Genomic DNA, 143,433 nt, shown 5'->3' with positions numbered 1-143,433 from the left:
CTGGAAAGTGGTGATGGCCACCCGCTGGAAAACAGGAGCCAACTGGCCCCGGAAATCAGCCCCTACACGGCTGAAGGACAGCCCAAAGTACATGCACTGGCCTAGCAGAGAGTCCAGGCGGCCACCTATCCCACGGTAAAGGTCTGTCTCCAGCACCTGTAAGAACTGTGAGACTTTCTGTAGCACCCAGCCATGGAAGATGGCACCCTCATTCACGGTGTGCTCACCCATGGCAGGTGGCAGCAGGGGGTCCTCATCTGAGAAGATGGCTCGGTACTGGGTGATGATATCAAAGAGGTGGACTCGGCAGGCCTCGATAGTTTTTGTGATATGGAAATAAGGATCATCATTAGGGATGGCAGTCAGGATGGAGCGCAGCCAAGCATCTCGGGCCTGAAGAAACTTCACCCTCAGCTCAGCTTCGGTAAAGACATCCATTTGCCGCAGGTAGCCAATGACACGGAGGCAGGCAGGGAGCTGGATGTTGGTCCTCAATTGCTGGATCAGCTGGTTCAGCATCAGCTGCATGGACTGGCGCACTTCATTCACAATGCCCTGACAATGCAGGGAGTAAGTCACAATGTGTCAGGAAAGACAGTCTTTGGGACCCATTCCACTAATCCTGAATAATGTAGAACAACATTCCTATGCTCTCCTGACATCTAAAGCTGTCAGGAGTTGTGTAACTCTTGCTTAACACGTGTAAAATTGGCTGGGGATGGTGGCTCATGCCTGTAACTCCAGCTACTCAGGAGGTGTGTATCAGGAGGATCACAACTCGAGGCCAGCCCAGGCAAATAGTTCACAAGACCCCATCTCCAAGATAGCAGAACAAAACAGACTGGAGGTGTGGCTCAAGTGGTACAGCACTTGCTTTGCGAGTGTGAAGCAGAATTCAAATCTCAATTTCACACACATACACACACACAAATCGTTACTACTTACCATGGCCTCCAGGTCGGGCTTGGCTGTCTAGCTTAATCTGCTTCCTAGTGCTCTACCGTTGCTCAGTACAGTCTCATAATACTAGCTGTCTTTGGATCCCTTAAACAAGTCAACTTCTTCCACCTCAGCCTTATTTGGTCCTTCCATTTTCTGATTTGCTCTCTCCCCTTATCTTCAGTGACTGGCTCCTCTCATTATTTAAAATGTTATCACTCTAGAAAAGCTTTTCCTGACCACTGTGCCTAAAGTAACCCACTACCTCCTCTCCATCTCATTCCTGTTTTTTTTTTTTTTTTTTCTTTGTGGTACTGGGGATTGAACCCAGGGGCTCACAAATGATCTATCACTTGAACTATGCTGCAAGCCCACCCTGGTTTATTTTCTTCAGACATCACTAACTGAAATTATCATATTATTTACTTATATGTCAGTTATTGGACCTCTGCTAGATGTAAAGTTTATGAGACTCACAACCTTGACTGCTTTGTTCACACTATATCCCCAATACCTAGGTCAATTCTGGCACATGATTAACATGTGTCTTCAAATTGACGAATGAATGTTTTTTGTTGAAGGCTGCCTGGGTTTCACGCATGTGAAACATGCAAAGGTTTCTACCTAAAGGTTCAGTTCCAATCATAGAATTAATAGCTAGAACATTAGCTTGAGTGCTCTCTGGGCAAGCTGGCTACCTGGATGACAGGGATGGAGGAGTATTTCCTTTCCAGTCGGCGTACATAGGCTGCAAGCTCCAGGGCCTCTTCATAATAACTGTTGCGGACACAGGTGTCCATGAGCTGAGGAATCTCCAGTATTTCCAAGATTTCAGTGTGCCGGTTTAGAGTCAGGGTATTCATGCGGCGGTTGGAGCTGATTTCCTCAGCTTCCTTCACAAAGTTCCTAGAACCAAGCAAACAGGGAAATGTTGGTCCCTCACTGCTCTACACCCAAACCATAGCTAACTTCCAAGCTGAGTATAAAGTGGGTGGGTACTGGGCTGGATTTATCTGATTTACTCCTCACACCAGACCTATAAGGTAAGTACTATCATACTTGAGGAAACTTTTTTTTTTGGCAGTATCAAGGATTGAACTCACACTTGCTAGGCAAGCACTCTACCACTTGAGCAACTCCACTAGCCCTTTTTTGTGTTGGTTACTTTCGAGATAGGATCTCACTAACTGCATGGGCTGGCCTCAAACCTCAATCCTCCTGTTCTCTGCCTCCCGAGTAGCTAGGATTACAGACGTGAGCCATCAGCATCCGGGAAAGAAAACTCTTAATCACAGACAGGTTTAGAACTTGTTCAAGATCACGCCACTAGTAAGTGATTGATAGATAAAGGTTCAGATGCCAGCAAATGGGAGAACTTCCTTGTCAAGTTCTTATCAATGGATGTTTTGAAGCAGATGACGTCCGGTCTGAGCTGGTTTGTGTGTGTGTGTCTTTACACGAATGTGCACATATATTAAGCTGACATTTATAGAGGTACCTATGTCAGACCCAAGGATACATGCTTTGCATGGATTCTTTTAAAAATTCAATACAATGTCCCTAAGGGGTAGGGATGAGCTCCTAGGCTCCAGTTCTGACTTGGAAACTTATTGGCTGTGTTCTTGTACAAACCCCTATCCTCTGTGTCTCAACTTCCTCATTTGCAAAATGGGAATTACAGTCCCTACCTGGAAGTCTGTTGTGAGGTTTAAATGGATTATTAAAGCGCTCGGCAGAGAGACACACGTCTGCGCTACGTAAGTGTCAGCTGTATCTATCACCCGAAGTGTCAGATACCGCAGTTAAGACCCCTTTAGCGCCAGGCCCGCCGCACCTGCAGCTCTGCTGGAAGCTGGGCAAGCGGTCGAGCAGGCAGCCGAGGGACGCCTCCACGTCGCCGAAGAGGCGGTGGATGCGTTCGGTGCACTCGGCGCCGCGGATGAAGGTCTTGTAGTTAGCGAAGGCCAAGTCGCGCGTCTGCTGCAGCAGCTGCGCCCGCTCCTCGGCCAGGCGCTCGGGCTCGCGCCGCAGCCGCTCCAGCCCCGAGCCGCTCAGCTCCCGGAGATAGCGGCCCACATCGGGCCGCTCCCGCCACTGGGCCTCGGAGAAGCGGTCCCGGAACAGCGACGCCAGGAGCCCTTCATCCTCCACCTCCCCGAGAGCTGCTGCCGTGGCTGTCGCCCTGGCCGAGGCCGTAGTGGAAGCTGGGATAGTTGCCGCCGCCATCTTCCCAGTAGCAGCGTCACTTCTCCTCCAGACCAGCGAGGGCGTGGGCCACACCGAGAACCGGAAGCAACCAGGACACATTTCCTGTCTTTATGGTTTCTTCCCTTCCCCCCCCACCGCACCCCCCCGTTCTCCCCGCCCCCACGGTCCTCCAAACTAGGGGGCGCCAACGCGAGGAAAGCCTGATCGCGGCTAGAGAGTCAGGTTTTGGAGTTGCCAGGAACCCGGTAGGCGGCCGACTTCCGTTTCCGGCTACTGAGGCACGAGGATCCGGTGATCGGACGCAGCGGGAAAATGCGGCCTTTGACGGAAGAGGAGACTCGGGTCATGTTCGAGAAGATCGCGAAATAGTAGGAGCGCGCGAGGTGGACGGGGGCGTGTGCGTTTGGTGGGGCGTTGGGGGAGGAGGCCGCGGTTCCGGACGAGTCCGTTCGGGCGCAGCCCCCACCCTCTTTTGCCTTCAGCATAGGGGAGAACCTCCAGCTGCTGGTCGACAGGCCCGACGGCACCTACTGCTTCAGGCTGCACAATGACCGGGTGTACTACATGAGTGAGAAGATCCTGAAGCTGGCCGCCAACATCTCCGGGGACAAGCTGATGTCACTGGGAACCTGCTTCGGAAAATTCACTAAGACCCACAAGTTCCGGTTGCACATTACAGCTCTGGATTACCTTGCACCCTATGCCAAGGTTTGTGAACTGGTTCCATTTTGCCACGGCAGATGAAGTCACCGATGAGGGCTAGGGTGAGGCAGCCTCTTTGCCCTGAGAGGGCACGTGACTATGGTTAGGGGCTGTGGGGTTGGAGCACCGTACAGCTGCCTAATGCAGTTATCCCAGCAAAGTAAAAAGACCGGTGCATAGACCAGCTCCACGCCACAAAGCAGTGCTGTGATGAGGATCTCGGGGTCCAGAAAAAGAACCGTTGAAGTGTCCAGGGAGTACATTGCTTGTAGAGTTAAGAAAAGAACTTTGTGGCAGTTCTGTTCGGAAGATGAACGAGTACAAGGAAACGTGCTTTTCTTTCCACCCAGGCCCCACAATCACAGAACCAGTACCTAACTTAACTGCTGTTTCTTGGGATTTTAATTCTTTCTTACAGTATAAAGTGTGGATAAAACCTGGAGCAGAGCAGTCCTTCCTGTATGGAAACCATGTGATAAAATCTGGTCTGGGTCGAATCACTGAAAACACTTCTCAGTACCAGGGCGTGGTGGTGTACTCCATGGCAGACATCCCTTTGGTGAGTGGAGGTGGTAGTTACTCCAAAAACCAAGCACCTTTTCATTCACGATGATTGTATTTTCAATCTGTCCTGAAAGATTAACTTCTCGGCCCCCTTTGAATTCCGCAAAGATCAGAACTTTTTTCTAGAGAATACTGTATTAGTTTCTGTAATTATGTAGTTAATTATAGTGCATTGCCTCTGTATGAATGGGAAAACAAATTTGTTTCTAGACCAACATGGTGATTAATTTTAGTACGATGCAAACTCAATACATTACACTAGGGTAATTTTTTCCAAAATTGACAGGCATAAAGTTTCCAGAAGTTCAAATTATAAGTATATATGTATATATGCTTGCATATATATTTACATTTATATAAAAAAGCCAGTAATACCAGTGTGTTACACAACAGCTTTTCCAGGTTTATTTATTTTTGATATGACTGGGGTTTGAACTCAGGGCTTCATGTTTGCAAAGTAGGTACTCTCTACCATTTGAGCCACGCCTCCAGTCCATGTTGGTCTGGTTATTTTGGAGATGGCAGTCTCAAGAAATATTTGTGTAGGCTGGCCTCTAACCTTGATCCTCCGGATCTCACCCTCCAAAGTAGCTAGGATTGCAGGTGTAAGCCACTGGCACCTGGCTGACCATTCTTCCATTCTTTTCTTTTTTAATTTGGGGCCTCACACTTGCTAGGCAGACACTTACCACTTGAACCACTCCACCAGCTCTTTTTTTCCTTGGGTATTTTCAAGATAGGATCTCATGAATTATTTGCCTGGGCTGGCCTTAAACCTCAGTCCTCCTGATCTCTGTCTCCTGATTAACTAGCATTACAGGTGTGAGCCACCAGCACCAGGCTGTGACCCTTCTTTTTTATTAGCTTCTGAATCATCATCTGGAAAGAAAACATTCTAGAGTGACGTTAAAATCAGCTCCAATAAAGCATTACTTCATATCATAAGGCAGATACAAGGCATTTTACATTTACAGATTATAAGAAATTACTGTCTTACATCTGTGATACTAGAGAGTACAATTAAAAAGGCATTATTTGAGACTTGATTTGACTTTTGCAGCAGAGGGCCCAAAGGATGGTTTGACATATCTCTGTAAATATGATCCAGTATGGTGGAGCATGCCTTTGAGGCCAGCTCCAGGAAGATGCATATCAAAAAAAGGGGCTGGGAAGTAGCTTAGGTGATTGAGCACCTACCCAGCAAGAACAAGGCCAGTAGTTCAAACTCTGGTACCACAAAAAAAGAAAAAGAGAAGGGAAGGAGGAAGAGAGGAAGGTGTACTTTCTTAGATAGGATTCCCTTTCATTAGTAGGACAGTTTGAAGTACTGTCTTTGTGAAGATCAGCTAAAAAAATAATGTTATTCAGCCCTCAACATGGGCTTATTGATGACTTGAGTAAATTAGTGTTTCTTCTTTTGAATCCCAGGGTTTTGGGGTAGCAGCAAAGTCTACACAAGACTGCAGGAAAGTAGACCCCATGGCAATTGTGGTGTTCCATCAAGCGGACATTGGAGAGTATGTACGGCATGAAGAGACGTTGACTTAAAGTGAAGTCATCTCAAGGACTTACTGCTGTGCAGAAAGGGCCTAGCTTTGTTTCCAGTGTCTGTGTAGACACCTCCATCATGTTATTTTGTCAACACTGGATACAGGGACTCTTTAGATTAATATTGTCTATCACTAACAAGTACAGGTTGGGTTCTTACTATACAGAAAAATAGTGTTTCAGGTACTCCAGAGGTGGACACAGGAGGATCAAGAGTTTAAGGCCTGCCTGGGCTACATAGGGAAACCCTGTCTCAAAAATCCAAAAGAAAAAATGAGATTTCAGATGTTTTGTGTTTGGGACTAAGTAGAATATTTGCAGTACTGGGGTTTGAACTCAGGACCTTCACCTTGAGCTAGTCCACCAACCCTTTTTTGTGTTGAGTATTTTTGAGATAGAGTTTCTCAAACTATTTGCCCAGGCTGGCTTAGAACTGCAGCCCTCCTGATCTCTGCCTCCTGAGTAGCTATTTGAATCAGAAGGCTACTTATTTTAAGTAGCAAGTTCTAATTGTTGAACTGGAACAAGAATAGCTTGTTACCTGTGATAACACTTTGTTTTCCAGACTCGTGGTAAGAATACAATGGATTTTCTTTATTAATATCATTAAATACAAGTCAATGCCATGCAAGAATAGTAGGCCATGCTTGGGGTTTTATAAATGAAATTAGGTTAAAATAATAAATGCAACTTACTCAGCTACTTTTCTGTACGGTAAGTGCTATAGGTAAGGAAGAAAAACTTGAATGAAACTCCAATTATGTCACCTGCCAGATACATGGCCTTGGATGAGTTGTTCAACTTTAAGAAGTTTTGTTTTCTTCCTCTGTTTAAAAAAAAGACAAAACTGAAAAACAGTTTTAATCGTCAACCTAAGAATGTTTTTTAGGAATAGTAATCATAATTATAAAGCATCTAGCACAGTACCTGGCAAACAGTAGGTAAAAAGTAAATATTAAGAGTTATTTTATATGTTATTTCTGTACTAAGTATACGGTCTCAGGAGTGTAATTTGATTATATTGTCTTGTTTTTTACATTTTTCAGTCTTGGGATGATCCTAGGATGAAATTTTTTTTTTTTTATCACTTTGATTTCATAAAACATGACTCATTTTATGAGCCTTTACTTACCTGATGAAATTGGGCTAAAAGTATTAATCAAAGACTGTGAAATAATTATTTAGCTCCTTTGTCTTCCCCATAACCCTAGATTATTTTTTTAGAATTATTAAAATGTTTTTAAACGATAATGACATTTCACAGCCAAAAGTTTTTAAAACTGTATTGTAAAACAAAGCAATTTGTCGGGGCCGGGGCGGGGTGGCGGGGGGGAGGCAGTATTGGGTTTTGAATGCAGGGCTTCACACTTGTGAGGCATGTGCTCTACTGCTTGAGCTACGCCTCCAGCAAACAAAATCCAAAGGTGACATCTCTTAAAATATTTTCAACTATAAAAAGGTACGCTAGCAACTTTGTTATTTTATGTAAACAAACCTGATTTTGTCAAATCCTTTTTGACTTTCTCCCCCCCTTCAGCAGCTTTCTGTTAATATCTAAAAAGAGTCAGTGAATGCTAAGGGACTGCTGGATGAGGAACAGTATTTTGAGCTTAGCATTTATACATTTTAGAAATAGCCAGCCTCAGAACTTTTGCATTTCTAGTATTTTATTGCCATTTTGCCTTTATTGATGAGTGCAATAGACAAAAGCATTCAATTGATTTTTTTTCAGTAACTTTTCAAAATTGATTTGACTGAAGCTTTGACAAAACTGCTGCTCCAGAAGAAAAGCCAGAATGCTGTAGTCTGCTTAGCATCTTGGCTTCTTTGTGTCAGTAGTTGTTGGACCACTGAAGAGACGCTTCAAGAAATACAGCTGCAGGATCCCAGAAATAATAATAGCAAGGCTCTGGGCTGCTGACCACCAGTTCACATAGGCATGGTTTGATTGGAGAAGGAAAAGGTCAGCCGTTTGCCTCATCCTGGCAAAGTTGTAGAATCGCCACATGTGAAAGACATTGTTCTGCACCCTTTGTGAACTATCCTGTGGAAAAAGGAGATAAAAGAAAGGAATCCCCTCCCTCCCATTCTTATGTGGGTACTTGCCAGCACTAAGTTATCTAGAAGTCAAATAATTCACTCATGATTGTAACTGTACTACTTAGGGTTGGTGATACATCCTACTTTTTTTGGTTTAGACTATAGTTTTTTGGGGGGGAAGATAGAGATGCTCAGTGAGTGCTTGTCTACCATGTGCAAGGTGCTGGGTTCAGTTCTCTACTCTCCCTCCCCCCACCCCCTTGCAAGAAAAAAAGGCCCAAACTCAGGGCTTCACACACTAGGGAAACACTACCACTGAGCTACATCTCCAACCCCCAAAATTTTAACATTGAAAAAATTTATTGTATTCTAACTAGGAGCTCTTCCACAGATCTCTAGGCAGGTGCTGTGCAACTTGAGCCATCCCCCCAGCCCTCCACAGATCATCTCTAGATTTGAACATGTACTCAGCACATTGTTACCCTTCTAAGTGATGAGGTCTGCCTGCAGGTTCTGTGTTAAGGAGGTTTCGCTATTGTAGCACCAAAGCAGCCCTGAATAATGTGTAATTGTCAAATACACATGGCTGTGTTCCAGTAAAACTTACATTTACAAAACAGTGAGTGAGCTTTTTATACACTGTGGAGACTATACAAAGTGGAAGGACAGGTACTGGAGGCGTGGCTCAAGCAATAGGGCAACTGCCTCCTAAGCACAAAGCCCTGAGTTCAAGCCCCAGGACTAAAAAAATGGGAGAAAATATCTATAAATCATGTCTGACCAGGGACTTGAATTCAGAATATGTAAGTAAAACTAAAATAAAAAGTTTTTTTTTCTTGAACTCAGGTTCTTGTGGATGTTGGGCATGCACTGTACCACTGAGCTAACTCCCAGTTTTGAAATGGGCAAAGGATTAGAATAGACATTTCCCAGAGAAGATACACACATGGTCAGTAAAGCACATGAAAAGATATTTAATCATTAGGGAAATTAACACAAGATGCCACTTCACACCCAGTAGGATGGGTATAATAGACAACAGCAAGTGTTAGGGAAGTAGGAATGGGAACCCTCCTAACTGCTTGTGGCGGGATGAAATGGCTCGGCCACTATGAAATGCAATTTGGTGGTTCCTCACAATGTTAAACAGTTGCATGAACCACCATTTCCACTTTTAAGTATACAGAAATGAACGTTAACACAAAAGTTCCTATGCAAGTTTCACCGCAACATTGTGATAACCAAAAGATGGAAACAACCCAAATATCCACCACCTGATGAGTGCATAAGCAAAAGTGTATGTGTACAGTAGGACATCTGACCATAAAAAAGGAATGAATAAAGTGCCCATAATGCTAAGTGGGTGGGCCTACATGCCAAGTAAAAGAAGCCCATCACAAAAGACCACATATGATTCCATTTATGTGAAGTGTAAATAGGTTCAGTCTATAGAAACAGAATTTAGTGATTGTCAGGGCTGCAGGGTCTTGGGGTGCGGCGGAAGGAGAGTGGTGAATGGGTACAGGGCTTCATTTGGAGGTGATAAAATTGTTCTGGATTAGATGCTGGGGATGTGGTTGCACAACTTGTGTATATACTAAAAAGCATTTAATTGTTAGTGGATAATATGGTATATAAATTATACCTCAAATTAAAAAAAAAATAGCTGGGTATCCTAGCCATTTAGGTTGAGATTGGGCAGATCATGGTTCAAGGCTAGCCTACAAAATAGTTCATGAAACTCCCAAATAACCAGAGGAGCACTGGAGGTGTGGCTCAAGTGGTAGAGCACCTGCTTTGCAAGCGTAAAGTCCTAAGTTCAAACCTCAGTCCCACCAAAAAAATAAAGAAGTAAAAAACAACCAGAGCAGCCAGGTGCACTTGATGGCTCCTGCTTGTGATCCTACCTACTCATGAGGCAGAGATCAAGAGGATCGAGGTTCAAAGCCAGCCTGAGCAAATAGTTCTTGAGACCCTATCTTAAAAAATATCCAACACAAAACAGGGCTGGCAGAGTGGCTCAAGTGGTAAGAGTTCCTGCCTAACAAGTGCGAGGCCCTGAGTCCAAACTCCAGAACTACCCAAAAAATAACAACCAGAGCAAAATGCACTGGAGGTGTGGCTTGGTAGAGCACCTGCTCTGTGAGTTCAAAACCCTGTCTTACCCAAAAAAGAAAAGGTAGTGGCCAGATTTGGCCTGTGAGCCATGATTTGCCCATCCTTCATATTAAAATAGGAATTTCAAGAGCTCCAAGTCATAAACATTAAATGATTCAAATCTCTTGTCTGATTTCTACCTGTATGAGTCCTTAGTGAATATTACTCTCATACTTTTTATATCTCTCCTCCAAATTTAATACCAGTTCCCAGGGGTGTTTTCTCCCACAAAACACTATTACCTCAATTGCATCCAGAGTATCATTAAGTTGTTTTCTTTGACTCTGTTTGTGGTCCATCTCCAGTCCCTCATAGAAGATGCCAAAGTTGAGGTACACTTGCACAGAACCAAAGTGATTTTGGTCATTTTTAAGACAAAGCTGATAGAAACCTGTAGGAATTCCAGATCATTACCAAGTCTTTGTTCTCCCACCCTGTCATAAGTTTACAAATTTCCTCTCTATATACCTGTCCCTCAGATTTGTTTACTTTTTTTTTTTATGGTACTAGGGTTTGAACTCAGGGCCTACACCTTGAGCCATTCCACCAGCCCTTTTTTGTGATGGGTTTTTTTATTTTTGTTTTTATTTTTTATTATTCATATGTGCATACAAGGCTTGGGTCATTTCTCCCCCCTGCCCCCACCCCCTCCCTTACCACCCACTCCACCCCCTCGATACCTGGCAGAAACTATTTTGCCCTTATCTCTAATTTTGTTGAAGAGAGAGTATAAGCAATAATAGGAAGGAACAAGGGTTTTTGCTGGTTGAGATAAGGATAGCTATACAGGGAGTTGACTCACATTAATTTCCTCTGTGTGTGTGTTACCTTCTAGGTTAATTCTTTTTGATCTCACCTTTTCTGTAGTTCCTGCTCCCCTTCTCCTATTGGCCTCAGTTGCTTTTAAGGTATCTGCTTTAGTTTCTCTGCGTTAAGGGCAACAAATGCTAGCTAATTTTTTAGGTGTCTTACCTATCCTCATATCTCCCTTGTGTGCTCTAGCTTTTAGCTTGTGATCAAAGTTCAATCCCCTTGTGTTTGCCCTTGATCTAATGTCCACATATGAGGGAAAACATACGATTTTTGGTCTTTTGGGCCAGGCTAACCTCACTCAGAATGATGTTCTCCAATTCCATCCATTTACCAGCGAATGGTAACATTTCGTTCTTCATGGCTGCATAAAATTCCATTGTGTATAGATACCACATTTTCTTGATCCATTGGTCAGTACTGGGGCATCTTGGCTGTTTCCGTAACTTGGCTATTATGAATAGTGCCGCAATAAACATGGGTGTGCAGGTGCCTCTGGAGTAACCTGTGTCACAGTCTTTTGGGTATATCCCCAAGAGTGGTATTGCTGGATCAAATGGTAGATCAATGTCTAGCTTTTTAAGTAGCCTCCAAATTTTTTTCCAGAGTGGTTGTACTAGTTTACATTCCCACCAGCAGTGTAAGAGGGTTCCTTTTTCCCCCGCATCCTCGCCAACACCTGTTGTTGGTGGTGTTGCTAATGATGGCTATTCTAACGGGTGAGGTGGAATCTTAGTGTGGTTTTAATTTGCATTTCCTTTATTGCTAGAGATGGTGAGCATTCTTTCATGTGTTTTTTGGCCATTTGAATTTCTTCTTTTGAGAAAGTTCTGTTTAGTTCACTTGCCCATTTCTTTATTGGTTCATTAGTTTTGGGAGAATTTAGTTTTTAAGTTCCCTATATATTCTGGTTATCAGTCCTTTGTCTGATGTGTAGCTGGCAAATATTTTCTCCCACTCTGTGGGTGTTCTCTTCAGTTTAGAGACCATTTCTTTTGATGAACAGAAGCTTTTTAGTTTTATGAGGTCCCATTTATCTATGCTATCTCTTAGTTGCTGTGCTGCTGGGTTTCGTTGAGAAAGTTCTTACCTATACCTACTAACTCCAGAGTATTTCCTACTCTTTCCTGTATCAACTTTAGAGTTTGGGGTCTGATATTAAGATCCTTGATCCATTTTGAGTTAATATTGATATAGGGTGATATATGTGGAGCTAGTTTCAGTTTTTTGCAGACTGCTAACCAGTTTTCCCAGCAATTTTTGTTGAAGAGGCTGGTTTTTCTCCATGTGATGGGTTTTTTAAAGATAGGATCTCATAAACTGTTTGCCCGGGTGGGCTTTGAACTGTGATCCTACTGATCACTGTCTCCTGAGTAGCTAGGATAACAGGCATGAGCCACTGGTGCTCAGGTTGTTTTATTTTCATTTTTTTATTTAAGACCTCACAATGTAGCCCAGGCTGGCCTGGAACTGCTTGTCCTCCTACTTCAGCTTCCTGAGTGCTGACATTACAGGTATGTAACACCACACCCAGCTTCTCAGTTTTAAAATTGCCAGTATAATGCTTTTTTACTTAGGAAGTACAAAAACTTTCTGTTTTGGCAAAAAGGATGCTGGTCTTACATGCAACTTATTTTACTGAATATTAGCAATAATTACCTTTTAATAAAGGTAGTTTATTTAGTTCAGTACTGGGTAGAAAAGAGTTCTTGCTCTTCCAACCTGTAATTCCCACATCTTTTACTGAGGAACTCCTGCTCAACAGATTGAGTTGAAACTAAGAACATAATATTTGCCTTTTTCTTTGCTCCATTAGAACTGGGCAAACTATCTTGAAACCAGGGGAAAAGTTGATGCCTTATGAATAAAAGAAATGCCCTAAATGGAGTGATTGGCTCCAAGGTGTTCTGTTCAGTGACTGATGTTTGGGGTTTCTATTAGAGGCATTTTGAATTGAGAACACCAGTGTCACCTCTCTTTGTGTATGGTGGTGGTGGAGGAATTGGTGGTAGAATTAGAAATGTGTGGCAATTTTTGAAAGTCTCAATGATTGGAATGCCCTTCTGGCATGTTGGGGCCAAACACGCTAAATATCCTTTAATACTGAGTGAGTACCTTGTGGGACCAGTGTGAGTCCTCAGTGAAAGATCTGATGAAGGACTGTCTGATGCCTTTGTTGGGAAACATCTGGCTAATAAAGAGAGCAGTTAAGACTGGCTTGCTGCTCATGTAGGCAGGCTTGATCTGACTGTAGGAGTTTTCAGCTGGAGGAGAGCTTTGTGGTGGTGGGTGAGTATCTCACATGGACATGCATTTCCTTTTGTTCTAAATCTGCTTTTAGTAACTGGCTGAAGTATTCTGATGACTGGAAAGAAATGTTACCCTTTAATAAATTTATTAATTAGATTCTATATTACAAATGGTCTCTGTTTTAGTCACATTCCCAGAATCTGATCAATTGGAAGATGATGAGATTAAAAAAAATTGAGCTTCTGGACCTTGGAATTTTAAGGGTCACTTTGAGACTCTGCCCCCAAACTGCCACTGGACTGCTACTTGATATTCTAGATATCAGTGGTTTCCAGGAACATGGGGTTAGTGTTGAAGGCTGAATTTTTTCACTATTTTTCCAACTTCATAGAAACCCGTGATTATTATAATAGCTGTTGGGAAGGAAACAGACCTGTTTCTTGGGTAGCAAAGTTAATCTGGCCCCGAACATCCTGGGAGGTGTCTATGAGGAATCCCCGTGGGGTATGTGCGGTGGCAGAAACATGCCCATCATGTGACATCCCAAGTATCCGCTGAACCTGCCAAGACCATTAAAGAGGGAGAAAAGGCCCTGCTCCATCACTGAGAAGCCAGCAAGTTGGTAAGATTGACATCCCATCATCATTGGCCCAGTGGTTCCATCTGTGATACTACTGCCCACCCAACTTCTTCCTCAGAGTCTGGAATTGAGGGGACTTTTTAGTTGTCACAATCATGATGTATAGGAGGAAACACATCAACACTGAGCTTTCTGCAATGTCAGACACAGATCTGTAGGACAAAGAATCTCCCAGAATGCTGACAGCCCCCCCCCCGCTGAGGAAGAAAGTATGTCTCCTGCCATAAAGCTGTCATGATCAGTTGATAGGAGGAGTTCTTGGTGAGCTTGCTTGACTGTTGAGCTCCTGATGGTGACCCAGATTTGGGTGTTTGCTGCTTGACAACCAGTGCCCACAGCAGGCACTCCATGGACAATGTCCCCAAACTGGATAAGCCCTAGCTATAGTAAGCTGACTAGTAGCTACTGTTCTAATATGAAATCAGAGATAAGAAAAAGCTCTGGTAAGTTCATTTAAAATAAGTTACAGTGGAGTAGAGTAAGATTAACATAGTCTATTACTATGTAAACAAAAATTAGAAAGTTAAAAGGTTTCTTAGATAAAGAACGAAGGAAACAGCTGCTAACTTTAATATTGAGTTCACCTTTCTTTGCAGTATGGTATAAAACCACAGGATGGGTGAAAGTGCTTGACTGAGGGACAGATAATTTGAACACATTTACCTTCCTAAAAGAAACAGGCTTGAAGTTACATGCCAGTGGCTCACGCCTGTAAACCTAGCTACTCAGGAGGCAGAAATCAGGAAGAGTGCAGTTCAAAGCCAGCCTGAGCAAATACTTTGTGAGACCCTATCTCTAAAATACCCAACAACAAAAAGGCGCCTGATGGAGTGGTTCAAGAGGTAGAGCACCTACCTAGAAAGCCTGAGTCCCTGAGTTCAAACCTTAGTACCACAAAAAGATAGTAAATAAATTAAAAAAGCAAGATTGTCTGGCTGCATAGAGAAACCTTGGCCCAGTGATTCTCCAGTTTGGCGGCATTACTGCTAAAGACAAGAATGCATGTTGTCTCCCCACCCCAATTAACTAAAACCATTGTCTCTGAAATCTGGGTCAGTCTCCAAAAATCATGTGACTTTTTGATTTGATTTTGTGCTATCTCGTTTTTCTTTTTTTTTTTCTTTGTGGTACTTGGGTTTGAACTCAGGGCCGCACACTTGCTAGGCAGGCACTCTACCACTTGAGTCACTTCACCAGCCCTGTTTTGTGTGGGGCATTTTCAAGATAGGGTCTCAAGAACTATTTGTCCTGCTGGCTTTGAACCTTGATTCTCCCGATCTCTGCCTCCTGAGTAGTTAGGATTACAGGTGTAAGCCTCCGGCACCCAGCTCCATGTTGTTTCTATATTTTAAAAATACATTCTGTCTCCTCTCATCCCCAAATTGGAGTTAGGGGATGGTTAGCTCTTCAGAGGGAAGCACAGTTTTTCCATGGTTTTGTGTACACTCTGTAGATCCTGGTTTGAGAAGCCAAGCCATATGCTTTCGCTCCTGTTGGTTATTCATTCAGCTTTCACAGAGTTGCCCCTGATTGCAGTTCCATTTCATTAACAGATTAGTGTCACAATATGATAGACAACCAGACCTTGGTTTAGTCTAAAACCTGACTCACTTCTCAAAAGGCAAAAAAAAGTCTCCAGTATAGCCAGAGGAACTCACATACCTCATAACTGAAATAGAAATATCCAGTCTGGTGGGCAAATTGCCAGAAGCATTCCGAGCCTCCTGGAGGGATCATGATGGCAAAGTCATGGCGATCAGCTCCATGGAAGAGTGGTTGGTCCCCAGAGCTGCTTAGGGAGTCTGCCTTCTGACTTCCAGTGGAAGTCACTAGACTCAGAACCACCAGTCCAGCCTGGAGGAGCAAAGGGGACATGCTGCTTTCTGTAGTCACCTCTGCAGGTGAGCAGCTTGCAGCCCTGTGGAATAAGAAGTTGAGACAAATTCTGGGTTAATCATTAACTTCACAAGTCTTATTTAGGCCCACTTCAGGGCCATGTGTGGAGGTGCCATAACAGAACTGCCTCAGGACTCCCATGTTTGGCTCACAGGAACAGTTTTTGCTTTCACCCAAAAACTTAAGTGCCTTCCTGAATCTACTTCATGGTAGGAATCAGAATCTACCACATCAGAAGAGATTTCCATCCATTCTTTGGGCTGTTGTTTTTGGTTCTTGTTTCTTGGGGATAAATTGGGCAAATTCATGTAAAGCCACCTGAATGTACTGACAAAAGTTGGCTGGGGAAATATTCTTATGTCAAATTGCTACATGAGGCCTAGTGTGTGTGTGTATTTTAAATATATATATATTATTTATAAATATACATACATGTGTGTGTGTGTGTATATACGTATTTTCTTGGAGGGGGTTTGAACTCGGGACCTCAAGCTTGTAAGGCAGGCACTCTTACCATTTAAGCCACTCCACCAGACCTATTTTGTGATGGGATTCTTTGAGATAGGGTCTCAAGAACTATTTGCCAAGGCTGGCTTCAAACCACCATTCTTCTGATCTCTGCATCCTGAGTAGCTAGCATTACAGGTGTGAACCACTGGCATCCAGCTCTATTGTGCCTATAAAACAGGTGTTTTAACAATACCTGTTTCAACAGACTTCTTCCTGCGCAATGCTACAGCTTAAATCAAAGCACAGTATGTATGTATAAATGTATGCAAAGCTTTGTTTTGTTTCAGGGCTGTCTGCCTATTCTACCACTTGAACCATGCCCCCAGTCCTTTTGCTTCCAGCTTTTTTTTTCTGATAGGGTTTCATGCTGTTGCTTGGGCCAGACTCCACCTGTGATTCTCGTACCTCTGCTTCCCCAGTAGGTAACAGGCATGTACCACCAATCTCCACATGCAAAAGTTTTGCTTTTTTGTGGGCAGCATCAGGGTTTGAGCTCAGGGCCTTGTGCTTGCTAGGAAAGTGCTCTTCCATTTGAGCCACACAGCCAGTCCTCCAGCATACAAAGTTTTAATGAATGATGAAAACTATCAGTTTTCCACTGACAGTCCTTTTCACTCTGCCAATTTCCATCTGCTGATGCATTTATTTAAAGCTATCAAAAATCAGCCATGCATGCATGGTGACTCATGCCTAATTACTAAGGAGGCAGAGATTCGGATTATGGTTCGAGGCCAGTCTGGGCAAAAAGTTCATGAGACTCCCATCTCAAGCAGTGGCACGTGCCTGTCATCCCAGCTGTTGTGGGAAGCATAAATAGGAGGTTCATAGTCCAGGCTAGCCTGGGCATAAGTGGGAGACCCTACTTGGAAAACAACTAGAGCAAAAAGGGCTGGAGGCATGATTCAAGTGGTAGAGTGCCTTTCTATCAAGTGCAAGGTCCTTGAATTCCAACTCCAGTATAATCAAAAAACAAAACAAGATAAAGCTATCCAAAACCCACTTTTTTTTTCTTTTATTCATAACTTCTTCAGCACCCATAGTGGGTGGGGAAGCTATCCAAAACATGGAGCCTGTTATATTAACACCCACTGGCCTTATGGCAGGCACTGAGCTAAGAAACTTACCGACATCTTTTATTCTCACAATAGCACTAGAGGAAGACACTGTGACCTACTACAGGAGAGATGAGATTTGCATGGCTTACAGTCCCACAAGAACAGCTGGTCAGGCACTGGTGGCTCACGCCTGTAATCCTAGCTACTCAGGAGGCAGACATCAGGAAGATAGAGGTTCAAAGACAGCCCTGACAAATAGTTTGTGAGTATCTTGAAAAAAGCCTTCACAAAAAAGGGTTGGTGGAGTGGCTCAAGGTGTAGGCTGAGTTCAAACCCCAGTACCACCAAAAAAAAAAAAAGTTTTGTTTTTGAGACAGGGTCAGGCTGGCCTGAAATTCGTGATCCTCCTGGCTCAGTCTTCCAAGTGCTGACATTACAGGCATACACCACCACACCCAGATTCTAAGCATTTTTATTTCAGCAAGTCTTAAAAACAAAACTGCATTAGTACCTTCTCACCTGGAATTGGTTCAGAATTTACTGCACTGACTCCAAATGTCACAGCTAATAAGCAGAGAACAGACTTCCTAAATGGGGTCCAGTTCCAGTGACAGCCAGATGGCTTCTCAGCACTTGGGAGTCTTGGTTGTTCTGTGAAGTCTTGCTAAAGTGAAGGCAGGAGAGCGTGAGACCCTTGCATTCAGCAAGGACATAGTTGTCCCCAGCCAAGTCCCACTGGTGCCACCATCCTAACACCACTCATTTCATGAGCAGCAAGTGGCTTCAGCTAAATAACCATCAGTTCTGTAGTTCTATAGTTCTACAGAAGCCCAGAGTTCTGTTTGTACATACGTCGGTACACTATAGTAACAGCACTGAAGCTATGTGGAAAATGTAAATGGACCTATGTGTGTCATGTCTCGTTTACCAAGTACTGATTAGGTATTCTTAATCATTTAGGGTTCCCTAAATGCATGCGTTTCACTCTTCTGCCCTGAAAGAGCCTTCTTAACCATGTGAAAGTCGAGGGGAAGAAAAGTGGACTATAATCAGGTTTGGAGGGAGACCACAGCTAGCTACAGCCAAAGGTAACTATGCCATCAGGAGCACCACTTCCTTTTCCCTGTGACTCATTTGGGGTGGCTTGACAGAAAAACTGTATTAAGCCCCAAGACACATAGTTAATAGGTAATAAATCTGGGCAAAGTTTCCAACTTTTAACCAAAGATAAATCACGTGGTAGAGCCACCAGCCTAGAAAGTGCAGAAAGTCCTGAGTTCAAACCCCAGTACCACCAAAAAAAAAAGTTAAGAAGGGAGCCAGGTGCAAGTGACTTTCGCCTGTAATTCTAACTACTTGGGAGGCTAAAATCAGGAGGATCAAGGTTCGAGGCCAGCCCAAAAGACCTCATCTCAACCAGTAGCTAGGCATGGTAGCAAGAGCCTGTCATCCCATGTTATAGGGGAGGCTGCTTAGAGCCAGAGGATTGGGATTCCAGGCCAGACTAGGCAAAAACATTTGCGACACCCCAACATAAAAAAGCAGGGCATGGTGGCCTAAGCCTGACATCCCAGCAATGGTGAGAAACATAAAATGGGAAGACCCTATCTCCAAAATACCCAGAGCAAAAAGGGCTGGAGGCATGGCTCAAGCCTTGCAAGCTGGAAGCCTTAGGTTCAAACCCAGTATTGCCAAGAAAAGAAAACGTCAAGAAGAGGAAATTCTTTAGTCTCTAGGAAAAGGATGTCATGTGGGGAAATGGACAAATGAAAAGGAAACTTCCATGATTTGTCTGATATGGCTGCCAAGGATTAGACCATCCAGCAGTTTCTCATCAGCTTCTTTGATTAATGTAGTTCAGAAAAGTTTATCATGTGAACACATGCTGTGCTGCAATTAAACATCTACTTCAAACTGAGAGAAGCAGGACTTTAATGAAGAATGCTACAAGTATGGACAATAATTAGCTCTCATTTTTAAAAAAGATTACAGAAAACACTTTACTGAATTTTTTTGCTAAAAAGACAGTCTGTAAGGATGTGAGAAAGACAGCAAGCACAACACAGTACAAAAGGAGAAGGGAATGTTGAATTCCAGTACAAGACATAAACAGCACTATTAGGGAATCAGGTGGAAGCAACCATCTCACAAAAAACGGAATTAGGCATTTATATTCAATCAGGACTTTTTTTTAAGCTTTAAAAGCACAGCATAAAGAAGGAAACTAGAAGGAGTGGTGGGGAAGGGAGCTAAGCTTATCTACAATCACCATTTTACCAAAAAACCACACTGTTTCAACCACAAAAAGTGGAGGATAAGCCTGCCGACATAGCCCGGCACATATTAAGAGCAAATGCAAGGCAGCTGGATTTAGGGTTGACGTCACAAGTGGCTTAACAGTTTTTAAAAGGAATCTGATTCCGTAAGGACTGGTCTCTCATCAACCTGGGCTTGTAAGAGACGGAATTCCTTCACGTTTGCGTCAGAAGGCCAAAACTTTACCTGGAACAAGTTCACTTCAGATAATACTCATGTTGCTGGTTTTAACAGGTCATGGAGACATAAGTGGCTCCTAATAGACTCCATCATTTCCTAGGAGAAGGTTCTACAGATTACTGGGGATTTAAATTTAAGCAAACCACTAAAGAAAGGAAACACTAATGACATTCTGGCACTGTACAAGCTGTGTGCCCATCATCTCTGCCAAGGGCAGGGGCAGGCTTGGCTTTGCCTCTTAGTTCCATGATCTCCAACAGTAATGAAGTGGACGGGGAACCTGCCCACACTGAAGGAGGATGCCCAAAATTCTCATTCCAGGCCAGCTTCTGAAGGAAACAGCAGACTATCAGGGACTATCGTTAGAAACCATGCTCCTGTGATTCTGTGGAAACAAAAGCCTGTTCAGTTCATGCCAAGTTTTTTCATGGTCCGCCAGCGATCCTTAATCATCACAGCTGTTCGATTAACAAAGGGGTAATTTTTAGAGATGACAGCCCAGTTTCCTTCCCCGTATTTCTGCACGCCAGCTCTGATCCACTCGCTTTCTTCTGTAGTCCACTTCTGCAAAAGACAACAAAAAGAATTATCAAAACCTGTCTCCACCTACGTCTCCAATACAGTGATGAGGTAAACTCAAGAGACTAATCTGAACCCAAAAGCAGGCTTTATATTTTTAAAACATGGTATAGAGAGTAATGAATGCTGTAGATACGGACATTTAGTATAATTATCAATGTCCTGCCATTTCATTCTCAATTAATAGTTACTTCTGCAAACTTCAAAGGTATGTATGTTGCTCATGATCCACGAAATGGGTCAGGCTCTGACCTCTCAGATTTTTCATTTTCACAATAACTATTACTTGAACTTACAGAATTATCTCAAGAGATTTTTATCAGGCACATGGTAGTCTGCCTATGAGGAGATTTATCTATCCCTGTTCTCCCTACAAAACTTGCATCAGAAAGTTTTAAGTTACCTGCTTTCTTGTTATACTGGTTGCACTGTCTTCATCTGGTGCTGCTGGAAAACATTAAAAGTAGAGTCATTTTAGAGTTCACCTTTCTCTGCACAAGCCACAAGAAGAAAATAGACAATGTCCCCAAAGGGAAAACTTGATCCAATTTCACAAACATTGAGGGCTACTGTATCAGTGATAAGTACTTGCCTAGCATCAAACCCACAAACACTAAGAAGAGAAAGGACATGACTAAAGGACAATTTATTTTTGTCCTTTGTTTGCAAACCCCAGTCATTTTAGCCTATGAGAATCTGTATAAAGAAGTGCTTCCAATAAATGTTGGTTAATGTTGGATTGTAAGCTTTTAGTAAAGACATCATTTTCTACAATAACTGAGGAATTATCATATCTAAACCTGAGGGATGAAGATGTGGCTCAAGCAAGTACAGGCCCTAAGCTCAACCCAGGTACCTCTAACCCCTCTCCATTCCCCCCAAAAAATTCTTGGCTAGGCATGGTGATGGTGTCTAAAGCTTGTAATCATAGCTGTTCAGGAGGTGGATATTGGGAGGATTGCAGTTGGAGTCCAACATGGGCAAAATGCCTACGAAATCTCTTATCAACCAACTGTAGTATGCACCTCTCTTCCCAGCTACTCTGGAAAGTGTAAGTAGGATCACAATCCAGGCCACCCAGGTATAAAGCCAGACCCTATCAAAATATAGCCAATGCAGACTAAAGGTGTGGCTCAAGTGGTAGAGCTCCTGCTTTGCAAACATGAAGCCCTGTGTTCAAACCCTAGTTCCACCAAAATAAAATAAAAATAAAAATAAAAATAGTAGCACTTGTGTTTTTGTTTAATTTGTGGACAAAGACTTACAGACAGGTGCAAAAAATAAATCCTCTTTTGCAACCCAGAACTCATTGTACAGTATGAGTTTTGATACATATAAGAAGAAATATGGTAAAAAGAAAAAAAGAAAAAATAAATATCAAGTACAAAGTCCTGAGGTTCAAGCCCCATTACTGCCAAAATAATAATAATAATATTTAATAATAATCAATGCAAAAAGGGCTGGCAGAGTGGCTCAAGCCACTTAGCAATTGTGCCTATTTAGCAAGTGTGAGGCCCTGAGTTCAAACTCCAGTACTGCCAAAAATAAATAAAACAAAACCTTAATATAGGGATGAGGGGGTAGCTCAGGGGTAGGGCACTTGCCTAGCATGCATAAGGCCTTGGGGTCCAACTGCCTGCACCACAAAAATTCTTTTTTTAACCTTAATAAATCCAGGGAATGACTTAACTACCTTTTCTTTTCCTTTTTTTCCCCAGTACTGGAGCTTCAACTCAGGGCCTACACATGAGCCACTCCACCAGACCTTTTTTGTGATGGATTTTGAGATAGGGTCTCCCAGAACTATTTGCCTGAGCTAGCTTAGAACCACAATCCTTCTGATCTTTGCCTCCTGAGTATCTAGGATTACAGGTGTAAGCCACCAGCTGGTTTACTACCTTTTCTGATTAAAGGACTTTAGAAAGAACATGACCTATGATTAAATACTCTAGGGTTTATTAAAAAAAAAAAAAAACTGGAACTTTCTTTAAACATGAAGTGCTGCTTTGACATTCTCCATTGTTTTGTGAGGTCAGACACTTATTACCCTTTTCTAATTCACAGATACTAGTACAAGTATCTGCAAATATTTTAGCAAATACTTTAGAGAGCATCAAGAAGCCTAGGATAATCTGCTGCTTACCCTGAACTTGAAACAGTTCGTCTTCTTCCGTCCAACTCTCTTTTTCTTCAACCCCATTAGAGCTGTTCCACTTGCCTTTGGATACTCTGAGGGGAGATGAATGAGGATAGGTGTGAAACGTTCATCCCAGCCACCCCAAGTTCTGACTTTGGCTCACTCATAGCACTCTTTTGGGGTTTGCCACACACAGCTCACCAAATTCTACTGTCCTGTTCCTGGGCTGGCCAAGCATATTCACATGAACATCCCCCAGACTGCAGGACCATCCCTCAAACGTAGCACTAAATACATCACCATCTCCCTAAACTGTTCATTTTCCTGTTTGTGTTTGTTAGTTGGTTGGTTCTGATTTTTTTTTTTTTGAGACAGGAGCTCACACTGGCCTAGAATTCATGATCCTTCTGCCTCTGCCTCTTAAGTGCTGGCATTACAGATGTGTGCTATCGTACCTGAAGTTCTGGCTCTCAAAGATCTCAGCATTCTTTTAACTTAGAATGTGCCAACTCCTCCCTCTCTTTTATAACCATGCTTCTCTCTAGACTGACATCATTTCCCTCTTCATTCCTTTAAGTTCAAGCCTAAGGATTTATCCTAGTCTCTTTCCCTTCCACAGTCAACTTACTTAAAATATTACCACATCCCTCCTCTATACTGTGGGGGCTTCTTCTGCCTAACCAATGGAGCCTAAATGCCTACATGGTCTGTTGGTCCCTGGCAGTTTCCTACCAAGAGCCCTACCACATCCACACTACCCCCTACACAGGTACTTTCCTGCCTCTTCATATCCTGCTCCCTCTGTCTGGGAGTACTTTCCCTGCCCAGTGAACTCCTAGCTACCTTTCAAGAACATCATACCTAGTGATACCTCCTCTTACTACTAACCCCACTACAGAGAGAGCCCCCACTCCTCTATCCCATGGTACACTGCTTCCATTTTATAAATGGCTATTTCACAGTGACCACGAACTACTCAAAGGCAGGGGCCATGTCTTCATCTGTCTACCCCAAACTTCTTGTAGGTAACACACATCATAAGTGGGAGATATGCTAGCTAAACTAATATTGGGGCTATCAAAGTGTCACAAAGGAATTATATCCTTAAAGATTAGAGTAATAAGAAAATAATCCTTCCTATAAACAAGAATGCTAAGTACTTGGGTACTTAGCCACCCCACCCCCCAAATTCTCATTGTTGAACTATATCCCACACTCAAATTACTAAGTGAAAATGACATTCTTCCTCTTCTAATCAACTTTAACAGTAATTACCTGATTAGTAATTAACTGCCCTGGGGACAGAACACAGCACAAATCTGACCTCAGAATTACAACAAATATCTTTTGCAAAACATGGGAAGTGTCTGCTATAGAGAAGAATTTATAGAGATCAAAATGACCTGTAAAAGTTGACAGAAGCAGAAACCAATCTCTTCTCTGGTAGGAAAAAGAAACTTGTTTTTAATGCTGTCTGGGTAAAATGCAAATGAGTAAAAAGAATTTGGTTAGTAAGTATACAGGCTTGAAAAAATTCCTTGAGGTTCCTAAGTATTCTTTTTGGTTTTTTTTGGTCTTGGGGGTTGAATTCAGGGCCTATACCTTGAGCCATTCCACCAGCCCTTTTCTGTGATGGGTTTTTCCGATAGGGTCTCACAAACCATTTTGCCCAGGCTGGCCTCACACCTTGATCCTTCTGATCTCTGCCTTCTGAGTAAATAGGATTATAGGTGTGAGCCATCAGTGCCAGCTCCTAAGTTTTCTAAGAAATTATTTAAATAGTGATTTCTAAGAAATAACCTGGCAACGTACATTATTCTTAAAATGGATCATCTCTCGTAATGTTGAGAACCATTTGCTTGAGACAAAGTGAAAAACATTTACATGTGGTTTTCCCTTCTCAGGATATTACTATTATTTTCTTTTTCTTTTTTCTGATGCCTCATGCATGCTAGGTAAGTGCTCTTCTACTAAGCTATACAGCCCAGCCCCTGTGTTACTTTCAATAAACAAGTCAGATGGGTCATAGTTTAAGTTTTTATCTATTTATCCCAGTTTTTAGCATAAAGCCAGTTTGGACCTGGGTTCCCTGATGGCCCCGTGTGTCCTAAGTAGCTGTTCTCTCTTCCTTTTGTCTGTGCAGGTCACTTTAGTTAGTATTACCACCTGTACAAAGGTTTTAGTAGTTACTGCTGGGGTGTAGGAGCTTGTGAAGATGATGGTGTGCCATGGCCTATGCTACTCACTTCCCCTTTGGCAGAGGGAGCTGAGTGAAACTGGGGTCCTCCTGTTAGGTGGCTATGTGGCGCTGGGCAAGCTGGGCCACTCCCAAGTCCTTGTGCTCCTCATTGGTGAAGTTATTACTTGATGTACACCATTCGAGCAAGGGCTGGCAAGCTAGTCTGTGGCTGTGGGTTTTGTAGTTGAGTCCTTGGCTGAAAATGGGTTCTAGGTTCTCAAAGTGTTCAGGAAAACAAACCTTACACAATATGGGACAGAGAACTTATGTGACCCACAATACCTAAAATGTTACCATGCTATTGACCTTTTACAGAAGTTTTAAATGCAAGAACCAAGAATCCCCATTTTATTTGGTTAACACTTGGTAAAAACTTGCTACATGCAAGACACTTTGGGAGATGCTCTCCAGATGATCTCCCCTAACCCTGCCTTCCCCTCCCAGATCCCACTCCTGGGGCGCCTCATGCTTCCTCTAAGGCAGGGCTTCCACAGGCCCTCCCTGCTCACCTGCAACTATCTCCACTTCCCTTCCTTTCCTCAGTGGTGCCTCATGGGCCTTCCGATTGATTGTACTAGAATTATCTGGGGGATAGTGAGAAAAGCCGATTACAGAGCATTCCCTTGCCTCTTCTAATTCAGTGATCAGGAACCTAAGGAGCTAATTGTAACTCAAACACATTTTGAGGAACTCTGCCTGACAGACTATAATAAATTCAAGAACTGGCCAGTATGCCCATCTAACTTTTCCTTCCTTCTCTCCCATGCACTTTTTACCCACCATACACTTACTATGTGGAATATTTTGGAGCATGCTAGACTTTCCATGCCCATATGTAAGCAGTTTCCATTGCCTAGAAGCCCCCACCCTCCAATTGCTTGAGGATCTCCTACTTAGCCTTTCAAGGCCAGCTCAGCATTTGCTCCTCTGCAAGATTTGCTCCACTTAAAACTTGGCTGTGCAGGCTCAGCAACACCTCCCCTGAGCTCCGAGGGAGCTGCCCAAACTTCCTTTAGCGCAGAGATCACTGTAAAGGGCATGACAGTATCTTCAGCTTTGTAAGCTTTCGGTCTCTATTGCAATTACTCATCTCATGGTCAGAGCACTTGAAAGCAGCCATGGACAATCTGTTATTGATGGGTGTGGCTGTTTCATTAAAACTTTATTTACAAAAACAGGTAGTAGGTAGATCTGGCTCAAGGGCCATAGTTTGCCAACCCCTGCTTTAGTGTACCCTTTATATTTCATGGTGTTGACATGAGAGAGGTGGGTACGTCTGAAGCCTTCACCAATCCTCCCATTTACAAAACTACTATAATCCTGCATGTTCTCCTTTCCTCATCTGCTCATGGAGGCAATACCTGTACTTCACAGGACTTGTTAGTAAATGGATCATGTATCAAATGAGGACAAATGTGTAGAGCCTCCTTCAGCTATGCCCATTTAACAACCAAGGACTCACTTTCAGATGCAAGTAATGGTGCACATAGTGCAAAATTGAGGAGAAATCACTTATCAGACACCACACCCATTTGGAGCATCTAGCATAATACATAAAGTAGTGAGGGTCCAATAAGTACAACATAGAGGAGAGGTAGAGATGGCAATGGTCTTGGGAGATCAACGAGGTGTATCACTTACAACTAGAGTGACCAGAGAAGAGGTCATGAAGGAGGAAGAGTTTTAAGAGAAGCAACTTAGTAGATGTAGCATACAGGCCCTGGGCTTCTGTGAAAAGACCAACCTGGCTTAAACATCCTAAAATCCATCTTTGTCACTTTCAACTGTGTGACTTCAGGTGAGCTAATAACTTTTCTAAGCCTTCCTCATCTATACAGTGGGGCTAATGTATCTCCTCACAGAATGAGGACTGTGGATTTGGTAAAGTAATACATGAAGGTGCTTGGGCCCAGAAAGCACTTAACAGCTTCTCTTCCCTTGGAAGGATGAATGGGATTCTGACAAGCAATGATGGAGGGATGACAGTCCACTGTGGGGAATGAGAAGAAGCAAAAGTACAGCAGTAGAAACAAACACAGCATGTTCCAGAGAGCAAGCAGACCAGTTTGCCTGGAGGGTGGATCCACAAGAAGGCACGAAGAGCAGCAAAACTCAAAAGCTAGGTTGGGAGTCATGATGAGGAATGAAATTATAGTATTCTAACCACTGCTCCACAGTACCTAGCAGAATGTGGAAGATAAGTAAATAGTACTGAATTTTTCAAGTCTCAAATGCTCAGAAAAGGTGCAAAACTTTCATGGTTTTCATAGGTGCAAAAGTATTCATAGTCTCTTAGAAAGGATTGAAGTATAACGTGACCCAATTCAGATTTCTTTTAACAAACAAGACTAATATTTAGTTCAAGGCACTCAGATATTTGCTAAAAACAAAAGCAGTGATTGGGGAGGCTCAGAAACCTTCCATCCTCACTCATGCCCTAGGTGCAATGCTGGGCAGCCTAAGTGTGGGGCTTTGGAATTGTCAGGGATGGCTACATTGTCACTCCCCACTCCCAAGTCACATTCTAGCAGTTTGAGTAAGCCTTGGTAGTGAGTAACTTAGCTGAAAGTTACTTCATTCACAAAAGTAACACCAGGCCCAACCAGGACCGCCAACCAGCCCCAAAACAGCTACAAAGAAGGTCTTCGTACTTGGGATTCTTCTCCCTGGGGTAAGGTTGGTTGAGAGCTGTGGGCTTGGATGGTGATGCTGGAACAGCCTCCTGGGAAGAACTGAGGCCTGTGCTGGGGTCAGAACTCTGGCTGTCCTCCTCCAAAACCAATCTGCTTATTGTCATTCGCTTGTTCCTGGGCTGCAGTTCAGAGCTGCCCTCACCCTCAGCAGAAGCTGAGCTGTCATGTTCATCTTTTCTGGGTCTTTTGTTTTTGAGGGCTGGTGATGACAGGGATGCTTGATTAGGAAGTACCAAATCTTTCTGGTCCAGTTTTGAGAAAGCTGCCTCTGAATCCTGTGCAGTGGACAGAGCCTTGAAAGCTCCCTTCAGAGTCCGAATTCCAATGATGGTTGGAGTATTCTGTAGCTGCCTACAAATAAAGCAAATATATGAGGACCAGTTTGACTACTGCTGATGTTCATCCAAATAGGCACAACTTTTTCAGAGTGTAAGGAGGCTTCAAATGACTTGAGGACTCCTCAGTTGAGGACTTTCTATTAAAACACAGAAACAGCCGGGTGCTAGTGGCTCACGCCTATAATCCCAAACAAAACAAAAATAAGTGGAGGATTTTATAAATAAAGGTTGTGTGAAGACAGTTCCTTCCTCTCTCTCTCTCTCTCCTCCCTCCCTCCTTCCCTCTCTCTGGTTTTGTTTTTGTGGGTTTTTTTTTTCTTGGGGGGGGGGCAGTACTGGAGGGTTTTTTTTCCAGTACTGGGGTTTGAATTTGGGAACTTCACCTTGAGCCACTCCACCACCCCTTTTTTGTGAAGGGTTTTTTGTATTTGCCCAGGCTGGCTTCAAACTGTGACCCTTATTTCTGCCTCCTGAGTAGCTAGGATTACAGGTGTGAGCCACTGCACCCAGAAAAATCCTCCACTTATACTATCATATAAGAACTTGAATGGTGCCTACCTATTACAAGTACACCTGGGCCAGGTCTTGTTGGTTCACACCTATAATCCTAGCTACTCAGGAGGCAGAGATCAGGAGAAAAGCAGCTTGAGGCCAGCCTGAGCAAACCATTTGTGAGACCTTATCTGAAAAATACTCCACACAAAAGGGCTGTCAAGAGTTGCTCAAGTGGTAGAGAGGCTACCTAGTAGCAAACGTGAGGCCCTGGGTTTAAACCCCAGTACCAATCTCACTCCGCACCACCCGAAAGAAGTCCACCTGGGTATCCAACTGATAATCTAATAATCTCACTCCAAAGTTTTGTATGTTCTTCCAGCCATGTGAGAGAAGTAACTGACTGGCCTACGCTCACTGTGCACTTACAAACAGGATCTTGAGAATTCTTAGAGGAAGTAATGAGTACACAATCTTGGAACAGTGAGACTGCCTTTTACAAAAAAAATTCACCTATCACTTGGAACAGCTAGTGTGAGGGGCAAACTGTTGGCTTGCAGGCCAAACTCAGATAGCAAATATATCTTACTGTATAAAACATGAAAGGTTTTTTGGGTTTTTTTTTTTAAGTGGTTCTGGGTTTGAGCTCAAGAGCCTCCCATTTGCTTGGCAGGTACTTTACCACTTGAGATACTCCGCCAGCCCTGACATGCAGTTTTTATTGTTAGTAGCAGGGTTTGAACTCAGAGCCTCACACTTGCTAGGCAGGTGCTCTACCACTTGAGCCTTTCCACCAGCCCTGTTTTGTGTTGGGTATTTTTGAGATAGGATCTTACAAACTACTTGCTTAGGCTAGCTCTGAACAACAATCCTCCTGATTTCTGCCTCCTGAGTAAGCTAGGCATGAGCCATTGGTGTCTGGCTGGTTTTTTTTTGTTGTTGTTGTTGTTTTAATGGACTACCAACATTCAAAAATTGAGTGGCTTAAGTGGTAGAACTGCCTAGCAAGTGTGAGGCAATGATTTTAAACCTCAGTGCCATAAAACAAAATAAAAATAAAACAAAAATTGAGAAACTGGGCTGGCAGAGTGTCTCAAGTGGTAATTATGCCTGCCTAGGAAGTGTGGGGCCCTGAGTTCAAACCCCAGTGCAGCATTAAAAAAAAAAAAAAAAAAAAAACCTCACACACACACACAAAAAGTAGACATCTTCCACAAAAATCTGAACTAAAGTTTGGGCATGCTTGGATATTCCCACTGAGCAGCAGTCACTAAAAGCTGTAAAATCCATCCTTTCTCCTCAGTCCTGTGCTTCTCTCAACTCTCATTCTAGGACCCACTTTGTCCTTTACATTTCCTACCAGGCTGCTATGGTTTGGATATGGTTTTAGTATCCCCCAAGGATTATTTTCCAGTGTTGAAATTTAACTCCTGATTTCAGTGTTTATAGTGGCCTTGATCAGTAGATTATGGCCATCAGGGTAGAACCCCCAAGGTTAAATACTGGTGATGGCTTTGTAAAAAAGAGGGGAGAAACCAGAAGACTCAAGGCACAGACACACGTAAATTCACCCTGTCTCTTACCATGTAAATAGCCTGCCTCTGCCACCTCAGGATTCTGCCAAGAAGACCATCACCAGATGTGGGCCCTCAAACCTCTAGAACTATGACTAAAAATAAACCTCTTTTCTTCATAAAGTTATTTACCCAGCCTCAGGTATAGAGTAATTACAAAATGGACTAATAGACAGGCCCTCAGAGGAATCTAAACTTGTGACTCCTGCTCTAACTGGAGGACTTGGGATTCTGACTCATATAGCTAAACGTGGATTCCAGAGTGCTTGAAGAGATTAAATATGTCATGATATGAGTGAAGCAGACAAGAAAAGTGAAGACAGATCCTTGAGGAAGAGCCAATCAGGATCATCTGTCAGGGATCCCAAAAATGTCTTTGTTATTCGCATTTTTTAAGGGTGTGTTCTCTGTCTTCCAGTGCCATATACCAGTAATCCAGTAACAGGTCAAATCACTGAGAGACTGATCTGTGTTTTCACCAAGATCACAAAATGGCATTTCCCTTACCTTGGAGGCTCTCTGAGTGGTTTTTCCACAGGCTCTGGAAGTGGTTGTTTATCTTCCTTCACTGTACTTGAGGCAGCCGACTCAGATTTCAAAGCCTTCTTGGCCATCTAGGGAAGGAAGAATGTCATCAAGAAGAAAAGGCTTCATTTGTTCTCTGCTTTTATTCTCTGCAGAGTTTCATTTATTCTCTGCTTCTTTCATCACAAATATACACAATATGCAAACAAGTTCACTTACAAATCCAATCTAGGCAGTAAGTGGAGGACATAAAGGAGCACTATCTAATGTGAATCAACTTGTCTTCCTTACTGCTCAGAACACAGTAATGCCTCCAAGGATGGTTTACACTTGTCTCCACTAAAGAACTCAATCTGAATGATGCTAATTTTTTTTTTTTTTTTTTTTTGCAGTACTAAGGTTTGAACTCAGGGTCTCATGCTTGCTAGGCAGGTGCTCTACCACTTGAGCCACTCTGTCAGCCCTTTTTTGTATTAGGTGCTTTTGAGATAGGGTCTTGCAAACTATTTGCTCAGGTTGGCTTTGAATCTCAATCCTCCTGAGCATTTAGGATTACAGGCCTGAGCCACCGGCACCTGGCTTGATGCTAACTCTTGACATGGCAAGAATTTTTCAATTTTTCAGACACCAAATAACTTTATCTTCTCCCAGAATTCAGGACCTCATGCTACCACTTGAACCACATCTTTAGCCCTAATAACAAGATTTTACTCCACATCTCCTCTTCTATCCTTTCAACCTCAGCCCTAATCTAGTTTTTGGCTCTCAAGTACACGTCTGGGGGTCAAGTACAAAAGTCAAACTTTTTTCAAATCTAGGATAACTAATAATGTTTCTATTAGTGACTTTTAGTTTGTGTGTGGAATTTTCTATAACTGTATTTCCATAAGTATATTTTGTCTTATTGGCAATTACTTGAAAATCCTTATCAAACATGAAGCTCTCAGCAGGCCATTCCTACACTAACTCCAACTGCTAATCTGTCTCCCTCTGACTTTAGCTTTAAACATTTCCAGTCAGTCTAGAATCATTCAGTTTTATAGTATCTGTAATAGGCGGTGGCTTAAGAGCTGAATTCTACCCTCACACACAGATAGTGGCAGTGTATTTTCCAGTTATATGGAATGCAAAGGAATGGAAACATACCTAAGCCAGGCCCAGGACCCTAACACTTGCTCCCTGGATATCCCAAACTGCCTGCTTTACAAGTACCTTGAGACTTGTGAAATGGATCTATCACTGACACTACCCTAATACAGGCCTTGACAGATCTATTGTTATAAGATAGGCTATCGTCAACATTCTTAAACCCCTATTTTTTTTTTTTTGTGATACATTGCACATACTAGGCAGGCACTCAACCACTGAGCTAAATCCACAGCAACTGCCAGGCCTTGAACTTACATTCCTCCAGCCTCAGTCTCCTAAGTGCTAGGATTACAGATATGTACTATCATGCCATCTCTTTGATCCAATCAAAGATTGTCTTTGCTTGGTCACCTTTGACTGTATCACACTTCTAGTCCCACTCTTCTCCACATTCAGCTTTTTTGCTATTAACAACCCCATCACACCACATCTAACAAACCACAATGTTTCCAAACTCAGTTCAAATTTTATCTCCTATGGGAACCACTATGGATTACCAGTGAATGTACTGTTTTAACCACAACAGAGTAATCATATGTAGAGGAGGGAAAAATGAGAGGTAAGGGAAACCATTTGCCTCTGCCAGTATCTCTCCTTTGGTATTTCTAGTGCATTTAAGAAAAGACAGTGCACAAAATTCAGTCTTTTTCACACATTAATTCTTTCACTTCTAATTTTCTAATTCCCTGATCATCCTTAAAGACACATCACAGTTATGGGAAGAGAAGAGAGGTTAAGGCACACCGTGAGGAGGTAGGGCTCTGTGTCATCCAGGTGGCTCTCCAGGAAGCGTAGCATCTTCTGCTGGAAGGTCTCATAGGAAAAATTCTGGATAACAGGATGGGCCCAGTTCTTTTCTCGGATAATATTGAGGAGATCATTTCTCAGCTTCTACACAAAAGATCAATGTTTGTAACATGAGAAAGGAAAGGCAGAACAGTAAAATTTAATGATGAGTTGTGACAAAATACTATCAGAACCTTTACAATACTGTCAATAAATATCTCTGATGGGCTGGTAAAGTGGCTCAAGTAGTGGTGTGCCTACCTAGCAAGCATAAGCATGAAAAAAGAAAACAAAAATCACTGGTAAACATATAGGAAGAGAAGCCCAACACAAAGAACTGGTCAATAAATCATGGTTCAGCCACATGGGTCAGTATGAAGCTATAAAAAAAAGATAAAAAAGTGCCTATGTACTAATATAGAAGTCTAAGATTACTAAGTAAAAAAAGCAACTTTAAAAATGTTCAATGTGTACAAGATACTGTCACACGTGGAAGGGAAGAACAGGCAAAATGGGTATAATATATATATATATATATAGCTGTACACACACACAACTTATTCGCTTATTCATGCATGTTTCTGAAAGGATAAAAGAAACAACACTGGTGGCTTCTGAGAGGAGCAAGATGAGAAATGATCAGAGGAAGGGAATTTTCACTAAACTCTTTATATCACTTTTTCAAAAAATAAAATTTAAGTTTAAGCTGATAGATCCAAGTTTCTTTAAAAGAAAAAAAAAAAGACCAAGATTCTGGCACTAGGAAATGGAGATGTTAAGTCCTCACCAAAGCACAATCGCCCAATGTCTACAGAATTAGCATTTATGGAAACAATTTATAAAAATATTACACAACTTGTTAGCTCAATATCTGGAGTTGATGGCTTAAATAAATAATGTTCCGTCATAAACCACAGAAATAAGGCAAGTAAATGGTTTATGTAAATTTGTCTAATGAGAAATAAATTTTGAAAAGCCAATCTCAGATATTAAAGATAGAATCTGAGGTATCTTGGATATAAAAGACAACATGTTAAAAGATAGTGCTTTTCTTTCTTTTTTTATTATTTATTTATTTAGAGACAGTCTCAAACCCAGGCTGGCCTTGACTTCACTATGTAGCTCAAGGCTGGCTTCAAAGTTTAAATCCTCCTGCCTCAGCTTCCCAAGTGTTGGGACCACAAACATGACCACCCGGCTAAGATGCCGCATAGTTAAAGGTAAAACTTTACATACTATTCCTGACAAAGAACCCTTTCCCCATAGTTTCATGAGAAGCAATGAAATGGATTTCAGTCATGGGAGCAAAAATACGTCAAATTTACCTGAGTTGTGGGGTCCTTGGACATATGTTTTTTCAAAATTTTTGAAGCCTTTTCAAATTCTTTATTTTTGATACAAATAATGACAGCCTACAAAAGGAGGAAAAATCTTTTTTTTAACTTTTAATAACAGGTGTAATCAGAATATCAACTATCAAACAAAACCACTCTACTAAAAAGCAAAGCTGAATCTTACATACCCAAGAACTTTTTCGCATATCAAATCCCTGTACTTAAGAACCAAGTTATTGCTCTAGCATAGTGTACTGTAAATTGTGTCTTTCAGTTAGTAAGGTAGTAGCTCTTTGACATTACATTTTTTTTTTTAATGGCTAGCAAATCTGATTCCGTGGATTACAGACCATTTAATCAATCTGAATAGGACTTCCTTAAGAAAGACAGACAGGAGTCATTCTAGATCCCCAAAATTTCAGATCTACAAAACAATTTTTTTTTTTTTGACAGTATTGGGGATTGAACCCAGGGTTCGCACATCTGGGCAAGTGCTTAGCACTTGAACTGTGCTCCTCAGCTACCCCGCTAGTTCTGTTCTTTTTGGATGCAAGAGCTTTAAAGTAAGGGGAGAGAGAATGGGCTAGGGAGGATAAAAAACCAAACAAGTGATTTGCTGACCACAGAGTTCTTCCAGTTCTATTCAGGAAAGGCCACAGGCCAGTTCTGGCTAGAGAATGGAAAAAAAAAGTCTCTTACATAGAAACATCAGCTGGCAACTTTTAGTTAAAGCGTGCAGGAAATCACTGAGACCAAGTACCCCAACTGAACTCATCCACAAGCAGCAAATACAAAAGACAAAGTTCCAGGTAAAATGATTTCTCATCAGTCACAGAGAAAAAGAGCCTTCTGTAAATAAACCTTGAATATATATAGCTGTAAAATAACAGTGATGGGAAATTTTTAATATATATGAACATTTAAAATGCTAGAAAAGCCAACAGAAAGTGAAGGAAGGCATTTGGAGTTATATAACTGGATAAAGTAGCAACTTTAAATCTTGTCTCAAAAAAAAGCATAAAGAAACAGAATTTTGGGTTGGGGATCTAGCTCAGTGGTAGAATGCTTGCCTACTATGTGCAAGGCCTTGGATTCAATCCCCAGTGATGCGAAAAACAAATAAATAAAATAAAATAAAAACATAACTTTGACTCAGAAGGCTGAGGCAAGACCACTGAGAAATCAAGGCAAGTTTTGGTTACATTACGAGACGCTGTTGCAAACCAAACCAAACAGATCTCTGGAAAAGACATTAAAAAAAAAAAAAAAAAAGATAAATTTGTGCATAGGTATTTTCAATCTCACAGAGAAAACTGTATATAGATACAGACCAAGAGGAAGAAGTATGCCAAAGTATCATTAAAAGTATTAAGTACTGTTCTCTGGTGGTTCCATCTTCAACACACTAAGCACATCCATCCGGGTAGAAACTGGTGTCAAGCAAACATGAGCTGGAGATAAGGCTCAAATGGTACATCACCTGCCTACTAAACCCAGAGCCCCAAGCGCAAACCCCAGCAATGATCCTCCCCTCCAAAAAAGTAGAATTAGGGATAAAGGCATAACTCAAGTGCTAGAATGCTTGCCTAGTAAGTGTAAAGCTCTGAATACCCCAGTACTGCTTAAAACAAACAAACAAACAAAATCATGGACTAAGCAAGCCTAACCATAAATTCTTGCTGACTAGAAAAGGCACAAAATAAATCTCATTAACCAGATGACCATGTGCACTTAAGACATCATTTTCAGCAGAACTACACTGACTCCACTTGCTTTTGTGAAAAATACAAAGCTTTTAGTTTTTATAACCCTCCTAGTTTCTATTATATCTGATTATATTTAACTTGCATACAGCAAAATGAACCCGTTTTGGGCATACAGCTCTGAATGTTAACACATGTAAACTCCATGACCACCATGGGGATCCAAAAGCCTCCTCTTTCCTTACTCACTCTTTTTGCTGTTTTGCCTCTTCAAGAATGTTCTATGGAGCAGCGGTGTGGCTCACAAGCTTAGCTGCCTGCCTAGCAAGCATTAAGGTTGAGTTCAAACCCCAGTACCTCGGGGGGTGGGGGTGGGTGAGGTGGCAGGTGTCACAAAATCATGTAAGTAGAATCATACAGTATGTAGCACTTCTGTTTAGTCAGGGTCTCACTATATAACCCAGGCTGGCCTGGAACTCAAGAGTCTCTTAGCTCAGCTTCCTACGTGCTGGGATTACAGTTGTACACCACCATGCCTGGCTCCAGCACTTACTGGTTTAAAGGATGTAGCCTTGAGACTGGCGTGTTTCACTTGTAAACTAAGATGCTAAAACATTCTCATGCAGGTTTAATTATGAGGTAACTATCCAGGGGTAGGATTGTGCGGTCATATGGAAAGCGTACTTGGTAAGAAACACCCAAACTGTCACAGTACAGAATACCCATACCACTTTGCATTTCTACTAGCAACGGGTAAGTTTCAGTTCCTCTACACCCTCCCTAGCACTTTTAACTGACAAATAAAAATTGTGTATTTATTGTGTCTTGCTTTTTTTGGGGGGTGTTACTGGGGTTCAAACTCAGGGCCTCACACTTGCAAGGAAGGCACTCTACCACTTGAGCCACAATCCCAGCCTTTTTTTTACTTTAGTTATATTTCAGGTAAGATCTTGGGCTTTTTTTACCAGAGCAGGCCTCAGACTATGATCCTCCTACCTACATATTCTGTGTGGCTGGGACTATAGTAGGCACTAATCACACCCTGCTTGTTTATTCAAATGGAGTGTCACTTTTTGCCCAGGCTAGCCTCAAACTGTGACCCTCCTGACCTCCACATTCTGAGTAGATGAGCCATTCCACCAGCCCAATTTTTTGTGATAGTGTTTTTTGAGATAGAGTCTTGAGAACTATTTGCCCAGGCTGCCTCCTGAGTAGCTAGGATTACAGACGTGAGCTGCCAGTGCCTGGCTTTTATCATCATTTTTAAGTTTAATCATTCTAGTTGATATGTACATTCATTGTGATTTTAATTTGTATTTTCTGGGTTTTTTTGCAGTTCTGGAGTTTGAACTCGGTCTACATCTTGAGCCACTCCACCAGTCCTTTTCTGTAATGGTTTTTTTGTTTTTTTTTTTTTTTGAGGGAGGGTCTCAAGAACTATTTGCCCGGGCTGGCTTTGAGCCATGATCCTCCTGATCTCTACAGGATTACAGGCACGAGGCACCAGAGTCCAGCAATTTGTATTTTCTTAGTAACTAAATAAGGTTGGTCACCTTCTTTTTTTTTTTTTTTTGCCATCAATATTCTTTTTGGTGAGTCTTCTGCCCATTTAAAAAACAGGTTTAGGCCAGAGGTGTGGTTCAAGTGGTACCTGCCTAGCAAGTGACCCTGAGTTCAAACTCCATTACCACCCCAAAAAATTTAAAAAATAGGCTTGTTTTCTTTTTTTTGTGGTACTGGGGTTTGAACTCAGGGCTTTGCACTTGCTAGGAAGGTGCTCTACTGCTTGAGTCATACCTCTAGCCTTAGAATTATTTTCTCAAGTGTTTTTTATATATTGTGGCTACAAGTCCTTTCTCAGATATGATTTGCAGATATCTTCTCCCAACCTGTAGCTGTGTTATCCTTCTCTGCAGTTCCCCTCGGAGCAAAAACTTTACGTTTTGAAGAAGTCCAAGTTATCAATTTTTCCATAAGGATGTGTTTTTGGTGTCCTGAGATTTTCTTACATGTTTTCTTCTGAAAGTTTTATGGTCCTGTTTTTTGTTTCGGCAGTACTGGGGTTTGAAGTCAGGGCATCACACATGCTAGACATTCTACCACTTGCTTGAGCCACACTTCCAGCCCAATTTTATGGTTTTACATTTAGTTTATGATCTATTTTGTATTGTTCTGTATTATTTGCATTTAAGGTCACAATTATCTTTTGCATATGGACATTCCATTATTTCAACACCACTTGTTGAAAACACTATACTTTTCCTTTTCTCATTGAATTGCCCTCATATCCTTGTCAAAAATTGATTAGTCACATTTGTAGGGATCTGTTTTTGGTCTCTCTTCTGTTCCACATATCCATATCTCTGTAGTCATGGGTACTGGAGCTTTATAGCAATTCTTAAAACTGGGTAGCATGAATCCTCTGACTTTTTCTCTTACAAAGTTGCTTTGGTTATTTTTGTTCCTTTGCCTTTTGATATACATTTTTGAATCAGCTCATCTGTAACTGTGGAAAATCCTCCTAAGACTCATTTAACTCTAACAGATCAGTTGGAGAGAGATGAAATCTTAACTGTATTGTCTTCCAATCTTTGAACATGGTGTGTCATTCAATTAAGTCTTGATTTCTTTCATCAGCATTTTGCATTTTTCCACATACAGATCTGGCATGTTTTGCTAGACTTACAACAAAGTATTTTTCTTTCTTTTCTTTTTTGGGGCTACTATTATTTTGGTGAGACTAGGGTTTGAACTCAGGGCTTCCTGTTTGCAAAGCAGGCACTTCAGTGCTTAAGCCACACCTCCAGTCCAATTTGCTCTGGTTATTTTGGAAATAGTGTCTCTGAGAACTATTTGCACAGGCTGGCCTCGAACCATGATCCTCCTGATCTCAGCCTCCTAAGAAGCTAAGATTATAGGTGTAAACCACTGGTACCTAGCTTTGGAAATATTATTATTATTATTTAATGGTACTGGGGTTTAGACTCAGGGCCTTGAACTTGCTAGGCAGGCGCTCTACCACTTTAGCTACACCATAGTCCTCCTGCATTTCTTTTCTTTCTTTCATTTAAAAAATTTTTTTGACAGTACTGAGGATTGAACTCAGGGCCTCATACTTGCCAGGCAGGCGCTTAACCACTTTAGCCACTCTGCCAGCCCACTGCATATTTTTAAAAATCATGAATATTGAATTTTGCCAAATGTTTTTTCTGTATCAATTGATAGGATATGGTTTTTTTCTTTAGACAATATGGTAAACTACATTGATTGATTTTCATATGCTGAATTATATTCCTGGACTTTAGTTTACTACTTTGCTACGCACTAACTGCATCTGCATTCAGAGCTAAGAAAAAAGTGTCACTGCTAGGCCACTAGAGTAGTATTGCCTGAGAACCAGGGCAGGAAAGGAGAAAAAAAGAAGAAAAAATAGATTTCTGCTATCATCTTTGACTCCTAGAAAAACTCCTCAGACAAAAAAGAGAGAGCTACTTTAGAGTTCTTTCTGGAGTACAATTCCAGGGCTCAAGCTGCCTTTGGGTGTAGTCCAAAGGAAAAGGGGGAGACAGAAAACTACTCAATACTGGGGGTAATAATTTTTTTTTTTAAACAGATGAACAATTGCTTTTTCACTTGGCAGTTATCAGAAATAAGTATAATTCTTCACTTTTATACTTGTTAAAGTTCTTAGGGTGTAAACCCTATCAATGGTCTCTGGCTAACTCAAAATTATAAGCACGGATTTTCAAAATAGGCAAGATAGGTTTATGTTGGTAGAAATGCCATAAGCATATATGAGAAAACCAAAATCACAGAATTAAATGAACCATAAAGCAGATCCAAAGAAAAACAAAGATGTTCTGGGGAGCAGCAATGTTAAAAGACCTTGATATAGCTCTCTGTAGAAGAATTAAAGTGCTAAGAGTATGCCTGATATTGGGTGCCAGCACCCAAAAGATCAAGTTGCTATTACCAAAAGTACATGGGAGAATGCTGCATAGTAAAAAGCAACAGATCTATCAGAGCAACAAACTTACAAAGCAATAAATAAAAAAGCTTCCCCAAGAATATGCTATAAATGTTCTCCACAGTCTCCAAAGAAATTTGAGGAATCTTTTAGTTATGAAGAAAAAATCAATATAGTTTCAATACAATTAACAGTTTGCAGAAGAAAATCTTAAATCAGAATTCCTTTCTATTATTCTTAAACACTAGTGAAGACCCCAAAGAACTTTTGCTTAAGGGAGTTATAGCTGTGGATACTGTTTGAGAAACATAAAACTGAGAAAATTTAAAAATATTTATTAATTCATTAAAAAACAAACTAATTACATATTAATAACAACATGAAAAAAATCACTGTATTTTCCTAGAAGTCTCACAAGGGTAGCATTGTAATATATTTCTTGCAATTCTTCTTTTTTTGGGAAGTAGGGCAGTTCTGTTGAACTTGCTAGGCTTCCCACTTGCTAGGCAGGGGCTCTATTGCTTGAGCCACTCCTCCAGACCTTCTTGCAATTCTCTATAATAATCTGGTTTAACAGAAGACAGCTACATCCTCATAGTGCCTCTGCATTCAAAACCCATGTGATAGGCTGTTTTGGCTGAGGTACTTAAAAATCCAGCTTTATACAGATATGAAGATGGAAAATGCATTTAATATTTATTTGTTTGTTTGAGACAGGATCTGGGTATGTAGCCCAGCCTGGCCTGGAAGTTGAAATCCTCCTGTCCCGACACCTCAGTGCTGGGATTACACGTGAGTGCCATACACCAGAAGGAAAGATTATTTCAAGAACTTTTTCAGAAAACTGTGAATATTTTTGATTCTAGATCAAACTTTAACAAGAAAACTTTCTTTAATCTACTACATTAAAATCCATCAGTCTATCTTGCACTTTAAATACATCTCTCATTCATAAATAATTTTGTGATACCATGCAGTGATCTCTTGGAAACACTGGTCCACTGAATTATATATAGATCTTCGAAATGTTGACACATTCATTAAAAACATTTTCAAAATCACAGTTGTTGATATCAACAATCTTCAGAAAAGCCTAAGTATTGGGAAGCTATCAAACACATAATTGTAAGTTTTCCAAAATTCTGACTTTTCATTTCAAAGCTTGAATTTGGCTACTAGCAGTAACACTGTTGAGTGTTCTAAGTAATAAGTTCAGTTTTCTCATTCTCAAGAAAATGACCGCCAAATACCCATCTGAACAACCCTAGTGCGTCAGTTGTACTTTCAGGTAAAAATCGTGTTCCATAAAAAGAACAGCTAGTTCTGTGGGCAACTCAATCACATTGTGCTTTTCCTAAAGACAGCCATCATGCTTTGGTATGCAGCAGAAATGCTTTAGGCAGACTATTTCATCACACAAAATAATGAAAAGATGTCTACTCATAGGTTTAGATTTAATAAAATTATGAATTTTTCACTGCTTGGGCAAAAATATTCTTAACTGAAACTGGTGTTTTTGTAAAAACTACATTTAGCAATAAGGAATATGGTGAGTACTAGTATGATTTACCACTTTCTTGTGCTAAGGCACTAGCAATTTGTACCATAAGCGCAAATGTTATGACTTTGTGGGCCATCTGGAAGGGTCGCAGACAGCTCCAAAGGCCCCAGACCATGTGCTAAGAAGTTTTAACTTATTTGATTAAACTTAAAATTTTTTTCCCCCTAAGGTTGATGCTCTATGGGACAGCATCACCTCTCTTTCCTAGAAACATGCCTATAAAAATTTATATACTTTTAAATAAATTACTGTGACACTTTACAAAGCTTAAATGCATCAAAAAGCCTCACTGAGCCCGGGCACCCCATGTGTTTTCCGAAAGTGATAATTAACAGATTGTAGGACTCTGTACGAGAATCTTAAAAAGTGAAGCACGTAAGATACGTATCATTTAATAATGTGGTGGCCAGCCACTGACCTCCACCAGCACAGTTCCATTCACACACGTTACCACAGCTGGGCTGGGTGAGTCCTGCTAACAACCACATTAAGTGAGTATAGAAGCAGATCCCTCAGTGGATCCCAGTTGAATCTTTTTCTTCCCTTTGAGACAGAGTCTCACTATGTAGCCCAGCCTGGCCACAAATTTGAGATCGTCCTGCCTCTATCTCCCAAGTGCTGGGATTACAGGCATGTACCACTATGCCTGGCTGCAGCTGGGTCTTGAAATGACTGCAACGCTTTACATTTTTTTTGTTTTTGCAGTGCTGGCAATCAAACCAAGGGCCTTTTGCATACAAGGACTGTACCCTTTCACTGAGTCATACCCCCAGCCCACAACTGCAACTATAACTGATAGTTTGACTATAACCTTAAGAGAAACCCTGGGCCAGAACTTCTTCAGTTAAACCACTACCAGATTCCTTTGCAAACTGAGAGATAGTATGTATTCTTTTAAGCTGCTAAATATTGGAGTAATTTGTTACACTGCAGTAACAGTAATCTACCAAGTATAACAAGATACCTGGAACCTGGCAGAGAGCTAAAAAACAAAGAAGTTAACATAAGAAAACAGTTAACTATTTTAAGGAAGTATAGCTCTTGCTGATAGATTGTACTAATGAAGCCCCAAAACAAGACATCTGTGAGTTTAGCTGGGCATAGTGGTACACACCTATAATCCCAACACTTAGGAGGCTAAGGCAGGAGGATCTCAAGTTCAAGATTAGCCTGGACTACATAATATGTCAAAAAAACAAATTACCTTCCTCTTCCCAAAAGGGAGAGATCTAGGAGCTTAAATAAAATCATATATACACATATAAAAGTCTCCATGAAGACTCTTCCAGAAGACAGGCCAGATGGCAAATCTTTAGCCCTTGTTCTAAAGGAGTGGCATGAATTACTCTGAACTGGTGCCAGTTGTTCCCATTCAAAAGAATCTTAGTGGGCTGGCAGAGTGGCTCAAGCGGTAGTGTGCCTGCTTAGCCAGTGTGAGGCCCTGAGTTCAACTCCTCAGTACCACCAAAAAAGAATCTTAGCTGTTCTAAGTAGGCATAGATTCCTCAGCTGTTCTAAGTAGGCATAGATTCCTCCTCCCTATGCTATACTTTTACAGCATATGCTATATATTTATGCTATGCTAATGACTTTTCTGGCATTATTCCCCAAACATAAATTTGAATTACCTATACTAAAAATCTATTATGGAATTATTCCTCGTTGGTACTGAGTAATAATTATCTAAGCATTCTTTGCAAGACCAAAAGTAGCTCCTGCCCAAGGCCCTTAACTGAATAAATAAAATACCTGAACCCCATGCGCACTAGTTATTTTTTAACAGGATACTTGAGTACCCCGTACACAGCCTTGCTAAACAAGGTTTTCTCCTTTTACCTCTAGGATCCCATCCTTTTAAAGGTGCTCTTTTCTTCCAACTTCCTTACTTTCCCCCACCAAGGAAACGCTGAGCTCTTCTTCAATCCCCACCTCTGCATCTGCTTCCATACCCCCAGCACTGGTTACTGGAGAAGAAAAATGTTTTTCTTGTTGGTTCCCACAGTCACTTCTATGCTTTAAGTAAAACTAAGTTCTATTACTTGAAGCTACCTGAGCCATGACACAGTGACAGTCTTAAACTCCTGAATACTTCTTTAGCTTTTTTTCTTGACTTCAAGAATACTGCCTGTGCCATTCCTATTTTCCTAGCTGGCTCATTATCTCAGCAGCTCTGTTCTCTAAGCCTCTTCTTCTGCAGACAATTATATGAAAGAACTCAGAGTCAATCCCACATTGCCCAAAGCCCAGCTAACCCCTTGGTTTATTATAAACAAGAGTGATCAAAACCCTAGACCAGAGGTACTTACGGCCCTTTCACAGAACTTCTGAACAGTACAATAACTTCTGAATATCAGCCTTCAACACCAATGCACTTTCTGTGTACATCAAATTCACAAAAGCAGACTACTTGGGTGGTAAAGAGGTCACATGAAGAGATGAACATCTGTGTGCATGTGCTTGCCTGCTCTCCCTTGCTATCCCTGTTTTTCCTTTACTCCACACAGAAAAGACTGTGTTCTCAAGATATCCCTGATTATTGTTAAAAGAAAAAAAAAAGAAAGAAAGAAGGAAAAAAAGAGCCTTACAGCTTCCTTGACCAGTTTTCTACTGGATTCGACTACTCCTTCTGTCAGGGTAAATTCGGTTTTAATCATCTCAAGCACATTGATAGCTGATTCCAATGGTGTGAGCTCAGCCTCCATATCAAAGGAACAGTCTAGGACAAAGCAGAGTATTCACTTTAAGTTCTTTTCTAAGGAGGGGAAAAGTTATGTCTCAAAACAAAATATACATATGTGTGTGTGTGTGTGTGTGTGTGTATACCTATATAAGCATATACAGATATTTACGTGAAAGGAGTGTGCAAACATAATAAGATTTGCATTTATTTTGCTAATGTACTGGCCACAGGCTTGCATACAGAGTAAGGGTTCGAACTGAAATCAGTGAATTTAAAGTGACCATCTTTTAATACTTTCAAGACAGCGAAATTCTTTTTTAAAATATGCATTTGTCTCTCGAATTCACGGTAACGCAGATGCAAGTGGCCAGAAAAAAAGATAACTTGCTAAGCAGCTGTCAAATTCAATTCAGGAAAACAAAAACAAAAACGTGCTTATGCTCTGAAAAGCAGTCTATCATGGGGACAAATATATCTATATTAACAAAAGTCGTTTTCAACAGCAATAAAGTTGGATGATCAATTAACAGGTGGGAAAACAAACAAAATACAGAAAAGCTGCCAAGAGAACCTTAACTGGAGAAAACTAGAGACAGAACACACTCATAGAATGAAAAAAAGACCACCGTGCTGGCAACGCTGGCACACTTTTCCCCGGAATCCTTCAGTTCCGGATGTAAGTTTGAAAACAACAAAAGGACACAAAATAGCCATACCTAAATTTTCCCCTTCTTCAATGCGCGACAGACACTGCATAACCCGCAGCAACCGGGACACGGCATGCTCCTTCCCCAAGGGCCTGACAAGCAAAGCTGGGGAAAAAGACATCGTTGGCTCGGCGACCCCCAGACTCCCAAACCCGCTCCCCAGACCCCTCCTCCTTCCCCTCCCCGGCCCGGCCCGGCCCGGCCCGACTCGGCCCTCACCCTGCATGATGTCCCGGATCTGCCTGAAGTCCCCATACCGGCTACCCCGAAAGGCCCGCAGCGCCTCGTGGAAGTAGAACTTGAGCACCCAGCGGTTGACCGCTTCCTCCAGCCGCGCTTCCCCCGCGCCCCGCTCCGCCGCGGCCCCCAGCCCGGGCTCGTGGCGCCCCCGCCGCGCCCGCCCACTGCTACGGGACGCCCGCCGGCCTGCCGCCCGCCCGCCGCCGTCGCTGCTCCCGCCTCCTCCCGCCATCGCGTCCGACCGCCGCGCGCCCTCCCCGCCCTCCCGGCCGGGCCGCTTCCTCGGCTGTGACGCCGTCGGGTCACGCACGACACCCGGGCCGGAAGCGGAGCCCGCCGTTCCGGCTCCCGCAGCCATGATACGGACGGCGTTGCAAGCCGCCCGCGGGCTTCTGGGAGGGAAAGGACCAGGGCCTCAGCCCCCTTCTCAGATTCCGTAGTCTCGGAAATGCCCGCCGCAGTGCCTGCTGGGACTTGAAGTCCGCAAGGCCCAGGCCCGGGAGGCCGAGGGGTGTGCGGTCACGTGTAGGCTCTGTTTTGAATTTACAGAATACTAAAGTGGCTACGCGGGACTATGAAAAGAGACTGAAAAATGTGTGTGTGGGGGGGGAGGGAATAGCAATATATAGCCATACATATATACACACACGTATGTGTATGTTGAAAAATAAGTACATGCGGATTATTACACGTTTTGAAAATAGGAGCATGACAGATGAAAGTCCAATAAACACCTTTACATCAAGCCAGTGCGATCCCAATTAGGGTCACGAAATAGAATATTCCGGCACAACCAGAACATCTAGAAATAAAATTTTAAGTCACAAAATACTACATTTTGTTGTAGAGCAATTTTTTAAAATAACCAAAAAATCACTCATAGTCATTCATAAAAAAGTAAGTTGACATTTAGGTCGTAGCCTATTAATGACTTTTGTGTACGTGTGTGTGAGTGTGCTCCCACGCACGGTATTTACAAAAATAGAATTGCACTATATTCTCTTCTAACACTCATTTTCATTTTAACTTGTAGTGAACATGCTACTGAATTTTTTTCTATGGTATCCTTAACAGCTACATAGCCTTCCGGTGGATGAACGAATCAAAGTTTTCTTTGTTTAAACTCCTACTGTGGGATGTTTAGGTTACTTAAAATTTTTGTAATTCTGGAACTTCTAAATTACAAACATTCGTTTAGCTATATTGTTGCACAAATTCACAGTTGTTTCCTTAGGTTAGTTTCATTGAAGTGGAATCACTGGCTCAAAGTGTTTTTTGCTTCTTTGTTTCTTTTTGGCATACTGGGGTTTGAATTCAAGACCTCGAGTTTACTAGGCAAGCCCTCTTAAACCCTACCTAAAGCCACAGCTGTTAATCCACACCTCCAGATTTATGTTTTGTTTTTTTGAGACAGTCTCACTATGCAGTTCAGGCTGGCTTTGAACAATGAGCCTCCTCCTTCAGCCTCCCTAGTGCTGGGATTACAGAAATGTACTACCACACCCAGTTTCAACGTGTTTTATGATAGTTAGAATAAGAAGAATATCAAAGTATGGTATCACTAATCACACAGTTTGTTGCTAAAGAGAATTTCTATTGTAAATTCACAATGCTTAAAAAGTAATGAGAATAAATCTCACAGGGAATACAGTGGATAGATAAGATGATGACTTAATAGTAAGAGGGTTCCAATTTTTCTTTCTTTCTTTCTTTTTTGATGCTAGGGATGGAACCCAGGACCTCCCATATGCTATGCACAGAAGCACTGTACAATGAGCTTCATTCCCAGTCCAGTTCCAGAATTATTAAAGTTTAGTTGCCCCATTAGGATGGAAGCAGGTCTCTGTGTAAAGTCTATTTAGAGTTTGACGCATACCTTTATAGGAGTAGCTTCTCAGGAGAGATGACATTCATCCAACAGATGGAAATACTCCATGACAGGCAAAGTCCCTCAGCCCTAGATGCCTATGCCAGTGTAGGCAGGTGAAGCTTCAGGGAATAATTCCAAGGCTAATTAGGATAGGCCCTGTTCAGCCTGAGCTCTTGGTCCTTGGAGAAGCAAGCAGCTGACAAAATGTAATCTTCCAAGTCCTAAATTCTCAGTGTCTGTCAAACTCTTCGTGATAATAGTTTGGATCTGGGATGTCCCCCAAAGTCATGAAGGCCTGGTCCCCAGCACATGGAGCTATTGGGTGTAGTGGGAACTTTAAGAGTTGGGGACTTTGTGGGTCATTGGGGGTGTGCCCTTCCTCTTCCTCTCTCTCTTTTCTCCCTCTGACCATGAGTAGCTGTGGCCACACACTCCTGCCATGAAGTACTGTCTCACCATAGGCCCAAAAGCAATGGAGCCAATTGATCATGGACTGAAACCTCCAAAATTGTGAGCCAAAAAAACCCTTTCTCCTTGTAAATTGGTCATCTCAGTTATCTGTAACAATAGTAGAAAGCTGACTAGCACAATATGTATTACTGACCTCAGTAATTCCAGGTGTCGAGGTCAGTAATTCACATGTGGAATCTGATTAGGTGTGGAGTCACATTCTCAAGGGAAGGAGGAATTCACTCCAAGTTCTCACACATGGTGCCCAGCCATTGGGTGAGACGAGTCTCCCGAGATTTTTGCCTGGTCTGGCCTCAAATCATGATCTCAGCCTTCCCAATGGCTAGGATAACAGGCTTGAGCCACCACGTCTAACTTAGCATGACTTTTTTTTTTTTCTTTGCAGTACTGGGGTTTGAACTCAGGGCCCCACCCCCACACTTGCTAGGCAGGCACTATACCATTTGAGCCACTCCACGAGCTTCCTGCTTTTTGTGGGACTGGGGTTTGAATTCAGGACTTTGTGAAGTAGTGGCTCTACTTCTTGAGCCACAACCAGTCAATTTTGCTCTGGTTATTTTGGAGATGGAGTCTTGAGAACTATTTGCCTGGGCTGACCTCAAAATGAGATTCTGCTGATCTCAGCCTCCCAAGTAGCTAGGATTGCAGGAGTGAGCCACCGGCACCTAGCTAGCATGATTTTTAAAGCCTGAAGAAGTTGCCTATTTGCCATACCCAGCTATCTTATTCTAATAATAAGTTTTCAAGCCTATTTATTTCTTTTTTTTAAAAACAAGCCCTGGGCTTGAACCCAGGGCCTTGCACTTGCTGGTCAGCCAGCCGGTCTACACTTGAGCCACTCCATGGCCCTTTTTTGCCCTTCTGAGGGTCAAACCTCATGCACATTAGGCTCTACCATTGGGCTACACCCTAGCTCCAAGCCTCATTTAAAAGCCATTTCACCTTTTCTTACTTTCTGAGCTAGATTAAATATATCCTCCTCCCCTGCTGCATTCTCCTTTGCATTTCATCTTTCATCTTGCCTGAAGTACATTCTCCATAGTTAGCTCCTTTGGAGGAAGGCACCTGCCTGCTTATCCACACTGTATCCCAGAACTTGGTCCAGGACCTAACACATTTTTTGAGGTTGGATTGAACTGACTAGGCACAAGTGAGGCATTTGATGCATGTTAAAAAACTACCAATTATATGTCAATCAGCAAACTGTTTTTATTCAGATAGGGCCTTCTTAGGGCTGCCTCTCTTTTTTTTTTTTAATGTATTTGTGTCATGATTTTTTAGATACAGAAGAGCTGACTACATAATCATGACTGCCCAGGGTCCATACCCTGAGTTCTTTTTTCTTTTTCTATCTTTGTAGGTGGGCCTGAAGAGGACTTTAAAAAATCATTAGTCACCAGAAACCTGCCAGATGTGGTGGCACATGCCTGTAAGCCCACCACTCAGGAGACTGAGGCAGGAAGATTGCTACTTCAAAGCAATCTGAGCTATATAGGAAGACCCTGTCTCAAAAAAAAGTCATTCTTGTTCCAAATCTACTTCCAGCTTCTGCCTTACTGGACACATTCCCAACCCTTCCTTAACTTCTTTGCATTTCTGGGATGTTTTTGCTACCTTGACCTTGGAGAGTCCCTTCTCCACTCCTCCATTGGGTGTCTCAGTGTTTTACCTTCCATAGGCAGGGGAGGGAAGGAAGGAACATATTCATAGGACCCAGGGAGCCTGGGGTGGTGTACGGAGGAAGTGGGGACATAGGGTGTGAGTCACTTACAGGTGTTACAGGTACTCTTGGAATTCACCACCCAAATAGAGACTCCAGGTCAGACCTTTTCTTGGGCTGGTGGGTAGCTGTCCTCCTTCAGAGAGGCCCATTAACTGTTCTTGCTTCAAGGATTGACCTACTAGCTTCACTACACTGGAACCAACAAAGATCCAGTGTGCAGCCACTAAAAGACAACTCAAGAGTGCAGGTGGCAGTGTCACTGAGGATGCAAAATCAAGACTAGATTCCCTGATTAACTAGAAATGGACTTTATAGTGTCCGGTATTCTAGCCACACAAAATCTCTATATGGAGGACATTCCCGAATAAAGGAGAGGCTGCTAAATCCAGAATAAGGGAAGAAACTTCCAAAGACAGATCTTTGACAATCATAGTTGCTATGTGATCCCAGCTTGTTTCCCTTAATAGGAGCAAAATTACCCGCTTTCAAATCCTGACTCTTCTACTTGCTAGCTGTGTAACCTTAAACAAGACAGACAGCTATCAGTGTGCCTGTTTCCTCTTCTGTCAGGCATATATAATAGAGGTACCTCATGGAGATTGTATGAAAATCAGATGAATACTATTTCCAAATGCCTGTAGTGCATGCTCAGCTTGCTGTAAGGGCTCAGTAAACATGAGCTATACTGAAAACTTTTTGTTTCTTTGGATGCTGGGGATTTAATTCAGAAATTTTTAGCTATTTTTATTGACTCATCTTGTTCCTGCCTAAAAAGTCTACTATGCTTCTCTTTCAAAAGTTTCATCTGAAGCCAGGCACTGGTGGCTCATGTCTATAATCCTAGCTACTTGGGAGGTGAGATTGGGAGGATCATGGTTTGAAGGCCAGCCTCAGGCAAATAATTTGAGACCTCCAGCTCCAAAATAACCAGAGCAAAATGTACTTGAGGTGTAGCTCAAGCAGTAGAGTACCTGCTTTACAAGTGCAAAGTCCTGAATTTAAACCCCAGCCCCACCACCTACACACACACACACACACACACACACACACACACACACACACACACACATGAAATTTGGAGGATTGGGGATGTAACTCAGTGGTAGATGGCTTGCCTAGCACAAATGAGTGCCTGGGTTTGAGTACCAGCACTGCAAAAATAAAGATCTTATTTTGCTTTCTTTTTTGAAACCTAACTTCCACTTAACTAAAATGCACAAGTCTTAGCTAAGTGTGATGGTTCATGCCTGTAATCCCAGCTACTTGGGAGGCTGAGGCAGGAGGAGTGGAAGTTTGAGGTCAGTCTGGAATACATAGCAAGAGCTTGTCTCAAAAAAGAAGCTGTGGATGTAGCTCAGTTGGTAGAGCACTTGGCTAGTGTGTGTGAGATCCTGAGCTCAATCCCCAGCACTACAAAAAAGGGAAAACAAGGTACAAAAATATTAAGGGTATATCTTGATGAATGTTCTCATTAAAAAAAAAAACCCTATTGTCATATGGTTGTCCCATCATCATTCTCTTCTTTATCTATGGCAAATACCAACTGTCTATCCAAAGGAATTGCTTGTGGAAGTTGGGTGTTTCATGCCCTTCTGGTGTTCTCCAGCAGAAGGCAGTGTGGTGTAGGGGAAAGGCAGTATGCTCAGAACAGGCTGATTCTGGTCCTACAATTTACAACTTGGTAAGAATTAACCTCTAGGGCCTGTTTCTCCTATCTGCTGGAGAGAGCAGACTCCCACCCACACAAATCATAGGGCTGTAGTGAGGATGAAATAAAAGAAAGCTGGTGGAGTGGTTCAAGTGGTAGAGCACCTACCTAGCAAGTGTGAAGCCCTGAGTTCAAACCCCAGTACCTTAAAAAAATAAATAAAAAGGGAACAAGAAGGCCAGTGAATAATGTTTGATTCACACCAATCAAATCAGTAAGGTTTTAAAAATTTTAATAATACCCATTGTAAAAAAAAAAAAATACTGTGGCCCTTTCAACTAGGGCTGGTGGGAGGATAAATTGGTACATTTCCAGAGAGCAAGCAAAACCATCAAGCCCATAAAAATTCCATGTTTTAGAAATGTATTCTGTGTGGGGGAAGAATGATAAATCAACACCAAAATTTAAGTTCCAGGACTTTTATCACAGCATTACTTAAAATGCAGAAAAGTAATTAAAACTGAAAAGATCTGATAATAAATTTATTAAATAAATCATGGTGTGCTTATATTCAGGAATTTTATTCTGTGATTAAAAATTTTGCTGCTCTCCCCTCCCATAAAAAAAATAAATAGGTGCCCAAAGATTATTTCATGCTCCAGACATAAGAGGAAGAAAAGGATAGGAACAGATAGTGAGACTGCAAATTGATGGAAAGAATAATATAAAATATTTTTGGCTATGGTGCTGGGTGCTTTATAGCCTATGTTTCATTTAGTTTACACCAAAATCCCATGAAAGAGGTATTATTGTGCCAGTTTTACAAGTGAAAAAACTGAGGCTTGGGGAGAGTAAGTGACTTGCCTAAACTGTTATAATAAATGCATATCTGAATCAGATTATGTATTTATTTATTACTTTTTTTTTGGTTTTGGTTTCTTTTTGAGACAGAATCTCATTATGTAGCTTAATGTGAGACTTTTATTTTGATTTGTGCTGTTGTAGGTTTTTTTTTTTTGGCCATACTGGGGTTTGAACTCAGGTTTTTATGTTCTAGACAGGTACTCTACTACTTCAGCCATGCCTCCAGCCCTGAGTCGGACTTTTTAAAAACCTTTAAACCAATTTTTTTAGTGCTGAGGATTGAACCCAGGACCTTGAGTATGCTAAGCAAGCACTCTCCCACTGAGCTGCACCAGCAACCCTGAGTCAGACTTTAAATTGAGACTTGTTTGATATTAGCAAGATAAAATGGTGAGAGATGAGATTAGTTTCATCTGTTTTTGAACTTCATATAAGCCCAATCATAGGCTAGGTACTTTGTGTCTCTGGCTTCTTTTGCGTAACTGTTTTTGCAATTCACCCATGTTGTTTCTTTTTATAGCTGAGTATTGTTCCATTGTGTGGAAGTCCACAATTTATCCATTCTCCTTGTGATAGACATTTGGGTTGCTGCCAGTTTTGGTCAATTAGGGCTAAGGCTGCTTGTTCAAGTTTAAAGAAAAAAACAGTAAGATGAAAACTTTTAGATGTGAACATTAAAATGTGCAAGGAGTGCACAGCGCGGTGCTTCATGCTTGTAATGCCAGTATTGGAAAGGAGAGGCAAGAGGATTGTGTTTGGGGCCAGCCTGGGCTAGATATTTGCAATAAATATAACTACATGTTCACCATATTGTTGCAATATTGGGGTTTGAACTCAGGGCCTCATGCTTGCTAGACAGGTGCTCTATCACTTGGGCCATGTACCCAGCCCTTTTTTACTTTAGTCATTCTTTAGATAGGGTCTCATAACTTTTGCCCTTGGCAGGCCTCAGACCTTGATCCTCCTACTTCTTACCCCCACCTGACTGGGAAATGATACATTCAACTCTACTAAAGTTACTTTGGTATACTAAACTTTGGTTCATTAACATACTCCATAAAGAGTATAAAAGATAGACCAGGCATGGTGGCTCGTGCCTGTAATCCTAGCTATTCCAAAGGCTGAGATACCACAGTTTGAGGCCAGCCCAGGCAAAAAAGTTAGCAAGACCCCCATTTCAACAGACAACCCAGGAATGATAGAACACATCTGTAATCCCAGCCAAGCACAGGTGGCTCACGCCTATAATCCTAGGTACTTTGGATAAATTCTTTTCTGTTCAGAAACCTTGAAGATATTTTCCTATATTATCCACTTATCACTATAGTTTTTTTTTTTTGTTGGTTCTGGGGTTTGAACTCAGGGCTTCAAACTTGCTAGGCAGGAGCTCTACCACTTGAGCCACTCCGTCAGTCCTGTTCTGTGTTGGGTATTTTCAAGATAGGGTCTCCAGAACTATTTGCCAGGACTGGCTTTGAACTGCCATCTTCCTGATCTCTGCCTCCCAACTATCTAGGATTACAGGTGTGAAACACTGGCGTCTGGGATCATTACAGATTTTTACCTGTCAAATTACATCTTTTATCCACTTAAATTTGATGTGTCAGAGTGGTATGTAAGGAACAATTTCATTTTTTTCTCATGTAGATATACAGCTATCTCAAAAGCATTTATGTAAAAAAAAATCTCCTTTTCCTACTCTCTATGGTCCACATTATTATTATTTTTTTTTTTGGTAGGACTGGGATTTAAACTCAGAGCTTTACGCTTGCAAAGCAAGTGCTCTACCACTTGAGGTATTGAGCCATACCTCCAGTCCATTTTGCTCTGGTTATTTTGGACATGGGGGCTTGTGAACTATTTGCCTGGGCTGGCCTCAAACCTCGATCCTCCCGATTTCAGCCTCCCAAGTCACTAGGATTACAGGCATAAGCCACCAGCTTCTGGCTATGGTGCCACCTTTATTATAAATTAAGTGGCCATATGCTTGTGTACTTGTTTCTAGGGATACACAATTTTTCCAATTTGATGGTGTGTACATGTGTGAACATTGTCCATGTTAATCCTTGGTTTCTCTGAGTTCCCTACTCTGTCGGGAGAACTAAATGGGATACCCAGTGATGCAGCTAGAAATTCTGACCCTGGAAACTTCAGAGAGCAGTACAATCTTTTTTTCTTTTGTTGTTATATTTCAGGTACCATAGAGTACATGGAAACAACACCAACTTGGGACAGGAGTTGCCAAGGAAAGAGCCCAGAGGACGTGCCATTTGGGTGGGTCATGAGTGACGGTGAAATCTGTCATCACTTTTTATGACTGCAATCTATCATAGTACATTTCCTAGCCCAGTTTCATTTGCATCATGTTTTATCTGATTTAGAAGGATCCAGAAAGAAAGTACTGTGCTCCACACACTGGCTTGTGGGGACCCCAATGGCAGTCACCAACAAGACCTGACTCTGTGTTTGCTAGCCACAGTTACATGTCACCAGGGTTAGTCTGGGCCTTTTAAAATTTCTGCCACTGTAGTGCTACAGGATTCCTGAGTTTTACCCCCATACAGCTCCCTCCCCAAGCTCCAGCCAGCCACCAACACGTACACCAACAGACTCACCCACTCACCCCCAGCACCACCACCCTTGGAAGTGGTGAAATCCACACCACACCTGCCAGGATGATGTTGCCTCTGGGAGAAGAGCATAGGGTCTTGCACTAAATAGACACTTACTTCATAAGTATCTGGTGAGTAACATGTGAGTAACCCCATTAAGATAAGGATATAGGATCTGCTGTATGGCAAGAAATGGGAGATGGAGGCGTGGCTCAAGTGGTAGAGTGTTTGCCTAGCAAGCATGAGGCTCTGTATTCAAACTCCACTACCACTAAATAAATAAATAAAAGAAAAAAAGAAATGGAGATATCTTTATAGACAATAGCAGGTGACCTATACTTGTGATCCTAGCTACTTGAAGGCTGAGATCAGGAGGATTGTGGTTCAAGACCCCATCTCCAAAATAACCAGAGCAAAATAGACTGAAGGTATGGCTCAAGTGGTTGAACACCTGCTTTGCAAAGCCCTGAGTTCAAACCCCAATCCCACCAACTATTTGGGATTCTGGTTTTGGTGCCTTACCAGGCATGGGAATATAAAATTACTAAACATCTAGATCCATTCATCATCAAAAGTACCGACTTGGCAGCATCTGTGGAAACTCAAACTTCACATTGGTTCTTCTCTTTGGTTGTTCTTGTTTTTTGTTTTATGACAGGAGTCTTACAATGTGGTACAGGCTGAGCCAGGAACTTGTGATCCTCCTGCCTCAGCTTCCCAAGCGCTGGGACATCAGGTGTGTAGTTGCTTCACAACTTTTTGAACTTACACTTTCTCCTAGACCTTATCCTATGTCAAAAATATAGACACGCCAGATGCTGGTGGCTCATGCCTGTAATCCTAGCTAATCAGGAGGCAGAGATCAGAAAAATCGAGGTTTGAAGTCAGCCCAGGCAAATAGTTTGAGGGACCCTATCTTGAAAAAGCGTATCACAAAAAACGGCTGGTGGAGTGGCTTAAGGTGTAGGTCCTGAGTTCAAACCCTAGTACCTCAAATATATATATATAGAGAGAGATATAGATATAGCTGCAAAGATACTTAGGGAAGCATTTTTGTATTGGATAATTTTCTTTTTGGCAGTACTGAGGTTTGAACTCAGGGTCTCATGCTCGCTAGGCAGGCGTTCTACCACTTGAGTCACACCTCACCAGGCAGGGAAGCATTTTTGAAACAGAAATACTTGAAACTAGGAGAATGTCTGCTCATTAATTGGATACATTTTGTTGAACATTAATCCTATTACCAGAGACAGTGGTCACTAACAACAATCTAATAATTAAATCTCTACTCTTGTAGAGATTTTCTTTTTATTCCATCAAAGGAAGATTGAATGAATAGTTTGTGATATACCTAAGCAGTGAAATATGCCTTTATCAAAAGGAATGAGGTTTGTCACTATATACTGATTTGAAAAAGATGTTCAAGACTTTTCGTTTCTTTCTTTTTTTTTTTTTTCTTTGTGGTATGGTTGACCTTGAGCCTGCGGGGAGCAAGCTGGCCCCAGATTTCTCCACAACCACATTTCTTTGCCTCCAATTCTTACGTGTCCAAGGCTTTTCTTTTTTAACTTTTTTCTTTTTGGTGGTCCTGGAGCCTCAGGCTCGCTAGGCAGGTGCTCTACCACTTGAGCTATTCCACCAGCCCTTAGGAAGCTTTTTGAATGTATTACTTATTACACATAAATATGACAAATAAATAAAATAGACTAAAAAAGATAAAAAAACAAGTTACAAAACTATGTATAGTATAGTCTTATTTGTGTATAAAAGTTATGTACATATGTATAAATATATACATACATTAATTTTAAAATTATGGAATAATGCTAAAAAATTAATGATAATTAGTACTGGAAAGTAGAATTTCAGGAGGGAATAATTTTGCTTGACTCTATACCCTTCCATACTGTCTAAAATTTTAGCCTAAGGAATTATTTTTAAAAACTATTACAAAAATTCCATGTAAACTTGAGAGCCTGTAAAACATTAAATTTCCAGCAGGGGGTGGCAGTGGTTCTTAAATAACCCTGAGTCAGCGGTAAACTGAGGATTGGGGTCCACAGGTTTCCAATTCCAGGCCCAAATGCTTTCCTTGAATCACTAGGTCACAAAGGAAGCAAAATGCAATAACCACAGAAAGCTTAAAATGCTGTTGGAATTTTAACAAAATATTTACCATATGGCTCTTTTAATATCTCTGTGAATGCAAAATGCCTTTTCTCTCTCTGAAACTCAGTTTTCTCATCTGATAAAATCAGAGGGCTTGATGAGATTATTTTAAAAGTTTTCTTTCCCTCTCTGAAAAATTAGGCATCATGAATCAAAATCAGCATCGGAAAGAAGCAAGCCCCAGTGCCCTCTGAACTTAATTGGCTTATCAAAGAATCTGCTTTATAACCCTTAGCTGATCAGGATGAATTATTACCAGTTTATCTTAAGTATAGATCAAAGAATTCTTTTTTGTGGGGGCGGGGGAGGGAGAATGTTGGTATTTATTCAACTCACTGATGGAGAAAAAGAACTCTCCCACTCTATAAATGTTTAGCATGTGTGTAAAGGTCGTAGGCCTGGTGTTCAGAAATCATACACAGGCTTATGAAAGAATCCTCACTGGGCTGGCCAAATGAAACATCAGGCAGTTGTAGAGAAATAAACACAAGTTAATATTTAACCACCAGTATCTGTTCTTGCAGCTCTGTCCTCAACAGGAGGGGACTGAGAGGGTGACAGGGCTCTGGTTACTCAAGCAAGAAGCTGGGCTCTTTGAAGAACTTCCCCCTCGTGCCACTTTTAGAAAACATAGATAGATAGATAGATAGATAGATAGATAGATAGCTATAGCTATAGATATAGGCATATATTCTAAGTGTCTGAATCACAAAGTTCCCCAGCTTTTCCTCATACTCCAACAGCAGTCTTCTTTTTCCAGATGATTCTTTATAAATTGCAGAAACTATTTTCTTTCCTTTAACATTTGTCCAAGGTAATGCTACCAATACATGGCTGACGCAGGATTCAAACTTGTTGCCGGCTAGAAGGCTCTCACACCTGACCATGATGCTATGTGAAAGCACAGGACACATTCTATTCACTTGTTCTCCTAACACTGTGACTATCTGCAGTGAGAAGTAGTTGATAGTACATTGTATAATGAGAGTGGTTATTGTGTCACAAAGCTGTGTCTAACTCACATACACTGAGCACTCACTATGTGCTGGTCTCTGTCAGGTGCTGGGACTGAGGATGTTGAAAGAGGAATTAGACTTTATCATGTATGAACTTAAGAAACTTCTAGTTTTTGAGGGATTGAGGAACCCATTACCATTAAATAAATATAACATGAAAAATAATGAGACACAGATAAGAAAGAATAAACCCGGGCATTGCTGCAGGATGGTTAAACAAGCCTCAGTTTCTTCATCTGTAAAATGAGGACATTAATAACCCATAATAAAGGTAATTTCTGTGAGGGTTACATGACACAATACACTACCAAACTGCTTAGCATAGAACAAGGCAGACAGATGGAAAGTCTTAAAACGTTAGTTAATAATATCATCTAATAAAGCTTAAGCAAAACAAGAATCATGCATTTACAACCACATTTCTGGGACGTAGGTACCCCTTTCTCCAACAATGCTGAACCTCTCAGCACCAAATGACCCATTTCCTTAAGATTTACTGTCCCTCTAACATAGTTATCTTTTCATTCTACTGGAATGTCTCCAGGAAAGAATAACGTTGGAATCTTGGGTTAGGTCCTGAGAATAGGAACGGACCTCAGGATGGGAATATCAAGACCGTGTGAGGATCATCTCCAGAATTTGTTTAAATGTTTACAGGGCCTGCTCTCTAAGTTCATGCGGCTCCATATTGAATTTCATTGCATACTGCACTAATATTTTCATGAAACTTTAATCAAAGGGGAAGGGTTTAGGATTTAGCTCTACAGTCAATTCCCTTCCCCACAGGTTTATTTATTGTTTTCTCCCAAACACTGACTTACCTCCATCCTCAGTCAAGGACATCACTATAAAATGCCACAGTGGCTGTGCCCTTCAGCTTCAGAGTCTTGGCAGGAGGGTGTGTGTGAATTCTTTTAATCGAAACCCTCCGCCTTCTCACAGCCATACACAAGCTACCATTTTACCTCTCTTCTTCTTCTTTTTTTTTGGTGGCACTGGGGTTTGAACTCAGGATCTCATGCATGCTAGGTGGGTGCTCTACCACTTAAGCTACTACACCAGCCCACTTCACCTCTCTTCTAAAACTGACTGAAAGTTCACCTCTCTCTGGAAGGTTCCCTGCTGAGTGTTTTACTCTTTGCTCTGTGTTTTGGGCTATGGATGCAATAAAGTTATGGGAATGGCACCAGGAAGAATCCTGAAGTCTTTAGGCTGTGTGTGTAAGTTCAGGTTCATCCTATTGAGGGCAGTATGGTTTTATGGAGGAAGCAGGGACTCTGGAATCTGCCTGGTATGCATACTCATAAGTTCTCAAATTCATTCTGGCTGTCCTTTGTCACCTTGGAACTTATCCTTCATTCTTGTGGCCTGTTGTCTTCCATCCCAACTTCTCCAGGGAGCCATCTCTTCTTTTAACTCCTCAAAGCACAACAAAGACCACCCTGTGAGCCCCACCATTTACTGCTGTGTCCGCATCTGTCAATGGGGATAATTATAGTCCCTCCCTCCCTGAATTCTTGTAAGGATGAAATGAGACTGGGCATGTTTAGAGGACTTGGCACCTGGCATGTTGTGGCAGATGCTTGGACTGCCTTGCTTAAAATCCATTCCACCCCCTTTCTGCTTCCTGGACTGCAGAGGCTGCAAAGCTAAATGCTCCATTTCTCAAACTCTCTTGCAGCTATAGTTCTGTTTGTGGTTTAGATCCCACTCCTGTGAGACTTTAGAGCTATGAGTTATGTGGAAGGAGTGGCAGTGTGAAGAAGTCTCCACTTTCCTAATGCTGGTGAGGGCAGAGGTAACCTGATTCTGGAGCCAGCAACTTAGCAGTTCTGAAGCTTCTGGAAGGTGGCAAAAGCTGCAGTTTGCTTGCCAGCCCAGTTCTGCAGTGCAGTTTTGGAAGTCATTCGTGGGTGTTTAGCCCAGAGTCTATTTCTTCAACTTCCTTTAATGAATCCCTTTGTGCTTGAATTAGCAAGAGCAAAATCTGTCATTTGCAACCAAAAAAAAAATGATTGATACATAAGCGTTTAATAAATGTTAGCTGTTATCATTATTTTAAAACTTTGTTGAAGGCTTGGTACTAAAGGACATAATCACATTTAGGAAAGGAAACTTTAAACTGGCTTCTAGGTAAGACCATGTCATGTAATTGTAGTGTTACTGTCTCATAAAACTTTCTTTAATGATGGGTTCTCAACATTGTAGTAGAAGTCCTAGCTAATGCAATAAAACAATAAAAGGAAGTACAAGGTACATAGATTAAGAAGGAAGAAGTAAAATTTTTGTTTGCAGATGACATAATTGTCTATATATAAAATTTGAGAGAAGTGAAAAAAAAAAAACCCTACTGGAAGTAATAAGCAAATATAGCCAGGTTGTAGGATGACAAGGTTAATATACATAAGTCAATTGCTTCCCTATACACCAACAAGGAATAAGTTGAATAATTTCCTATATATCACCAATGAATAATTTGAAATGTAAAATGAAGTAACACATTAGCACTTGCAAAGATGGAATACTTAGTATAAGTCTAACGAAATATGTGTAAGATCTATATGAGGAAAACTACGAAACTCTGGTACAAGAAATCAAAGAAGAACTAAATAAATGGAGACTCTGTGTTCATGGATAGGAAGACTCAGTTCAGCTCAGTGGTAGAGTGCTTGCCTACCTTTCTCAAGGTCCTGGGTTTGATCCCTAGCACTGCAAAAAAAAAAAAAGGAAGAAAAAAAAGGTTAAATAAAACAGGTTACTGTCAAGATGTCTGTTCTGCCCAAATTGTTATATAGATTCAATGAAATTCCAATCATAATACCAACAAGTTATAGTATGGACAAACAGATTCCAAAGCTTATAAAGAAAGACAAAAGACCCAGAATAACCAACACAGTGTTTAAGGGAAGACTTGGAAAACTCATGTTATCCAACTTCAAGAAATACTATAAAGCTACAGTAATCAAGACAGTATGGTACTAGTGAAAGAAAAGACAAATATATTAATGGAACAGAATAGAGATCTTAGAAATAGGCTCATATATACATATAGTCAACTGAATTATGGCAGAATAGCAAACACAATATAATGGGGAAGACAGTATTTTTAACAAATGGTAGTGGAACCACTGGATATCCATATGCAAGAAAACATACAGAAGACACAAACAAAATATATAGTAGACACAGAGCTTACCCAAAACTGACTCTAAATGGATCACAGACCAACACATACAATGCAAAATTATAAAATCCCTAGTTAATAACCTAGGAGAAAAATCTAGAAGACTTTGGCATAGTAATGATATTTTAGATACAACACCAATGCATGATTTATTGAAGAAATACAGGTAATCCCCAACTTGTAATTTTTAAAAAGATTTATGATGGTGCAAAAGCAATACATAGTCAAAATGGTATAAACTGTTGTTTGAATGTTGATTTTTCCTGCATAGTGATATGCAATAGGATACTCCCTCATGATGCTGGGCACTGGCAGCCAGCCATATCTCCCAGTCAGCTGCATAATCACAAGAGTACACAACCAATACTCTATATTGTACTGTGCTGCTACTCTGTGCTGTTTGTTAGGTTAGGTGTATTAAATGCTTCTGTTGTCATTATTTTTGAGAGAGGGTCTTCCCAGGGTTCCAGGCTGGCCTCAAACTTGAAATCCTGTCTCAGCTTCCTGAGTGCTGGGATTCAGATGTGCACCTGGGATAGAGATGTGCACCCTCACACCTGACTTAAATGCATTATTTTGCAGCCCTGGAATTTGATCTCAGAGCCTCTCACTTGCTAGGCAGCTGCTTGACCACTTGAGCCACATGCCCAGCCCTTAAATGCATTTTTGACTTAAAATATTTTCATGTTATGATGGAAAGTGGAGCAACAGGAACTCTGATTCTTTGCTCGAAGGAATGCACAACAGCACAACCATGTTGCTATATAGTTCGTCTGTGTAGTCTAACCTTACACTCTAGCAATGACTTTCCATGCTGTGTTCCCAAAGGAGCCAAGAACTTATATTCACATAAAAACCTGCAAGTAAACATTTATAGCAGCTTTATTCCAAATTGTCAAAACTTTGAAACAACCAAGATGCCCTTCAGGAGGTAAGTTGATAAGTAAACAGTGGTACATCCAAACAATAGAATATTATTCAGTGCTAGAAAGAAATGCATTATCAAACCAGGAAAAGACATGGAGGAACCGTAAATGCACATTACTAATTGGAAAAGGCCACATGCTGTATAATTCCAACTATTTGACATTCTGTAAAAGGCAGAATTATGGAGCCAGTAAAAAAACCAGTGGTTGCCACTGGTTAAGGGCAGAGGGATAACAAGCAAAGCATGGAGGAGTCTTAGGACCAGGAAACTATTCTGAATAATACTATGAGGGTACATATATGTCATTGTGCAACTATTAAAGCCCATAGAAGGTACAACTATAGACTTAATGCAAACTGTGGACTTTGGGTAATAATGATGTGTCAACCTAGGCCCATCAGTTGTAACAATGTACAACTCTGATGTGGGATGTTGGTAGTGGGGAAAGCTTGCAGTGGAGAAAGGTATGTGGAAATTCTCTGCACTTTAATTTTATGTAACCTGGAAACTGCTCTATAAAAGTCTTCTTAAAATGGGCACTAGTGGCTCACACCTGTAATCCTAACTACTCAGGAGGCAGAGATCAGGAGGATTGCACAGTTCAAAGTCATCCTGGGCAAATAGTTCGTAAGATCCTATCTGAAAAGAACCCATCACAAAAAAGGGCTGGCAGGGGCTCCAGTGGTAAGAGCACCTGCTGAGCAAGCATGAGGGTCTGAGTTCAAACCCCAGTGCCACCAAAAAAATAAAAAAAATTTGTAAAAAAGGGCTGGCGGAGTGGTTCAAGTTATAGGCCCTGAGCTCAAACCCTAGTACTGCAAAAAATTAAAAAGTCTACTTAAAAGGGGAAAATATTTTTGTAAATCAATTTCTTCCTTCAAGCACTCTTTTTTTTTTTTGATGGACTGGGGTTGAACTCAGGGCTTCACGTTTGCAAAGCAGGCGCTCTACCACTCTGAGGTAGGCTAGCAAGGGGGAAATAATTCCTAATGGGACCCTCTTCTCTTAAGCGGACAGTTATCCTCATGCTAGACTTTTTTCACTACTCCTTGCAGCATGGCCCTGAGTCATCTCTAGAGCAATAAATATCCTGAATTGTAAATCCCCTGGCAGTTGTAAATACCATTGCAAGATAGTGTCCAAAGGGACACTTTTGAGCCTGGCTTGCTTGGTAAAAAAGAGGTCTTCTCCCAGTTTGTCTTCCTAGGCAAAGTCCTCTACTTAAGACCTTATGGATATTGGTCACATCTCATACTTACAATTACAGACCTGGAAATTAGCATAAGCACTGTGCAGAATACCCCATACTATGTGATAAGGCTGTGTTAATTAAACCTGCCAGCTACCCTAGCCCCTTCCTAAGTACTACTCAGATTTTTCCCCCCTTACAATTTATAAATTAGGCTTAAGCAGAGAGATCAATGCTTCTGTTCCACCTGGCAGGAACCCACAGCTTCTCTTGTGGTGCTTTCTTTTACTTTCCTTTTCTTTCAATAAAGTTTTGCTACTATCTTGCAATTTGTGTCTCTGTCCAGCATTCTGTTCAAGTGACACAAGAACTTGGGATCTTCTGAACTAGTGTCTTCTTAGACCACTCAGTCCAGTAACAATATCTACAGTCTATTTTGCTCTGAATATTCTGGAGATGGGGTTTCTCAGGCTATTTGTTTGATCTGGCCTCAAATGATTATCCTCCTAATCTCAGTCTCCCAAGTATCTAGGATTACAAGTGAGAACCACTGGTACCTGGCCCCTTGAAGCTTTCTAAGCAGAAAAGAATAGTCCTGTAATATATTAATTGCTTCTTAGTAGTTATGAATGTCGTGGTGTGCTGGTAAATGTTTAATAAACAGCTCTCTGGTAATGGTAATGGTAGGGGAGAGCAGCACTAGCCAATTAATGTGGTATTAATACTTCTACCAAGGATGACTTCAATATATGAAAGTGACATTGTTAACGTAGAGTTGGGAAGAGATGTAAATATTGGCTTTTACAAGTCAGTATAATCAGGACCTATGTTTATCTACTTAGGCTGGTCATCCCTCTATAGAAACAAAGCACTTCACATCTTCTAGCCTCCAGGACTGTCCAATACCCAAGCCCTATCTGGGGCTACTGTGCATAAGGACACTGGGATGAATAGGTAACTGGCTAGGCCAGGAGAGAGGAAACAGTAGTGAGGATGCCTCCACTTACAGATTTTGACTCAGGCAGCCCAAAGAAAAAAGCTTTTGCAAGCTCAAATGTTCCAGAAGCTGAGTAAAGGCTAAGGTGCACATACCAATGCAAGCTCACACCATGGAGAGAGATGCAGATTTCACAGCTGGAAAGATCTGAGTTTGAATTCCTGTCCAGGTATCCTTTGTCATGGTTCTTAACCTTCCTGAATTTCAAACTTCTCCTCTGTAAAATGGAAATACTAGTCTTTACTGTGAGAGGTTAAAGAGAATTAGAAGTAAGGTTTGTAGAGCATCTGGCAGTATATGGCACATAGGAGGTGCCTTCCCCCATACATTATAGCATTTATTATCACTACTACCAATAGGTAAGGTACTAAAGAATTACTATAACTAGCCTAAAATTCCTAAAAAGGATGTCCTTTATTTTTAGGAAGAATTTTTTTTTTTTGGTGGTACTGGAGGGTGAACTCAGGGCCCCATACCTACTAGGCAGGTGCTCTACCAAATAAGCCACTCTGCCAATCTTTCTTTATTTTTTATGATGAATAAAACAAAATTGGGGAAATTTATATGGTGTTTGATAATTAGTTAGAAATGTAGTCATCTGTCTACGGCCACACCACCCTGAACGTGCCTGATCTCGTCTGATCTCGGAAGCTAAGCAGGGTCAGGCCTGGTTAGTACTTGGATGGGAGAAATTTAGTCATCCAAGGGCTGGCGAGGTGACTTGAGTGGTAGAGTGCCTGCAAACTCCATTACTGCCAAGAAAAAAAAGAAAAAGGAAAAGAAATACAGTCATCCCTAGATATCAGAGAGGCATGGCTCCAGGTTTCCCCATGGTACCACACTCCCCAGATGCTCAAGTCTCTTATATAAAACAGTGGAGTATTTGCATATAACCTATGTACATCTGCCTGTATCAGTCCTTCCTGGAAGGTAGAAAGGAACTGGCATTGTGGAAAGTGAGTAAAGAGAATCAAAACTTTATCTGCAACACTCATAATAATTTTCCCAAACAGAAGAATGTATTCCTATATTGACCAGTAACTAAAAGCTTATAAAAATGTAAAAAAATAATGGTAGGGTTTTAGGATGATAATTTATTATGAAATAATATGAAAAATCATAGGAAAGTGAGTAAAGAGAATCAAAACTTTATCTGCAACACTCATAATAATTTTCCCAAACAGAAGAATGTATTCCTATATTGACCAGTAACTAAAAGCTTATAAAAATGTAAAAAAATAATGGTAGGGTTTTAGGATGATAATTTATTATGAAATAATATGAAAAATCATAAACTTTTTATTTTTATTTAAAGTTCACCCCCACCCCTTTTTGGTTAATTAGAGGTCACAAAAATGCAGCAATCCTAGAACTATCCTCTATCAGCTCTGGGAATATTCTGGAACACAAACATTCACAGAGTGCAGATTTCATAAGGCTCCTTTCCGTATGTCACTTTCACCTCACATGAATAAATCCAAACAATAAATCATAAAGGTTTTATAAACCTTCCTTCCTTCCCACATAACCAACCAAACAGACAACACAAAGGAAGCTGGGAGAAGACAAAGGTGTCCAAGTTCAATTTCCAATGATCTCCTTATTATGGGCCTTATATCCCTTTCTTCCCCCACACAGATGGTCCCTATAAATGAGCTTGGCTTTGTGCAACTCATACCAGAATGGGCTTGTTCAAAGTGATTTGAAGAGAGGAACTTAGACTTCCTGAAATGATTCTCTCTTGAGATGAATTCAAATTTAGGAAGGAGCTGTCTAAGTCTTTTATAAACACCCATGATACATATGTGACTCAAGACTGATTTGATTTCCTTCTGCCCCCTTGGTGCCTCTTTTATCTTACAAGAATGATGCTGTGGCTTGGGTTCATGACTGCAGTGAGTGGCAGCTGGGAGCTAACCCTTTCCTCCTGGCCAGATTCACAAATGGCAGGGCATTTCCCATAACTAGAAATCCCAGGTGCTTGGAAATACTGCCAAATTCTTCTTCCAGCTTAAAAAAAATTGTAATTATATCTCCTAAGCATTCTCATAATTTAAAAATTCAGAAGATACAAAGGGCATAAAGTGAAATTTTTTCCCCCATTTTTGTGGCCCAGTTTCCCAATTCTCTTCCCCAGTTTTACAAGTTTCTGGAATATCTTTTCTGAGATTGATATTTTATGAATATGTATATATATGCATAAATACATATATATTTGTTGTTGTTGAGCCTGGAGTTTGAAATCAGGGCTTTGTGCTTGCAATGCAGGCACTCTACCACTTGAGCCACAGCTCCAGTCCATTTTGCTCTGGTTATTTTGGAGATAGGGTCTTGTGAACTATTTGCCAAAGCTGCCTCAAACCTCAGTCCTCCTGATGTCAACCGTCCAAGTAGCTAGGATTACAAGTGTGAGCCACTGGTGCCTGGCTCTTATTCCTGCTAATCTTAACAAAAAACTTCATGTGATGGAACTATTGGAATAATAGAGATGAATCTCAAAACATGATGTAGGAAGAAAGAAGTGTACAGAAAAATGTATACACACTATATGATTCTATTTGTATGTTGGTAAGACAAGAATAAGCAAGATGCATCTGTGGTGATAGAAAATAAAGCAGTAGTTGCCTGGCGCTGAAGGGCATTGACACAAGGGGGGTGCTAGGGAATTTTCAGAGAGATAGGAAAGCTCTATTTCTTTGGGGGGAGGGGTTGAACTCAGGGCCTTGGGCTTGGTAGGCAGGTGCTCTACCCCTTGAGCCATACCCCCAGCCACCTAGCCCAAAAGTTCTACCTTGATTTGGTCAGTGATGGTTAAATGAGTACACTTGCCAAAACTCATTGATCTATACTCTAAAATGCAGACATTTAATTTTATGTAAAATATACTTAAAACTTGAAAAAACTGGACTGTGTGTTGCAACACATCACTATTTATGAATTCCAGTCATACTGGCCTTTTTTTCAGTTCCCCAAACAGATCATGCCTTTTCCCACCAGATGACTTTTGATGTTTCCATTTCTTGGAACATTCTTTCTTCTCTCTTACTATAATCAGAGTTTTAGGGTGAGGCCCAGCATGTCAGGATACCCACACACAACCATACCCATTCACACACTCACAAACTATATTTTATAATTCACTGTGTGATAAAATAGTATATAGTGGAACTATATACTATTATAACCTGTATGAATTACTTTGCAAAATTCAGGCATTTGAATACACATTTCCCAATTTTGGGAAATTCAAATATGATTCTATCCCTACCTTCTGTATCAAGATGGCGGATATCATCCAATTAACCACTCTGCTCCCTTGGCCTCCTGAGGTTAGAGAATTTTCTAGGTATAGAACATTCAGGAAAACTGGCAAAGGGCCTTTGGTCTGTGTGGTGACTACTGAAATGCTTGCTCATTGGCCTGTGAAGTTGGTTAACTTCAAAGTAGTGTCTTTTCCTCCATGTGCAACTCAACCACTGGTACTCTTCTGGCTTGCCCTAAGACCTAGGAAGTGCTCAGAGCTCAATGCTCTGGAATCTCCAGCCACTGGCATCCTGCTACCTGCTGGAATTATGTGTGGGGCTAGGCTGGGGGGTTGGGTAGCCATCTGCTACTCTAGGGCCTGCCTTCTCTTCATTTCCCTGATGAATTTGCCCTTTAAAAAACCCTTCTGTGGTGGCAGAAAGGTAAGGGGGGATTTGGGGAGCCCTGATAAAATCCCAACTTCCATTAAATAACAAAGAAGAAAACCTGGGAAGAAGGGGGCCAGAGAGAAAAAAAAGGAAACAAGTGGACCCCCCCCACACACCTACCCTGCAGTGCTTCTCAGAGTTTTGCAAACGATTGGAGTAATTAAGTTCTCAGAAGTAGCCGCTGGTGCCCTTTTCACCGAAGGAATATGGGCCAAGCATGATATATTGAAAGAGAGGGAGCTGCTCTATTGAAGTTAAAAATAATCTCCTGTCACATGGCTAATTTGTTGGAATGCAGCAATAAAGGGCTGTGGGCAGAGGGAGAACTGGAAGCAGCTGGGGAGTTTGCAGGCACAGTGCATGCCCTGGGGACTATGTTTGCTGGGAGAGAAAAACAGTGTCACAGCTGACTTAGGGCACCTTATCAAAACTACACACACAAGGGGCAGGAAGAAGGGAAAGTGGGTTTGAGTTCAGAGCTGTGACCTTTGGGTTTATCAGACAGTGAAGGGATGGATTAGAAGGTAGTCACCTGTGCTCATGGGATGCTGAGTCACTCAGCAAAGAAGAAGGCCCTTCCAATTCTCCGGCCTTTGAATCTCTTTCAAAGGAATACATAACCCAAGAAGTCTTTTGATCTCAAATCCATGAGAAAATCCAATCTATAGGGTTTTGAGGGAAAAGAGCTCAGGCCAGGAATACAAATCATAATTTGGGACATTGGAGATTAAAAAAAATTACTAGCATATATTAATTTGTACAAAAGGGTTTCATTGTGATATTTCCATACATGCATATGATGAACTTTAATTAAATTCACCCTCTCTTTTTACTATTTTATTTATTTTTTAACCATTCTGGGGTTTGAATTCAGGGCCTGGCCTCCTACTTGCTAGGCAGGTGCTCTATCACTTGAGTCACTCCCCCAGCTCTTTATTAAAGTTTGAAATGGTAGAATTGACAGAGGAAAAAATTTTTTAGTATAATCTATGAATTTTTCCACTTGAGGCAACAGGCTCTGAGAAGCTGAATTGCTCAAGGTCATTTAATCTCCAAGTGATAGCACTTGAGTCAAATCCAGGTCTTTAGCTAGAGAAGAGAGGTATGGTGGTTAGGAGGTGCAGGTTCAGATGGCTCTGGAATCAAATCCTAGCCCCATCAACTGAAGGACCCTTGGGCAAATTCCTAACTTTTCTCAGTGTTAGTTTTGCCATCTGTAAGATAGTTATAAAAGTAAGACCCACCACCTAGAATTGCCATAATGCATGTAAAGTACCTAGTACCACATCCAGCCTAAAGGAAATGCTTAAAAAAAGGTTATCATCCACAGATATTTCTACACCATCTTGCATCATATTTCTGGTGCTTTTTGCAGATTAACTTGCCCAAACATTCTCTTTGGTTTGAATGGGATTCTCTTTCTCCCCCTTCCCACTCATCCATTACATGTAAAGAGAGGGGATGGTTGAATTTTAAAATAATTTGCCCCTTCTTAGGTAAAGCAGACACTTTTTCTGGCATTTATTACACTCTAACACACCCACATTACTTGTTTTCTCTTAAGCTATAATGCCCTCTGGCTTATATTGTCAGTATGATTTCCAGGCTCCTGACAAGCAGAAACAGGGCCAACATGAAGAAGCAAGTACTGCTTCTCCAACGCGGCAGACAGATCTATTCAAATCTTTTGGACTACTTTATTAATTTCCAAGCGTACAATGGGCACCACTCCGAAGGCACTCTGAACATCCAGTGGATGTTTGGAATAATAGTTTGAGAACTTCTTGGAAATGGAGGCCATGTTCTGTGTGTGGACATAAGGTACTAGCTTGCAGGGGAGGGAGAAGATTAGTTCCTATAACCAGATTTCATTTATGACTAGATTCAAGTGTTCAACAATGTCCTCAAGGCACCTTTTGGCTTTGTTGGGCTCTGTAGACTGATTCTTTCCACTTAGTTGGCAGATGAAACAGCTACAGAGAGGTCCAGTTTGGCTTTTTTTTAAAATTTAATATTCTTAAAGCAATAGTGTTCTCTACTCACCTCCTTAGTTCTCCTTCCCTGATTGACTGTCTTAAATTATGTGCCCATTCATGAAACAAGGTTAGGAAAATGGGCTTGACTGATTGGACAGATTGGATCACATGTCCCAACCCTGTCACCAAAGGAAGACAGAGCATACTGATTGAGAGTCCCACTAGCTTCACATAAAATGGAGTAGGCACAATTCCTCAAAGAAGGTGGGCTGCTGAAACAAGAAGGGAGGGAAAATCTGGCAGATATAAACCCTAAACACCAAAGACCATGTCAGCATATAGTTTTCTGAGATGGTGGCTTAGAGCTTGCTTTACATCCTTAAAGTGTTCTATTATCCTACAAATAGAACTTTTGGAAAGGAAAATGTTTCTTCCCATTCCAGATATTTCCTGTGCTGTGGGAGGTCAACAACTAATGTAAAGCTCCAGGATCCTACTCTAACCTCTTAGTCCTACACATAGGGAAAGGAGGGCATTAGGAGAAAGTGGGTCTGAGTTGCCCAGGGTTTCCTCTTCCTGGGCTCTGAGGACAAAGATGGGGCTGCCTAGCATGCACAAGGCCCTGGCTCTAATCCCCAGCATTACAAAAATAGAAAAGGAAGGAAGGAAGGAAGGAAGGAAGGAAGGAAGGAAGGAAGGAAGGAAGGAAGGAAGGAAGGAAGAAAGAAGAAAGGAAGAAGGAAGGAAGGAAGGAAGGAAGGAAGAGAGGGAGGTGGAAGCTGGGAAGGAGCCTAGTTCTCTCCACTCTGGAGAGAGGGCATCCTAGTCCACCGCTGCCTAGGACTGTTTAATAAGGACACAAGGAACCCTGGCACACATACTCAGTCACATTTTCCAACCTACAGCCTTTATCAGAAGATAACCATCTTCTGATGTTTTCCCCTCAATTGGTTTAGAGAGTGGGGGAGGCGGCAGCTAGTTATTGAATCCCTTCTCAAAAGTCAAGGAGAAGCATCAACAAGGAGCACCAGGGACCCACAGATTCACCAGGTTCTCTCTCCTTCCTTGCTGGGTCTTCAGCCCCAGCAGGAATGAGCTGCTGGCCTGGGGAATTCACAGAGACAATGAAGTGTTAGCGACAGGCTCAGAGGGAAGTCACAAGAATGGCAAGGAAGCTAGATTTACTTACAACAGCAGGTGAGAGGAACTGAGTTGTTTCATGTGGAGGGGGCACAAAAACAATGGAGAGGTGACTGAACAGTGGCCTTCACCAGAACCATGTGGAAGGTGTGGCCGCTCTGGTAATTTTCCACAGTCTCATTCTGACCAGGATCATAGTCACATCTGTCCCCCACGTTTCCCATCCCACTTTTAATCCTTCTACCTCTTGGAAAATCAGTTGTTCCATTTCCTCAAAGAGGCACACAACTTTGGGGCACACAAATCAACTTAAAAGTTTATTATTATTTATTTTTAACTACAAAAATACTCTATAATCTTTGAAGAGAACTGAAGAGATATAGGAAAATATAAAGATGAAAGCTAAAATCAACTCTAAGCCCTCCACTCTGAGATAACTAATGTTAGCATTTGAATTTTACTGACCAGCCTTTTTTCTATTCATGTTTTAAATTTTGTTCATTATTCCCTTAACAATTTTATGCCAGTACTTCAAATAATAAAGAAGTGGATATATTGTAGAAGATGAAAATTGTATATTCTGCCATCTCTCTCTCTTTGTATCTCGGTCTCTGTCTTTGTGACAGTCTTGCTATGTAGCCCAGGCTGGCCTTGAATTTGTAATCCTCCTGCCTCTGCCTCCTGAGTGCTGGGATTACAGATGTGTACCACATCCAGTTTGCTTTTTCTTTTAGTATTATGGTATGTATACACTATGAATTTTTTATATTACTTTGAGAAGAAGTTTCTGGTATTATGACACCATTTTATAATAATTGTTCCTTTTTTTTCTTTTGGCTGCTGTAGTGGGGCTTGAACTCAGGGCCTTGAGCTTGCTAGGCACTCTATCACTTAAGCCACACCTCTAGTTTTGACATCCATTTTAGAGATGAGGAACTGAGGCTCCCAGATTTCCTATAGACATGCTTGATCACTGCTTATTCTTATCTCCAGGAGATAGGTACAACTGGAGATAGGAACAATTTCCTAACTTAGTAGACAGCTTTGTTAAGAAAAGGCAGTAAGAGAACTGACTTCCACAAAAGCTGGGCCTGTTGGCCTTTCTTCTCTACCAGAAATACCTATCAACATCTACTTTTATTTGGCTTCTCCAGTTCCAAGAATTTGATCCTGAGAACATACAGTTGCAAGTGAACAAAAAATCAAGAGAAAGTTATTTATCAGCAGGAGAGTTATTTTATTCAATGTGTTTCCTTACATAAGTTGGGACAATAAGGGGAAAGAATGAGAAGAACTAAAAGGCCACTTATTTGGTCCATTTTTAATGAATCACCCCCCCAATGTCATTACCCATCCCTAGTCAGGAAAAGCTTGAGTTTTTCAATGCCAAGAAAAACAGAGGGCAGGAAGAAACAAATTACGACCTTGTTTGTGTTTTGTGTCTTAACTATTTGATTTATAAGCCTTGATCCAGTGATTATGGATGAAAGAAAATATTTCATCCTAACCTGAACCTAACCGGGGGTGGGTCTCACGTCCACTGCTCAAAGTTAGCATGAAGTTAAAATGCTTTGAAAATAAAGCATTAAGGTCTGGGACTGCCTTGGATATTTTCAACTCAGTGACATGGCCAAATTCCTTTCTCATACTCCACTATCACAAAATTGTGTTTAGAAATGTCACCACTTTTCCTTCATTCCAGCAGTTGGACATTTATCTACAACAGATGGTTATTAAGTACCTACTGTGTGCCAAGCACCACATGAGACGCTGAGGATCCAATGATGAGTATACAGATCAACCAACACATAAGTCAGAAAATATCATGTGGTCATGAGGTCCATGGAGAAAAGGAAAGTAGGATGATGTGTTAGAGACAGGACAACCATTTAGGATGAGGTGGCTAGCTAGGAATCACTTAGGGGATGACATTTAAACTAAGATTAGAATAACATTGATATGAGGCTGGCTATGGTAGCACACAACTGTAATCCCAGCTACTCGGAAGGTAAAGGCAGGAGGATCTTGAGTTTGAGGCCAGCCTGAGCAAATAGTTCGTGAGACCCTATCTTGAAAAAACCCATCACAAAAAAAGGGCTGGTGGAGTGGCTCAAGGTGTAGGCACTGAGTTCAGATCCCAGTACCACAAAATAAATAAAAAATAAAAATAAGAAGATGGGCTGGCAGAGTTGCTCAAGTGGTGAGCGCCTGCCCAGCAAGTATGAGATACTGAGTTCAACTCCCAGTACCACCAAAAAACCCAAAGAGCTCAAGTGGCACAGTGTTTGTCCAGCAACTGTGAGGCCCTGGCTTCAATTCTCAGTACCAGAAGGTGGAAAAAAAAAAAAATCAACAAGTGAAGTTGGGAGACTTTCTAAGTAGAGGGAACGTCCCATAAAACAGGCTTGGCATTTAAAAATTAAGCCATCTCAACTAAAAAGAAATTCTTGGGCATAAGGATTATTTTTCAGAACCTGATCTGGGTAGAAGGTTCTGAAACTAAAGCTGCTGTAAATTTTTAAATGTAAAATTAGAAAAGCTTTGATAACATGCTCTATGTTGCACTGGGTAACTTGGTACTCAAACACATTGGCAGTGAGAATATAAAGTGGTGCAACTGCTAACATTACAAATGCATATATCCTTCATGAATATAATGAGGTTGGTTCAAGGTTATTAATTACAGTATTGTTTGTAATTGCAAGGCCTTGTGCATGCCAGGTAAGTGCTCTTCCATTAAGCAATATCCCCAGCATTTTTTAAATTTAATTTTGAATCATGTGAATGTATCACAGATTCAATAAATTAAAAAAAATTGTTCCCTCTATTATAGTCAAGTAACATCACTTAATCCATAATAATTTTCACTTCTCCAGCCACACCCCTGGGAAAGCTTCTAGGTAAATAAAAAGCACAAATCCAAGCATCCCCCACCTCCCCCCCCCCCAAAAAAAATACACTAGAGGTTAATTTAAACACCATGGGGCCTTCTAGGCTACTTCTTGCTACTCATCCTTACAGATTAGATAAACACCATTGACCAAAGGCAATTGCAACATTCCAAAGGCAAAACCAGTCTAGAGGTTATGAAAAGATGATTTTTCAAAGTGGCCTTTTGCCCAATAGACTACAGTAAAAATAGTGACAATCATATAATCTAGGTATTAGGTTGTCCTTAACAAAAAGAATCCCTAGCCAGATGCAGGCCTATAATTCCAGCACTCAGGAGGCTGAGTTAGGAGGACTGAAAGTTCAAGGCCAGAGCCTGACGAAGTGGCCCAAGTGATAGAGTGCCTGCCTAATAAGGGTGAGGACCTGAGTTCAAACACCTGAACCACAAACACACACAAAAGTTCAAGGCCAGCCTGGGCTACATTAGCAAGTGTAAGGTCAGCTTGGGTTTCTCTCTCTGAAATTAGAGGAGTGATGATTGCTGTACAACCCTGTGTGTATACAAAAAACATCAAATTGTACATATTCAATGGGTCAATTGTCTGGAATGTGACTTTTACATACATATACGTATATTATATACACACATTATATATATACACGCTACACATTTCATAACTATCATACATACATATATATATATACATATATATATATATATATATATATATAGACAGAGAGAGAGAGAGAGAGAGAGAGAGAGAGAGAGAGAGAGAGAGAGAGAGAGAGAGAGAGTTTTGCTCCAGTCAGAGCAAAACTGACTGGAGGTGTGGCTCAAGTGGTAGAGGGCCTGCTTTGCAAGTATGAAGCTCTGAGTTCAAATCCTAGTCCCACCAAAAAAATTAGGTCTCATTGACAGCCTCTAGAAATTTTAACCCCCAAATAATTAGCATTTACTGAGGACTCTGGGAGATAGTGTTTTAAGAATTTTGTTTACTTGACCCAGTGAGTAGCTGAAGCTACTCAGTAAATACTTGTCAAAGAGCTTGAAAAAAACCCAGACATTCAAGAAGAGAAAACTACAGGCTAATATTGTCCTTGAACTTGTAATATTCTGTCTTTACCTTCTAAGTAGCTAGGATTACAGGCATGTGCTACCATGCCTGTTCCAGCTATAGTCTTGATTGCATATTTTAGGACTTTCTGATTTGTCTCATGGGTCTATCAATTGCATAAATCACTGGAAGATTTTATGAAAGCAAGTATCCTCATGCTTTGTGGGTGGGTATGTAAATGAACACAGTCTATATGATGGGCTGTTTGGTAATATCTACCACAATTATAAAAGCCTACACTTGGTCCAGCTAGTAGACCCCTTTTGTGAATACATAGATAGAACTGTTCATGAGGAAAATAGCAGATGTACATATTTATTTGTTGGGGTACTGAAGATAATGACAAATGACTGGAATGAATCCAGATATATATTTATAGGAGACTGATAAGATAAACTATGCTTCAACTATAAGTGGAAAGGTATGTAGCTGTAAAAGAGTGAAGAACCTCTCTCTAAACTGAGATGGTATGATCTTGAAGAGAAACTGCTGGGTGAATAAAAAGCAGCAAGACAAACTATGTATAATGTAAGTTTGTATGAAAAGGGAGAGGTTGCTGGACCCTGGTGGCTCAGGCCTATAATCCTAGCTACTTGGGAGGCTGAGACCAGGAATATCACAGTTTGAGGGCAGCCCAGACAAATACTTCTCCAGACCGCAGAGCAAATGGACTGGAGGTGTGGCTCAAGTGGAAGAGTGACTGCTTTGCAACCCAAAAGTCCTGAGTTCAAACCCCAGTCCCACTAAAAGAAAAAAAAAAAAGGAGAGGTGGAACTGGGGGCATAGCTAGATGCCTTAGGTTCAATCCCCTTCCCCCATAAAGGGAGTGGTTTGGAGAAGATAAATAAGAAAATAAAAGTGGTTTCTGTGTCAAGTGCTGTAATCCTAGCTACTCAGGAGGCAGAGATCAGGAGGATCTCAGTTCAAAGACAGCCTGGGCAAGTAGTTTGCAAGACCCTATCTCGAAAAAACCCATCACAAAAAAGGGGCTAGTGGAGTGGCTCAAGGTATAGGCTCTGAGTTCAAGCACTAGTACTGAAAAAAAAAAAAAAAAACCCCTAAATCAAAAAAAGGGCTGGTGGAGTGGCTCAAGTGGTAGAGTGCCTGTCTAGCAAGCATGAGGCTCTGAGTTCAAACTCCAGTACTGCCAAACAAACAAACAAAAAAAACGGTTTGTGGTGGGAACTGGAGATAACATACATAATTACACAAACAAATTTGTATGCACACATATTTACTTTTTTGTCTTTTCCAATGCTGGGGATAGAACCTAGGGCCTTGCATGCACTAGGCAAAAACTCTACCACTGAGCAACACCCCCCAGCCCATATGTACTTTTTGAATGTATTCATTATCTGTCAAAAACAAATTAACACTGGAAGGAGGAAGAGTGAGTGTTCTGAAGCCAGTGAGCCCAATCGAAAGTAGAAACTATCCTTGTTAGTGGCTGTTTGTACAACCTATTCTTTCCTTCTAGAAATTGGGCTGGGTTTGGGTGCCACTTATGTAAGTCTCAACAAGTCTGTCCTGGGGGGAAGCTCAAGAAGACGCCATTTCTTCTAGGGTTGAGTTTCCCCCAGAAGCAAGCCAGGGAAGTGTGGCTGACCTGGGGTGGGAACTAGTCAAGAATGCTGGAGACTCATCCTGAGGCCATACCTGGAGGATAAATGTTTCCAGCTTTACATTGACTTTCTGAAGACTTCCAGGCCCTGGATGACTCAGGCATGGCCCTGGGAAGGGATAGAGAATGATGGACTGTGACAGCTTCAGACGTTTGTCTTTCCTGCTGGGAGGGGAAGAGAATAGCTTGCCAGGGGACCTAATACCTTGAGAAGGGCAAGAACAGATTCCCAGTCTATGTCATTATATTTCATTCCTGGGTCACAGAAGGGCAGCACACCCCACCCCAACAAAATGAGTGCAAGGACATAAAAGTTATGCTTGATGCTATAAAAAAAAAAAATGGAACCTTGTTTCTTACTCTGTTTTCAGGGAGCATGCACCATGTTTGCCATGCTAGCTTCCTGTTCTAATTTCACTATTTATACTAAAAACATTAAAATGGTCTCACAAGATAAATAATGATTTCCCTGGAGCAATATTTTCAACACTGATCCTAATGTTACTGAGATAAATTATAGAGCACACACCTAGAGAGCCTGGAGGAGGATTATCTTAATATGTAAAAGTAGCAGGAGTAAAATGTTGATATTAAAAAACGTTTGAAGGCTGGGGGCATGGCTCAAGTGATGAGTGCCTGCCTAACAAGCATAAGGCCCTGAGTTCAAACACCAGTACCATCAAGAAAAAAAAAAGTGAATCCAAATATTGGCAAAAAAATCAAATCAGTTTAAAAATGTTTTAAATGGTAAGAACCATCTTCCTCTTAATTTTTCTTAAGAATTAGGTCTCAGCTGGGTGCTGGTGGCTCACACCTGTAATCCTAGCTACTTGAGATACTGAGATCAGGAGGATTGCAGTTCAAGGCAGCCTGGGCAAATAGTTCTCAAGACCCTGTTGCCAAAATAACCAGAGCAAAACTGACTGGAGGTGTGGCTCAAATGGTAGAGGGCCTGCTTTGCAAGTGTGAAGCTCTGAGTTGAAATCCCAGTCCCATCAAAAAAATAAAAAAAATTAGGTCTCATCAACAGCCAAATAATTAGCATTTACTGAGGACCCTGGCAGATACTGTTCTAAGAATTTTGTCTACTTGACCCAGTGCTTAACTGAAGCTACTCTGTAAATACTTGTCAAAGAACTTGAAAAAAAAATCAAAGACATTAAAGAAGAGAAAACTACAGACCAATATTGTCCATGTATATAGATGCAAAGATCCTTTAAAGATATTAGCAAATTGACCAGGAATGGTGGGTGGTTCACACCTGTGATCCCAGCTCCTCAAGAGGTGGTGATTGGGAGGATCAAGGTTACAGGCCAGTTTGGGTAAAAAGTCAGCAAGACCCTATCTCAATCAGTAAACCAGGTGTGGTGATGTGTGCCTTCAGCCTAGATGAAGAGGAGGCATAGGTAGGAGCATTGTGGTCTGAGGCCAGCCTTGGGCAAAAAATTGAGACCCTACCTGAAAAGTAACTAAACCAGAAAAAGGGCTTGGGGGCATGGCTGAAGTGGTAGAGTGCCTGCTTAGCAAACGTGAGATCCTGAGTTCAAAGTCCAGGACCACTAAAAAAAACCTGTATCTATTATATATATATATATATACATATAATATGTAATTATATGTAATGTATTATATATATGTATGTATATCAGAAAACTGAGGTCAAGAATGGTGGTACACATATGTAATCTCAGCACTTCAGAGGATTGTGAGTTCAAAGCCAACTTAGGCTACAGAGTAAGCTACTGTTTCAAATAAAATAAGCAGACAAAAAACAATTAGCAAATTGAATCCAACAATATATTTAAAAAGACTAATATCATAACCAAATGAGGTTTATCTAAGAGATTTAAAGATGGTTAAGTTTTTGAAAACCATTCTAACAGAATGAAGTAGGAAAAAATCATATGACCATCTCAATAGATGCATAAAAAATACTTGACAGGATTCAACACAAAAACAAAACAGACTTAGGAAACTAGGACTATATAAGGGGACTTCATCATGCCAATATATGGCATTTACTGAAAAAAAAATAGTAATTAATTGTGAAAGACTAAATGCTTTCCCCCTCTTTTTTCTGTGGTACTGGGGCTTGAACTCAGGGCCTTCACCTTGAGCCACTCCACTAGTCCAATTTTTTGGGGTAGGTATTTTTGAGATAGGGTCTCACGAACTATATTTGCCTGGCTAAAGAAATGCACTTTTTTTTTTGGTGGTGGTACTGGGGCTTGAACTCAGGGTCTCACACTTGCAAGGCAGGAACTCTACCATTTGAGCCACTCTACCAGCCAGTTTTCTTCTTAAGACTAGGAACAAAGCCCAGTGCTGGTTGCTCATGCCCCTAATCCTAGCTATTCAGGAGGCAGAGATCAGCAGGACTGAGGTTCGAGGCCAGCTCAGGCAAATAGTTCTCGAGCCCTATCTTGAAAAAAACCCTTCACTAAAAAGGGGCTGGTGGAGTGGTTCAAGGTGTTGGCCCTGAGTTCAAGCCCCAGTACCACAAAAAAAAAAAAAAAAAAAAAAGACTGGGAGCAAGCCAGGGATGATTGTCATGCTATTAAATATTGTACTGGAGGTCCTAGACAGTGCAATAGGCAAGAAAAAAAGTTCATAGAGATTGGCTAGGGGAAAATAAACTGCTTTTATCAGTAGATGATGTGATTGTTGCAAAGAATTCTAACAAATTTACAAAACAAATAGTAGAACCATAAATGAATTTAGGGTCATAGGATACTCAGTCAATGTACAAAATCACATTTCTTTATACTGGCAGCAAACAATTGGAGAATAATATAATTCTGTTTATAGTAGCATAAAACATGAAAATATTTAGAAGTAAGTTTAATGAAAGAAGAACTTGCCAAAAACTACAAAATAAAAATGATAGAAATAAATGGAGAGGAGTGCTATGTTTGTGGATTGTGAGATTAAAGTTTATTAAAATGTTCATACTTAGCTAAAAAGATGATCTCAAAGAAGTAGAGGGTAGAACAGCACTTACCAGAGCCTGGGAAGGGTATGGGGTTAGGGGGATGGAGAGAGGGTAGTTTTCCTATAATGTTCAGATCTTACATTACCATAGCATATTTTTCAAAACTAAGAAATCAGCATGGTACATTACTGTTATTTTATTCACTAGCTTTTTCTGAATATCCTTTTTCTATTCTAGAATCCAATCCAGGATACCACATTGTTTTTAGTTGCCATATATCTTTAGTCTACTCAGGTCTGTGACAGTTTCTTAGTCTTTCCTGTTTTTGTAATGAGTTTTAAGGAGTACTAGTTAGGTTTTGTAAAGCATGCCTCTCAGTTTGAGTTGCCTGATGTTTTTCTCATAATTAGACTGTGGTTATGGTTTTGGGGAAGAATGACACTGGTAAATTGACCTTCTTAACACATGGTACTAGGGGTACAAGATATGGACATCATTTATCACTAGTCACGTTAACCTGTTTACTTGGCACAATAAGCTGATTTTATCATTTATTTAGAAATCTAAAGGATCTAGAATAGCAAAATTTTTTTTTGAAAAATAAGAGTAAAGCTGGAGGATTTACACTATCTGACCTGAAGCCTTATTACAAAGCTACAGTAACCAAGACAGTGTGGAAATGGCATAAGGATAGACAAATACATCATTCAAATAAAATAGAAATTTCATAGAGAGGCTCACACTTACATCACTAACCAATTTTAAACAAAGACATGAAAACAATTCAGTTCAATGGGAAATTGTGTTTTTTATCAAATTGGAATAAGTGGGTGTCCACATGGAAAAAAAAGACTGAGGGGCTGGTGGTAGAGCACCTGCCTAGTATGAAGTCCTGAGTTTAAACCACCAAAAAAAAAAAAAAAAAAAGACTGAGAAATCTGTCTAATGTCATCAAGTTTATGAGTGGTAGAGTCAGGGATTCCAAGCCAGGTTTTCTGGCTAATATGTGCTATAAATTATAAAATGAATTTGTAATGAATATACTTAATCAATATACCTAGGCCGTAATAGCTTTTCCATATCAAATTCAACTTGAGGCTATACTCTTTAAAAATATTAATATTGGGTTGTGGACATAGTTCAAGAGGTAGAGCACTTGCGACTACAAACAGTGCTGTAAGTAATAACCTCGAGCCAGCCTCAGTACCACACGCCAAAACCCAACAACAAAAACACCATCCAATAACAATATTAATGTTATGAAAGACAAAGACAGAAACTATTTCGGATTAAAGGAGACTAAAGTGACATAAATAAATGCAAAACATGATCCTACCTAGACTGGGTCCTGAATCACACAGACACACTAAAATTCTACAAAGGACATTATTGTAGCAATTATAAAATAACAGGGAAAGGCTAGATAATGAGGTTTTGTTGTTGTGCTTTTGCTTTTGAGATGGGGTTTCACTGTGTTGCCTAGGCTGACTTGAAACTCATGGGCTCAAATGACCCTCCTGCCACAGCCTCCTGAGTAGTTACTTGGAGCTATAGCTCTAAAACATAGTTTTGTATGAATGTTAAATTCCCTGGATTGAAAATTTATACTGGAGGTTATATAGCAAAATTTCTTATTCCTAGAATATACATGTAGAATTATTTGGAGGTAAAGGTTCAGAATGTCTGAAATAGCTCAGTACTATTAACAACGATAACAAAAATACATGTGAGAAATCGAATATTTTTTTTTATTATTTTATTATTCATATGTGCATACAAGGCTTGGGTCATTTCTCCCTCCTGCCCCACCCCCTCCCTTACCACCCATTCTGACCCCTCCCATTCCCCCCCACCCCCCCAATACCCAGCAGAAACTATGTTGCCCTTATTTCTACTTTTGTTGTAGAGAGAGTATAAGCAATAATAGGAAGGAACAAGGGTTTTTGCTGGTTGAGATAAGGATAGCTATACAGGGAGTTGACTCACATTAATGTCCTGTGCATGTGTGTTACCTTCTAGGTTAGTTCTTTTTGATCTCATCTTTTCTCTAGTTCCTGGTCCCCTTTTCCTATTGGCCTCAGTTGCTTTTAAGGTATCTGCTTTAGTTTCTCTGTGTTAAGGGCAACAAATGCTAGCTAATTTTTTAGGTGTCTTACCTATCCTCACCCCTCCCTGTGTGCTCTCGCTTTTATCATGTGCTCAAAGTCCAATCCCATTGTTGTGTTTGCCCTTGATCTAGTGTCCACATATGAGGGAGAACATATGATTTTTGGTCTTTTGGGCCAGGCTAACCTCACTCAGAATGATGTTCTCCAGTTCCATCCATTTACCAGCGAATGATAACATTTCATTCTTCTTCATGGCTGCATAAAATTCCATTGTGTATAGATACCACATTTTCTTAATCCATTTGTCAGTGGTGGGGCATCTTGGCTGTTTCCGTAACTTGGCTATTGTGAATAGTGCCGCAATAAACATGGGTGTGCAGGTGCCTCTGGAGTAACCTGTGTCACAGTCTTTTGGGTATATCCCCAAGAGTGGTATTGCTGGATCAAATGGTAGATCAATGTCTAGCTTTTTAAGTAGCCTCCAAATTTTTTTCCAGAGTGGTTGTACTAGTTTACATTCCCACCAACAGTGTAAGAGGGTTCCTTTTTCCCCTGGATCCTCGCCATTACCTGTTGTTGGTGGTGTTGCTAATGATGGCTATTCTAACAGGGGTGAGGTGGAATCTTAGTGTGGTTTTAATTTGCATTTCCTTTATTGCTAGAGATGGTGAGCATTTTTTCATGTGTTTTTTGGCCATTTGAATTTCTTCTTTTGAGAAAGTTCTGTTTAGTTCACTGGCCCATTTCTTTATTGGTTCTTTAGTTTGGGGAGAATTTAGTTTTTTAAGTTCCCTATATATTCTGGTTATCAGTCCTTTGTCTGATGTGTAGCTGGCAAATATTTTCTCCCACTCTGTGGGTGTTCTCTTCAGTTTAGAGACCATTTCTTTTGATGAACAGAAGCTTTTTAGTTTTATGAGGTTCCATTTATCTATGCTATCTCTTAGTTGCTGTGCTGCTGGGGTTTCGTTGAGAAAGTTCTTACCTATACCAACTAATTCCAGTTTATTTCCTACTCTTTCCTGTATCAACTTTAGAGTTTGTGGTCTGATATTAAGATCCTTGATCCATTTTGAGTTAATCTTGGTATAGGGTGATATACATGGATCTAGTTTCAGTTTTTAGCAGATTGCTAATCAGTTTTCCCAGCTATTTCTCCATCGTATATTTTTAGCTCATTTGTCAAAGACAAGTTGGTTATAGTTGTGTGGCTTCATATCTAGGTCCTCTATTCTGTTCCACTGGTCTTCATGTCTGTTTTTGTGCCAGTACCATGCTGTTTTTATTGTGATTACTTTGTAATATAGTTTGAAGTCAGGTATTGTGATACCTCCTGCATTGTTCTTTTGACTGAGTATTGCCTTGGCTATTTGTGGCCTCTTGTGTTTCCATATAAATTTCACGGTAGATTTTTCAATCTCTTTAATGAATGTCATTGGAATTTTGATGGGAATTGCATTAAACATGTAGATTACTTTTGGGAGTATAGACGTTTTTACTATGTTGATTCTACCAATCCATGAGCATGGGAGCTCTCTCCACTTTCTATAGTCTTCCTCAATCTCTTTCTTCAGAAGTTTATAGTTTTCCTTTTAGAGGTCGTTCACATCTTTTGTTAGGTGTACACCTAGGTATTTGATTTTTTTTGAGGCTATTGTAAGTGGAATTGTTTTCATACATTCTTTTTCATTTTGCTCATTGTTAGTGTATAGAAATGCTAATGATTTTTCTATGTTGAGAAATCGAATATTTTAAAAAATATTAACAATAAGTGAATTTAAGTAAACCATATATGGGAGTTCTTCATACTATTTTTGCAGCCTGTTTGTAATTTTTTTTTTAAAAGTATGACAATTCAAAAACCCTTTAATCTGATCTTAATTCCACTTGCCATATTGGTGACAAATCAGTCTCATCACTTATGAATGTTCCTCTTCTGCTCAGGGGTTTTTCATAGTACAATATATTCAGAATGGGCCCTTTGCCTTCAGTCCACATTGGTCACTGCCTGAGAGATCTGTCGCAGAGCTGACAGCCTTGCATTGTGGCTAAAGTATATCTGTTAATTGGGCACCCTGGCACATAGAGTCCAGTCTCCCTGCATGCATTATAGTAGCCCTTCTTTGAAGTCCTATCACATGTTGAGGTCCCTTTGAGACCAGGTACTACAGGAGTCCCCAACTACTTTCCTTTTGCCATCTTTGGAAATCTCTTCCCTAGCCCAAGGGGATGCATGCTTTTTTTTTTTGTCCTCCAAGTGTATTTTGTTTTTCTAATCCCTTCCTTTGCTGAGGGGTTCTCCCATTCTATCCTCTCATGGTCTTAAAAACATGATTGGACTCACTTACCTACATGAGGAGGAAGAGGAAGAGGAAATGCTGGATAATTTTACTAACTCACTGTAAGTAAGGTAAAGACATTTTTAATATGCGTCAAAAAAGTTTGGTGCTTCCCAAAGCCGTTCACAGGTCAACTGCATCAGAATTACCTGAACTAATTGGCAAAAATAATGATTTCTGTTTCTATATCCAGACTCACTCCATTACATTCCCATTTCCCTTCTCTCCTAACCCCTTTCTCAAAATGTCTGGTATGTTTCATTGTGCTGTCTTTATACGTGTGTGTGTGTGTGTGTGTGTGTGTGTGTGTGTGTGTGTGTGGCTGTAGTTTGGTCCTCTTCACTCCTCAGTATCCTCTCCTTTCCCCTTCCCACTTAGAGAGTTTTCCCCTCCCCAAAAATACGCTTTTTAAAATAGAGCTTCCTTAGAAGACTCATGTCCTGGGATTAAGTGTGAATAATTCATTTAAAAAGCTATTTTGAGAGCTGGGTCCCATTGCGTTTGGCATAAACCTCTATTCTAGATATTGAATTGTACATACACACATATATGTGTGAGTAATACTTTCTTTTCCAGAGCTTGTGTCTTTGGATTTTTTTTTTTTTTGGCAGTACCGGTGATGGAACCAAAGTCTTCATACATGGTGGGCAAGGGCTCTGCCAGTGAGCTACACCCCCAGCCTTCAGAGAGTGTCTTTCTTACATTATGTTTCTATCCCCAGACCCATCACAGAACTTATGATGCAGAAAATATCTCTGAAGTGAATGTAAATTGAATCTTTGTGGAAGATGCTAAATGCTCTCATAGCTTCATTCTAATTAGGGAAGTGAGCTGTGGAAAGTTAAAGTTTAGAGAGAGCAAGATTCTAAAAGGGAAGTGGGTGCACAAGACTTAGAAAGGAATGGTAGAAAATATTATGAAAGTGGTTGCAGATGGATTGTGGAAAGTTCTGTGAAAGTGACATAATGAAAATGACATTTTAGGATTTTTTAAATTTTCAATTTTTTTGCAGTATTGGGGTTTGAACTCAGGGCCTCTTGCTTGCTAAGTAGGCGCCTGCTCTGCCACCTGAGCCACGCCCCCAGCCCCCAATCTGTCATTTTTAATGGCAGTTAAAAAATAAGTACCTGCACATTAACTAAAAACTAGGAATTCCAAAATGCCAGGACTTCTAGCAGGGGGGACAGTTGAGGTGAATTCTATTTTAGGTCACGTAAAAACGAAAATAGTGTAGATCTGATCACAAAAAATTCGTTTAAAAGTCAGATTCTTACAGATCTAAATTCTCATCTTCCAGAGTAGGAAGTCAAAAGATAATGACTGAAGGTTAAAAATAGAAACAAGACAGACTTCAGACACAAACAAAATCATGTCATTTGGAGGGGTCAGTGCCCCCAAAAGTCAGTACAGAATTCAACGTGGTTGCTTGCAGTCTCTGGGACGGGAGAAAAGGAGGTCTAGGGTGAGGGACTTACTTTGTGTAAGAAAACGGTGGAACTGTTTGGCTGTACATCACGTGCGCGTGTTACGTAACTTTAAAAAACTGGGCTCTCAGCAGTGGTAGATACGCCCCACACCTACTCCCGTGGCTGTGCGAAGGCTTCGGGCCAGTCGCCCTGAATTTCCAGCGTTGGCTGTCATTTACGTAACCATATGCCAGGTGCTTTATAGACGCACTATCATTTAATGTGCCAAACCCTCTGTAAGGGAGAGGTTATCACGCCCATTTTACCAGTGAGGAAACCGAGTTTTAGGAATATCACAGCCTGCAGGCATCCGAGCAGCGCAGGTAGCGGGGAAAACGGGCCTCGCAAGATCTAGAGGGCATCCCGGGGCTCTGGAAACCCGGACCCCCCGGTCAGGACTCTGCAGATCCGTGGCTAGAGCGAAGGGGGACTTACCCCGAGGTAACACCTGTCAGCACACCTCCTTTCGGCGCCCTTCGCAAATCGCGGTATCTGATTGGCTAGGATGATCGGCTGGACCACCCTTATTGGCTAGTCGACCTCGTACCAGTCCTTCACCCGGTTACGGAAGCCGAGGAAGGCCGCGCGCGGGCTCTAGCTCCGGGAAGTTAGCGGCAGAACCTAGAGAGCATCGAAGAGAAGGTGCTGTAGAGCCCATGGCGACCGTGGAAGCTAGCGGGAGCGACGGGAAAGGGCAGGGCAGCGAGACCGCTGTAACCTACTATCGTTTGGAGGAGGTGGCGAAGCGCAACACCGCAAAGGAGATATGGCTGGTGATCCACGGGCGAGTCTACGATATCACCCGCTTCCTCAACGAGGTGGGGCCGGGGAGGTGGGCTGCCCTGGTTGCTGCCGGGTGAGGGGTGAGAAGGCTGCGCGGAAAGTGCGTGGGGAGGAAATGCAGCCTGGCCGAAGACGATGAGACGTACGGCGGGGGACACTCCTCACTCCCTGGGGACCGGAGGTGGTGGAGGGAATGACGGGGTGGGGCTCACATCGGTCTGCAGCCAGCGCCACATTCTCTTGCCTTATGTGTAACATCATGTACTTCTTAAGTATTGAGCGCCTGCAGTGTGCCAGGTTAAACTCTGAAACCATTATCTCCATTTTACACCAAGGGAAACTGAGGCTCAGAGCAGCGGAGAACTCTCAAGGTCACACACTTAACGGCCTAATGAGTGGGAACCCAGTCTGAAGTGCCCCATACGTGTGGTCTTTCCAGTATGCCTTGTGAACTAGTACCGTTTGGAACGTTTATTTTCTTGAGATGCTGAGATTGGAGATGCTGAGATTTTTTTTTTCCTCCTTCCTCGATTATGCTGTTGCCACCTCTTTTTTCCCCCTTTATTTTGAGTTGACCTTGAGGCCAGAAGGTCGTGAGATGAACTTTTTCTTTTTTTCTTTTTTCTTTTTTTTTTGCCATTGACTTAGGTTCCCTCACTCTTTCTTAACAATTCACTTCTGTTGTATTAGATCTCCTTACACAAATTCTCTTTGAGACAGTGGGGTTTTTTTTGTTGTTGTTAATTTAGGGTAACAGGACAGATTATTGCATTTGTTTAGATAAACTTTATTAGGGTGTATTACATACAGTAAGTTGTGCTCTTTAAAAATGTACAGCTTGATGAACTTTGAATGTATTCAGCCATGTAATCACAATTCAGCCTCTGCAAAAAGTCAGCAAAAACCCCATCTTAATCAGTAAGGTGCATATTATGGCCCTCTGCCTAGGATCTTAGTTACTAGAGGCCATAGATAGGATGATTAAGGTCTGAGGCCCCTCCTGGGCAAAAAGTCAAGACCCTACCTGGAAAATAAGTAAAGCAAAACAGGATTGGTGATGTGGCTCATGTGGTAGAGGGCATGCCTAGCAAGCTCAAGATCCTGAGTTCTAACCCCAAAGCTGCCCCCCCACAAAAAAACCACCAAATTATTTGATAGCAACTTGGGGTGATACTTATTTTAACAGGGAGATTCTGGCTCTGGTTACTGGCTTAGAAGTTCTACATAGCATTACTTCAAAATTCTAGCATTAGCTATGGCCTCTGGTGATTGCCTTATAAGTTAAAGCATAGTTCATAATGGGTACTCGGTGGTGTTTTTCATTTGTAATTTCATTTTCCCAAAATTTCTCTTTTTTTCTTTTTTTTTGATGTGGGGTTAGTGAGAAGAGTCAGACTTTGGATATATTGTCTTGGCAAACCAAGAGGATGTTTATGATGCACTGGATTAGGAAATGAAAGAAAAAGGAATCAAGGACAATACCAAGCTTTTTGGCTTGCTGGTCTAGAAGAATAGGGTTCTATTGGATGGGAAGGGGAAGACTAACATTGGTTTCCATCTTTCTCCTTCCTATCTGAACTCACTTTGGGATTCCCTAGTAAGTGGTCCCTTATCTGAATATTCTGCATCTATTCCTTGCCTTTTTTTTTTTTTTTTTTTTTTTTTGGTTAATGACTGGTTAGATTATGATACTACTGGAGTTTGAGATAATTTAGAATTAGCAATATAATTGAATTATCTTTCCCCAGCAGGTTAATTTTTCATTATTTAAATCACTGCTGTGGATTTATTTATTGAAATCATGAATGAAAATAGTGCACATCATTGTTTTTCCACTAGGGAAAAGAGCATATAAAAATGATTACAATATCTTATGACATTGATCTGAAAATATTATTAAAGGGCCATCTCCCTTATCAAATGTATGATTTTAAAGTTTTGTTTCAGTTAATAATATGTAAGTATTACATATAAGGTTTTTTGTATGTGTTTATGTGGATTATAGTGTTTACTAGATTTCAGTATAAAGTTAAAATGGTCTGCCCTCTTGAAGATTCCATTCTAGGGGAGACAAGAAAATAAACACAAATGAACTAATTTATTTATTTTTTGCAGTATCGGGGCTTGAACTCAAGGCCTACATCTTGAGCCACCACACCAGTCCTTTTTTATGATGGGTTTTTTCTGAGGTAGGGTCTCGAGAACTGTTTGCCTGGGCTGACTTCGAACTGCTATCCTCCTGATCTCTGCCTCCTGAATAGCTAGGATTATAGATGTGAGCCACCACCCAACCAAATGCAATAATTTTAAATTATGGCACTTTCAATGAAGGAAACAGACAAGGAGTTGAGAAAGAAAAACAGGAAGGGATCTACTAATAAAAGTGATCAGAATGACTTCTACAGCAGTAGTGTAGTGGAGAAAGGATGAGATGGCTGGAGACCTAGGCAGGAACAAGGACATACAAGGCCTGGGAAGTAGTTTGGATTTGATCTTAAGTGTAATGGAAACCCCTGAAGTGTTTTAAGATGAGGGGTGACCATGAAGCAATGTATTTTTTTAGGTAGGGTTTTTTTTTTTTGGCTGAAGAGTTGAAAATAGGTTAGAGGGAAAAACAGTGCAGAATGGAAGAAAGTAAAATTCTTTTTAATCTAAAGAATTTGAGATCCTTTCTTGCATTTACCTGTATACACAAATATATACAAAAATACCATGTTTTTTCTCTTTTTTTCCCCCAGACTGGAATCCCACTATGCTGCCAGAGTGGTTTCTAACTTGTCAGTTAACATGATCCTCCTCCCACCTCAGCCTCCAAAGTAGCTGGGACATGTGCCACTGTACCCTGCTTGTATTTTTTAATTGAATATCTATTAATTGATTTGCTTTTATGCTATTTACTGGGTCTTTATTAACCTAAGTGCTTTACATGTAATTTCTCTTTGAGCCTTCCCAGAAACCTGTTTTAGAGATAAGAAACTGAGGAGGAGAGACATAACTTTCACACAGTTATGAAGTTAAGTGGCATAGATGGGTCTTCACCTCAGGCAGTGTGACCCTATTGTGTGTGCTCTTTTTCTTTTTTTTCTAGATGCATGTTGGTATTTAATATGTTTCAAGGCATCTTTACAAACAATAAATTATAACTGTAATGAAGAGAATTAATTGGTGAGTAAAGCTGGTTAGATGGACAACAGGAGGAAAGGTAACCATAAATGTTAAATGTTATTGACAACTCTGTGAATTAAAAGTCATAATTCTGGATTTCTTTCAAACAAACTAACTAGCACACAGAAGAGTACTTTATTATAACCTTAATGATCTAACAAACCTTCCCAGTAGAAGGAAATACAAATAAAGTTGACACATGGAATTTAACTTTCATTAGCTGGTGCTTTGGCTCATGCTTGTAATGCCAGGTACTGGAGAGGCAGAGATCTAGAGGACTGCAGTATGAGGCCAGCATGAGCAATCAACAAACTCACATGGTGGTGTGCGCCTGTGATTCTGGCTTCTCAGCAGGCATAGGTAGGAGGATCTTAGTCCAAGGTTGGGCTCTAGGCCATAATGCAAGTCCATGTTTGAAAAATTTACTAAAGTGATAAAAGGGCTGGGGTGTGGCTCAAGTGGTAGAGTGCCTGTGTAGCAAGGGCAAGGCCCTCCAGACCCCAGTACTGTCCTCTCTCCCCGCAAACTAACTTACATTAATGTGTTTCATCATCACAGCTTTACCAGTCATTTCACCAACTATGCTCTTAACAGTTTTTTTCATGATTACATAGCATGAAATTGGGTCTTTTTTTTTTTTTTTCACATTTATATATAATTGGAAAGGATTGGAATGTGATGTAGAGAAGTTTGGACAGATGCCTTTTCTGGAGCAACCAAGTACTTTTTTCATTTCTTAAGTCAGGTAAACAGTGAAATACTCACTGCCTTCCCTTTCCCTCTGCCCTATTCCATTGCCTTCTAAAATTAATTACTATGCCAGCAAGCATGAGGCCCTGAGTTTAAATCCCAGTACCGCCAAAAAAATTACTATTTGTATATGCTTCCAGTTTCTTTCTGCATATATAAGTAGAAGTTAGTGTAGTTGCTCTCTTTGAGTGAGGTGCTGGGGATCAAACTCAGGGACTTGTACATGCTAGGCTATTGCTTTACAACTGAGATATATATATATATCCTGAGTTTTTTAAATTTTTTAGCTAGAGGTTTGCTGCGTTGCCCAGTCTGGCTTCAAATTCCTGGGCTCAAGTGATTATCCTGCCTCGGCTTCCAGAGTAATTGGGACTATTCTTTTTTTTCTTCTTTCTTTTTACCTAAAAGGTAGCATACTGTACCATTGATCTGTGTCTTGCTTATTTTCCTTAACTGTAGCTTTCAGGGACCTTTTCATATTGGTACCTGGAATATACTTCTTCATTATAGCTGCGTGGGATTTGTTGGATGGATCATAATTTATTTAAGCAGTCTCCTATTGATCAACCTTTGGAATTATCAATAAGTTTCTTCCCCTAAGTCAGTTTTATTGAGATCTAATCAGTAGACAGTAAAACATACGGATTTTGAATAGAGAGTTAAATGGGTTTTGAGAAATCTCACATGTGTACTCACCATCACATCAAAATACAGAACATTTCTACCACTTTTCTCTATCCAAGTACTGATTTGATTTCTAACACTGTAGAAGTGTGTATGTTTCTGACTTCTTCCATCTGTTTTTGTTTGTTTGTTTGTTTGTTTTCTGTGTGTCAACAACACACAGATAAGGAGGCACTCTTATCACTTGAGCCACTCCACCAACCCTTTTTTGTAATGGGTTATTTCAAGATAGAGTTTCGAAAACTGTTTGCTTGGGGCTGGCTTCCAACCAGATCTTCCTGATCTCTGCCTCCTGAGTAGCTATGATTATAGGTGTGAGCCACCTGCACTGGACTGAAAGTGTTTTTTTCTAATGGTTGGAGGCTAGTTTTGTGACCCAAGTGTCTGGTTCAGTTTCCCACTTTACAACTCAATAGTTGTGTAACCTTGGGCAAATAGGCTTTGTAAAGGCCCTTTCCCCATCTGTAAAATGGAGATAATAGTATTTTCTTCACAGAGTAGTTGTTGTGACAACTGAATGGCATAAAGAGTACAATAAGTGTTAGTGGTTATTTTTATAATTAATATGAGATTACATCATTTCTAGCAATTTTTTGAGGGGAGGATTGAACCCAAGGCCTCATACATTCCAGCAACATCTTTTGAGTGCTAAGTGGCAGGTGCCTTGAAGAATTTTTTTTTTTTTTGTGATACTGAGGTTTGAACGCAGGGCCTAATGCTTGATAGCAGATGCTCTATCACTTGAGCCACTCCACTGTGTTTGGTATTTTTGAGATAGGGTCTCACGAACTGTTTGCCTGGGGTAGCCTTAAACCTTGATCCTCCTGATTTCTGCCTCCTAAGTAGCTAGGATTATAGGTGTGAGCCACCTGTGCTCAGCTGCTTTGAGGGATTTAAAATGTAACCTAACACTGGGTGTGGTGGTGCACACTTATAATTAGCACTTGGGAGACTGAGGCAAGTAGATCTCCAGGTTGAGGTCAACCTGGGCCAGTAGTGAGTTCAAGATCACCCTGAGCAGCATAGCAAGATTCTTTCTCTAAAAGCCTAAATAGCCAGGTGTGGTGGCTCATGCCTGTACTCCTAGGTACTCTGCAGGTGGGAATCAGGATGGTGTTTCAAGGCCAGGAGAACCCATCTCTTTTTTTTTTTTGGTGGAACTGGGGTTTGAACTCAGGACTTTGTGCTTGCAAAGCAGGTGTTCTACTACTTGATCCACACCTCCAGTCCATTTTGCTATGGTTATTTTTAGAGGTGGGGTCTCATGAGCTATTATTTCCTCTGGGCTGGCCTCAAACTTTGGTCCCCTATCTCAGCTTCCTTAGTAGCTAAGACTACAGAGCCACTGGCACCTGGCCAGGAGACCCCCATCTTAACCAATTAAAAAGCTGGGCATGCAAAAGACCAAAAATCGTATGTTCTCCCTCATATGTGGACATTAGATCAAGGGCAAACACAACAAGGGGATTGGACTATGAGCACATGATAAAAGTGAGAGCACACAAGGGAGGGGTGAGGATAGGTAAGACACCTAAAAAATTAGCTAGCATTTATTGCCCTTAACGCAGAGAAACTAAAGCAGATACCTTAAAAGCAACTGAGGCCAATAGGAAAAGGGGAACAGGAACTAGAGAAAAGGTGAGATCAAAAAGAACTAACCTAGAAGGTAACACACACTCACAGGAAATCAATGTGAGCCAATGCCCTGTATAGCTATCCTTATCTCAACTAGCAAAAACCCTTGTTCCTTCCTATTATTGCTTATACTCTCTCTACAACAAAATTAGAAATAAGGGCAAAATAGTTTCTGCTGGGTATTGAGGGGGTGGGGGGGAGAGGGAGGGGGCGGAGTGGGTGGTAAGGGAGGGGGTGGGGGCAGGGGGGAGAAATGACCCAAGCCTTGTATGCACATATGAATAATAAAAGAAAAAAAAAAAAAAGCTGGGCATGGTGGTGTGTGCCTGTCGTCTGAGCTACTCAGAAAGCCTAAATAGGAGCATTGGAATATAGGCCAGTCAGGGCATAAATGTAACTCAAAAAGTAACTTTAAAAAAAGTAATTAAAAAAGTAATTGAAGCACAAAAGGGCTAGGGGTGTCACTCAAGTGGTAGAGTGTCCACTCAGCAAGCCAAAGGCCCTGAGCTCACTGCCCCCCCCGCCCCCCCGCAAAAAGAAAAAGAACAAAAAATGGATAAATAAAATAAAATAAAGGTAAACTAGATGCCTTGGATGACTGGCATCTACGAATCTACTTTCGTTTATTTATTCATTTTGTGTGGGGGGGTGGACATGTGTGGACCTGCTCATGCGTGTATATGTGCACGCACAAGAACAGAATGAGCACTCTAGATTTTACTGCATTCTAAGCACCATGCTGTGTTCTGAAACAGTCATGAATAAGACAGCCTTGGTCCCTGTTCCTAAGTGTTTATAGTCTGTGCAGAAGAAAGACATTTTAAAAAATTGGAATTGCGATAAATAACCATGAATGTGCCTTGGCAGTTGAGAGACTGTATTGGTGGGAGCTAATCTGATAGCCTATGGGTATAAGGTTATGTTTGAATTTGCAGACCTGAACTTCAGGCTCTGGCCAGTAGTGACTTTGCCAGGTTGCACCCTTTTTGGCAGTGAGTTAGTTTGCCTGTCCTAGGTGACCCCTGTCTTACCAGGCTCATTCTCATCCAAAAGCAAATATCTATGGGCCTGCACCATTTCCTCCTGATCACTCCCCAGCTCTGTTATCTTTCTTTGCCCTGTTACACTGTTTTTTAGGAAGTAGTTTTTGTCCTCTTCAAAACTTTAATCTCCATATGTCACTTTGATGATGTCATGTGTTTGGCCAGAGGTCGCTCTTTTCATCATCCGGCCCAATTTTGCAGCTTCCTCAAACTTTTCTCCATTTCATTTTCCAAGTCAGGTGGTCTATAGTAGATCTCTATTGTTACATTTTTATTATGTCAGTATGGAATTTCCATCCACGGAGAAGTTGTGTAATTCTTTTCCAATATGATTTTTATCCAGTAACTGTCACTTTTCACATTCTCTTCTTTTTGGTTCATCAGTCCTTTGTTCTTTTCATGGAATTAATAATCTGGAAGCATTAGGTTCCACTAGTAATTTGTCCTTTTAAAAAATTAAAGCAGAGATTTTTCTGTCCTCTTTCCAATAGTACTTAGTAAAGTCATTGAATTAAAAGAGTCTCACTGCGATCAGGACCATGAAAATCTTGATGTGAGATAATTATTCAAGCATAGGAATCAAATAGGTCAATGGAACTGAATTGGAGTTAAAAAAAAAGTTCCTATTTATGCATGGCAACTTACTATAAAGGTGACATTTAAAATTAATGGAGCGCCAGGGACCGATGGCTCATACCTGTAATCCTAGCTGCTCAGGAGACAGAGATCAGGAGGATTGCAGTTTGAAGCCAGCCCCAAGCATGTAGTTTGTGAGACCCTATCTCAAAAATACCCAACACAAAACAGGGCTGGTGGAGTGGCTCAAGAGGTAGAGCACCTGCCTAGCAAGCATGATGAGGCCCTGAGTTCAAACTCCAGTACTGCCAACCCCCCTAAGAAAAAACAAAAACAAAGTTAATGGAGATGTTGAGGGTATAGCACAGTGATATAGTGCTTACCTACCATAATTGAGGTCCTAGGTCCCATCCCCAGCACCATAAAAAGAAAAATAGAATTGCCCTAAAGCCTATAATCCCAACTATGTTGGCGGCAGAGATCAGAGATCAGGAGGATCACAGTTTGAGGCCAGCCAGGGCAAAAAAATGGTGTGGCTCCATCTCCTTCAATGGCTGGGCATGGTGGTGCGCACCTGCCATCCCAGCTACACAGGATAGCACAAATAGGGTGCTTGTCCAGGCCGGCCTATGCATAAAACAGGACCTTATCTTAAAAATAACCAAAAAGGGCTGGAGGGTTGGGGGGCATGGCTCAAGTGATAGAGTCCTGCCTAGTAAGCATGAGGCCCTGAGTTCACAAAAAAAAAAAAAAATTGTATAAGTATGTGTGTGTGTGTGTGTGTGTGTGTGTGTATATATACATATATTCTCTCTATGTGTATATATATTCAATGAGGCAGCGGTAAGCCTGTATTTAAATGTCCCATTTTCAAGAATGAGAAGCAGTATATTTTGATCTTAAAATATCGACCTCAGCATTTTCCAATTTATGATCATTAGCATTATTTGCATGTATCTGCATATATTTGGATTACAAGTTGGGCATTTGACTTTGAACTGACTACATTGACCCCGGGAACACATTACAAGCTTGGAAGTGTGTCAGTTAGGAGCTTTAAATGGCAGAGATCACCTATAGGACCAATATTGAGAAAACCTCTAGTGTGTCTCAAGTCTTTGCTTTGTCTTGCTATTGAACTGAATGTTATACAATCTGTTACTCCCAATGCAGCATTATCATTTTATTCACATAGGCTGATAAGGGGAAGGTTTTACCCTCTTCTGAAGCTGGTACCTGTTCTTTGTTGAATCAGCAACAAAAAGGAGTAGGGACAGAATTGTAAAAGAAGTTGTGGGGTATTTTTTGGGGGAGGGTGGCTGGGGGGAAGAAGTGGGGTTTCCCTGTGTTGCCCAGGCTGTTCTTGAACTCCTGGACTCAGCTTCCCCAGAAAATTGGGACAGATAGTGCCACCAATCAAGTTGGTATGAATTCAAATTTGTGTGCTATAACTTTAGGATACTAAATGTAATCTCCATGGTAACCACAAAGAAGACAAGTATAGAATTTACAGATGCTCCTTGACTTATGATGGGGATATGTTGCAATAACACTATTGTAAGTTGAAAATACTAAGTTGAGGATTGGGTGTAGCATATGTGATGAACTGAATTCCATCCCAGCATCACAAAAAAAAAAAAATTAACTTGAAAATTCATTTAATACACTTAACCTACTGAACAATATAGCTTAGCCTACCTCAGAGCACTTTTATTAGCCTACTTTTGGCAAAGTATCATACACAATGTCTATTTCATAATAGAGTGTTGAATATCATATGCTTTATTGAATACTGTCTAGTATTCTATACAGTTTCAATTGTTTGCCCTCATGATTGCATGGCTGACTGGAAGCTGTGCTCTCTGCCACTATCCATCATTGTGAGAGAATATCATAGTGCTTTATCACTAGCCCACAAAAGATCAGACTTTGAAGTATAGTTTCTACTGAATGCATATCACTTTCTCCCATTGCAAAGTTGAAAATTATATGTCAGAAATCATCTACATGAAAGGAAATTAGATAGGAATTAAACTGTTTCACTATTTAAAAAATTAATTATCTGGTTGTGATGGTATGTGCCTAAAGTCCAGCTACTCAGGATGCTGCGCCAGGAGTATTACGAGTTCTTACTTGGCTGCTTAGTAAGACCCTGTCTCAAAAACAACAAAACATGGACTGGAGGCATGACTCAAGTGGTAGAGCACTTGCCTAGCAGGCACAAGGTCTCAAGTTCAAACCCCAGTACCACTAACAGAAAAGCAAAACAGGGCTGAGGATGTCGCTTAGTGATAAATCACATGTCTAGCATGTTCAAAGCCCTGGATTCAATCCCAAGCACTGAAACAACAACAACAACAACAAAATAGCAAAATGACACAAGCCACTTCTTCCTTATCAGAAATTACCTAAATGTAAATGGGTTAAACTTTCCAATTGAAAGATTGGCATTATGAGTGAAAAAACACGATACAACTGTATTCTGTATACAGTGGATTCAATTTAGATGCAAAGACACTAATAAGTGGGAAGTGAAAGAATGGAAAAGATACTCCATACAAATAATAACCAAAAGAGGGAAGGGATGGTTCTACTATTATAAAACAAAATAGACTTCAAGTCAAAAAAGATTTTTCATGGATATAGAATTTCAGTTTTATACTATGAGAAGGATTATAGAGATAGTTGGTAGTGATGGTTGTGTAACAATATGACTACTTAAATATCACTGAACAGCACACTAAGATGGATTAAAATGATGTTTAGTCCATTTGCACTGTTATAATGAAATACCTTACTGTGGGTAATTTACAAAGAACAGAAATTCTTTTCTTCAAAGTTCTGGAGGTTGGGAAGTCCAAGATCAAGCTGCCAGCAGATTCATTTTTCTGGTGAGGGCTGTTCTTCCATTGTAGCCCTTTTTGTTGAATCCTCTAAAGGGAAGAAAAGCTGTGTGCTCACATGATGAAAGCTGAAAGGCAAGCAAACCTCTTTTATAAGAGCCTTTCCCATCCATGCGCAGAGGAACCCTCATGCCTCTGAAAGGTCCCATCTTTAAATACAAGCACATTAGCCATTAAGTTTCCACACCTGAATTGGAGGGGGGACACACTCAAACCATGGCAGATAGCAAATCGTATGTTATATGAAGGTTCAGAGAGAGAGGGAGAGAGAGAGAGGAGGAGAGAGGAAGGGAGGGAGGAAGAGAGAGAGGCTCTCTAAACTGTATGGAATATTTTGTAAGTAAATGTCTTCATGACTTAGGATCATTACTGAGAGCACTGGTTATTCTGAATTTATAGTACTCATTTTTTCCCCCTTATTCTATAAGGCTGTGCAAACAGCATAGGCTTTGGTAACTTTCTGGTTGATAGAACTTTGGTTTGGGTAGTTTAATTATATGACTGGTAAGTTTTAGTTATATGTAAAATAAAAATCAAGTCCAAATGACTGAAGCTTTAACTTATTTCTGGCCTTCAGGGAGTTCTTGCTTATTCTACTCTCTACTCCCTTCCTGACTTGTCTGTGTTTTCAGTGATGGAGATAGCTAGATAGTTCATCTGGATTGTTCTTTGTATAACTATAGCATATCTAGATTCTTTAATGAATTTGGGTTTTGCTTTTCAGTTTGAGTAATAAGGTATAAATATGTTACATAGTTTCAGTATCCTTTTTGTTATGTGCCTTAAGCTGTTAAGTTTGGACTATCACAACCTGTCAGTGCTAAGAGTGTCAAATGGGAGTAATTAGGCATTTCCTGACACTCCAAGTTCGAAGTGTGGTGAATGGGTGTAGTGTTGGCCTACTGGAGAAAATCCAGTAGTTACTAAACTTTCATTTTCAAGGGTTTTAAAGTAGTCAAGGTTCTTAAATAAGCAATTGAATGGAAAGGGCAAATCTAATTCAGAAAGTTTTCTTTAATAAGTGTTAGCTTGAAAAAATAATAAATATTGGAAAAATATATACTATAAAATATATAAAATCAAAGCATTTAAAAATATTTTTTCAGTGCTTTCTTGTTTGTTTTTGTTTTTTTGTGGTACTGGGTTTGAACTCACTGCTTTGCACTCAAGCATTCTGCCACCTGATCCATGTCTCCAGCCTGATACTGGGGTTAACTCAGGGTCTAGAGCTTGCCAGGCCTTGTACTCTACCACTTGAGCCACACCTCCAGTCCTTCAAAAAATATTTTGTTGACTTAAGGATGTTATCAAGCAGAACAAGATGTTGGTACTCTTGGATTGTTACGGTTTCCTCTTAAATGATTCAAGTTATATCATGTGAATTTCTTTTTCTTTTTTTTTTTAGCAGTACCTTTTTTTTTTTTTTTTGGTGGAACTAGGGTTTGGACTCAGGGCTTCATGCTTGCTTCAAGCTTACAAAGTAGGCACTCTACCTCTTGAGCCATACCTCTTTTCTGGAATATACTTTTTATCTACCATTGACCTTACAGTCTTTTAAATCAGTTTAAAGGGTGGAAATCCTGTGTTATTCTACTTTCTTTCTTCCTTATCTGACTACTAATTTCATACGTTTTAAATTTTGCTGTCTACATTAAGTTTACTGCTGCACATTTTTATGTATTGACAGTCTACAAGTGGTGTTCTGTGAGACCTGGCCGACTGGACTAACCCCTGGCACTTATAGTTCCTAATACTGTCAGAGACTAAGGATGACTGAAAATAAACTCATATTCCTCCAAAACCTCCTGCCCTGGGTCTGGGTTGGGGGGGGTGGTATTACTTAATTTGAAATCTAGTCTTATTTGTCCTTTGGTCTGTGTCAGTGGTTTTCAGATTGATTCTTGATTACTGAGCACTGTGGTCACTTGAACTTGATTGTGTGTATTAGGCTTTAAAGTGTTCTACAGCTAAGAAAATTAGAAAAAACCTCTGCCTTCTGTCCAGTCAGTAAACATGCCCAGGTGTTTCCTCTTTTCAAATGTGAAGTGCATGGTTTTTAAGACATATTTTTTTAAAACAGTAACAAAAATGCACAAAGCCAAAAGTACAGTCAATGAATTTTCAGTACATCAACATGTTTATGAAAGCACTGTCCAAGTTCAGAAAGAACAGTGCTAGCACCCTAGAAATGCTCCTTCTCAGAGTAACTGCTGTTACTGCTGTCCTGACTTCTAACTTTCTGTATAATATACTCCACAGGTAATATACTCCTTCTTAAATGTAATAAGCTCTTGCTAATTTACCACCCAAAACAAAAATTAGTGTCTTAAACAACAATCTAAATCTAATCAAATGGTCTTTTGCCCACTGTTTCCTTCTACCTCTCTCCTTACCCCAATAGCTATCATTCTTATTTCTGTATTCATTATTTCCTTTTTCTAGTTTCATGGCATCTCTATATATTCTTTAAAATTTACCATCCTAAACATTTTTAAGTATACAGTTCAGTAGTATCAAGTACATATATGTTGTTGTGAGTCAGATCTTCAGAACTTTTGCATCTTGTAAAATTTAGACTACACCATTAAACAAAGCCCCATTCTTCTTCTAATTTGTATGAATTTGACAACTTTAGATATCTCATATTAGTGAAATTATGTAGTATTTGCCATTTTGTGATTTTATTATTTCACTTAGCATAAAATCTGCTAGGTTCATCCATTGTAGAATGTGACAGGATTTCTTTTTTTTTTTTTTCAGTCTAAATAACATTCAATTATATGTATCATTGTTTCTGATTACAATGCTTAACATACAAATTACATCTACTTATTTTTTTTGGCTGTACTGAAGTTTAAATTCAAGGTTTCACACTTGTAAGGCAGTTGCTTGAGCCATGCCCCTAGCAACATCTTTTTTTTTTTTATTTTGGTGGCACTGGGGTTTGAACTCAGAGCCTCATGCTTACTAGGCAGGTGCTCCACTACTTGAGCCACTACACCCATCCCCATTTTCTTCTTGTTACAAAAATGGCACCCTGCTACTTCTCTGGGACAGAATAATTCTTGGGCAATCCTTATTTATAGGTCTGTCTGCCATCTTACAACATTATTTAAATCCTCTCCCATCTCATCCCACCATACATTATGTCAGTTCTTTTCTCCAAAACAGATAGGTCTTTAGTTCAACTGAGTGGCCATATGGTACAGCAGCATAGATTTTTCAGGTGATTTGATATGCTCCAAGCTTTAAGTCAAGAGACTCCACAGTTTAACCCATCTTTGAGAATAGTGAAGGCACTTGAGAGTCTAGCAGTATGCTAGGCTCATTAATTACCTGGGACAGTATTAAAAGTTAGAGAAGATTTGCTAAGTCTGTCCTGGCACTGGGTATTCACTCTGAAAAGAGTTTATGTGAAGCAGCACTATCCACAATGGCCAAACCACAGAACCAGCCTAGGTGTCCATCGACTGATGAATGGATAAAGAAAATGTGGTATAGATATGCAGTGGAATATTAATTTAGCCACAAAGAAGAATGAAATCATGTCATTTGCAGGAAAATGGATGGAATTGGAAATCGTCATGTTAAATGAAATAAGAGACTGAGAAAGACAAATATTGCATGTTCTGTCTTATGCAGAATCTACACCTTAAAAAGGAATGACACGAGTATAAAATGGGTACTAGGGATGGGAGTCAATGGGAGGGGGGTAGGTGAAAGGAGAGTATAAAGAGGGGTGACTATGATTGAAGTACTTCTTACACATCTGTGAAACAGAATAATGGAACCTGTTAAAAATTGTTCAAGGGGAAGAGGGGATAAGGGAGAACTATGGAGGGGGTGAATCCAATTAAGATATATTATAAGCACATATGTAAATGTCACAATGTATCCCCCCTGTGCAAGTATTACATATTTTTAAAAAATGCTCTAAAAAGAGGGGAAAGGAGAATAAGAGAGTAACAGAGAGAGTGAGTTTGATAAAAGTACATTATATGCATGTATGGAAATACCACAATGTAACCCCTTTGTACAATTAATAAACACTAATAAGGGAAAAAGAAAAGAGTTTATGTTAATAAAATTTTGGTACATTTTTTCTTCATGTTAATTTGCCAAAATGACCAATACAGGGAAATTTCATTTTGCTTATCTATAGTTTCTAAATTTTTGGTAATGAAAATTGTGACCTTTGTAAAGAAAGTTAAAAAAACTAATACAATTAAATGTAAATATGCAGGGTACTTGGATCCCAAGAAAATAGTTTACTGTGGTTAAATATCAGACTGACGGCACATTATTAGTTATAATTGATAATACTTTTTCCAAAGTTGAATTTTTGTTAAGTTTTTAAATATTATTCACTAGCTCAAGTTTTCCCCCTTTTTTTTTTCCTTTTCATTTCTAGGATCACCGAAGGGAAAATTAACACATTTTAAAAATGAGTCTCCGTATAAGTCAACACTACACACTTCTCATTTTCTCTAGTTTGAAACATAAAGGAGAACATGGGTCAGATAAGAAAGATCTCTGCTGTATACATCCTTCTTTTTACTCTGAGAAGCTCCAGCTCAAACAAGAGTTACCAGGTTAAGGGCCACACCAAGTTCTGGCAGAGCTAATCTCTGCCTGGCTTTCCAAAAATAGAGATCTATAACTCATATTGACTATGTCTTCATAATGGAATTCTTTGGTCATGAGCTCTTCATGGAAGACATCCGGTGCACACTGGTGATCTCTTAGCTCCAAAACTTCCCACTTTGTTTTGATGCTTTGTTGATATCTGTGGGCCCAGGCAAGGCTGTCCCAGTCATCTGTTCTTGCCTTATTCCTTATTGGTCTGAAACCCAGGTACATTGAGGAAGTATCAGGATGCAGCTAATATGAGTAGCTCTATTCCTTACAGCAGCATAGTATTAAAACAGAGGGTTAGTGGAAACAGGACTTTGGTCATGACAAAGCCTGAGAATGTCATGTTGATCCATCCACCAATAAGAGTCACAAGGAAGGCATTTGTTAAATTCCTTTTCATTGTCTCTGTGAGCATAGTGGGATCAGTCATAGAAGGGAGCACTGTCTGTTTTCCTTATAGATTTTTAAAAACTTTGTCCTCTGGGTTTCAAAGTAATATTTTCCTGTCAAGAAAGACTTTTGGGAAGGAATTTTCCATTTTTCCTGAAGATACTGACAGGACCCAACTGTCAGATACTTGTATCTGGGACTCTGCAGCAGGATGGATACATAGGGGTGGATTATGCCTGGGCAGTGATTAAGGATGGGCATGACTATCCTGAGGGTGATGTTGGAATGGACCAAGAACTCTACTATCCAGCTTATCTAAAGCTGGCCTGACCAGGGACATAGGGACTCTCCTGTCTTGGGTTCTGGGCTCTTCTTTATGTTCACCTCAAGGTCTTCAGTCCCCTCATCTTGGGCATTGTCTTAACCTTGGACTGGCCCTGGACTCTGCTGTACTCTCAGGCCTGGCTCTCTACCTCTAGCTGGGCTGCCAGTGGTCCACTGCAACCCTGTTGCCATTTGATTAAATAACAATATATGGCTAGGCTTGGTGGCTCATGTCTGTAATCCTAGCTATGCAGGAGGCTGAGATTGGGAGGATTGCAGTTCAAGGACAGCTTGGGGAAAAAGTTCACAAGACCCCATCTAAACCAATGGCTGGGCACGGTAGTGTGTGCCTGCCACCCCAGCTATGAGGGAAGCACAAATGGAATTGTGGTTCTAGGCCTGGGCATAGAAAACAAAACCCTATCTCAAAAATAATCAAAGCTAAAAGGCCTGGGGGCATGGCTCAAGTGGTAGAGTGCCTGCCTGCAAGTTTTAGCCCATGAGTTCATGCCCCTACCCAGTACTGCTAAAAAAAAAAACAAACAAACTGATGATTATAGTGATCTCAACCCTTTGCCTCAGTGAAGAAAAAGCAAGTTATAAAACATTATGTACCCTATGAATTCACTTAAGTAAAAAACCAAAAACTTTTATTTATCATTGTCTAGTACATAAAGTAGTAAGGACTCAAAATTGTAATGATTAAGAGAACACAGGAAAATCAAACAGTGGAATTTTATATACTATATTAGCTATGCTTATTATTATCATTGGTTCTTTATTCTTTTTTTTCCAAATTTACTACTACAGTGAACATACAATTTTTACATATATGTGTATATATATGTTTTAAACTATTTGCTTTCTCATTTATTTCTTTATTAATAAGTGGGAAGAGGTGACAATGAAGCTATTTTGTAGAAAGAGCTATGTAAGAAGTCATAAATTCTGTTATTCCCCAAAATATCTCAAGGTGCTTGGAAGTTTTGTTATCATTTTACTATGAAAGGTTGGAATGTGTCATAAAGGAAAAATACCTTGCATAGTTTAGTTACATAGAGCAAATTGGGATGTAATTCCAAAACTAATGACTTAATTTCATCTTAGGATGAGAGGTTTCAGAGGAAATAACAAGTGAATGGTAGCTGGCTACTCTTGCTTTGAAATAGTATGCTTAAATACTGGTCTCTGAGACTAACTCCCTGGGTGGAGACCTTTTTGTAGACCGAAATAGAAGTTGTCCTTATTCTCAGGGAGTTTATGAGCAAGTGACTGTGATTGATAAGTTACTTTTAGGTTTTATACTTCTGTTGAATTGGTCTTTAAAGTAAGAATGAGTACATTAGTGCTGCCTTAGTGGTTGTTATCAAAATAACTAATAAAAAGTAGTACTTAGTATTTAAAAAATAAAAATCTGGATATGTTGAATAATGAAAATTCCAAATTTGCTAATTATAAGTAAATGTCTATTGAGTATTTAAGTCAGGGACTGTGCTAAGTGTAATTTAAAAAAAACATTTATTTTCTGAGTAGGTAGTATTTGGTAACAATTTCAAAAGAGTATACAATAAAAAGTCTTCCTTCTACTTTCTCTCCCAACTGTCAGGTTTTTCTCAGCATTTACAGAAACATTTTATGCATGTTTAAAGATATATGTGTCTGCTACTATACCTTGTCAAGCACAAAATTTTTTTTTAAATGTACGATTTTTTTTATTGTTTTATTATTCATATGTGCATACAAGGCTTGGGTCATTTCTACCCCCTGCCCCCACCCCCTCCCTTACAACCCACTCTGACCCCTCCCTCTCCCCCCCACCCCCTCAGTACCCAGCAGAAGCTATTTTGCCCTTATCTCTAATTTTGTTGAAGAGAGAGTATAAGCAATAATAGGAAGGAACAAGGGTTTTTGCTGGTTGAGATAAGGTTAGCTATACAGGGAGTTGACTCACATTAATTTCCTGTGCGTGTGTTACCTTCTAGGTTAGTTCTTTTTGATCTCACCTTTTCTCTAGTTCCTGGTCCCCTTTTCCTATTGGCCTCAAGTTGCTTTTAAGGTATCTGCTTTAGTTTCTCTGCGTTAAGGGCAACAAATGCTAGCTAATTTTTTAGGTGTCTTACCTATCCTCACCCCTCCCTTGTGTGCTCTCGCTTTTATCATGCGCTCATAGTCCAATCCCCTTGTTGTGTTTGCCCTTGATCTAATGTCCACATATGAGGGAGATCATATGATTTTTGGTCTTTTGGGCCAGGCTAACCTCACTCAGAATGATGTTCTCCAATTCCATCCATTTACCAGCGAATGATAACATTTCATTCTTCTTCATAGCTGCATAAAATTCCATTGTGTATAGAGACCACATTTACTTAATCCATTCGTCAGTGGTGGGGCATCTTGGCTGTTTCCGTAACTTGGCTATTGTGAATAGTGCTGCAATAAACATGGGTGTTCAGGTGCCTCTGGAGTAACCTGTGTCACAGTCTTTGGGTATATCCCCAAGAGTGGTATTGCTGGGTCAAATGGTAGCTCAATGTGTAGCTTTTTAAGTAGCCTCCAAATTTTTTTCCAGAGTGGTTGTACTAGTTTACATTCCCACCAACAGTGTAAGAGGGTTCGTTTTTCCCCGCATCCTCACCAACACCTGTTGGTGGTGGTGTTGCTAATAATGGCTATTCTAACAGGGGTGAGGTGGAATCTTAGTGTGGTTTTAATTTGCATTTCCTTTATTGCTAGAGATGGTGAGCATTTTTTCATGTGTTTTTTGGCCATTTGAATTTCTTCTTTTGAGAAAGTTCTGTTTAGTTCACTGGCCCATTTCTTTATTGGTTCTTTAGTTTGGGGAGAATTTAGTTTTTTAAGTTCCCTATATATTCTGGTTATCAGTCCTTTGTCTGATGTGTAGCTGGCAAATATTTTCTCCCACTCTGTGGGTGTTCTTTTCAGTTTAGAGACCATTTCTTTTGATGAACAGAAGTTTTTTAGCTTTATGAGGTCCCATTTATCTATGCTATCTCTTAGTTGCTGTGCTGCTGGGGTTCCATTGTGAAAGTTCTTACCTATACCTACTAACTCCAGAGTATTTCCTACTCTGTCCTGTATAAACTTAAGAGTTTGTATTCTGATACTAAGATCCTTGATCCATTTTGAGTTAATCTCGGTATAGGGTGATATACATGGATCTAGTTTCAGTTTTTTGCAGACTGCTAACCAGTTTTCCCGGCAGTTTTTGTTGAAGAGGCTGCTATTTCTCCATCATATATTTTTAGCTCCTTTGTCAAAGACAAGTTGGTTATAGTTATGTGGCTTCATATCTGGGTCCTCTATTCTGTTCCACTGGTCTTCGTGTCTGTTTTTGTGCCAGTACCATGCTGTTTTTATCGTTATTGCTTTGTAATATAGTTTGAAGTCAGGTATCGTGATACCTCCAGCATTGTTCTTTTGACTGAGTATTGCCTTGGCTATTTGTGGCCTCTTGTGTTTCCATATAAACTTCACGGTAGATTTTTCAATCTCCTTAATGAATGTCATTGGAATTTTGATGGGAATTGCATTAAACATGTAGATTACTTTTGGAGTATAGACATTTTTACTATGTTGATTCTACCAATCCATGAGCATGGGAGATCTTTCCACTTTCTATAGTCTTCCTCAATCTCTTTCTTCAGAAGTTTATAGTTTTCCTTTTAGAGGTCGTTCACATCTTTTGTTAGGTGTACACCTAGGTATTTGATTTTTTTTGAGGCTATTGTAAATGGAATTGTTTTCATACATTCTTTTTCAGTTTGCTCATTATTAGTGTATAGAAATGCTAATGATTTTTCTATGTTGATTTTATAGCCTGCTACCTTGCTGTAGCTATTGATGATGTCTAGAAGCTTCTAAGTGGAGTTTTTTGGGTCTTTAAGGTATAGGATCATGTCATCTGCAAATAGGGATCTTTTGACAGTTTCTTTACCTATTTGTATTCCTTTTATTCCTTCTTCTTGCCTAATTGCTCTAGCTAGGAATTCCAGTACTATGTTGAATAGGAGTGGAGATAGTGGGCATCCTTGTCTAGTTCCTGATTTTAGAGGGAATGGTTTCAGTTTTTCTCCATTAAGTATAATGCTGGCTGTAGGTTTGTCATATGTAGCTTTTATAATGTTGAGGTACTTTCCTTCTATTCCTAGTTTTCTTAGAGCTTTTATCATGAAATGGTGTTGGATCTTATCAAAGGCTTTTTCTTCATCTATTGAGATGATCAAGTGGTTTTTGTCTTTGCTTCTGTTAATGTGGTTTATTACGTTTATTGATTTTCGTATGTTGAACCACCCCTGCATTCCTGGGATGAAGCCTACTTGGTCATGGTGAATAATCTTTTTGATGTGTTGTTGAATTCGGTTTGCCATTATTTTGTTGAGGATTTTTGCATTAATGTTCATTAAGGAGATTGGCCTATAGTTCTCCTTTCAAAATTTTTTATATCCTTACTTAATACAATAGTTGTTGAGGTAGATATTTTTATTATCTCAATCTTATAAATATGGATACAAAGACATTTCAGTTTTTGAATATCTTTTTCAGTCACATAGCTTATAGTTATAGAATCTACTTCCCCTACATTACTTTTTAATTTTATTTATTACATTTTTACTTAGAAATAATTTCCTGCAGCAGTCTTAATAATGTTGGCAAAAGGAACCAATCCAGAATCACATGTCATTCCCAGTTGTCATGTCTTTCTAGCCTCCTTCCATCTAGAACAGTTTCTTCAGTCTTTTCTTGACTTTATGACCTCAGTTATTTTTGGTTTGCAGTACAGGCCAGTCATTTTGTGGAATATTGCTCAATATACAGTTGTCTTATGTTTTCTAACAATAATACCCATATTACGCAGTTTGGGCCAGAATATTTTAGAAATTATGCTGTTGCATCCTTACAGGTGGCACACAATGTCTCTTTGTTCCATTATTCCTGTTACAGGCAGAAGTGAGAAAGAAGGCAACAGAGCGGAAAAAAAGATTTATATTGGTTTGGTTTTCAGAGAACCCTCTGTTCAATAAATATCTTTTCCTTGTAGCATCCTGGTGGAGAAGAAGTTCTGATAGAACAAGCTGGTGCAGATGCAAGTGAAAGCTTTGAAGATGTAGGTCACTCCTCTGATGCCAGAGAAATGCTAAAGCAGTACTACATTGGTGATGTCCATCCGGTAAGAACTATTAGAGAATTAGAATCACTCTGCAGTAAATAGCCACATAGCAGGATGAGAAAATGAATTATTATAATAGGAATTCATTCGACTCAGCTGTGAGGCTAAATTTTCTCCAGAATCACCTAACCTTATGGTGCAGCACATAGTACCTTTGAAAAACTAAGGGAACTGATTTTAGATTATTTTTATTGATTGATTTTTATTATCAATATAAAAATAGTGCAATTTTTGAAGGTAAAAAGAACACATTTAATACTTTTACTGGGACACATTTTCCAGGGCAAATCTGAACTATAGTCAGCCTAATACAGATAGATTTTTTTATTAGCATATAATAGTTGTGCAGGGGGTACATTGTGATCTTTAATATGTACTTACAATATATCTTAGTTAGACTCACCCCCTCCATTGTTTTCTCTCATTCCCCTTCCCCTTTTTATTGATTGATTCTTGTAATTAATAACACCTGTGCCTAAAATAGTGGTTTAATTGTTCTTGCAAGTCCCCTGCTAAAAGCAGTAACTGTGGACTTTTAAATCCTTTCTTTGTTCCATTCTAACAGGGGCCCTGCCTGGCCACCTCCAGGGAAGGGAAGTAGAGATGGGAGAGAGCCTTTTTTTTTTTAAGTCATGTATACTCTTGAACTATTTAACTTTTTTTTTCAACCATGTACTGTGTGTGTGTGTGTGTGTGTGTGTGTGTGTGTGTGTATTAAAAAATATTTTTAAATGCTTTGATTTTATGTATTTTATAGTATATATTTTTTCAATATTTATTATTTTTTCAAGCTAACACTTATTAAGGAAAACTTTCTGAATTAGATTTTGCCCTTTCCATTCAATTGCTTATTTAAGAACCTTGACTACATCAAAGCCCTCGAAAATGAAAGTTTAGTAACTCTCAGAGAATTCACTACCATAAAAATGTAGATTCATATTCCGAGGTTAGACACTAGCACACAGTAAGAGTAATTTTGGAGCTGTGGCTCATGTGGTAGAGTGCCTGCTTTGCAAGTACAAAGCCCTGAGTTCAAATCCCAGTCCCACCAAAAAAAAGAGTTATTTTGGCTATGTCCTAAAACATTGTTCTCTTTTTTAACAGAGTGATCTTAAACCTCAAAGTGGTAACAAGGTAAGAATTCATGTTGTCTTCTGTGTTTCAAGTGCTTATGTTTCTGTTTAGTCAAGTAGAATTGCTTTTTAAAACAATTATCTTAAGAGAAGTTAAAAAGGGTTGACTTTTTCCCAAGCAAAAATCCTATTTTTTAGGAATTTGGACTCAGTATCTCTCAGGAAGAAAGAATAGCTGAGTCTTAAACATAGGAAACATTTTGCTAATGCTTCTGTATGCTTTTTTTTTTTTTTAAATTAAAACTCTGAAGTATGCCTTCTATAGTTTTGAAAGAAATTAGTTTATGGGTTCAGTTATAGAAAAGCATCTTACTCTTACCTTATATAGAACAGGGGAAAAATAATTGCTTCTTTCTGAAAAATAATTAGAAAGTTAATTTTCTCTAACAGGTTATCTTCTTTATTCATAATACACATACCTTTCTCTCGCTATTTCCCAAATTTAATTCTTTTATCCTGTAGTGTTAATAGGCCCACACCCTTTCCAGTTACTCAGTTATGTAGCAAAAATGAAAGATTCAGTATTTGAAGTGTTTGAAAACCTTAATGTGCTCTGCCTTACATACCAGAAAGAAAATATGAAAGCCTTTTCTGCTTCCCATAAGCTGGGTGGTTTCTCTTATGGTTTCCCTTGACTTCTGTCTTCAGATGCTGTTACACTGCCCTCTGAAATGGACAGCAGTCTAGGTGCTGCCTAGAACTTCATGGACACAAGGCAAACTCCCTTTTCCTTCTTTTAGCTTCTTGCTTCTCATTCCCTTTTGAGCCAGAATTATTAAACAGATTTGACACAGCGATTCAAGTTGGCCTGGACACAAGCATTCTTTCAATTCAAGAGGTTGCTTGCTTGGCAGTGTCTACCATCTGTCGCTCTGCAATCCAGAGTGTTTGTCTAAATTAACTCTTCTATCTTGTTAGACTCTACTACTCAGAGCTATTGACTTGTTTATGAAAGAGAAATGAAATGGCTCTTTTGACACTTTGTAAGCACAGGTGGTTGGTTTTGGCTTCCCCTCCTCACACCTGTACTACCTATTCTTGAGTCCTCACTTGTGACAGTAAGGTAAAATTTGAACTAAGCATAGCCTTTTCTGGCATATTGAATGTGTCCAGAAAAACTCTCATTCTCAGAACTTAGCTTTTCAGTCAAGGGATATCCCATTTTTATAAGAGATGCAGTTTGTATCTAGGAGCAATAACTCATTTCTGCACAGCAATCATGAGGCAAGCCTTTATATTAAAACAGTAGGAAAATATTTTTGCAATTATAATGTCTAGAAGTCTATAAATTGCTTCTTGTTGCTGTTTTTCTTTCTTGGTAGTATAGTGGGTACTTAGGACCATTCTTAGAAAGGAAGAGCAGTATTCTGTAAATTCTGCTCCTTGTACTACCTAAATTCTAACCCCTTGGAAGAACATGAAAATACAAAGTGTATACTATCAGGCTTTCATGACTGCTGCTTCAGAATCTCTGGAGCTAGGGCTTAGGAATTTGCATTTTAAATAATCCAAGTGATAAAGAGGTAGTCAAACACCAAACTTTTTGCTGAATGGATAGGTCCATCTTTTCATTTGAAAACCTAGGGAAATTTAATTCTCTTCTGTGCAGAGTGTTGTCTGCCTTCTATAAGCCAGAGAATTAATTAGAGATGTGTCAGCTAAATTAAAACTGTTGCACCTTGGATTTTTTTGTTATTTTAGAAAAAGAAACCACTTCAGCCCTCCAAGTTCTATAATAATTCAGAAGTCTCCAAATGTAGTTTTAGTGACTGAAAGCACTTTTCAGGCCTCTGTTTTCTTCATGTCACTTGTACTCAAGGGACCAGTCTCCATTAAGTAGTCTGACTGCTGTGTGTTTCCAGACACAATGTTGCATTTTTGACAGATTAGGCAAAGAAAATCTTTTGGAAAAATTTCAAGATCACCTTTGTAGGTTTTCAGAGCTGTATTCCAACCTTATTTCAGTTCCAAGAACAAGTCTTGATCCCTCAGATTTATTTCTTATAGGGGTTTAAATAGACACTTCCATGTCTAGGATATAAATATCTGTTTTCATTTTTCTATGTCTGGTTTAAACATTCACCATCAAGCAATGGAAGTGAGATTCATTTCATTAATTGCTTTCCTTTCTTTTAGTTCACGGTTTCTGAGTCTTTGTGAAGTGACTTTTTAAAGCCTAATTAAGAGGAGTCTTCAGGACTGGAGGTGTGGCTCAAGTGGTGGAGTGCCTGTTTTGCAGGTGTGAAGCCCTGAGTTCAAACTCCAGTCCCACCAAAAAAAAAAAACAAAAAACACTTAAAAAAAAAAAGGAGTCTTTAGCCTTGTGAAACAGACTTAATTTCCCATCTCCTTCATTCCTGTTTCTTCTTTTCTCCTTTCCCACCTTTGTAACCCTCTAGCCCCATTTCTCCTCCCTATATCACACTCTTCCCATAAAAAACACAGAAAGCACACCTGAATGTTGCTATTCCAGACTATAAATCAGGAACCATTTCCCAGTTCTTTTAGAAACTTCTGCCTTTCATATTGCTTCTATTATAACTCAGATAAATACTTAATGGTTATTGTTAGATTAGTAATACCTGACTTGAAATATTATAGTATAAAGTTTTAAAAACTTCAAAATTTACAATCTGACAACAGATACTTTCTTATTTGCTTTAGGTAACTAACTAGAATTAAAACCATTTTGCCTGTATGAATCTTTCTGGATTAACCCCCATGCTGAGTCATTAATCATATATATCATTTTGTTGTTTTTTTGGTGGTACAGGGATTTGAAATCAGGGGCCTTGCACTTGCTAGGTAGGCACTGTACCATTTGAGTGCCTACCTCTGACAGCCCTTATTTGACTTGACATTTTTCTGGACTGCTTTTGGTTATGGAAGTTCACCTTAGAAAAAGACTTGGTGTTATCTGTTATTGTGCCTATCTTCCTCTTCTATTTTGTAGCAAATAACTGACAGGTATTTGTGATCCATGAATTCTGTCTTTTGATTACGCATTTACTTCTTGCTTAGCTGTTTTACCACTCAATCTGCCATCAGTTCAGGAGATAAAATACATACATATAGATCCTAACCTGATCAGAAAAGTGGACATCATTTCATTCATTTATTTAACAGATATTATCTAGATGATAGTTCAGTTGCTTTACTAGTCAAATCCATTTCAGTAAATAGACCCAATAACTTGACCATTGTCTTGTTAATACACACACACACACAGTACATGATTGAAAAAAAAAGTTAAATAGTTTAAGAGTATATTTGACTTAAAAAAAAGGCTCTCTCCCATCTCCGCTCCCCTTCCCTGGAGGTGGCTAGCCATCATTTTCTTGTTTTCTCTTCCAAAGAGGGTCTTTGTATATAAGGATGGATGGATGAATGGATGAATAGGTGGATAGATGGTTTGACCATACTTTCCTTTAAAAAAAACCAGCCCAACACACTATTCACCTTTCATCTCTTTATTAGTGATTACTCCTTATCAAATCATAGAGATCTTCCTCTTTTAAATAAATATTTAAAATTTCATAGGCAAAAGTTTTGATATGGTAGCATGTTATAATAGAATTTGATCTGTTTTTTAAAAAACAAATTGTCTTCATAGAGCCTTAATATGTGTTTTTAACTTTAGTTTTTAACTTTTGAAATCCAGTAAATTCCAAGAATATTAGGAGCAGTCTGTGAGTTGCATTTAAGGTCAGCTACATTTCTTTCTCTTAGATGCTGATTTTTACTATACATACAGTTTTTTGTTATACATATATACCGTATATATATTTACATTTTATATTGTTTACCTCCTCCTCTTTCATGGGAAATAACCTAAAACGGATGCATTATTTATAATTATGTAATATAGTTAGTTGGTTGCTCTGTTAGTTTATTTTCTGTTACTGTCACAAGATACCTGAGGTTGGGTACTTTATAAGGAAAGAAAAAGGTTTATTTAGCTTACAGTTCTGGAGGCTCAAGGGCATGGTGCCAGCATGGCTCAACTCCAGTAAAGGCCTCATGGTCGATGGCATCATAATGGCAGGAATGAGTGGTGGTTGGGGGAGAAGGTAAGACAGACTAGTACTGCTGTAATTCCTACCAAGGGCACACCCTCAAGTGACCTAAGGACCTCCCATTAGGCTTCACTTCTTAACAGTTCCCACTTCACATCACTATACTGAGGACCAAGCTTCTATCATACTGAACTCTTGAGGAAAATACTCGAACCATTATTCAAATCATAGCAACTACATTAAACTAGAAATTTACTTTTAAGGATTTTTTTTTTTACTATTCCTATTATACCTACTACGAGTTTTATTAAAATTTGAAGTGGGGATGCATGTGCCCATAAGACCAGTAGTGATTGCTAGTTACCAAAGAATTCTGTCTGGTTGTTTTATTGTTCCCTGCATTTGTCTGAACTTTGTGTTTTGTAACATAATCCTTTAGAAATAAGCATAGAATGTCATGGTAAAATCACTTGAAAAACAAAATCCCCTTTCCTGAGTGATGGCATGAAGCTCTGTTATGTATTTCTGCAAAACAAGAGATCAGAAAAGCAAGGTAGTATCCTTTTCAAATCAGCCCTCTACTTGTTAGCTCCCAATAGAGATCATCATGTGAGTGTCTTAGGTTTTTAAAATTTTTTTCTTTAGTCATGTGTTATATATTTTATATAATGGGTTCTTAAACTCATAGAAATTTGTGTTAGGGAGTGTTTTTGTTTTGAATTTTGCCCTGTCTACAGGGAAATATTTTTATATAACCAGGCTGACTTTAGGGATACATACTTTGCACAGCAGTAATTGTTAAACTGTATTCTCATTCAGAAAGAAATGGTTTGCAGTTATTTGTATATTTTATTATGCTGGAACTTCATGAGAAAGCTGTCCCCAAAATCCATACCACATGACCATACTGGAACTATATATAAATTATATACCTTCAGTCTTCAAGCTTTTTAGGTGGTAAGAGGCACCTAATACTGAAATTCATGTAGTGGTTACTTGTGGTATAAGATCCATGGTATTATGGGAGAAAAAAAATCCTTTCTAGTAGTGTTTGAAGCCAAAAATTCCCAAGTTTTTCATAACTTTCTGGCCATAGAGGTACCACAGCATTCTAAGTAAAAAGCTGCAAAAACTACCAGACCACCCAAATGTCTGTTCAATTTGCTGAAAGTGTCTAGTGGCTTAAAATCTACTTCCTCCAATTTTAACTGCATGGAATCCTCTTGGAACAGCAAACATCCAATTTAGGAATTAGAACATAAGCTCTTTATACACTTCATATACTTTTTATTTAAGCTTTTGAAAGCCTAAATGTAAACTGTTATAGGCTGAAGGTATACTTAACAGTATCCGTGTCTGTGTTTTAGCACATCATAATCATAATTCTGGATCATTCTTTTCTACATTTATGTCCTGATGATAAAGCACACCACATTCCTTAAGTGTGTGTGTGTGCTCATTGCTCATGTTTTTTCATAAACAGAATTTATAGTGAAATATGACCCCTCCACTGACCCCAAAATCCCTTCCCATGAGATTGCCAGGTGTGACATTTCTTTTATTATTCTTTTAACTGCTTCATATTGGGTCAGTACTTACATATGCTGCCTCTTGGAAGAGAATCTGGGAAAACATCCTTTATGGAGTTGTTGGAAGAGAGAGAAATCTCCATAGGGTAGTGCTTCTTCAGTCTTCTGAGACATGGGACCACAGTGTCTCCTGCTTTCTACCTTTTAGAAGGCTACTCCTGTAGGTCTTGCTAAAATGCCTTTGGCTCAAGAAAATTGTGTTGAAATAATTAAATATGATTTTAGAACTCAAGTTCATCAGAGCCTTTCATTTTACAAATGAGGAAATTGATTTAGCATTGAGCTGCAAGATATTAGACATAATTTCATTTATAAGCAGTTTTATAAAAAGTTTACTCAGGTATTATAAATATTTCCTTTTACCCTGCAAAGCCTTTCTTTAGTGTTTGTATGTATTAAATGCATGTTACTTATTTATTTTATGGGGGAATTAAAATCTGAAGGAACCTTGAATTGTAAGAACTAGTTTTACTTAACTGGTTAATTTCTAATACTTTTAAGCTAAAATCACAGTAGACACATAGCAATTTTATTGTTTGCACATATATTCTAAACTTCTTGGAGAATAAAGAAACATGCATATTAATTACCTGGTAGGACATATGTTAGAAGAACTTTGGGTTTGATCTGCTCTCTTCTAACTAAACTCATGGTACTGCAGTAACTACTTTCCACATGAAAGGTTGAGAGCATTAAAATGTGGACATGAGCATAGCCAGCTATGCCTAAACACCCAAAGGGATGGATTAAAGTCATCTGTTGTAGTACTTTCACTTAAGCATTCATTATAATTCAGCACAGAGCTTTGAAATGGAAATGAGGAATGGGGAACTATGCATAGAGGAAGGGTGGAGGTGACAGAAGGTTATATGTTATTAAAACCTTTTTCTTTTTTTTTTTTCCTTTTTCTTTTATTATTCATATGTGCATACAAGGCTTGGTTCATTTCTCCCCCCTACCCCCACCCCCTCCCTTACCACCCACTCCGCCCCCTCCCTCTCCTCCCCCCTCAATACACAGCAGAAGCTATTTTGCCCTTATTTCTACTTTTGTTGTAGAGAGAGTATAAGCAATAACAGGAAGGGACAAGGGTTTTTGCTGGTTGAGATAAGGATAGCTATACAGGGCATTGACTCACATTGATTTCCTGTGCGTGGGTGTTAATTCTTTTTGATCTAACCTTTTCTCTAGTACCTGTTCCCCTTTTCCTATTGGCCTCAAGTTGCTTTTAAGGTATCTGCTTTAGTTTCTCTGCATTAAGGGCAACAAATGCTAGTTAGTTTTTTAGGTGTCTTACCTATCCTCACCCCTCCCTTGTGTGCTCTCGCTTTTATCATGTGCTCATAGTCCAATGCCCTTGTTGTGTTTGCCCTTGATCTAATGTCCACATATGAGGGAGATCATATGATTTTTGGTCTTTTGGGCCATGCTAACCTCACTCAGAATGATGTTCTCCAATTCCATCCATTTACCAGCGAATGATAACATTTCATTCTTCTTCATAGCTGCATAAAATTCCATTGTGTATAGATACCACATTTTCTTAATCCATTCGTCAGTGGTGGGGCATCTTGGCTGTTTCCGTAACTTGGCTATTGTGAATAGTGCCACAATAAACATGGGTGTGCAGGTACCTCTGGAGTAACCTGTGTCACAGTCTTTTGGGTATATCCCCAAGAGTGGTATTGCTGGATCAAATGGTAGATCGATGTCTAGCTTTTTAAGTAGCCTCCAAATTTTTTTCCAGAGTGGTTGTACTAGTTTACATTCCCACCAACAGTGTAAGAGGGTTCCTTTTTCCCCGCATCCTCACCAACACCTGTTGTTGGTGGTGTTGCTGATGATGGCTATTGTAACAGGGGTGAGGTGGAATCTTAGTGTGGTTTTAATTTGCATTTCCTTTATTGCTAGAGATGGTGAGCATTTTTTCATGTGTTTTCTGGCCATTTGAATTTCTTCTTTTGAGAAAGTTCTGTTTAGTTCACTTGCCCATTTCTTTATTGGTTCATTAGTTTTGGGAGAATTTAGTTTTTTAAGTTCTCTATATATTCTGGTTATCAGTCCTTTGTCTGATGTATAGTTGGCAAATATTTTCTCCCACTCTGTGGGTGTTCTTTTCAGTTTAGAGACCATTTCTTTTGATGAACAGAAGCTTTTTAGCTTTATGAGGTCCCATTTATCTATGCTATCTCTTAGTTGCTGTGCTGCTGGGGTTTCATTGTGAAAGTTCTTACCTATACCTACTAACTCCAGAGTATTTCCTACTCTTTCCTGTATCAGCTTAAGAGTTTGTGGTCTGATATTAAGATCCTTGATCCATTTTGAGTTAATCTTGGTATAGGGTGATATACATGGATCTAGTTTCAGTTTTTTGCAGACTGCTAACCAGTTTTCCCAGCAGTTTTTGTTGAAGAGGCTGCTATTTCTCCATCATATATTTTTAGCTCCTTTGTCAAAGACAAGTTGGTTATAGTTGTGTGGCTTCATATCTGGGTCCTCTATTCTGTTCCACTGGTCTTCATGTCTGTTTTTGTGCCAGTACCATGCTGTTTTTATTGTTATTGCTTTGTAATATAGTTTGGAGTCAGGTATTGTGATACCTCCTGCATTTTCTTTTGACTGAATATTGCCTTGGCTATTCGTGGCCTCTTGTGTAAAACCTTTTTCTTTACAACATTGTAAAACTATTGTATACAAAAACAAATAAACAAAAAAACCCCAAAACTTATGAGGCTTCTTTCCAAGCTTGGCTGAAAGATTTAGTTGTAAGAGTTGTGCCTTAGACATCTCTTTCATAGTTGACTGAAAGTAGAGCCCCTGAAGTTTGGCATTTATGTGGCCATCATGTCCTGAATGGAAAGGATCCTTTTTTCTCTTCTCTTTTCTCCAGTGTGTTAGGCAGGTTGGTCTTTTTTGTCTCCAGGGATGAATTGATCTTAAAACAGGGGCCCTTCAGGGTGCTTAGTTAAAAAAATTGCATATACTTTTATTTCTTATTAGAAATGATTGCTATTTCATCATACTATAGGCTTGGTTCTCTTTCTTTCTTTCTCCTTGCTTATTACATTGTCCAAAGCTCATCTAGTTAGCAGACATCTGGGTTTCAAAGCTTCGAAATGTGCAGAATTCATTTGTTTAACTGTGACTTTTATAGATTGCATATCATAACATGTATATTACTCCATGATGCTCTCATGTAAGCCCTTCAAATTATCACTGGGTTTTTGTTGTTGTTGTTTTATTTTTGTTTTGCAGTGCAGGGGATCAAACTGAGGGCCTTACTATACATGGTAGGCAAGCGCTCTACCATGGAGCTACATTCCCAGCCCTCTTCAGTTGTTTTTTTCTTAATAGTAACTATATTTCTTATTCTTTAAATTTTTGGTTTATAGAACCAAATCTTTTGCATGGATGAAGCGTAAAAACCATGGAGATTTTCTAATGGAATTCAATTACTTCTTAATTTATGGTTCTTTTTATGTTTTCTTTCTTTCTTTTTTTTTTTTTTTTGGCAGCACTGGGGTTTGAACTCAGGGTCTCATGCTTGCTAGGCAGGCACTCTACCATTTGAGCCACTCCACCAGCCTGAATTCAAAGACTTCTTGACTACTATAGTGAATATTTAAAGGGCAACATTATAAATTAATTGGATGCACACAGCCCCATCACTACCACTATCGCCTCCCAAATCTGATAGGAGAGTAACATTTGTTTATTTCTTAAAGATTAACCTGTAGTATGTTTTAATTATCCTAATCCATTGTAGGCTAGCAGAAATATCCCAGTTAATCAAGGTCTCAAGGCAGGGTGGTAGTAGATTAGTATGGTTTATCAGTTTTCTCAGAGTTTTGCTTGCCTGTAAGCTAATTTCTTTCAAGTTTGGGGCATGTGCTCACTTGCATGACAGTGTGTTGGGTATATGGAATTAAAATTCGGTTCATGGGCTGTGCTAAAGTATATCTGGGCCACTGTGTCTGATTCCTGGAAATTTGTGGCGATTTTGCAGAGGTAACATGCTATTTCCTCACCCTGCATACTTCTACATATTGGCAAAGATGATATTTTGGGCAGCAGCAACCTATGCTAATGGGTTATTGTCCTCTGGCAGTAAGTTAGCAAGCCTTTTAAACTATGTTGCTAATTCGTGGAATTAATAACTTCACTTGGTATTTACTTGAGTAAAAATGATTTTTATAACAACTTTATTGAGATATGATTCATACACCATACAGTACAGTTCACCTACTTAAAATGTATGAGTCAGTGGTTTTTAGTATATTCAAAGAACTGTGCAGGTGTAATCATAATTGATTCTAGAACAGTTTCAGCAGTCCAGAAAGAAACCCCATACCCATTAACAGTCATTTTCCACTTGCTTCCTATGCCCTCCTCCCCCCACCTCAGCCCTAGGCAACCACTAATCTACTTTCTGCCTCTATTGATTGCTTGTTCTGCACATTTCATGTAAGTGGGCTTGTATAAAATGTGGTCTTTTGTGTCTGGTTCTTTCACTTAGCATAATGTTTCAAAGGTTCATCCATGTTGTCTCATATGTCAGTACTTCATTCTTTTTATTGCCCAAACTTTTTTTTTTAAGCTTATTTTGGTATTTTTCTTTCCCTTAACTGCTCTTCCCATTTTTATTATTAAATTAACTCTAAAGTCTTTGGTCACAGTTCTTATGATTTCAGAGAGTAAGCCAGTTCATTTCTATAAGCCAGTTCATTTCTATATCCAGCTATCATCTGCATGATCCTAGAGAATATGTCACAGTTGACTTACACCTTACAAGAGAAGGGTGAGATTTTTTAAAAAATGTTTTCAGAAAATAGCTGCTGCCAGTGGCATGCCCAGCTGAACAGGCGTATCATTATCACTAAAAAACTAGTCCATTTCATTGGAGTTGGTATCATTAGCATTTCTTTACATCTGTAATGTTTAGGTCATTGCTAGGCTTTCATTGGTGACACTTCACTAGGAAGTACCACGTTATTAGAAATGAAATTCCCAGTCTACCCATTGCTTGTAGGTCTGTAAACATCAAAGTATATGAAAGATGAAGTTCTGTTGTCAGTTACAGCGTTTATATCGATATTTAAGAAGGCTTACATACTCTGTTTTAATCTTTTTTCTTTTTGTTTATTATTTTTGGGTGTATGACTTCATCAGGATCCTTTGAAAAGCAGTTCATGCAAAAGGTTAGTATCCCCTTAATAGACTTCTTGTACTCTACATAATGCTGTAAATATACATGGATAACATAACTTAGGAGTACAGTTGACAGTTAATTCTTTTTTTTTTTTACCAAAATCATCACAAATTTAGTAGTATTTAGATATTAGTAAAATTAATTTATAGTTTCAACCCTTTTGAATAATCCAAAGGTTCATGTATTGAGTTACTTTTAAATCTCATTGTGACATAAATTGGAATCACACTCAAGAAAAAGCCAGTGTACCTAAACACTTAACTGTCATTGTGCCCCAAGTATCTGCAGTTCAGCCCAGTTACATGACTTTCATTTAAAACTGAATCTCCATACAATCACTCTGTAGGTAGGTTGTTATTACATTTTACTGGAGAAAAATTATTAGTCATATTTAATAATTTTGGTTTTTTTCAAAGGTTTTCTTGCAATATGTCCCTTGCAGTAATGTTAGTAATACAGTATTACTAGCTTCAAAAAGTATAAATATCCGCCCCCTAAGTGTTTCTATTTGAGATGACTGTGAAATCTTGGCTTGTAAAAAATCTTCATAGATATTATGGCTAACTATCTGTTCTGTCTTTTGGAGATTTCAAAGCATTTCCAACAAAGAGAAAATACCATTTTTTTTAACCCATAAAAGTATTGAGTCTTATTTGAAGTAAAAGGCAGTATAAAAAAGTACAAATTAGCTGGGGGAGCATGGCTCAAGTGGTAGAATGCCTGCCTACCAAGCTCAAGTCCTTGAGTTCAAACATCAGTACCACCATAAAAAGAAAAAATGCAAATTAGCCAGGTGTGATGGTGCATGTCTGTAATCCCAGAACTCAGGAGGCTGAGGCAGGAAGATTGAAGGTTTGAAGCCAACTTGGGCTACAGCAAAACCTTGTCTCAAAAAAATTTTTTAAGTACAAATTATTAGAAAATTCAGTTTCCTGAATACTAAGAACTCAATCAAATGCTGAGTCACAGACTTGCAATAGATTTTTGATACATATAAGACTGATTGCAGCCAGACATCGGTGGCTTACACCTGTAATCCTAGTTATTCAGGAGGCAGAGATCAGGAGAATTGCAGTTTGAAACCAGCCTGGGCAAATAGTTTGCAATACCCTATCTCGAAAATACCCATCACACACATACAAAAGGAGGGGCTGGCAGAGTGGCTCAAGGTGAAGGCCCTGAGTTCAAGCCCCAGTACTGCAAAAAAACCAAACCAAAACAAACAGAAAAACCCCAACTGATTACAAACTATCATGCAGAATACATTAGGATTGCTGCAAATCAATTTTTAAAAAATAACTCAGTACAATGTGAGAAAAAGACAAGCTTAAGCACTTCACAGAAGAGGAAACATAAATGTAAGCATGTGGAAAAGGGCTTACTGTCATTCATCAGCAGAAATACTAATTAAAATTGACACCTACTAGATTTGAAAATATTTTAAATTCTGAAAATCAGAAGGCTTGGTTATGAAGTGTATTACCAAGACTCATATGCACTCCTAGGTACATTCACTTTGTAAAGCATTTTGGTATTATCTAGTAAAGTTGACAATATGAGTAACTTTTGACACAACAATTCCACTTTTAAGGATATACTTAATGGAAATGTGTGCACAAGCTGGGTGAGGTGGTGCATGCCAGAGTCCCAGCAATTTGGAAGTCTGAAGTAGGAGGATCACTTGGGTACATGAGTTTAAGTTTAAGACCAGCCTGGTCAACATAGTAAGGACATTTCTCTCTCTCTCTCTCTCTCTCTTTCTCTTGGTCTCTGTCTCATACATATACAAAATAATAATAATAACAAAAAGTAAGTGTGTACAAATATACCAGGAAATACATATAAGAATGTTCATAGCAAGTTGGGCATGGTAGTTATTGGAAGTTGTAAGTAGGAGGATCATAGTCCATGGCTGGCCCTGGGGAAAATCACAAGACCATATATATATATATATACATGTATATATATATATATATGTATATATATATATACATGTATATATATATATATATATACATGTATATATATATATATATACATGTATATATATATACACACACACACACATATAGTAATGTTCATAACAACATTGTTTAAGACATTCAAACACTAGAAGTAATGCAACTATCTATTCATTAATAAAATGAATAAATTTTAGTGTATTTATTTAGCAGAATACTACAAAGCAGTAAAAGTAAATGAATCACAACTGTGTGCAGTAACTACATGCAATAACCTGGATGAATCTCTTAAGAAGAAAATTCTGTCCTCTGTGGGAAGTTATTGTTGAACCTAAATCTCCTTTAGTGCAATATAAATAAATGTGCTTTCTCCATATCTCTGCTCAGTGGCAGTTAAATAATAGGAAAGATTATATGAAGTTTGGTGGTCAACCATTCTGTCTTTTGTGCTGAAGAAATTTCCTTCTGTGTTTTCTCAAGGATCCTACCTCTGGACTTGAGTCTTTTATGGTTACACTTAAAGAAGTCTGAATCCATTTCTGTTGTGGGGAGATTACTTGAAAGTTCTAGTGTACCATCTTGCTGTTACATATGCCATCTTGATTGTTTTGTTTTGTTTTGTTTTTTTAAAACAAAGCTGTGTGGCCTACATTCTCAACTTGTTCAGAGTAGCTTTCTGCCATTCTTCGGTGTACAAAGTCCTAGGCAAGTTTAGGCAAAGAGAATCATTTTTGTTATGAACCTCAGTTAGTTTTATTGGCTTGGAAACTTTTTAATACCAAGACTGGGTATGTCTTAAGTAGAGGGGCAGCTAGGTTATTTGGATCATAAAAGAATTACACCTTAAAACTAGCAGTGCTGATGACCTCTATTAAAGAAGAATTATTTTAAGGAGAATGATTGCTGTTCTGAAATACTTAAGGAATGTCACCTGTAATACTTAAGCCAATGCCTTATGCTTAACTTTCTTCAGAACTGTTGATATGTTCTTTGTGTGTATGTCTGTGTGATAAAAGCAGTTAAGTTTCCCAAGGTAGATCTTGTGCACATAAATATTAAGATGTAAATGCTGGAAGACAGTGAACATTTAGTATAAAGTATTCATGACTTCGTTGCTTTTTCCCCCTACTTCTAGTTGCTGGGCATATTGGATTGTCCCCATCGTAGGCGCTGTTCTCATAGGTTTCCTGTATCGTTACTACATGGCGGAAAGCAGATCCTCCTGAGGAGACCTTGTTGAAGTCTGGGCACACATCTTTTTGGGAGTGAAAAGTAGAGACTTGCTTTGGGGGCTACAGCAGTGCCCCCTCCTCGAATCCTGCCAACTGTCTTCTTCCCCCTTGGAGCCAAGATGATTGATCAGATATCCACCTCTAATCTGGGATCAGTGTTCTTCATCTCCCAGAGCCTTACTCCCAAAACACCTGCTCACCATTCTTCGTCCTTTCCAGGATTTCTTCTCTTCACTGGTTTCCACAAGTTTATGATAATGATTGTGGTTCTTATGTTGTAGTGACATTGCTCTTTGGTTAGAAAAAATGCCTAATTTCCAATACTTTGAATGCACATTAGACATTCTTAACAGGGCAGCACTCTGATTTTGAAACTTTTTCTTTTAAGTAAATTTTTTTAAATTCTGGCTTAATTCTATTACTTGTCCTAAGTTCATGAAGTTAAGGTGCATTCTAATTACTTAATACACAGTTGCCAAATGGTCTTGTTCTTTCTTTATGTTTATGTTTGTTAAAACTAAGAGGAAGTATGTGGTTATCTCCTCCCTTCCAGGCTAGTGGCACTGGTAGCTCTTTGCACCCCTGAGTCCAGCCATGTTTCTTCCCAAAGGAGCTGGACAAACCTCTGCTTCCCTTTGATTTTTTTGTGGGTGGAAGAGCCAATGGAGGGAGGAATGAATTGGCATGGCAGAACCCTGGCACATTCAAAATAGTCTTTCTTTTGAAAAATACTGAAAATACTACTTTAAGACAGGAGTTTAGGAAAACCACCAAAGCTTTCTCTTTGGCTTGATACCTGTTTTCCTGAACTATCTTTAATTGATAAAATATAAATGTATAATTATGTCTATAGAGCTTTACCAGGGATTCTTACTATTTTTTTGTCTATTGATAGCAAATTTTTGATTCCCCATTTTACAAAATAAAGAGTTCAGTTTGAGCTTCTGTTTGCCACAGTAAACCAACTTTCATATAAAATGTCATTTGAAAGGGGGAGTTCATAACATGCTACTATTTTCCATTTCATTTGTATTTTACCTCCATGGTTTGAACTTGTGGTTTTGTTTTGCTTTTCCATTGATAATAAAAACAAAACTGGTGGGTTTTTTTTTCCCTTGGATCTGTATGCTTTTTTTTCTTGGAATGTAAAGAAGGTTATTATTTAGAATTATGTTACTGTTTCTTCTTGGTAATGGCATTTCTCTGGCATATTTGATTATTTCTTTTTCCCACCTGAACAGGTAGTATACCAGCTGTTTTCTACAGTACTGTTATTTTTCTCCCCAGGCTTTAAGGATTACCAGTTAGCTTCTGGGCCATTGTCATTTCCAATCCAACAGAAAACAACTGGGTTCAAGAAGGACCATAATTCCTTGCAGTGTCTCCCCCTCCCTTCCATCCCTGGACAGGACAGGAAACTGCCCAGCAAACCAAGAGGCTGCCCATGCAAACTATTTAAGAAAAAGTTCAACCCAGGTCTTGTAGCCTGTGATTTAATAGTTGAACAAATTCAGAATTCATCAAAATAGTATCAGTATGTTTGTTGCATATAATTTGGAGTAATTTCTGTTCTCCTTTTTTTTGGTTGGTGATACTAGGGTTTGAACTCATGGCAGGCGCTCTATTGCTTGAGCCATGCCCCCAACCCTTGGAGTAATTTCTGAATGAATTTTATATATCAGAGATTAGGATTTAGTCAAACTTTTATCTTTAGAAAATGTTTATAATATAAGATAGATTGAAAAACATTTGTTATGTAACAAGTGGCATGACTTAATTTGCCTCCATTTTAAGGCAAGGAAGGGTTGCCTTGAATAAGGATTGGAATGTAATTGCTGTCACAATTAAATTGCATGGTTGCATGGAGTACATTGGGGTAGAGGTAAAGAACAAAGGCGCATTGAAGAGCTGGAAAGGGAACATTCATGCTAAAACTAAGCCAGAAGATAACTTGGTTCAATTGTAAAAGTGTGTTGGCAGAGTCTCTACCATTGAATGAAAAACATCTGACTTAGGAGAAATGTTAAAGAACTATATTTTTAAGTAAAGTTGGTGTTTTTGATATTTCTGGGGTAAACACCAATGCAAAAAGTATGTTTTTCTATTTCTAATTGGTTTTCTTTTCCTATTTATATCTGGGTTTGGTTTTTACTGAGAGCCAGAGACAAAGATTTTCAGACTGTGTCTGCTGTCCATGAAATCCATCCAATATCCGGGGCTTCTTTTGAACTATTGCTGATGTGATGTTACTTTGTATTAAGGAAAGCACTTTCTGGATCCATTTACTATAATCCTGCTGCCTACATAAGCAGCCAGGTGAAAGGTAGATAGATCTTCAGAGAGAGTTTGCAGGCGTTTTTCTAAACAATAAAGTAATACAGCCCAAAAGCCAAATCCATCAAAAAGGACTTTTGTTTAAGAAGTAGCTAGAATTCTTAAAGCAGTCTTGACATTAGTAAGTCGTGAAATCCCCTCTGGAGACCCACAGTGGAGCTAGTCCCTGTTGGCTGACCGTGCTCCCTGGTCTCCGGGGTATTTGTTTGTTGTTTATTCCTGCAGCACACCATACTATACACCTCATGCTAGTGAATACAAAAGGGAAGTCTGTGCCCCCAAAATAGAGGCTCTTAGAGCCAGTTCTCCAAAACTTCCCAGTCCCTGACTTTTAGGAATTAATTTTTCATGTCCAGGTGACTTACTAATTTGTGAAAATGAGAAAGCAATGGGGACAAAGTGTATATGGTGTTTAGGTCTCTGTGACTGCTTAAGCAGAGACAGAAATCCATCAGAACCTATCATTTGAACCTGTTAGGATTTTTTTTGTCCTAAATGCTTATGTTATAAAATAAGAACACTGTTGGGTTTAGGCTCATAGTTCTGATATGGAACGATGAAAAATGCTTTTAATTGCCAGATGTATTATTACTTATGGCATCTCATACTTAAAATCTCAAGCAGTATCTATCTGGTTAAATTCCATTTTAGGAGACTGAAATGCAAAACATTAATGTTCTTTTCCTCGTACCCTAGGAGAAGTGGAGTCAGACATGTCTTGTCTCAACAAGAAATCAATTTTTTAAACCATCCTGTTCTGTTGCCAAGTATCACAAAAGTAATGGGAAGTTTAGTCACATTTGGCTGCTGTGCCCTGAAAAAGCCAGCTTTGGAATTTGTGGGGGTGTTTTTAGAACCTAGAAGGGAGGTTCCAAAGAGGCAGATTTGTCGAATCACCTATCCTAGATCCAGCATCTTACTCATGAGTTTTAGGAGCTGCTCCTTGCCCACACCTGTCTCCTACATTTGCTATTCGGGCAAAACATTATTTCGGTTATTTAACATTCTTTTTACTTCACCTTGGACTGTGAATAAGTAATATTAACATTCCTTTTGTGTATTCAGTAATGGAGTTTGTTTACCTATTTTATTTCAGCATATTTTGAACAAAGATCTTTGTCTCTTTCTGCTGGAATGTGCACACAGTGAATGTTTGTTAGAACTACACACAATAAAGATAGTGTTTTTCTTTTCTTGTCCTGACTACAGTTTTTTGTTTTGTTTTTGATTTTTTTTTTTAAAGTAGAAGTGTTGGCACTCTAGTCCTCAGGTGTTCTGCATGAAAATAATTTGGGAAGCATGAAATTCACCTGTGTCGTGCTAGTGCTCTGCTTAGCATACCTTGATGGGTAGTTCTGTGGTTCAGGATTTGTGTCACTGCTCTTTGCTGGAAGTGAATTTCTCATTTGGTAATTGTGAGATGCAATAATCAAGGGTTTTGCCACACCAATGGATGTGAGGTGGGAACTAGGTAAGTTTTGGGGTTCTGTTTCTTCTAAAATTATCTGATAAAGAGAAGTCAATATGAGGTAATAATGTTTTATTATCTGCAATGCCAGGCTTCAAAAGATTGTTTTTCTTGGAAATAGCTTAACTGGTGGGGAAAATTAAACATGGAGGTTGAAGTTCTAGTGGCTGTATTAATTAAATGGGAAATAAGACATTTTTATAATTACTCTTGAAACATACTGATAGCCCTCTAACATTACTAACATTATATCAGATTACTAATGAGAAATGGTTCATTAGGGCTTGGCTGTTTCACTACCACAGGAATTGAGGATTAATAACAGGAAAGGAAAGCCCCATTCTTATTGCCAGCATTTGAATCTAGTGGTTAATCTTTGATGCTAATAAGAATTCATTATCACAGCACTGTTCCTGAGGCTGAGTATTTGGTAGGTTCCTGACAAATTGTAGTTGATTCATGATAACCCAAGGTGGAAGACTGCAGTTCCTATATGAAAATTTGTTAAAACTCTGGTAATTGGTTGCATAAATCTAACACTAGTTAGCTAAATAGCCATCTACATTGTATTTCAGAACTCACTCAGCAGTATTTAGCAGCATTTTATAAACAATTCTTTTATGAAGCATTTAAAGCGACTACATGAGAATGTGTTTGTTACAGTATCTGTCATTTATATGACAACTACTGGGTGCCACAGAGTGCCTTTGGTAGTTTACAAACATTTCTAATCCTTACTCTTACCTTATCCTCACCAGGCAGTTGGGGTATCCAAACTTTACTAGTGCCTCAGAGAGACATTTGATTTGCCTAAGGCCACAGAGCTGCTAAGAGTGTGGGAGTGGGGGGGAGGGGGAGGGGAGGGTTTGAATTTGGCTCTGTAGAGGTAATTGGTTTGAAATAACCCCCAGTTCTCTTGCAAAACTGCTTGTTTGTTTATTTTGGTACTAGGGATCAAACTTTGGCAAGTGCTCTACCACTGAGCTACAACCCCTTCCATATAAAACTTTTTTTTGGAGATAGTTTCACTGTAGTCCAGGCTGGCCTGGAACTTATCCTCTCACCTCAGCCTCCTGAGTACTGGGATTACAAATGTGTATCACCATGTCTGACTCAAAACAGTTTCTTGAAGCCAGTTAAGTAGGCATCTAGATTCAAATTATGTTACTAGAAGCAACTTTTGGGGAGGAGGGGCAGTACTGGGATTTGAACTCAAAGCCTTGCACTTGCTAGGCACGTGCTCCACCACTTGAGCCACACCCTAAATACTTAGAAGCAACTTTTTTTTTTCCCAACTGTTGTAACAATTTTTTGGTGGTGTTGTACTGGGGTATATTGTGACATTTACAAAAGTTCTTACAGGATAGCAGTTGAATTCACCTCCTCCATCATTCTTTATTTCCCCTTCCCCCATTCCTAGAATAGTTTCAACAGGTCTCATTTTTCCATTTTCATACATGAGTACCATATTCATCCTCCTTTCCATCTTTATATCCTTTCCCCCTCCCACTGGTAGAAGCTACTCTTACAAGAGATAGCCTATTAAGGGTTAGCGAATGAAGGGCTAGTAATAGAATCCTTGTACAGTACAATAGAGGGTCCTTTCACCCATCTAAAATCTTGAATAAGATTTAACCAAGAACTATGCAGAACAATAGAATAGTGTTTATAAGACAAGTGAAGCCAGCATGATGGTTCATACCTACAATCCTAGCACTCAAAAGAGACTGAGGTAGAAGGATCTCAAGTGCCAAAACAAACCCAAAAATGAATCTTCTCACAAACTTGCCTGCTTTGATTTATTATCTAAGAAAGCTAACTGGGATTTTATAAATAGAGATGGAATTGGGAGAGACTAATCCTTGAACAACACAGAAAAGTTAAGCATCCTAGACTTCCAGTCCTGCCCCCCTTTTTGCTTTTTTTTTTCTTTAAATTTTCCCCCTAGTTCTCATCCTAACTTATCTTGCCCTCCTTATTTTGCCTATGTTTTTAGTCAGTAAAGACAAGACAGCATTTCAGCTGTGCTCTTCTTTATTTTTAAATATTGTGGTACAAGAAATTTATCCAACAGCCTGTCCTAGAAAACATTTGGAAGAAATAAAGTTAATTTGTTTATAAACTGAACTATGTGAGTTCCATTAGAACATCTCTACACCCCCATTGAAGACTACATTCTACCTCTGGACTTTTCAAGTGAGCCAATAAATTTTTTTGTCTTAAATTAGTTCAAGTTGGGTCCTGGAAATCCACAAATTCTGACTGGTATGATCTCTACACAATTTAACTGACCTTAAATGTCTTGCCTGGGGAAGGGTTCCCCTTTTCCAAGTGTTCCAACACCCCCACAGGTCAGAGCATCCATGCAAAAGTCTTAGTAGCTTTGAAAGAAGAAATATCCCTCACTTATCTGCAGGTATTTATTGTCTTAGAGTAAAATGCAGAAGCCTTTTTTGTTTTATTTTTTTATGTACTGGGGTTTGAACTCAGGGCCTTTTGCTTGTTGGCAGATGATCTACCACTTGAGCCATGCCCCCAGCTGGCAGGAACATTTTTAAGCTAACAGGTAGAAGAGGAATGACTTGTTACCAATCATTAATGAATGAGTCTCTGATGGAGCATGTGGGTGGACAGTGCAGGTGGCCCTCATGGAGGATCTAGGACTTAGAACCAGAAGCCCAACAGGTAGCAATGTGATTACATTAGTTTCCAATCTAAACTCCTAATGAAAATTGATTCCTGCCAATGAGAATGTGATTAGCCAGATAGTATGAGTGTTACTTCCGGTCTTATCAAGAAATGGGGACCCATTCCTTGGGCATGAGTAGGAGGGGATTGTAGGGAAACCAGTTACCAAGGCAGATGCTGTCATTGCATACTATGTGTATGTGTACACATATTTAAGTCTCTTCATAAACTAAAAAGTATATGGGTCCCTGGGCCTCAGTGCCCACACTGTCCTGTGCCAGAGGGAGGGCTAAGTGGATTCTGTATGGATTACTGTGAAATTACCTTGTAACGTTTAAAAATATCAATATTTTGCTCTGCCACAGATCAGTTAAGACAATCTCTGTTTCAGGGGAATCTGATGCATAGTGAGGGTTGAGAACCACACTATTCTAAAATCCTCCACAGATCGAAAACAGGTCCCATACAATAAGCCTGGTGTTGTGACATTCCCTATGATCCCAGCTATGTGGAAGATGTAAGTAGGAGGATTGTAGTCCACGGCCCAACCATTGCTCAAGTAGTAAAACGCCAGCCTAGCAAGCAAGTGTGAGGCCCTGAGTACCACCAAAACCCTCACAGTGTACAGGTAAGGAAATGTCATGGAGCTACATGTAAATAGTCCTAATGTAAAGGCTTAACCCAAGTTAGCGATGAAGAGCATGACCAAAGAAGAAGCCCATCTGAGATCACAGTGTAAGAAAGCTCAGCAAGTCCTTATTTAAAATAGAAGATTCAAGAAATAGCAGTACAAACATGTTCTTTACATGAATAGAGATAAACACCAGAAGAAACAACAAGTTGAAAGTGGAGGAGGAAAGGGACTGCTCTTTTTTTTTTTTTTAAGACACTCTTGAGCCTGACAGGATCATTAAATGCACCCCTTCTCCTCCTTCGTTCAGTTCAGATAGATGGGAGTCTGAACAGAGATTGAAATGCTCTGTTATTGTTAGAAACAAAGCTGGAGTACCTAAGCGGGTGAACTTTCCTTTATCCACCAATGAACAGCAGTTTTACCCAGGCACTGACAGGACTGGAAGACTCTTGTCTCCTGGATGGGGCCCTGCCAGGACAGACAAACAACAAGGGGGAGACAGAGGCATGGACTGAGCAAAGCTAGTTCCTTTTTACAGAATTCACAGGTCAGTTCACTTCCATGCTCCTCCATTTGGAAGCTTACAGAGTGAGAAAGAAGTCTGCCCTAGCAGGAGACTTGTAGCACTGTTTAATCTTTTGAACTATGTGCATGTGTTGTGTTGGTTAAAAATAAAAATTAAAAAAAAAAAGGAAATGCAAGATTTAGGAATGCATTGTTTGTTATTTTACTCTCTTTGTTAACATTTATCTGATATAAAGCACACTGGTCATGGTGTCAGACCTACATTGAAATTGACAATTATCTTCAATAATCCTCTCTTGTTATTAATATGAGTTCACATTTATGTAGTGCTTACAAGATGCTTTATACTCATTACCTTAACAATCTTATGAAACAAGTAGTTTTATCATTTCCAGTTTATATAAAGAGAAACTGAGGCATAAAAAAGTTATGTAATTTAGTTGGGCCCTGGTGGCTCACGCCTGTAATCCTGGCTACTTGAGAGTTTGAGATGGGGAAGATCACAGTTCAAGGCCAGTCCCAGGCAAATATGTTGCAGGACCCCATCTCCAAAATATAAAGAGCAAAATGGACTGGAGGTATGGTTCAAGCAGGAGAGTACCTGCTTTGCAAACATGAAGCCCTGAGTTCAAACCCCAGTTCCACCCAAACAAAACTTGCCCAATGTAACAAGGTAAGTAGTGAGTCATAATCTGCATCCAGGCCATCTGGCTCTGGCAACCCTCCTTTAATCACTATGGCACTGCCTCATTTATTAAGTGCTTTGTATGCATTTTAACACATTTAATGCCCAAGCAGCCTGATGAGTAGATGCTATTATGAGCCCCATTTTAGAGGCCACGTAGTAAGAATATATCCAGGTCTGTGACTCCACTATCCATGTCTCTTAATGTTCCCTGTCTGTGATAGAGTACTAGGTTACTTAGCAGGATATTTACAAGTTTCTGTTGACCTTGTTGATTGAGCATGACTACTAAATAAAATAAAAACATTGATCATAACAAAACAATATTCTCATGCACAAGAACTATTTGGGGAGATTATCTTGGTTAATTTTTATGTATTGAAATGAGTGTAAATTTATATTCAAGATGTGCTTTACCCTGGATAAGACTAGGATTGAGTTGTTATTTGATGTTTAAAACAATGAAACTAGGGCTGGTGGAGTGGCTCAAGTGATAAGAGTGCCTGCCTAGCAAGCATGAGGCCCTGAGTTCAAACCTCATTGCCACCAAAATTAAATAAATAAAACCCAGCAAAACTAATATATCCTTAAAAACATAGAAAAGTTGGAAGAAGGAAAAAAATTCACGTGTTGTCTCACCACCCAAAGTAGCGAACCATTGTTTTGATGTATTAACATGTTCACTAATTTTCTTCTAGTGCTTTTTCTATGCATTAGTTTTTGCATGGTGTAAATACATTCTTGTATCATGTTCCTTTGCTTACTATTCCATCACCATTCCCTTGGTCTAAGTTCTTCCTTCATATCATTTTAATGACTCTTATTCTAGCAGGGACTCTAGGTATTTCATTTGGATTTTCACAATCTATTTGTTGAATCAACCTTGCAAAGAAGCCTGTCAAAGCTTTTCCTATCACTTGCTTTTTTCCTTAGGATAAATTTCTTGTTTAACCCAATAATTTGGTTGAATGATTATTGTACAAAGTTGTTAGGACTCTGTATTACTCTGTACAAGAGGCACAAATTTGCAGTTCTACCAGCAGGACCTACAGGTGCCTATTTCACTGCAGAATTGTATATTTTATTTGCTGATAATCTCAAATCCAATGATGGTCTACCTCTTATGTATCTGAAAAGTAAAAATAAGTTTGCTGGTATAAGTTCTTTCAAATGAATTAAATATGAATACTTAAGAAATCCTTTAGCTGGGCACTGATGGCTTGTGCCTGTAATCCTAGCTACTTGGGAGGCTGAGATTGGGAGGATCACAGTTAAGACCAGCTCAAGCAAATAGATCATGAGACCCATCTCCAAAATAACCAGAACAAAACGGACTGGAGATGTGGCTCAAGTGGTACAGCATCTGCTTTGTAAGCTCAAAGACCTAAGTTCAAACCCCAGTCCTGTAAAAAAAAAAATTAATTTGGTCATGAGAATTAAGAATTACCAGCCAGCATGGTGGTATGTGCCTGTAATCCCAGCTACTCAGGAAGCTGAGGCAGGAAGATCGTTAAGTTTGAGGTCAGCATGGGCACCATAATGACATTCTGCCTCAAAAAAATATGTTTTCCTTAATTTAGAATGTAACACACATGCAGAGAAAACCAATGCAAGTCAACTCCTTGTATAGCTATCCTTATCTCAACTAGCGAAAACCCTTGGTTCTTCCTATTATTGTTTATACTCACTCTTCAACAAAATTAGAGATAAGAGCAAAATTGTTTCTGGCTGGTAGTGAGTAGGTAGGGAGGGAGAGGGAGGAGGTAGGGAAAAGGGAGGGGAAGGGGAGAAGGGGGAAGAAATGACCCAAATTTTGTATGCACATATGAATAAAAAAATTTTTTTAAATGTATTCTTAAGTCTGTTCAGAGATTTGAATTTTTTTCTAAATAAGAGAAATACAAACAATGCATTCCTAAAAGTCTTGCATTTCCATTTTTTATATTTAATTTTTGGACTGGCGGTGTGGCTCAAGTGGCAGAGAGCCTGCTTTGCAAGCATGAAGCCCTGAGTTCAAAATCCCAGTCCCACCAAGAACAAAAACAACAAAAAGATGAAAAAACTAAAAATTTGATCTTTATTTTTAGCTGGCACGACACATGCACATAGTTCAAAAGGTTAAATAGTACTCCATGCCTGTGCCAAGGCAGCCTGGTTCTTTCCCACTCCTTAAGCTTCCACATGCAGCACTTTGGTGAAGAAGCGAGTCTTCTGAACTCTAATTGGATTCTGGAAAAAGGAACTAGCTTTGTTCAGCCCAGGCCTTTGTCTCCTTTTTCTCGGGGCTGGAGGCAAGAGTCTTTCAGTTCTTCAGCGACTGGGGGATAAATCTGCCCTGTTCATTGCCTGCTGCTGATCTAATAACTTCTGTCCTCCAACTTTGGGTTTTTATTTCCTAGACAATCTGCTCTTAACAGACTACTTCTACTATCTTCTTCCAACCTGTTCTTTCCTGTCTCTTGTACCCTTGAGAGTTCTTTTCCATGAGCCAATATCCATCACTCACTCCCACCCTATCCCTGCCTCCAAATGCATTTTGTCATGAGTTCTGGCTCCAATTGTTAGACCTGAGTTGTCTGGAGCTCTGTGTTGGGTCTGAGCTCAGTGAGTGGAGCCACACGGGGCAATTATTAGCAGTGTCTGCTACAGGCATGAAGTGACTGGCAGGAGACAGGTAGCATGGCTACCATGTCGGCCTTGCTGAGTCATACCCAGCCTTGGAGTCCACCCAAGTCTCATTTTCTCCATGGAACCTCAGATTACTCCAGTCCACGTGAACTGAATTCTCCCTTTTCTGGGTGTCTGTCCTTCTCATGCCATTTTCACCGTTCAGCACCTGAGTAGTTTGTGTGTTAGTTTTCCCAATTAGACTGGAGTTTCTTTGAGGGCAGGGACTGGTATACTTTTGTGCCGTTCCTGTGCCTGGTGTAACTTCCTGCAGAGTGGATGTACAGAACCCATTGCACTTCTTGCCTGGGGGTAGTTACAGCAAAACAGAAGTGGAAGATGTGCCCTCTGCTGGCAAGGTGGAAAAGAGCATCCCTGTGAAAATCTGCACCCTTGATGTGACCTTTATGGAGCAAATTAGCAGAGGCTCCTCATGACTTTTGCTTAGCTCTAATGAGGGTCCTCCATGTTAGGAAGAAGGGCCCCTTGACTGCACTGAGGCTGGATATCATGAAATGTTCCACTTCTTTCAAAAAGGACTAATCTAAACCAAAAGCAAAGCAGGGTAGTATGGAGTTATAAATAAGAACGAACAGTAAAATACAATGACTCACGTTATTCTTGAGGAAGAATTGGAATTCTAACAAGAATGCAAGTCCAAACATCCAGGATACTGTGAAAGCAGCTAAAATGAATGATGACCACGGGGTATTATAGTTTTACTTCAGTAGAAACTTCTGAATTGTAGGACTAGTTAGCCCATTTAAACAAAGTGTGTTATTAATGGATTTTCTTATATTAGAGTGGCGAAATTACATATTATAATATTAGAATATTTGCGCTGATGTTTCCTTGTAATTATAGTACAATTAAAATAGTAGGAATGCGTAGGAGGAAAAATTTCTTTAGGAAGGTTAATGGTGAGGTAAATATTTTTCTAAGGCTATGCCGAATGTTTTCCTCTTTAACTGTAATTTCCTTGTATTCATTCTTTCTTGTTGGTGCTGAGAATCACATCAGTTGTGTATTGATCCACTGTGAGTGATTATTTAAAGACTTTTTAAAACAAAACATAAAATTATCAGTACACATATCTGTAAAATATTATATACAAATATAAGAGTGTGTAGGTTTCATCTTTGAAACCTATCTACTATTGTACATTTTGCCATTTAACACAAAAATATCACTATTGTATCTGCCCTTTTTTTCTTGGTGGGATTGGGGCTCGATCTTAGGACTTCATACTTGCAGGGTGGGTGCTCTACTGCTTGAGCCATGCCTTCAGCCCTACCATTAATTTGATTGATTTCACTGATGGGTGTAGCTTACCTATCGTGATCTCCTTCAGTAACAGATTCCTACAACAGGTGTTCACCCAGGGTTCTAACAATATGTGGCTAGCACGTTGGAAAAGAGGGATATAAACATGTTACATTCCCAGCTGCTTCACAAAAGGAATCTTAGTACATCTACACATAGGTATGACTTGTGTTTATAATATTTTTTATAAAAAATTGTGATTTTTTAATGTGAAAAAATTTTCTCACATGCAGGGGGAGTAAGTGGCTACGGGATGTTACCAGGGTCAGAGAAGGATCTGGTGGTCATTTGAGAAGCCATGACTTTCATACTTCCTCGGGTTTTAGTGACATGCTGTATGTGCACCTCATGCCATCACGTGATTTGTCCTAAGCGTGTACTGAAACATTATGTCCTGTGCTTAGCATAACTGGTAACAGACACTATCCCAGCAACTTAAAAAAATGTTTATGACTCAGTGCCCAAACAGGCAGTTCAGAGAGAAAGGATAGTTAGCATTCAGCAGAGAGAGGGCCCGAGCTGCTGTGTTTATTTTGTCATGGTCAATTTATTCTTTCCTCACAGGGAGTTACTTACCCCTAACCTTGGATCTCCAGCAGTATGTTCAGTCACAAATCTCAACTGATTATAAGCCTTGTTACCATTTACCAATATGAGGCATGTTTATAAATAAAAGCAGACATTTTCCATTTAATTCCATGACTTCCCATAGGGAGCTGTAGGGTGAACTTCTCAATGTCATCCCAGCCCAGGTGGCAAATCTGGAATAATCCCATCCATCTGTTCTGCTTGGTTGCATGTGTGACCCGGTTCTTCTGATTGGGATGTGAGGAGACATCTGGGAGCACTTTCCAGAGAGAGAGAGCGAGCCCCAAGAAAGAACTATGTTGTCCATCTTGCTACCAGCCTGAGAACAAAGCAAACACCAAGCATGGCTAAGAGGAGAGGTGGGTCTTGGTTGCTGCTCTGTTGGCATACCTTGAAGCTCACCCTTGCCCTACAGCAGGACTGCCATTTATGTGGTGAGCATCATTTTCCTATTGTTGAAGCTGTTTGAGTTGAGGCTTCCATTACTTGCAGCTGGATGCATCCTCCTTGCTGATAAACTATTCTGAAGAGAAATGACTCACGAGAAAGTCATCCTCCTGGCTTCTGATTAACTCTGGCCTCCAGAGATAATTATCTGGGCCATCAGATATATAAAAATATGGAGGTCATAGGACTAAAATTATAGTGGCTGCTTTGAGGGAGAGGGTGGGGAGAGAGACTGGGAGCGGGCCCGAGAGGGGCTTCTGGAATGTAAGTAATTTCTCCATGGCTTACTAGGTTCATGAGTGTGTTTACTTGGGATTAATTCGTTGAGCTGTACACTTAACGATTTGTGTACTTTTGTGCCTGTAAGTTATACTTCAATTTTTAAATCTTGACTGGAAGGACATGGATGGCATGTCATGGCTACTTTATTAGGCAACCAAATGAAGCTGCAGGGATATGCTTTTGTTTATAAACTCCCAAAAGCACATTACACAGCTTTCCTGTCACTAATGTGTGGCCAACCCTCTCTTATCTCAGCCAAAATGTTTCCCCATTGGGTTTGGTTGTAAGGCCTCAAAATCCTACCCATGAAAGACTCCATCATTTTTAGAATCTAATCACAATTAATATTAAAAAAAAAACAGAATAAAAACTAACAGATTGGAGTTTGTACATGGAGAACTTGGTCCAGCCAGCCTTCTCAGAAGAGGGGTTTTATTCATGAGAGGCTCCACTCCAAGGAAACCCTGAGTTAGGAAAAAAGCAACCATGAACCTCATGCAGTACTGGCTTTGAAAGCTCTGGTTTAAAGAAGAGCTGTAATGTGTTTTACCAGTGGTGTGTGGAAGAATATGGGCTTCGGGAACCAGATTACCTAGAGAAAGACCTGATTCTACCAGAGGAAGCCCAGCTAAAGGAAGTTACCATAAATCGTAGCTTGGAGAATAGAACTGGCCAGGTGAAGGAGAGACCCTGTGAACATTAATCCTTGTGAGGGAGAGGACTTAGTAGACCACATCCCAAAACCAAATGGGGATTATGGTTGGTTGGTGGTCAGGTCCATGGAATTCAAATTCATTAGAATATAGAATCCTATCCTGTTCAGCAGCCACATAGACCCCTAAGTTCTTAAGAAGGATGTGTACACATAATTATTTATGTTCCACCTAACTCTTCCAGGTGCTTTCACACTTATATTATTACAACCTCGTGAGGCAAGGGAGATGTTATAAACAAGATAGTGACTAAGAACAGGCAGATCAGCCTGGGTTTGAATCCTGTCTCTGTGGTTCTTAACTTCAGGGGACATTTGGCAACATCTGGAGACTTTTTTTTCCTAATGCTGGGGATTGAACCCAGGGCTTTGCACATGCTAAACACATGGTCTACCAGTGTCCTGCACCTCTAGCCTCCTGAGACATTTTTGACTGCCACAACTAGAGGAGTACCTTTGGCATCTGCTGCTAAATGTGGCACAAGGCATATGACAGCCCCTCCTCCCCCACAAACAATTGTTTAGCCTGAAAGTCCACAGTGGTTCTGTTGAGAAACCCTGGGCCCTGATACTCAGTCTCTTTGGCTATAGAGCAGAGATATTGACATTCCCTCATTGGATTTTTACAAAGATTAGACTGAATAACAGTTGATACTGGATTGTCCGTCCTGCTCTCCCGTCCCCACCTGTTTGGACCACACCTCTCTACACAATCAGAGTTCTGTGGGCTGAGTGCCAACCACTGTATTCTCCATTTAGAGTTTTTGTTTGTTTTTGTGGTGCTGGAGATTGAACCCAGGACCTTGCATATGCTGTACCCAACTTGAGCTGTGCCCCGATTTGAGCTATGATCTCAGCCCAAATTTGGAAGTATCCTTTCTTTTTAAATTTCATTTTACTGTTAAATGTATTTATTTGTATATTTACTTACCTATTTTTCAATACTAGAGATTGGACCCATGGCCTTGTGCATGGTAGGCAAGTGCTCTGCCTCTTGAGCCTTGCCCCCAGCGTGGATTTAGTTTTATGAAGAGTGTCCCACCTTGCATGATGCAGCCCTGCCCTTTTGCCACAGGTGATTGGATCAGACGTGGACACTTGATCCACAGTAGGACTCGTTGTACTGAGAAATGCTAGGCTGGCCTGACTGGTGTCTTGAATGGAAAAGATACAAATCTGGGAGTTGTGGTCATTTTCTCACATTGCTTGGGATGCAAAGATGACCATTTCTAGTAAGGGAGGAGAATGTAGCAGCTGTGGACATCACAGCCGCAATAGTCCCCAGGGTCCAATCCCTGAGTCCCCAGAGTCCACTCCCTGGTTGCACTCTGCCCTTAGGCAGGCCCTTTCTTCGTCTTTGGAACACTTTTTCTTGAACTGGTTTCAATTATGTGTTTCTTGCCCCTAGGAGACTCAGAATGTCTACTGATAACATATGTAAAGATACTCAGCATGGTGCCTGTGAATAGTAAGGCCTGAGTAAGTGGCAATTATTAACATCCTCCCCCTTTTAGAGACAAGACAGTTGAGATAGAGAGATTAAATAATTTGTTTTGTTATTATGCAGTTCTTCTGACACCTGGACCTGGGTTCTGTTCTATTTGAATTGTGAAATAAAATTTTCAGATTAGTATATAGGTAAGAACCTGCATAAAGTCACAGATAGTTCAAAACAACCCCAATGTGTCCACTATCCAGGACAAGGACTAGAAACCTGAGCTGTAGCCCGGAAGACCTTCCCTGACATGTATTTCCCTCTCCCCACCAGAGTTAACCAATATCCTGTTTTGTGTGATAATAATTTTAATAGTTTTTCCACCTACATATGTAGAACCTTAAACCACATGATTTGGTTTTCCTTGTTTTGGAACTTTCTATAAATGAAATCATCCTGTCTGTACTCTTTTGTGATTTGTTTCTTTCAACACTGTGAGTCTCACTCATGCTCTTATGTGTGGCTGTAGTCCATTTATTTTCCTTTATGTACACTCCACAATGTATTTACCCAATCTATTTTTTTTTGGTGGTACTAGAGTTTGAACTCAGTGCTTCATGCTTGCAAGGTAGGTGTTCTACCTCTTGAGCTGTGCCCCCAGCCCTGTCCAATCTATTGTTAATGGGCACTGCATTATTTCCAATTTTTGACCAATGATACTAGTAGAGTGTTTTTGTTTGTAAAACCTGGTGCATGTGTGTGAGAATATCTCCTGCCTAGGAGTGGATCGATTAGGGTCCAGACTTCCCTTGTTCCATATCTTTGTTACTTTGGATCCTTTTCCATGCAGATGTCAATTTCTGGGACCACAAGGTAAAGAAAGTACTGTGAGCTGGTGGCTCCCGCATGTAATCCTAGCTACTTGGGAGGCTGAAGATTGCCCTTCAAGGCCAGCCCAGGCAAATAGTTTGCAAGGCCCCCATATCCAAAATAGCCAGAGCGAAATGGACTGGAGATGTGGCTCAAGTGATAGAGTGCCTGCTTTGCAAGCGCAAATCCCTGAGTTCCAACCCCAGTCGCCCCAGCCACCCTCCAAAAATGAAAGTACTGTGTAGTGCTATGGAATACACAGAAATTTAAAACACAGTATCCTTCCTGGAAAAGTTAACTTTAGAACGATCACATGAACAGCATTTCCACAATTATATGCCAAGAAAATTGAAAATGTATGTTTACACAAAACATGTACACCAATGTTCACAGCAGCATTATTCAAATAGCCAAAAGGTGAAATATGACATATCCATACAATGGAATATTATTCAGTCATAAACAGGAGCAAAACACTGATATATGATACAGCGTGGATGAATTTTGATAACATTATGCTCAGTGAAAGAAACCAGATACAGAAAGCCACAAACTATCCCAAGATGAAACATCCAGAATAGGCAAATTCGTAGAGACAGAAGGTCCATTAGTGATTGCCTAGGACTAAGGGGAGGAAGAAATGGGGAGTGACTGCTAATGGATTGGGAGTTCCTTTTTGAATCAGCAGAATGTTCTGGAATTAGTAGGGATGGTCTCACAAATTTGTGAGTATACTAAAAAACACTGAATTATTTATAAGGGTGATTTTTGTGGCATATGAATTATATCTTAATAAAATGTAAATAAAAACATGGCTTCCTTATCACTCATTCATTTATTTGAAACATATACAGTAAGTACTTAAGACAGACGTTGCCCTGGGTGGTGTTGGGGGAAATGACAGTCTATGAATTAGATATGACCCCATATTGGTCCTGCAGCTATAACAACCTGCACATTCAAAGGGGATCACTGTGATGTTTGTGCATGGGTTGTTGCAGACGTGTGGGCAAGGTTAAGAGAAACCCTGGTTGAAGTCCCCGAGAAGCATTTCAGGGGTGGTGACAGATGGCAGCCATTACTACCCGGGGTCTGGAAGGGATGAAAGTGGTCACCAGCAAGAGCTATCACAGAAGGCTAAAAACGGGAGCTGTGGGTGGGAGAGAGCCACCTGACTTCCTTGTCCTCCATTCTCCCTCCTCTTACCCCCTTTCGCTTTAGGGCAACCACCCAGAAGGCAGAGGGGATTGGGGAGCTTGCCGCAATGGAGTCAGCGGTGCAAACTGCGCATGCGCGAGCCCGGGCTACAGCAGCCTGGGGCCAGGTGGCCTTCCCTCGGCCTCCTGAGGCACAGAGAATGTGGAAGGCCGCGGAGAACATCTGGAGCAACAGGAGACTACTTAGCGGTCCCTGATTTTTACCTATGGAGTGGAGAGAGAAAAATAAAACAATTTCAGAATATGATCAATCAATACTCAGGCTGATGTGATGGAGTGCACGTTGGTCGCGGTGGGTGGCTAGAGGCGCTTTGGATCGCGGCCTGGGACGATCTTTCCGAGGAGGCTGTTTAAGCTGCGACCCAAAGGTGGATGAGCCCCTGGGTGATGAAGGTGACATGCATGGAGGGTGGGATGGATGGATGGAGATGGGGAGGTTTGGGGGGACGCAGATTGGGAGGAGGAACTCGAGCCTGTCTAGGGTAAATAAAGCAGGAACACTGGCAAACGCAGCAGGACGACCAGTACAGGCTGGATGAGGTGGGCCGGGAGGCAGCTGTTGTCAGAAGCCAGGATGTGGGCTCTGTGCCCTCCCTGGAGGTTACACCGAGTGCTGGCACCGTTTATTGGAACCTTCACCACCTTCCAGGTCCTCCCCTGGCAAAACCAAGAAGGGCAAGCGGAAGGGAGTGTCGCTGAATACCAAATGTGACACAGCCTTGAATAAGCAGGAGCAAGGCGGCCCCAGGGAGAAACGTGGCCTTGCCAACTATGAAGGCTCCAAAAGCTACTGAGAAAAGCTTCAAGTCCTGAGAGTGAGCTGCTGGTGCCGGCACCACGGGTCCTGGGTTATCCCTGTCCCAGCAAAGTCAGAGCCCACGTTGGGAGCTTCTGGCCTGTGCACTTGGCACGTGATGTTCCTGTCTTCCATAGAGGTCTCTCCCCCTGGCTCTTTGCCCAGCGGTTGCCCACAGACTGGAAAACAAAGGCTCACTGCCTTCCCTGGAGACCTGGGCTTAAGGGATGGGCCTTGGGCAGGCTGGGCGGATGCTCAGTTGTTTTTTTTTTTTTTTCCCTAGTGCAGAGAATGTGACAGCCAATTCCTGTTGGAAGTGGCTTTGTTTTCTTTGGAGCATGAAACACTTTTCCTTTCTCGTGACTGTTGCAGTTTGGGTCATGTTTAGGATGATTTGCTGGAGTCATGACATGCCTTCCAGAACCTTGGTTCTTAACCTTTTGGGGCTCAAAGCCTATCGCAACTCTGATAAAAACAATATGTATCTTCTCTCCATAAAACACACACACACACACACCACAAATACCCCAATTAAACTATATCAATCCTAGCCTAGCAGATTAAGATTCCTTGGGTTAAGGAAAAGTTCTTATTCTTCTCACATCCTGCAACAGCTTGTCCTTCACTCTGGATCTTAAATTGGGAACCAATATTTCTTGTCTGGCTCACTCCTGAATTAATCCCATGTGTCTAGGCCACTGAGGAGCAGGGGCCTTCACTATCCGCCTCAGGGTGAAGCCTCCAGACCAGCGCCCTGAGTATTCAGGCAGCAGAATATTCTAGTGGAATTTGTAAACCCTTTGTCTCCTGGGTGTTGCCTTAGTGCAGAGGGGTTGGGACACCAGAGTCCCTGCAGATTTCAAGCAGGTGGCACAGTTTTGGAAGAGGCTCTAGGGAGACAGGCGTTGTCTGAGTTTGTTAAATTCCAGAAGCAAGTCACTTTGCCAAAAATAAAAGGACTGTCTAGACACTTACATATTAGAAGCTCTAATAGGAAGAGAGACCTGACCCCGACATTGTTGATTCATGCTTCATGGCAAGATGAAGGGGTTCAGTAAGTTAACAAACAAGGATTGTATGCCTGCTATATGCCCAGCTGTGTTCTAGGCACCCAGGAGCACATGGTGATAAGATATGTAAGTAGCAGGTAATTTAGGTAGTGACAAAAATAAGGACGAAAATCACATAGATTGAAGTGATTAATGGGATGTGACGGAGACATGATCAGAGATATCTCTAAGAAAATGCAATTGGGAGGCTGGCAAAGTGGCTCAAGTGGTAGGATGCCTGGCTAGCAAGCATGAGGCTCTGAGTTCAAACTCTAGTACTGGAAAAAAAAAAAGTGCAATTGGAACTAAAAACTGAATTCAGTAGAGTCCCCCTTTTCTGCTTGAGTTTCACTTTCTATAACTTCATTTAAAGGTCATCTGGGGTCTGAAATATTAAATGGAAAATTCCAGAACAATTCATATGCTTTCAGTTGTGTACAATGCTGAGTAACAAGATGAAATCTCATGCCACCACCACTCGGTCTCATCCAAAACATGACTCATCTCTTGCACACTGTATCTGCCCTGTATATGCTACCCACACATTAGTCACTTGTAACATCTTTGAGATCATAAATTTTATTACAGCACATTGTTACAATTTCCTGTTTCATTATCAGTTATTGTTGCTAATTGCTTATGATGTTTTATTAATTAAACCTTATCATTGATATATATGCATAAGAAAAGCCATATCTATGGTTCACTGCTACCTGAGGTTTCAGGCAGCCATTGTGGGTCCCAGGACATATCCTCTATGAACAGTATTGTACAGGGAGAAGACATTTGGAGGAGCTCTCCAGGAAGAGGGAACAGCTGACTTGCTTGAGGAACAGAAAAACACCTGCAATGGTGCAGAATGAGAGCAAGGAGTTGGAGATGAGATGGGAGAGGCAGATAGGGGCTAGGTCACATGGGGACATTGCAGGCCACAGGAAGAAACTGAGGCTTTATTATAAGTGTGGCAGATAGTGGGGACTATAGAGCAGGACACTAGTGGCAGTTTTAGAGCTGGTCTCCATGGAGGAGTGTATTTGGGGAGAGCAAGAATGGAGGCTGATGCGTGGTCCAGGTGGGTGGGATCACGGTACCTCTGTCCTCTTTGGTAGCAGTAGACAGAGAGACATGGACTCTTTTCCAGAGGAGTGCATGAGTGCTGACAAATTTTATGTAACGTAAAATGTTACATATGCCTAAAGAAGCCACAGAAACTCTGACTTCACACCTCGTAGAAGGACCAAGGTGACAGTGCTCTTCCCAGTCCAATGTTTCTGGTTCCTGTTTCTTCGGGAAAATGAAATAAAAATACAAAACCTAAGAGACAGTTACTTGACTGTTTTGTCTCTGCCAGATGCTTATCTCGTCAGCAGGCAGGAGGGATGGACAGCTGATATGTGTTAAGTGCCAACTGCATCCCTTGATCTCCTCTAACCCCACAATAACCCTACAAGACCCAGGTTATTAGCTCTCCTGTCTTTTCTTCCTCTCTTCTCTTCTTGGTGGGTCTGGGGTTTGAGATCAAGGGTTCACACTTGCAAAGCAGACACTCTTATCACTTGAGCCACACCTCCAGTCCATTTTGCTCTGGTTGTTTTTAGAGATGGGGGTCTCTTGAACTATATGCCCATGCTGGCCTTGAACTGAGATCCTCCAGATCTCAAGTCTCCCAAGTATCGAGGATTATAGGTGTTAGCCACCAGCCCCCAGCCACTTTGGTTCTTTTTGCGATAGGGTCTTGGACTGGCCTGGACTGCTATTCTCCTATACAGACTTCCCAAAGTAACTAGGATGACAGGCATGTGCCACTACATCCAACCATTGGTTGAGATGGAGTTTTGCTTTTTTTTTTTTTTGGTACAGGAGATCAAACTTAGGGCCACATGCTTGCTAGGCAGGCACTCTACCACTTGAACCACTCCACCAGGCCTGTTTTGAGTTGAATATTTTCTATTTTCTTTTTGCAGTACTGGGGCTTGAATTTAGGGCTTACACCCTGAGCCATTCCACCAGCTCTTTTTTGTAATTT

The 143,433-nt window shown here is 40.2% G+C and overlaps 5 protein-coding genes, 1 long non-coding RNA gene, 1 other non-coding gene and 1 pseudogene across 12 annotated transcripts in view; 3 read left to right on the top strand and 5 right to left on the bottom strand.

Annotated features, from left to right (window-relative positions):
- Cog8 (component of oligomeric golgi complex 8) overlaps positions 1–3,228 on the bottom strand; it is a 5,939-nt gene extending 2,711 nt beyond the window's left edge. The window contains exons 1-3 of the mRNA XM_020175312.2: positions 2,774–3,228; positions 1,638–1,845; positions 1–555 (exon numbers count right to left, since the gene is read on the bottom strand). The exon at positions 1–555 is cut by the window's left edge and continues 273 nt beyond it. Coding sequence (XP_020030901.2) covers positions 1–555; positions 1,638–1,845; positions 2,774–3,165 — 1,155 coding nt within the window. The 5' untranslated portion in view covers positions 3,166–3,228. The remainder of the gene's footprint in view (positions 556–1,637; positions 1,846–2,773) is intronic.
- Positions 3,229–3,362: 134 nt separating this feature from the next.
- Positions 3,363–7,212, top strand: Nip7 (nucleolar pre-rRNA processing protein NIP7). Its single transcript, XM_020175314.2, has 4 exons — positions 3,363–3,515; positions 3,630–3,855; positions 4,268–4,408; positions 5,842–7,212. The coding sequence occupies exons 1-4, from the start codon at positions 3,460–3,462 to the stop codon at positions 5,959–5,961; spliced, it is 543 nt and encodes a 180-aa protein (XP_020030903.1). The 5' UTR covers positions 3,363–3,459; the 3' UTR covers positions 5,962–7,212.
- Positions 7,213–7,577: 365 nt separating this feature from the next.
- Positions 7,578–19,104, bottom strand: Tmed6 (transmembrane p24 trafficking protein 6). Its single transcript, XM_020175315.2, has 4 exons — positions 15,521–19,104; positions 13,652–13,778; positions 10,401–10,549; positions 7,578–8,005 (listed from the first exon to the last, which is right to left on the bottom strand). Exons 1-4 carry the CDS (start codon positions 15,731–15,733, stop codon positions 7,772–7,774), a joined length of 723 nt encoding a protein of 240 aa, XP_020030904.1. The 5' UTR covers positions 15,734–19,104; the 3' UTR covers positions 7,578–7,771.
- Positions 19,105–19,234: 130 nt separating this feature from the next.
- Positions 19,235–44,927, bottom strand: Terf2 (telomeric repeat binding factor 2). Of its 4 annotated transcripts, none has more exons than XM_020175329.2 (10): positions 44,499–44,922; positions 44,289–44,384; positions 43,478–43,608; positions 33,653–33,739; positions 32,286–32,432; positions 30,375–30,481; positions 27,422–27,814; positions 22,538–22,623; positions 20,798–20,838; positions 19,235–20,379 (listed from the first exon to the last, which is right to left on the bottom strand). In XM_020175329.2, exons 1-10 carry the CDS (start codon positions 44,875–44,877, stop codon positions 20,221–20,223), a joined length of 1,626 nt encoding a protein of 541 aa, XP_020030918.1. In that variant the 5' UTR covers positions 44,878–44,922; the 3' UTR covers positions 19,235–20,220. The 4 variants fall into 4 exon arrangements, with proteins under 4 accessions (XP_020030918.1, XP_020030916.1, XP_073911859.1 ...); XM_020175327.2 differs by having other exon boundaries at positions 20,798–20,841; positions 44,499–44,920; XM_074055758.1 differs by having other exon boundaries at positions 20,244–20,379; positions 27,606–27,814; positions 44,499–44,927.
- Positions 21,620–21,743, top strand: LOC141417755 (small nucleolar RNA SNORA40). The gene has a single exon (XR_012442389.1). It is a non-coding gene; the product is annotated as a small nucleolar RNA SNORA40 (small nucleolar RNA).
- Positions 44,928–55,163: 10,236 nt separating the features above from the next.
- LOC141417722 (small nucleolar RNA SNORA38) lies at positions 55,164–55,321 on the bottom strand (annotated as a pseudogene).
- Positions 55,322–57,312: 1,991 nt separating this feature from the next.
- On the bottom strand, positions 57,313–84,958 carry LOC141417375 (uncharacterized). Its single transcript, XR_012441916.1, has 3 exons — positions 84,907–84,958; positions 63,286–63,407; positions 57,313–59,601 (listed from the first exon to the last, which is right to left on the bottom strand). It is a non-coding gene; the product is annotated as an uncharacterized lncRNA (long non-coding RNA).
- A 38-nt stretch (positions 84,959–84,996) lies between these two features.
- Cyb5b (cytochrome b5 type B) lies at positions 84,997–139,817 on the top strand. 3 transcript variants are annotated; one of them, XM_020175331.2, is made up of 5 exons: positions 85,006–85,289; positions 106,419–106,547; positions 107,652–107,681; positions 118,455–118,483; positions 121,591–125,224. In XM_020175331.2, exons 1-5 carry the CDS (start codon positions 85,128–85,130, stop codon positions 121,679–121,681), a joined length of 441 nt encoding a protein of 146 aa, XP_020030920.1. In that variant the 5' UTR covers positions 85,006–85,127; the 3' UTR covers positions 121,682–125,224. The 3 variants fall into 3 exon arrangements, with proteins under 3 accessions (XP_073911856.1, XP_020030920.1, XP_073911857.1); XM_074055755.1 differs by lacking the exons at positions 118,455–118,483; positions 121,591–125,224 and adding an exon at positions 139,567–139,817 and having other exon boundaries at positions 84,997–85,289; XM_074055756.1 differs by lacking the exon at positions 118,455–118,483.
- The last annotated feature ends 3,616 nt before the right edge of the window (positions 139,818–143,433 follow it).

This window comes from Castor canadensis, chromosome 15 (assembly GCF_047511655.1).
Source record: "Castor canadensis chromosome 15, mCasCan1.hap1v2, whole genome shotgun sequence".
Classification (NCBI taxonomy): Eukaryota; Metazoa; Chordata; class Mammalia; order Rodentia; family Castoridae; genus Castor; species Castor canadensis.
Note: the sequence above shows the minus strand (reverse complement) of the source record. Positions and strands in the feature narration are given on the sequence as shown.

What these genes read in the sequence shown, in the direction of transcription:
- Nip7 (XM_020175314.2), top strand. Translation starts at nt 3,460, where the DNA reads ATGCGGCCTTTGACGGAAGAGGAGACTCGGGTCATGTTCGAGAAGATC. An exon ending in ACCTTGCACCCTATGCCAAG is followed by an intron (nt 3,856 to 4,267) that starts GTTTGTGAACTG and finishes TCTTTCTTACAG; the next exon opens with TATAAAGTGTGGATAAAACC. An exon ending in CCATGGCAGACATCCCTTTG is followed by an intron (nt 4,409 to 5,841) that starts GTGAGTGGAGGT and finishes TTTGAATCCCAG; the next exon opens with GGTTTTGGGGTAGCAGCAAA.
- Tmed6 (XM_020175315.2), bottom strand. Translation starts at nt 15,733, where the DNA reads ATGTCCCCTTTGCTCCTCCAGGCTGGACTGGTGGTTCTGAGTCTAGTG. An exon ending in ATTTCTATTTCAGTTATGAG is followed by an intron (nt 13,779 to 15,520) that starts GTATGTGAGTTC and finishes TGGTCTTGGCAG; the next exon opens with GTTCAGCGGATACTTGGGAT. An exon ending in CTTTGCTACCCAAGAAACAG is followed by an intron (nt 10,550 to 13,651) that starts GTCTGTTTCCTT and finishes GAATTCCTACAG; the next exon opens with GTTTCTATCAGCTTTGTCTT.
- Terf2 (XM_020175327.2), bottom strand. Translation starts at nt 44,877, where the DNA reads ATGGCTGCGGGAGCCGGAACGGCGGGCTCCGCTTCCGGCCCGGGTGTC. An exon ending in TGAAGAAGGGGAAAATTTAG is followed by an intron (nt 43,609 to 44,288) that starts GTATGGCTATTT and finishes GCTTTGTCCTAG; the next exon opens with ACTGTTCCTTTGATATGGAG. An exon ending in CCACTCAGAGAGCCTCCAAG is followed by an intron (nt 27,815 to 30,374) that starts GTAAGGGAAATG and finishes CTTTATTTGTAG; the next exon opens with GCAGCTACAGAATACTCCAA.
- Cyb5b (XM_074055755.1), top strand. Translation starts at nt 85,128, where the DNA reads ATGGCGACCGTGGAAGCTAGCGGGAGCGACGGGAAAGGGCAGGGCAGC. An exon ending in TCACCCGCTTCCTCAACGAG is followed by an intron (nt 85,290 to 106,418) that starts GTGGGGCCGGGG and finishes TTTTCCTTGTAG; the next exon opens with CATCCTGGTGGAGAAGAAGT. An exon ending in ACATTGGTGATGTCCATCCG is followed by an intron (nt 106,548 to 107,651) that starts GTAAGAACTATT and finishes CTTTTTTAACAG; the next exon opens with AGTGATCTTAAACCTCAAAG.